The sequence below is a fragment of the Thamnophis sirtalis genome, unplaced genomic scaffold (assembly GCF_051295495.1).
Source record: "Thamnophis sirtalis isolate CommonGarterSnake01/CBP01778 unplaced genomic scaffold, rThaSir2_p1.2 scaffold_1, whole genome shotgun sequence".
Taxonomy (NCBI): Eukaryota; Metazoa; Chordata; class Lepidosauria; order Squamata; family Natricidae; genus Thamnophis; species Thamnophis sirtalis.
The window spans coordinates 67311719-67455897 of record NW_028261381.1 but is presented as its reverse complement, the minus strand read 5'-3'; the positions used below and the strand labels follow the sequence as shown (position 1 = coordinate 67455897).

Below are 144179 nucleotides of genomic sequence, written 5' to 3'. Positions count from 1 at the left end.
TGTTTGCTATCTTTTCCTTTTTATATTAACTGATACAAGATAATTCAATGCAACTGCAGTTCTTAAGGAGAATAAATTAAATATAGCTTCAAAATGCATTTTAATTAAGATTTACAACATTGATTTAAAACTTGTTGGTAGACTAGTTAATAAAGAGAGCAAGCCCCAGCTGCCGCTTTCTTTGGCTTCTGCTCTTCTCATGCTTTTAGGCTCCCCATGAGCCTCAAGATATTATAGATCTTATCAATTCTCCACCTTTCTATATTGAAACATTTTGCCAAGATGTACAGATTCCCCTACTGGATCTAATTTTTCAGGAATTATCTATACTTTGCAACTGATCCTTGTGTTTTCTTGACAAAGACAAGTACGTTGGTATTTGATATATTAATTTTCAAATCCATATTTCTCACTGGGCCATACATCTACTGTATGTAAAATTCACTGCAAACCATTTAGGTTTTTAGTCAGGAACACAGAATTATTGGCATACAATGTACAAGTAGTCCTTGACTTACAACCACAATTGAGCCTGAAATTTCCATTACTAAGCAAGACAGCTGCTAAGTGCAGTTTGCCCCATTTTACAACTGTTCTTGCCACAATTATTAAGTGAATCACTTCAGTTGTTAAGTTAGTTAGCAACATGTGACTCTGACTTCCCATTGACTTTGCTTTTCAGAAGGTCACTAAAAGTGATCACATGATCCCAGGACATGGCAACCATTACAAATACATGCCAATTGGCAAGCGTCCAAATTTTGATCATGTGACCATAGGGATGCTGCAATGGTCATGTGAGAAATGGTCATAAGACACTTTTTTCATTGTCAAACGGTCACTAAACAAATGGTTGTAAGTCAAGGTCTATCTGTATATCTGAATTTACATTCTCAAAACACATACCTCTGCTGTCCCCACACACAAATGCATTCCTTATGCATTTGTCCATAAATACCTTAACATCCAAGAGAAGATCACACATCCGTGCCTCACGGTTCTACCACAAAACCGCAGTAGACTAAAGCGCGTGTGACTAAAGCGCAGTGACAAAACCGCACCGTCAAAACTGCGCGACAACAGCGCGCCGACAACAGCGCACCGACAGAAGCGCGCTATAACATAACCCTAAAAATAACCCTAAACCTAACGCTAAACCTAACGCTAAACCTACCCTAAACCTAACCCTAAACCTAACCCTAAACCTAACCCTAAACCTTACCTTAAGTTAAATCGTGCTTCTGTCGGCGCGCTGTTGTCGGCGCGCTGTTGTCGGCACGCTTTTGACATCGCGGTTTTAGCACCGCGGTGTTATCGGCGCGCTTTTGACGTTCGCGGTTATGTCGTGCCACGGTGCCTCGCTGCCTGCCCAACAGTGAGACATTTGCTAAACATTGCATTCCCACCCCCACCTACTTGAATTCCATTCTCAGTTATCACTTTTAACCACCAATCTGCACCAGTGGTGGGATTCTTTTTTTTTTTACTACCAGTTCTGTGGGCATGGCTTTGTGGGCGTATCTTGGTGGGCGTGACAGGGGAAGGATACTCTAAAATCTCCATTTTCTCCCCACTCCAGGGGAAGGTTACTGCAAAATCCACATCCCAACTGGGACTTGGGAGACTGAGAATAAATGAGGGTGGGGCCAGTCAGAGGTGATATTTACCGGTTCTCCAAACTACTCAAAATTTCCGTTACCGGTTCTCCAGAATTGGTCAGAACCTGCTGAATACCACCTCTGATCTGCACATTTCATACAAATGTGAAATGGAGAATGGGAATATCCAGTTTTGGAAACTCAGAGAGTCTAAGTGTTAAGAAATGTAAAAACAATGTAAATAAAGAAAAAAATGAGATAGACATTGGGAAATATATAACAGTTAAAAGTGTAGATGTTGTGTGGAATTATGCTCCTAAAAACGTATTTTGATATTTTATTGTGAGCTTCAGCTTACCAAGTCTGGGGTCTGACAAATAAAATAATTCTATGCAAATGGAAGGAAATTTATTCTGCTATTAATGAATGGATTCAAAATACATAGTCCATCAATGTTTGTAATCCCTTTATATTCTAAAATAAGATGAAGCAATATGTTTCTCCATTTAATGACAAATTTAAAGATTGAAATAATCTTTCACTGAAGCGAGTTTTTTTTTCTCCTAGTTTCTTTTATATTTTCCTTTGTGTTCACTTTACTTTAATCACTGTAACGTATGTAGGTTTTTTTTGTTGTTGCTGTGCAATGACTGACAAATTATCTTTTGGTTTTTTAATCTTATTTATACTTCCCTTATTTAAAATTCAGTTCCATAGTTTCCAAAACGTTTCATAATTTCAACCTTATTCCCTTGATATAAATCCATAAGCAGTCAATGCATTTCTTTCTCGTACTCAGACAGCGTTCAATTACCTGCTGAATAGCAAATTTCGGATTCACATATTCTTTGCTCAGCATTAAGATTCACCTTCCCAGATGTTCATTGCTGCCTCTGAGACCTTTTCAGTTAGAATTATACCAAACACCTCCCCAGCTCCATTCGTTTGACCTTTCCCTTTGTGTAAGGGCGTTGCGCAGGCATGGATACAATTTTCACACATGTTAAAAGGTCACATAAGCGAAACATATTCATTTGTCAACTTTCTATAGTTGATATGTCATGTATTATCTTTCAACAATGTAGCCAGATGCACTGGATAACTTTGTTTTTGACCAGTTTTTAATCAATTGGACGTTTACACACACATATATATAGCTTTTTTTCATGTTTACTTCTTTGACATAACCATTTTCACTCTCCTAAGGATCTTTAAGCATTCTTTTGTTTCAGTTTTATCCCAAAGCATTTAATTCTTAATTGCATTCACTTTGCTGGAAGCTCTTTTTCTAATTATTTTTCACCTACTTCCAAAACATTCCCCTCCCCCAATCAAATCATTTTGTATTTAGTCAGTGTCTTTGATCTGAACCACTCCTTATTCTCTTTTTTTGACTAGTGTGAGACAAGGGTGCCATACCAAAGATGAAGCAGGCACTTAAGCAGGATGGACAAAAGCCCTGAATATTATCTGAATCTTATCTAGAGCAGCAGCCTCCAACCTTTTGAGGGCCAGGGACCGGTTCCGTGGAGAGAGGTTGTTCTGCGGACCAGTTCCGCGGGGGTGTGGTTTCATGTGTTGCCTGTAAACTGCGGAGGGGGTTCGCTTGTTTGCGCGACATGGTTTCTAGCATGCTGCAACCCGTTACCAGTCCACGTACCAGGGGTTGGGGACCCCTGATCTAGAATATATATATGACAATGCTTGACAACCAACAGAACAAGGACTTGTGGGAGAATGAAAGGAATCCCCTAAGCCCATCCAATCTTTAAGTTGTGCTTGTATCCAGACTTGGCAGCTTGTGTGCCTTTGGCTAGTGCTTGCCATGGGTGTGTGTGTGTGAAAGAGAGAGAGGTATGTGTGTGAGGGAGAGGGAGAGGGAGAGAATGTACATTGCAACAAGTAAACTTTTGTGATTACTTTAGAATTAGATTCACTGGGTCTCCCTCTACTCCAAAGAACCAGTTGTGTCTCAGTATTCAGTTGAAAATTATTTGAATGTGGCTGTTGACCAGGGCTGTGAATGTGGGAATGACCATAAGCTGTAACCTGAGAGCAGGTGTGTAACACTATATGTTTTGCAACTATTTTTCTCTCTCTATGCATATTATACAGTAGCTTTTTCTCATCCTCATTTTTGTAGCTATTAGTGTCTTGCGTGCATAGTTTCTTATCTGCTCCTTCCTTTACTACATCATTCCACAAGCATTTGTCTTCATATTTCCCATTAACATTAAGTTCACATCCTTCCATTGCATTTTGCAACATAATTATTTCCACTGTATTCTAAGCAGCTTCTTCATCTTTTTCTCTTATGTTCACTTTCCATTCATTCACCTGTGAAATTACTCTATTGCATAATACATTTACAGGACTCACACTGGTTTTTTCTTAACATTGTTCTACTTTTCTTTTTTCTTTTCTTTTTTCTTTTTTTCTTGGAATTATTTATATTGTTAAATTCCTATTCGCATCTCTACCATATGTAGCTTAAACTGTATATTTGAAACAAAATGAAACTTTCTAGGCAGAAATTCACTAGTCACTATTTTTATTCTTGGTCTCTGAATGATTAAATCATTTTTTCTATATGTTATCTTCCTATTTCTATCCATCCATTTCAACAAATGAATAACTCCCCAACCCCAAACTAGAATATTTGCAATTTTTCCAAAAATTTACTGGACTGTAACATACAACCAACACCAATCTCTAAATTTCTATTTTTCACACACATCCATCCACAGATAGATGATACCAATTTATACTTATTGGCATAGATTTTGTTTGGAATTACATTTTCACTTTCACTCTCCTACATGCATTCATCAACTCAATTCTATGTGACATGATCACTTTTATTGAGACCTATTGTATTTTTTATATTTCTTTTAGCTTTACAGACACATCCTTTTCTTTTTGTTGTCTCATTGGTTATTTCATGCTGTCATTTATTTTTCTTATGTTCCAAGTTCAAGACCTTGAATTTAGAGATAGCGATCTCCACTTACCATCATGGTTCACCTAATGCTTTTTAGTAAAACAGAAAATATATGGACTACCTTATTAACTTTAGTCATACCTGTACCTATTCTACATGTGGCATTCCTTCCTAACAGCACCATGTCAGTTCTGGCCAATATTTGCTAGTATAACACAAGAGCAACCAAAGCTTAATTTTACCTTAAGTATGTTCATGCTATTTTGTGCCATGTCACTAGTATTAAAGCCAGTCTAATCTAGAGGCTGCCATAAAAGACTATACATATTATAGCAACTAGAAGATCCAGTAAGTGTATTGACATATTCAAGACACAGGTACAATAACAATACTGCATATATACCTTCTTTTATTATGTTTTAACAGTGTAGAAATAGCATTTAGATTCTATGAATATAAGGAGACAGATTTTTCTCTCTCTCCTGTGCCTTTCATATTTGCATGATCAGCAGAAACATGGCTAACTTTAGACATATCCATATTGCAAGTTTAACTTAAGAAAAGCTGTTCCTGATCATTTCTTTTTCCAGTCATCCTAGTGCTACAACTACACTCCCAGATTCTATTGGTGGTCTGAATCCTACCAGTTATGACATTCCCACCTGAATTTTCATTGATGGAAATAGCTTCCAGTGGAAATAATCACTTTTAACAATAGAATAGACAGAGGCTTTAGAAAAGAGGAGAATGGGCGACTGAGAAAGGCTTCTTATATGGAGAACAGAAGTATAAAAAGGAGAAATTTACAGGTGCAACTTTTCCTGAAATACAGGTGAAATTCAAAAAACTACAATATCGTGCAAAAGTTCATTTATTTTAGTAATGCAACTTAAAAGGTGAAACTAATATATGAGATAGACTCATTACATGCAAAGCAAGATAGTTCAAGCCATGATTTGTCATAATTGTGATGATTATGGCTTACAGCTCATGAAAAACCCCAATCTCAGAAAATTAGAATATTACATGCAATCAATAAAACAAGGGTTGTACATAGAACAATATTGGACCTCTGAAAAGTATAAGAATGCATATGTACTCAGTACTTGGTTTGGGCCCCTTTTGCAGCAATTCCTGCCTCAATGCGGTGTGGTATGGAAGCTATCAGCCTGTGGCACTGCTGAGGTGTTATGGAAGACCAGGATGCTTCAATAGCGGCCTTCAGCTCTTCTGCATTGTTCGGTCTCATGTCTCTCATCTTTCTCTTGGCAATGCCCCACAGATTCTCTATGGGGTTCAGGTCAGGCAAGTTTGCTGGCCAATCAAGCACAGTAATCCCATGGTCATTGAACCAGGTTTTGGGGCTTTTCGTAGCGTGGGCAGGTGCCACATCCTGCTGGAAAATGAAGTCAACATCCCCATAAAGGTCGTCTGTGGAAGGAAACATGAAGTGTTCCAAAATTTCCTGGTAGATGGCTGCATTGACCCTGGACTTAATGAAGCACAGTGGACCAACACCAGCAGATGACATGGCTCCCCAAATCAACACAGACTATGGAAACTTCACACTGGACTTCAAGCATCTTGCAGTGTGTGCCTCTCCATTCTTCCTCCATACTCTGGGACCTTGGTTTCCAAATGAGATGCAAAAGTTGCTCTCATCAGAAAAGAGGACTTTGGACCACTGAGCAACAGACCAGGTCTTTTTTCTTTAGTCCAGGTAAGACACTTCTGACGTTGTTTGTTGTTCAGGAGTGGCTTGACAAGAGGAATATGACATTTGAAGCCCATGTGCAGAATCCGTATGTGTGTGGTGGCTCTTGATGCACTGACTCCAGCCTCAGTTCACTCCTTGTGAAAGTCCCCAACACTTATGAATGGCCTTTTCCTGACAATCCTCTCCAGGCTGTGGTCATTCCTGCTGCTTGTGCACCTTTTTCTTCCACACTTTTCCCTTCTACATAACTTTCTATTAATGTGCTTTGATACAGCACTTTGGGAACATCCAACTTCTTTTGCAATTACCTTTTGAGGCTTTCCCTCCTTATGGAGGGTATCAATGATGGTTTTCTGCACAACTGTCAGGTCAGCAGTCTTTCCCATGATTGTGATTCCTAATGAACCAGACTGAGAGACCATTTAAAGGCTCAGGAACCGTTTGCAGATGTTATGACTTAATTATCTGATTAGAGTGGGACACTTTGAGCCTAGAATATTGCACCTTTTCACAATATTCTAATTTTTTGAGATTGTGAATTTGGGGTTTTCATGAGCTGTAAGCCATAATCATCACAATTATGACAAATCACGGCTTAAACTATCTTGCTTTGCATGTAATGAGTCTATGTCATATATTAGTTTCACCTTTTAAATTGCATTACTGAAATAAATGAACTTTTGCACGATATTCTAATTTGTTGAGTTTCACCTGTACACTGTATTATAAATGAAGCTCGGCTCCAGATTGACCTTGGCAACTACATGAAAGAAGTTTGCTAATTGCTTTCTTCTCAGATTTTTTTTTAACTTTCGAGATTTCCAAGTAAGTATGTATCCAGTCTGATTCTGCTTAGTTTTCAAAATAAGATCAAGTTAGCTAAGTATTGCTACCTCTACAGATAAGACTCCTGCTGAAGCTGCAGAAAGACCTATTATAGTTTCAGTTTGGTCTTTAATTTTGCCTGCTTAAGAGGGATATATGGGAATTTCCTGGAATGCAGTCATCATCCTTTTCCTTCCCTCACCAATGGATTCTTTGATTGACAGGCTAAGCAGGAGCAAGCTATATCTAGCATTGGGAGCATCTGGATACTTTTTGTGCAAGCATCTGACCCAGAACCTTTTTCTGCTGATGCATGGGCTACTATTCCCATAATCCTCATCCAGCATGGATATGTTAGCTAGAAATGGTGGAAATGCTGGTCTTCCATATGAGGAGTGTGGCGCTTGAAAGAAGGCCAAAGTACAGTTACCTATCAGGGTAAAGAGTGAAATGACCATTCTGATATACAGCAAGTTATGTCTGAAGAGAATAACATGATCAGACAATTGTAACAGCATGCAGGAGGCTCTTAATTGACACAGGGGGAATTGCCAGTCGCAAGCTCTGTTTTGTGCATTTCCAATTGTCTGAACACATTATCCACTTTACCTTTTAAAAATGTCCCCTCACTTTCTGGGATTGTCTTCCCTTTCCAACAGGAAATTATAGGTAAAGACATACAAGACCTTTAGTGTTTAATCCATATCTCTTAATCAGCTATTTTAAATGGTTCAGTGTTTTGTCCATAAATCATTTTATGGAGTTGGTGTTCCAAGCATGCATTTCACAGCAAATTTACCACTACGGCTTCCCACAGGAAATGTATCAATCTACTATTTACTTTTTAGAAGTATGATATATTCCTGGGTTACCTTATGAAAGATTCCAGTTCTGCTTTCCCTAATGCTGTATAATTTTATAACAAAATTTTTATCCCTCTATATTATGAACAACTCAATGAGGTTTACACAGAAAAAAACCTCATCCAATAGAATAGCAGTAGACTTAGCAGTCTTAGCAGTAGAATAGAATAGAACAGAATTCTTTATTGGCCAAGTGTGATTGGACACACAAGGAATTTGTCTTTTGTGCATATGCTCTCAGTGTACATAAAAGAAAAAAATACATTAAGAATCATAAGATAAAACATTACATAAATACATAAAAACATAACATAAATACATTAAGAATCATAAGATAAAACACTTAGTGATAGTATAGGTTACTAATAAGCAACCAAATAATATTGGAAACAAATAAAACAATATAAATTGTAGAGACACAAACAACACGGTTATAGTCATAAGAGTGGGGGGGGATAGGTAATAGGAAGGAAGAGAATAATAATAATAATACAGTCTTAGTAAATAATTTGACAGTGTTGTGGAAATGAGTTATTTAGCAAAGTGATGGCATTTGGGGGAAAACTGTCCTCGCGTCTAGTTGTTCTATCCTCTAGCGTCGTTTTGAGGGTAGAAGTTGGAAAAAAAACATGTCCAAGATGGAGGGGTCTCACATGAGATATTTTCGCAGCCCTTTTTTTGACTCGTATAACATACAGGTCCTCAATGGAAGGCAGGTTGGTAGCAATTGTTTTTTTCTGCAGTTCTAATTATCCGTTGGAGTCTGTGTCTGTCTTGTTTGGTTACAGAGCCAAACCAGACAGTTATAGAGATGCAGATTACAGACTCAATAATTCCTCTGTAGAACTATATCAGCAGCTCCTCGGGCAGTCTGAGCTTTCTGAGTTGGTGCAGAAAGAATATTCTTTGTTGTGCTTTTTTGATGACATTTTTGATGTTAGGTGCCTATTTTAAGTCTTGAGATATGATAGAACCTAGTCTGGAATTTCAATTGGTTTTGAATGGAGATATGTCCTACATTCGGGGAACAATAAGCCCAAATAAAACAAAAATAACCACTACAGCAAAAGGTAATGCATCTTCAAGCAGCAAGCTAGAACTGAGCAATGGTTACCTAAAACAAACTTATGAGGATTATCAGTCCTATTAAAAATCCCTACTAAGAATATTTTATTCATACACTAAAAAGGACAGGAAAGGAATGGTAGAAGAATTCAGAAAAGCGGGGGAAGCTGAACTACATGTTTAGGGTCTATGACAATTCGCCACAGGCAACTCACCATAGCCATCTCACCACAGCCAACTCACTGCAAGACAAAGAGTTGCACTAATATCAAATAAAAGATGGAATAGAATCATTAAATCATTAAAGAAAGGGTGTAAAAGGAGGGATAGAATGAAATGTGAATGACAAAAATTAAAATATCTTTTATTTATTTTAAATAATTAAATCGAATTGTTAAATTGTCCGGCGGCAAATTGGCCATGGCAAGTGGTTTTGTGGCAAATTGGCCATAGCAAGTTGACTGCAGCAAGTTATCCTATTCAGACATGACTGGGTGACCTCAGCAGAATTAACATTTCTTGAGGACAGGAAGATATTATGCCATCTTCTAGCATTACTTTACTGTACTGTACAATAGTTTGCACATTCTTTAGAACTCCTCTTTTTATCTTGGAATGTAGTTTGACCTGTTCCAATTGGCTGGCCACTATGTCATTCTCCATAATTGGTTTAGTTTTTTAACTTGGTAATAACTGAAGTGCTGATATAATTTCAGCTTCTAATACTAGAGGTCCTTGTAGATAGGGAATATCTTCTAAGGCAGGTGTCCCCTGGGCCACAGCTACTACCGGACCATGGCCTGTTCACAACCGGCTGCAGAAGCAGGCATACTCACAGCGGGCAGGTGAGCATGTGAATGCAGTACCATTTGTGCTTGCCCACCTCTTATGCACAACCATCTCCTCTCCTCCCCTCAGCCAGTCTACAAAGCCAGAAAGCTTGGAGACCACTGTTCTGAGATATCTTGGATATTGACACCTCTATACAGTATTTCAGTATATGTTTTCCATTTTCCTTTGATCTCTTTGAATTGATTGCTATTTGTCCATTGGTGTCCTTTAGTATTCCAATTTGAGGTTGAAACTTTCTTCTGAATTCAGAGTTCTTTTCAAAAATGTCCCTTGTTTTTCTGTGTTTGTTTTTCTCTTTGTTGTCCTTTTAAATGTTGCAGTACTGTTCCTTGTCTCTTCTAATAGCACACTGAACCTGTTTATTAAGTTCCTTTCTGACAAGTATGTCTTTTTTGGCTTCCACAATTTGTTCTGGCATCATTATTCTCTTTTTTCAGTTTTGGCAGGTTCCACACACACACACACACTCATCCTTAACAACTTTAAGTTCATTCCATGATTCCTCTGGTTCTCTATGAATAAAGTTAAGAACTTGTTGGTGTTGTTCTTGAAAATGGTATATTTTAAGATCACATTGTGGAAACTCACTGGCTTTCTTGAAGTCACTTCTGTGTGGAATCGTGAATTGAGAGGTAAACCTCCTGTGAACCATAGGAGACATTATGACTGAAAGGCAGCTCAGCTATTTATTTATTTATTTATTTATTTATTTATTTATTTATTTATTTATTTATTTATTTATTTATTTATTTATTTATTTATTTATTTATTTATTTATTTATATTTATATCCCACATTTATAAATAAACCAAAAGCAGTAAAAACACACAATACACCTTCCTCCTACTATTTTCCCCACAACAACTCTGTGAGTTGAGTTGGACTAAGAGAGAGTGACTGGCCAAAGTTACCCAAGCGGCTTTCATGCCTAAGGTGGGAATAGAACTCACAGTCTTTTGGCTTCACTTCAGATGAAGGAGAGATCTTGAGATCACCCATATGTATTCTGGGCAGCTGTTTTTGGTGAGTAGATAGCAGAAATTGACATTTTTGTGGTTGCTTGCAATTAGGTATGAGTAACAAGATTCCATCACGCTATGAGCCATTCGACCAACCTTAACCATTTAATCACTTTGGAATTTATTTATTTTCCTTATTGTTTGTAAAACATTGCAAAACCTTCAGAACTGCAAGTTTGGCATTTGCTGGACAAGTTTCTTTTCAATTCATTCATACACACACACACATGCACGAGCGCGCGCGCGCACACGCACACACACACACACACACACACACACACACAGAGAGAGAGAGAGAGAGAGAGAGAGAGAGAGAGAGAGAGAGAGAACATACAGTTTTAAGAGATGTTTTGCAATATAAAGCAAAGGGATGATGTAGCATAGATTTTAGAAAGTTTTTAAAAAAAATAGATTAAGGGTTAAGAATAATTTGAATTAAAGAAATACTTTGAAATTAATTAAAAGGATCTTTCCTCATGGGAAAAAATTCTTTGCTTGCATTACAAACTGATAATAGAACTTTGAAGTGTGGACATTAGAGAGTATCATATGTCTATTGTAAAGGAAACATTTGATAGTTGGATACAAGAGATTCTCAAACTGTTTAACTCTATAATGGAATCATAAGCTTTTATTGAAGAGGAATAAGCCCAATGGATAAAGACAAAATGGACTTTACAGTGGATTTAAAACTTAGAACTTGCAAGAAAGAGAGAAATACAAATAAAGAGGGGGGGGGGAGAAAGAGGGAAATACAAAATAATAATAATAATAATAATAATAATAATAATAATAATAATAATGGCTTAAAAACAACAAAATCATAGATCGGCTAATCAGAAGATATAGATTGGATACAAGAAACATCAATGAAGCTGTAGAGATTGTAAAACAGCAGATAACAGCAACAGCTAGAAAAATTGAAAGATATGAGACACGAATCATCCAATATAAACAAAATCAGCAATTTCGATCAGACCAACGGCGTTTTTATCAAAGTCTTAATGTGAATGGTGACACCAAAAGTGAAAAACCAGAAAAACAGGCCACAGTTGAATTCTGGAAAGAATTGTGGGAAAATGCAAAGGACTACAACAAGGAAGCAAAGTGGATACATGACTTTGAGAAAAGCATTGGCAACAAACAAATGCAAGTATTAGAAATAACAACTGAGATGGTCAAAAATCGAGTAAAAAAGGTAAAGAATTGGACATCACCTGGAAAGGACCAATTACATGGTTTCTGGCTCAAATATCTGACCAGTTTACATGCAATATTGGCCAAGCAACTGAATGAAATTTTACAAAAGGGCCAAATTGATGAATGGTTGACAACTGGAAAAACATACTTGATTCAGAAAGATGCAACTAAAGGAACAACACCTGAAAACTACAGACCAATAACATGCTTGCCAACAACCTTCAAATTACTCACAGGCATTATTGCAGATAACATGATGGATTATTTGGAAACAAACAACATCTTGCCAGTAGAGCAAAAAGGCAACAAAAGAAGGAGCAGGGGCACAAAAGATCAGCTTCTAATTGATAAAATGATATTAGAAAATTGTAAGAACAGAAAAACGAACTTGAATATGGTCTGGATTGATTACAAAAAGGCATTTGACTCACTGCCACATAGTTGGATCATAAAATGCTTAGAAACAACTGGCATTAGCAAAAATATTACATCCTTTACTGAAAAGGCGATGAAACAATGGAGAACTGAGTTGGCAGTAGGGAATGAGATTTACGGAATGGTTAATATCAAGCGAGGAATTTTCCAGGGTGATTCACTTTCACCTCTTCTCTTCATCATCGCAATGATCCCACTATCAGTAATTTTAAAAAAAATGAAATTAGGCTACCAAACAGCCAAAGAAGCTGAAAAAATTTCGCATTTACTATATATGGATGATTTGAAACTCTATGGAAAGTCAGAAATAGAAATCCAATCATTGACAAACACAGTCCGAGTATTCAGCACCGATATTTCAATGCAGTTTGGCATGGAAAAATGTGCCACTGTATCCATAAAAAGGGGCAAAATCACTGCATCTGAGGGAATTGAAATGCCCAATGGCCAATTAATTAAATGCAAAGAAAATGAAGCCTACAAATACTTAGGCATTCTGCAGTTGGATAACATCAAACATGGAGAAGTAAAAACTACTGTCAGGCGAGAGTACACCAACAGAGTTAGGAAAATTTTGAAATCTAAATTGAATGGCGGAAATACAATCAAGGCCATAAATACCTGGGCAATACCAGTTATAAGATACACAGCTGGTATAGTTAACTGGACACAAGCTGATTTGGACCTTTTGGACCGAAAAACCAGGAAACTAATGACAATGCACTACAGTTTACATCCACGTGGTGATACTGATAGACTGTACCTGCCCCGAAAATCAGGTGGCAGAGGATTATTACAAGTGAAGCAAACAGTTGAAGAAGAAAAACATGCACTGGCTGATTATTTAAAAGACACTCAAGAACATCTATTAATCGAAGTAAAGAACAAAAATCTACTGAAGGCCCAACAGACGAAACAAGAATACAGAAAAGATGTGATAAAATCAAGAATGGAGAGTTGGCAGAACAAAGCACTGCATGGTCAATTTCTGGAAAAAATAAAAGATAAAGTGGACAGTGAACAAACTTGGTTATGGTTAAAAACAGGTACATTAAAGAAAGAAACAGAGTCACTAATCCTGGCTGCGCAAGAACAAGCTATCCGCACAAATGCCATTAAGGCCAAAATCGAAAAATCCTCTGATGATGCCAAATGCAGACTTTGCAAAGAAGCTGATGAAACTGTTGATCACATACTCAGCTGCTGTAAAAAAATTGCGCAGACTGATTATAAATTGCGGCACAATTCAGTAGCACAAATGATCCACTGGAATCTGTGCAAAAATTATAATATTAAAACAGCAACAAACTGGTGGGAACATCAGCCTGAAAAAGTCACCGAAAATCAGATGGTCAAGATCTTGTGGGATTTCCGTATACAAACAGACAAAATACTGGCGCATAATACACCAGACATCACACTGGTTGAGAAAAATAAGGTCACAATCATAGACATCGCAATACCAGGGGATAGCAGGGTCGCCGAGAAGGAACATGAAAAAATCGCAAAATACCAGGACTTAAAAATTGAAATTCAACGACTATGGCACAAACCAGCAGTGGTAATTCCAGTGGTAATTGGCACATTGGGTGCTATTCCAAAAGCACTGGAATTACATTTAAAACAGTTAAAAATTGACAAAATCACCATCAGTCAAATACAAAAAGCCGCACTGCTTGGATCTGCACGCATATTACGAAAATACGTTATGACGTCCTAGGCCCCTGGGTGGGGCCCGACTAGTAACCAATGCCAAATCCGGCTAAACAACTGGCCGCTGTGATACAATTGTATAATAATAATAATAATAAACATATACAAATAATTAATCAAAAGAATAATATGGACATGATAGATAGATGATAGATAGATAGATAGATAGATAGATAGATAGATAGATAGATAGATAGATAGATAGGTAGGTAGGTAGGTAGGTAGGTAGGTAGGTAGGTAGGTAGGTAGACAGACAGACAGACAGACAGACAGACAGACAGACAGACAGACAGACAGACAGACAGACAGACAGACAGACAGACAGACAGATATTGGACGATAAGGAATTTACTGGAGCTATCTCACTGGAACTACAAAGGACTTAGATAAGGACAACTAGAATTTCGAGAGAGAAAAACAAGACTATGAGAAAACAGATGTTGTAACTTTATTTGTAGGAATTAAAGTGTACTGGCAAAAACAAGAAAAACTACATAATTGTTTTTTTTAAAATTATGATTTAAATAATGGTTTGCTATTGCAGATAGTCCTTGATTTATAACCAAAGTTACAATGGCCTCAGAAGGGTTATTTTACGGTCCATAAAGCACTTTCATCCATCATAAAATGTCATTCTGACATCCCGCCTGCAGTCACATGATTCCATTTCAGCAACCATCTTACATTTACAGATTAACAGAGTATTTATGAATAGTTGCAGCACACTATGGTCATGTGACTATGATTTGCTATGTTTCTGGCAAAAAAATGCACATTCAGGATTAATAGATTGGCCTAATGACTGTGTGGTTTTCTTAATGAAGAATGGATTTTAACAACCAACTGATTTGCTTAATGAACTCTCTAAAAATGGTAAAAAGAATCACATTCAGTCACATGGTTATCTCAACTCACGATCGAAATTCTGGTTCCAACTGTAGTTGTAAGTCCAGGACTACTTCAAATGTTTTTGTTTTTTTAAAAAATGGGAATGGATGATGATGGTTATTTGTGATAATGCTTAATTAGGTATAGTGGATTAATTTGGAAGATTATTTTTCATAATGTTTAATTGTTGATTGGGATAGGATTTTGTTATTTGAAGACAGAGGTTGGGGCAATTTGCTTAAATGGAAATGGAGATATCAATATTGTTATTTCTGTTAACCCTTATTGTGTTAGCTCATTAATAAGGAGAATTGAGGATTTAGAGATGACTTTACAAAAAACAGGATGAGGCTTGGAAAGTGTAGCAGTATTTAGTTCCATTTTAACAGGCAGCAATGTTAATGTTGACTATATTTACTGGAAAGGAAGAGGAAGTTTTGTCTTCTAATTTTTTCCCTCTTTTTTCACATACATGGTCCTATGCAATATAAATTGATGCCTTTGCCATTGTCACTAAAGTAATCAACTACCTCCGACCACTTCCTACATCACTTGTTGTTCTATGTTGATGCCTGCTTGCTTCAGATGAGCTGCTGGGATGATTTTAATGCTTTGTGTGACCCTGCTGGGAATATTTACTCTTGATGTTCACTCCAGGTATTCTTCACTCATCCCTCCCAGGAACACCCCTTCTCCATCCATGATGCACAGGGGACTTTGGGGATGGGAAGTAAAGCAAGGTATGGTTTCAAAAATTCTTCTCAAAAATAGCAATAGCACTTAGCACTTAGACTTATATACCACTTCAGAGTGCTTTACAACCCGCTCTACGTGGTTTACTCCCAACCTATTGCCCACAACAATTTGGGTCCTCATTTTACCCACCTCGGAAGGATGGAAGGCTGAGTCAATCTTGAGCCTGGTGAGATTTGAACTGCCAAACTGCTGGCAGCCGGCAATCAGAAGAAATAGCCTGCAGTAGTGCACTCTAACCACTGCGCCACCATGGCTCATAAAAATAGTATAGTATACATAATAGTATACCTAAAATAGTATTTAAAGCTTTTAATCTTCAAAAGTGAGCTAAATTAGCATGGATATCAAAGTTTTGATCTCTTATAAGAAAGGGAGTGAATAGGGCAGTGCCTAAGTAATCGTTGCATTATCACCCTGACTCATTTATGGGGCTTTATAAAAGTACAAATGTTGTGGGAATCTTTTTCTGTCTTGATTCTTTTTGTCCATACATGCAAAATTCTTTGCAGAAGATGTGGAATAACTGTGTTGGGTTTTTGACTGATCACATTAGGGACAATTCACTTGGGGCTGGTCCTACCTAAAACTACGTATGTGGTCATGCGGTTCTGCCTTGATAGACATACAGGAAAATGGCAGTTTGGCTCGCTCTCTCGCTCTCTCTCTCTCTCTCTCTCTCTCTCTCTCTCTCTCTCTCTCTCTCTCTCTCTCCTCTCTCTCTCTCTCTCTCTCTCTCTCTCTCTCTCTCTCTCTCTCTCTCTCTCTCACTCTCTCTCTCACTCTCTCTCTGTATTCAGCAGATGCAAAAGGGGTGGTGCTGCAAAAGGGGCAGGTCTCAGCAAAGGCTCCTATGAAAAGGAAACCATCTTAGCCAGCATAACATGAATGTTTCCTTTCAGGGAAATGAGTGCTCATGTGATGCTTATGTTGGAGGGGAGAAATTGGGAAGTGAATGCAGCACTCAAAGGCTTTGTAGAAGAGAAGAGATCAGGAATTAAAAGCCAGCATAGAAAGATCCAGAGAGAAATGGCAAAGAAATAAGATCCACAGAGAAGCAAAAACAAGGATTCTGAGATTGGACCTCCACCATGGCCTCTCGGCAAAGTGAAGAGGAGTGCAATCCCCTGTTACAGCAGAAAGGAGCCCAACTGAATGGACCAGCCACGTCTCTCTTTGAGGGCAGAAAGGCTGCCTGCCTGGCTGTGTTGCTGGTGGAGATCCTGGAGCGGGCAGCTTTCTTTGGTATCGTCTCTAACCTTGTCTTGTACCTCAACAGCAGCACCTTTAACTGGGGTGGCTCCCAGGCTTCTCAGGCAGTTTTGATCTTCATAGGTGCCTCCTACCTGCTCTCGCCCATTGGGGGCTGGCTCGCCGATGCTTGCCTAGGCTGCTATTGGACTATTGTCTTCAGTTTCCTGCTCTACCTTGTCTCAGCATGCCTGTTGCCCACTGTGGCCTCTCAGGAGGGGCGCCTCTGGTTGTGTGGAGAGATGCCATCCTACCCAATGCAGCCTTTGTGCCAGGGTGACATGTCAGAGTGTAAACAAACACTGCCAAGTCCATACTGCGCCCCTCTCCTGTACACTGGCCTGCTGATCCTGGCCTTTGGCATTAGCTCCGTCAAAGCCAATCTCATTCCATTTGGTGCCGATCAGGTAAGAGATCATCTCTTGGATCTATTCTTTATTTATTTCAAGGCAAGCAATTTGGAATTATTATTAAATTCGTCATTGGATTGCTGGGATGGTTCTATCCCAATAAGCCTCAGGGTTTTGCCTTAAAAAACATATTTTAATGTAATGTAATATCTTCTATTGCTTTGCCTTTACTGATTTCATATAGCTGTGCTGCATTTTTTGATACACGTTTTCTAAATGATTGCCATCTAAAGCAAGTTCAGAGAAGGAAGACTATAGGAAGACACAATACTATTTTGGTTTAATTAGCCCAGGGCTGTCCAAACTTGGGAACTTTAAGACTTGTGGACTTCAACTCCCAGAATTCCCCAGCCAGCCATGCTAGTTGGGGAATTCTGGGAGTTGAAGTTCACAAGCCTAAAAGTTCCCAAGTTTGGACATCCCTGAATTAGCCAAAGATAGAGAAGGCCTCTGAAAATGAAAGAAATTGTACCAGGGATTGAAAAGGCAAGCCTTGGTGGCTGGCAAAGCTCTGAGGGATAAAAGAGTTTTAGAACTGAAGACTGTTAGCAATGATACTCTCCTCCCCATCAAAACGATATCTAGGCCAGTTAGTTAAAGTAGCAGCAGACTTAATGCAGAAGTGAGAGTGATTAACAGCCTTGGAGGAATGCTGGAGATCATATGACCCCAAAAAATATATTTAGAGTGGGGGGAAGAAGAGCACCCAGTAAACCTCCTGTAAAACAATGGGGAAACAATTATCTTAATCAGTGGTCAACCTGCTGTGTGGTAGCAGGGACAACCGTTAAGCGGGATGATAGGGTTTTTTTTTCCTTTGAAAATCAGAAGTCCTATAGCACTTCTGTAATGCTTATTATTCATTGTTTCTGGAAATCCTGAACTTATTCATTTATTTCTCTTTTTCAATTCACAAGAGTCTTTCCCCACTATTTAATTAAAGCGGTGGCCTTATGTTGTCAAGCAATGCATCAATCTCTATCCCGCCTCTGAGTCACATCCAAATGGTGTGTTTCCCAATTGACACAAACCAACATTACAGCAAAATGACAATGCATGTATAAATGACACCATGAAAGGATCTCCCTGGTTGCATTCTGAGATCTGACAGAAGTATATAGGTCATAGGATTTGTGTCAGAAGGACACACATTTTGTTACTTGTCCCCCTTGTAGTTTCTACGGATGCCTGTGCGGTTGATCACTGCTGACAGTCATGCTTTGTTCCTGTTCCTTTCAAATCATCACTGGGGAAAATATCCACCCATCAGAGCACAGCAGCAGGAACAGGAGAGACCTGGGGTGGCTAAGCAGACTAGAACAACTATACTTCCTTTACTCTAAATAAAATGTTGGTGGTCTGCTCTTTTGTCCTCTGTCTTGCTGGAAGCTGAGGGAGAAGCTGGTGTCAAATCAGAACGGAAGATGGGGAGCTGACTGCTCTAAAAGGAACTCGGGGAAACAAAATGTTAATGGAGAGGACTATCTCTGGATGTGGAAGATGCCCAGTGACCACAGAGGGTGTGCCTCTGCTTCCCAGCATGCCTCTGATAAGATCCACAATAGCTGACTATGTGTGGCAAGGCATGACAGATTTTGTACCCCTTGGGATAAATGTTGGGAGGGGAGGGATGCTGCTTTAAGACCAGTATATCTAATAAAGTTTTAAAGTTGTTTCATGCACAACCTGTAGACAATATGAAGGCAATATCATGCAAACAAACATGTGTTGTGTAAAGTACAAGCAAGGCTAAGGGCCTGTTTTCAATGCCACTTATTACCTCCACAGCTGGAAGAGCAGTGCCATTTGCAAAAGGAAAGTTTTAATACCTTCCCACCATTCCTTCTCTTGCCCCCAGTCAACAATTATCTTTTCCTTTATCAAACGTGGGCTTCCATACTTTTCCAAATGCAAGGAGCTGCTGTTTTTTGTACAATGCAATACAGACTCATTTCCTTTCCCAGGGGATAAAACATGAGAGAGGTTTACTCATATTCTTATTTTCTTTTTTAGCAGTGGTGCTCTCTAGAGCCATTCTGTACATGCCAATAATTTGACAAAAATTGCTATATTATATAAATGTTTACTAATCTAGACATGCTTTATATCTGGATGCAAGAAGGAAGGGAGGGGCGGAGCAGGGAGGGGAGAAGAGGGGAGAAATAAAGAAAAAAACAACTAACTGGACAATTATTGCTGGGCTTAGCATATTAAGGACTAATTCAGGAGAATCAAGCCCCATTCTTTTCTCTCTCTATTTTTTTTTTTCATTACAGGTGACAGACCGTGGCCAGGAAGCTACCCGACGTTTCTTCAACTGGTTCTACTGGAGCATTAACATTGGGGCTGTGCTTTCGCTGCTGGTGATTGCCTTCATCCAACAGAATGTGGACTTCCTGATTGGCTATGCCATTCCTGCTGTCTGCCTGGCCCTGGCCCTTGTAATCTTTCTTCTGGCTGCCCCCATCTTTGTCACAAAGCCAGCTGCTGGCAGTCGAGTCTGCACCATGTTGTATTTGGCTCTCCAGAACAGCTGTTGTGGCAAAGCAATGCAGAAGGTGACCATAAAAATCAGGTAAGGCAGACAGAAGCTTCATTGCACAACAAGGTGCCTTATGGCTCTTTAAACCTGTAACTCTCCCTGCAAGGGATCAACAGGCAAATAATTGCTTGGACTTGGGTGCATGTCCAGGAGAGGGAAATTGTAGAACTCTGAGTAAGTACAGACTTTATATTTTTATGGCGCAGATGACATATCCAAGGAACTCCTTGTGGATTGTCATCAAAAAAAGACAGGATGTAATCTAATCCAAATACTAGTGGACTTTGCTTTCTGCTTGCAGAGCATTTTTTTTAAAATCCAAACATACATGAGGAAGCATTGTAAAATGGCAATCCCTAACTGCAGCTTGAAAAAATGTAGCCCATTTTACCAGCTTAAGGTACATCTCACTTCATCCTGCAGCTGGACCATATTGTCCTAAAGTGATGAACTCTTAATTTCTTTTATCTTTTAATTTGCTTATATGGATGAATGAAACGCCACAATTAAATCATGGGCGGAGAGAGAGATCTGTTGTATTATTATTTGGATTTGATGATTAGAAATTGTATAAGAAGAGGCATCAAATAAGGGGGAGGAAATCTACAAATAATGTTAGGACAATGTTTCCTGACCTTGGCAATGTTAAGATATGTGGACTTCAACTCCCAGAATTCTGGGAGTTGAAGTCCACATATCTTGAGGTTGCTAAGGTTGGGAAACATTGCATTAGCAGAAGTAGTGCAGACTCCTCTCTCACCAGGCACATAAGAAGCTGCATTCCATTACTAGGCCTTGTGTACTGCCAAAGGCAATAATATTTTGGGGTGAGGCAGTCAGAGGTTGTTTTGTCAGGTCCCAATGAATAAATCCAGACAATGCATTTACAGCTTGGCATTCTGCATGATCCAGGCAAATTGTGGTTTACTCAACAAACTGGCTAAACTTTATACCATAACTCAATGTCTGAGGGCTGAGTCGGAGCAGTGGTCCATCCAGCTCAGGAAAAACATTACCTGTTATAACTGGTGGCTCCTTTACTAGAATTTTAGATTTTCCCCAGCCGTGACCAGAATCGCTAGATGAAACTTTTGCATTCAAATCATGAACCAAATTACTGAGCAATGTCCTTCCCCTGTGAGGTTTCTTTGACAGCGTGAACAGTAGGAAGAGAATTGCTCCCTTCGCTAACAAGGTTTAAGCACTTATTTATAAGATCTAATTGCCTTTCCTGCAGGAGCCCCTAGCAGTGTACCAAGTTCTTCCTTCTCCCATTTCCCCACACAACAGTGACCCTTTGGGGTAGATTTAGCTAAGGAAAAGTGTTTCCATCACTAGGAATTGAATTTGGATCTCCCCAGTGCCAGTCCAATTTATTATCACTGTGTTGGCCTCACTAGATAAACCAGATCAGGAAATCAGCTCCACAGGCAGGCTGATTGCAATGTATCTTTTCCTTCTTCCTTTTTTTAAATAATTCAGTGAACTAGGGAGGTGTCTGCCTAAGCCACTTCTGAATATTTTCTCATTATTCACGATAAGATTTCAATTCCCTTTGCCTGGGCAATCAATTCTACTGCTAGTCCTCAATTTATGACTATAATTGAGCCAACAATTTCAATTGTAAGTTACAAACTTTTTTGTGGGGATCATTAAGCAAATACAGCAGACGTTAAACAAACGTTAGCCAAACATTGGAAATACATCTTGGTTTCTGGCCAAAATGTTGTAAATTTCAGTCACTTGGCCACAGGATGCTGCAAACAGCTATAAATGCAGGCTGGTTGCCAAGCACCCAAGATGTCATCCTATGACCAGGTGGGAGGCTCGGACATTGGAACTTCAAATCCGGGTTGTAAGTAGGTTTTGGGGGGGAAGGGGGGGTCTATTGTAACTTGAAATAATCTGTTCCCTGTCTGGTGCCCTCCAGTGATCAGACAACAGCTTCCAGATGACTGGGATATGTGATCTGACCCATCTAGGAGCTGGCTCTCCATTTTGTGGGAGACCCAACATCTTCCTCCCTCCCTTTTCTTTACAGGGCAAGGAATCCCCTGCTGGAAGCAGACAGACCCAATCCCCTTTCAAGGGAAAGCAACCAGCCTATGGGGTCATCCAATGAACACGCCTCCAACCTCCACGTAATGGCAAAGATCCTGCCAGTTCTGCTGACTCTCGTTCCCTATTGGATGGTTTATTTTCAGGTAGCCACCTTACAGGGCCTTCCTTTTGTCATATGGGAAGATCTCCTGACTGATGGGCAATAATGCCAGCAGCAGAAGGAAGCATAGGGGCTTGTGGTGTTCTGGGAGGGAGTATTTAGCTGGGAATCTGAGCAGGATGCCAGTTTCAATTTGCATTTTAATAGTAAGCACTTACTTAATATTTATTTAGGGATTTACATTCCATCTTTCCCCACTATCAATTGTACATTAAGATTAAACAGTAATAGCATAAAAATAAACTTGTTAAAACGAAAGACGTGCAAGGACGGCAGCAAAAATCCAGCATCAGAAGAAGCCTTTTACTGTAACGGTTTAAGGGAGTTGCCTAGCAACAAAATTACCTCCCCAAAAATGGCCAACAAGCAGCTTCTTTGGGCAAGCCTTCCCTGATTGCAGGGCCATTTAGAAATGTTCTTTCCTCACCATTTGCAAGTTTCACCCCAGGGGATCTCCCGAGAAGGCTCTTGATGATGATTTCAGTGAAAAAGGAAATTCAAACAGATGCATTTTTCTTCTTTGCAGGTTAATGCAATTGTTAGAAGATTCTGTGCCTCAGAAAAGAGGTAGCACCTTCAAAAATGTTAAAATCCCTTTTTAGTAGACAGTTTAGATACATTTGTATCCCCCCCCTCAAAAAAAGTCCTTTCAACCTTAGAGATGTGTACGTAAAAATACAAACTGCTGTCTTATTAACTGGTTCATAGGTATGGAGCACTTCAACATCTGCTGCAACGGGTTGGTGGGGTAACCTGGCAGATGGCTATAACTATTGTTCCAAGCAAATTTTATACTAAACATAACATTCTGCTGGCTCAAGGACTGGTGGATATCACTTCAGCATGCTGACTGGCTGTGCCCCAGGGCAGGCTTTGGGGTAAACAAGGCTCTGAGGACTGGAATTGGTTTGCCCTTATTAAGTGTGGAATTTTGTGCAGGCTGGGTGTGCCCCTTCCTTCATTGATCCAGTCAGACCTTCAGCGTCCGCTGCAGGAACAGTTTGGAGGGTTTTGGAAAGGATAATGTTCCCCACTTGGAAGATGTGTGTTCTAATGTTAGGTTGTGTCCAGTGGTTCAGAAAACGGGTTTTCATATTTCCAGGAGATGCCGAAGACTGAAACTGATATTGTGGTTCCCCAAAAATAAGACCTATCCCAAAAACAAGACCTAGCTTGATTTTTAAATGTGCGCCCAATATAAGCCTACCCCCAAAATAAGTCTTACTTAAGACCCCACCCACTCCAGCGTGCATGGGATAGTGTGAGTGCTAGGGTGGCGATGGTGGGGTAGGGCTGCCCTACCGCTACTTACCTTCAGACAGTTGCAGCCAGGCCTTTCATGTATCAGCGAAATGGAGGCTGGAGGGGGGGAGGTGCCATGCGCATCAATCTGGAGTCCATTTCTTGCCTGCAGAATCCTTTCCTGGAGGCCTCTGACAGCAAAATGGAGGCCGGGGGCTCCTGTGAGATGACTTAGTGGAAGACATCCCTTCCAAAATAAGACCTGGTGCCTTTTTTGGTGCCATCTATATAACTGTGTGTCTGTGTGTCTGTGTGTCTGTGTGTCTGTGTGTCTGTGTGTCTGTGTGTGTGTATGATCAGGTCATGGTATCTTAAATGAAAAAGATGTGCTTCATCACCAGCCTTCATTCCTCCTTATGCACTTTTTCCATGCCATGCATTTCTTTGTATTGTCAATTTCAGTAATGCTCTGGTGAAGGACAATTAACATTGTAATTTTGGGGTGGCAGCTTGTATATACAATGTAAATCCTAGGGTGGTTACTGCTTTCTGTAGATTGCACATTCATGGCAATTCAACTTTGATCTTTGAAATGTTGTCTAGAGAGATGGGGGCGGGGAGCAAGAGAATCTTTTAGACATGCAGAAAAAAGATTTCAGCTGATGCCAGGAAAAGAAGTTTCCCTCTGTATGTTTTTTTTTCTATCATTGCTCATTCAATTTCACAAAAGAACACTTCCTTTAGAAATTCTTTCAAAGGAAATAAAAAAGCATTGTAATGAAACGTTCATAGGTGTGGCGGGATATTCTTGCCCCTTAGGGAATTAGTTATAAGAGAGTCAACCAAAATGTAATTATTTGATTGTACACACTTTCTTCTGGATATTTGAAGAAAGGGTTGCCATGCTTCGATTGTGTGATACTGTTGGCATTAAGAGGATTCCTATACTAAGAAGTGAAAACATAATTTTTTATTCTTTAAAAAAAAACAATAAATCATCCACCTAATATTTATGTCCTTACATTGGATGTAGAACCCTGGAAGGTTAATTTGGGACAGATTTTTTCTGTATAGAAAAACAACCTTCATATCTGCAAATTTATTTATTTACTTGATATAACCATTATTTTACTTAATCTTCAGAGAGAATCCTGCACACTATCTAGCCCTGTGATGGTGAACCTATGGCATGTGTGCCAGAAATGACATGCAGGGCCATCTCTCCGGGCACACTAGCCATCACCTGTTGTTCTTCCGGGTTCTGGTGCGTCTGCTCTCCCAGTTTCTGGCACATGCATGCACACCGGCCAGCTGGTCTTCGCACGCACATGTGTGCCAGAAGCCAGAGGACCAGGTGGCCAGTTTGCATGCATGTGCCGGAAACAGAAAGAGCTGCTCTTCCAGTTTCTAGCATGTGTGCCCATTCCCTCCCGTTTCCACATTTGGTGCCGAAAAGGTTCACCAACACTGACTTAGCCTGATCATGCTGAACATGAAAATAGCTTGGTTCTCTTCACCAGATAAATTCTGCCCAATTGTTAGCAGGAAGACAGATTCCACTAAGCTTCAGTCCAGGTGCAATTCAATTTAAACCCACTGAATAAATAGTAAGCAGATTCACCTCAATACTATCAACCTGCCAGGTTTTAGGCAGTCTAAATCGTCGTGAAAGGTTGGTTAGAGAAAAAGAGAAGCCTGCCATTTTCATTTCTCCCCTGATGCCTGTTTGCTATTATAGCACAGCAATAAAATTGATAAATGATTGCAATAAACTGAATGAAATGTGCACTTAAAAAAAACAAAAAAATCTGTTTTTTTCTATAGTCTTTATTTTTAAAGAATTGTAAATCCTTGTTATGCAATGAATTTCATTTGCCAAGAAAATCTAGAAGCAATTATTCTAGAGAGATACATGAATGAAGAAAAGAAGAAGATGGCAAAACTGCCTTGGATTATCCTTAAGCATTTTCTCCCCTTATTTTGGCAATAGGGTTCAACAGAAAGGAGAAAGGAGAGCTGTAGGGACAGTGTGCTCAACTATATGGGTTGAAAAGGTCACCTCTTAAGTAGCTTTTGATTGCAAATGATGTGTCCTGAAAATAGTTAGTTGCTCATTGTGAATGATTGAGTGCTTCCTGCTGAGTAAGCAGAGACTGTTGCAGAAACTGTAGAAAGAATATAAGGCAGCCAGGATAGATGTGAGTGAGCGAGCAATGAGTTTGTTGAAATGCAACTCTGTGTAAGGAAAGGGCAGAAAAAGAAGAAAGCTACGGCAACAGCAATAAACCAAAATAAGAAATGACTGCATACTTTAGATTTCAGCATATTTTAGCAAACATAAGTATGTTTTCTTGATAGACGAAGCTCATCAGAAGAGGCAATCAGGATGAATAAGAATTCCTAGAAATAGAAATACTAAAAGTGCAATCACAACCGTTCCAAAATGAAGAAAATGTGGTGGGGAGGGGGAGGCGGCGTGGGGGGGGGGGGAATGCCAGCAGAATATATATATTCTGCAGATGATATAGGAAGTAGATGGGATGACTGATATTCTAAAAGACAAAATTCAAATTATCTTGATATAGTAGAAAAATGGACCAACAGCCATTTGGGTCTCATGGTTAAGTTGCTAACCTACAAACTGGGAGAGTGTGAGATCTACTCCCACTTTAGGCATGAAAAGCTGATTGGGTGACTTTAGGCCAGTCACTGACTCTCAACTTAACTCGCAGGGTTATTGTGGGGAAAACAGGAGAAGGAAGGAATATTAGATATGTTTGCCACCTTGAGTTATTTATAAATAATAAATTTGGAATGCAAATCAAACAAATATAAAGTTCTTCATTTAGGAAAAACAAATTAAATGAGACAACCTGTGTGTTAATCATCTATATGTAATCATAACATTCATATCTGTGAAAGTTGCTTAAATGGAACAGCAATTCATCCAAATATCAAGGCAAGAGAGTTCATTTTCACAAGATGTGTTCACGCAGAAAATTAGCAACCATTAGTCAGGGATACTTTCATACCTTTCCTATACTGACTAGGGGTGGGGTGGGGTGGGGGAGGAGTTGATCATCTAAACTGTACTTTCCAGCTCATCCTATGTCATAATTGCCATATCTAATTACCTATGTTATGACAGGACACTGGCATTACCATGTAATAAGACTCACTGTTCCATGAAGATGGATAGGGTCCTCTGTTAAGGATATAGGATAAGAACATTAATTTCCCCCCAAATAGGTGCCTTTCTAATATTTTAAGCTTCAGTTCCAATTGTCTCCAGCCACCATAACCAATGGACATATTAGTTTAGCTAAGAGAATATGGAAATTGGTTTGACATATCTCAGGCTTGCCAGGTTTAGTGCATGTTATTTTACTATAGGAAAGCTCCATATAGAAAAACATTTAGGTTTTGTATTTATTTCTTTAACAACATCATTTTGTATTTTATTTTAGATGCAGTCAACCTACTACTTGCAGGGTCTCCATCTCTCCATCCCCAACTTCTTTCAAAATAGTCATATGAATAACAGTGCACTCTCAGCAACCATAGATACTATATATATGGTAAGCTATGGGGTAGATGAACCAATTGGTTTGGGTTGTTATGTTCTAAGAAACTTGGCTTTCCTTCAGTCATTCAAAAGCATGTTGGCTCTCTCAAATCATAATAAAAGTCCCTCTAATGGAGAAGCTCTAAGTGTCCCACAGCTCACATAAAGGGCCACCATCAAATATTGACGTGTTAAGAAATAAATAGCTCTGTTGGGTAGAAGAAAAGTGATCATTTGTGGAATGAAGGTGTGTGAAACAGATCCTTTCAATTGTCCCCTTCTCCAAGAACCCAAGTCCAATCCTTAGTTTTGTAAGCAGGAAATCTCCTGACCAACTGCATATATCATAGTTAGTTAAGATCATAGGCCTTGGTTACCATAGATGGAAGAGAAACAGTTCTATTTTCTATCAAGCCACAAGTTGGCTATGGCAGAGAAATTACTGAAACATTAGAAGAGTGCGTGTATAAGTAGGAGAGTGAGGATTCTAACAAACTAATGTTGATTATTTCATTTTTTTCCTCAAAGAGATCTGTTATTTCAGGATGAAAATTAATTGGTTTTTCTTTCAATTTGTACTTCCATCACCATGAATTTAAATCTAGCTTGTAAATATATTTGAGTGGGGTTAAGAGGCTTCTACTACAATTCATCTGAACCCTGAAGCAACAGTTGCACATTATTGCCAAGAACCTGCGGAATGCCATCTTGAACCATTCCCACATCCAAAATCATACTACCCTCTCCCCTAAAAACTAAAAAAGTGGGGGAAGGATTCCGCACATATGTGATGCAGCACACCTAATTTGAATCACTGGATCATTCACCACACATCTTTCCCTGCTCCAGCTAACAGATGTGACTGCCCCAGTTTATAGAATGGTCTTGCTAAAGGCTGATTCACATGACGGAGAAATAGGATTTTCTGCTGAAATCTGTTAAAATGTTTGGATGAAAGTCCAAGAGTAATCAAGATTAGCTTTTTGCTTATTGCAAATCACTTTCAGTAAGAACAGTGTGCTGAAAGCTTCTTGCCTGTATATAATCAATCCAGGAGAGTTAAAAGGAGTAAAATATGATTTCAGGTGTTCTTTATTTGCCTGGAGGAGAAACAATTCACAAGCCTGGACAAGAACACTGAGAATGTGTGCTAGCTGAGGGGATTTGACATTAAAACAATCAGCGCCGTGGTACATCAGTGGTATTCAATTTACAACTCCATCCACATCTCCTAGCACTTTTGTATCACTTCTAGTAGCCATTCCTGATGCTTTTAGTACTAGGGGACTTGAAAGATATAAACAGTTGCACGAATATTGGAAGCATCTGTGAAACTGCATAAATCTATAAATATTACAATTTAGTTTTGTTCATTGACTCTTTAGAGATTAAAAAACAGCCTTTTTGTGTAATGGAAAAGAACTCAATCCGAATAATATTTGCATTCTTTTCCTCAATCTCTCTTCAGTTTCCAGATGCCTGGCTCCTTCTAGCCAATGTAGTGGTTCTGTTGATCCTCATTCCATTGAAGGACCGGGTAATAGACCCATTCCTAGCAAAGAAGAAGCTGTTGCCATCAGCACTGAGGAGAATGGCCCTGGGCATGATCTTTGGCCTTGGCTCAGTCCTATTAGCAGGTAAGCACTTCATTTGTAAGCTTTTACTAACCCCACATTCCTTACCCCTAAAGCAGGGGAGGCTAAAATGCTTTGGTCATGACCTGGTTTGCTGCGATACTTAGATATATGGTATGGGTTTCTCCCATGATTGTCCAGTTTTAGGTTGATATACATATATGATATACATATATTTGTTAATAATCATACATTTGTTAATATGGTTTTGGGAAGATGAATAAAGCTTTAATCTGCTAATGTAACATTGAATTATGCACTGAAAAAGTTAAAAGTACTATGGAAGTTAGGATTTCAATCAGCAGTAAATGTATGAAGAAATGAATTTATTAGGTATTGGATACTGTAAAGAAATTATGTTATGATGAAAAAGCACCAGCAAGAGGTCCCCACAGGATCAGATATTTTGTTTCAAAATGAGCTATAAAAAGAGTTTTCAGAGGAAGAAACGGCAGACTGAAGATGGCGCCACAAAAAACTGGGACAATGGCTGCCACAGGTAACAAAGAGTCAATGAGTAAACCAACTCTTCAGAACCTCTCTGGATAAGGAGAGGATGGGACATCATCCACATTCACTCTGAATAGTTGCTCCTTACAAAAAGACCACAAGACAGTAGTCCCCAGGAGATTTTGAGAACTGAAAGACAACGAGGATAGTCATCCTGCTTGTAAATGGGATCTTTGCCCTTTAAAGGACACTAGGCTCATGATTTTTCTTTTCTAATCACTTTTTAAATTTAATTAATTGTAATTATGAAGAGTCCTTCCCAAAGGAAATAGATTTGTTTGGACTTTTAGTAAGACATAATAAAGATAAGCAATTTTAAAAATTAGACACTAGAGGGAACTAAAGATTTTTGTTAAAGAAGAAAAATACACAAACCAGCTAATTAATTGGGTCTTATAAAATGATACAAAACATTAAAACACTGAAAATACTGATGGACACTTTTGAAAAATGGAACCAGAAGTTAATATCAACAATGTCAATAATAATGTTTGCTTCTATGGATAGATTGTGTCCAAAAGATGTTATGGAAGTAATGGTAGATATGGAATAAGTTGTATTGAAAGGCAGAGATGGCATCAAAAGTGGTTTTACCAATGACAGACTACGAAAGTGACATGGAAAACAATGTCTCACTGGATATACAAAAGAAACTAGTTAATGATATGATACAAATTCATCTATTTCTGAATTAGCTTTCTATTTCTATCGACATAAACGAAAGATGGGCTAATATTATTCTATGTGGTCAAAGTTTAATGCAATGCTAAAAAAAACACCCCTCTGATTTCCTCGTTTCTTCCTTTCCTCTTTTTTGTGTTTTATTTCTTTTTCTTCTTCTTGCTTTCTTCTTTTTATATTAGAGTAAACAAAGCTTTAAAAATTTATTTCTCTTTACTGCTAAATGGAATGTTGGCTACCTTCGCTTCTGTACCTCAAAAGAAGGCAACGCAAACCATTTCTGCATTGTATGAAAATGCTACTCATGTAATTGTTGACACTGTTGCCCCAATTTGGTTTACTGTAATCAGCTCTACACCTCCTTGAAAAATACAGCAGCCTGTGGAATAACAAATCAAAATTACTGTAATCAGCTAACATCTCTCTTACGATTACTGCACTAGTTACCAGTAGCTTTTGGTGCAATTCTAAGTGCTATTTTTGACCTATAAACCCTTGTAATGCTTGGCACCAGGATACATACGTACATGATTCCTTTTCTCTATAGAAGCAGCTAGCTCATCCAGCACTATCAACATCTTTTAATGCATCCTAATTTTACAAGTTCACAAATCCACAAGCTTGTGGACAGTTGCAACTCCCATATTATGGAATAATCTTTCTCTGAAAATTAGGCTACTTCCTTCATTCCTTCCAGAACAAAGCAGTCCTGAGATTTGTACAGGGAATAGTCATCATGATGCACTTATATTGTTGTAGATCTTCTTTTACCTTGATTTTTAATCTTTTTTGAGGTATCATGTATAATGTAAGGAGTTAGTTTTTTATGTCTGGCAGTATAAAAATGTAGTCAATTAATCAAGTAGTTAATAGGTGCCTGACTCAAGGGAAACAATGCCTTCAATCTGTACGGTACTGTCTGTGCCTCAGTGATAAAAAAATCTTGATCATTAATGTTTAAGCCAACATAGTTACATACTCTCCGGGGACTGAATGTTCAAGTGCCTGGCATCCCAACCTGTCCCTGATGACATAGCTGTTCCGAGGATGTTTCAGTCATCTCCTTGAACCCCATCAATCTCTTACCAAGTCTACATCTTTCACCCTTGCCAAACATACCGGTAATCTGTTCTTTATGTGCTTTATGTGGGTGATGTGGACAAAGCAGCGTCTTGGTTTCCAGTTAAAATTTCGAGTAGTCTGTCTTGATATTGTTCTGAAAAGTTGTTAGTTGTTCTGCAGTTTGGACACTTGAGAAAGTGAAAGAAAACAGATACTTTCACATTGTAGCTTTGGAAATGGTTATTAATTGTACCATAGACCAGTAGTGCAATTCAGCTGGTTGTATCTGGTTTGGGTGAACTGGTACCGGGGGGCGGTGAGAAGTTCCGCCTACCCGCAAAACAGTTCATTAAAAAGGAAATGATTTTTAAACCACGGTATCTTAAATGGGCCAATTTAAAGACTCCAGAGGGAATGGAATTTGGGGAAGTTGTGACTGCTTTAGTGTTGCTGGCTGCTGATGCACTGCTGGGCTACTTCTGAGGTCACATGATCTTCATTTTCAAAGTTCTATTAATAGTTTTCCAGCAAGTCTCACAATCCCTTCCTCCCTCCCCCACCCATCAGTAGTTACTTATCTGCCTGTGAAGAAGGAAAGGAAAAGGGAGGGAAGGGAGATTTCCAATGCTCCCTGCCAGATTAGTACATGGAAACTCAAAAGGGGAAGCAAGCTAACAGGATGTCGGAAGATGCTTCTGCTTTTTGTCCACCCTTGTTCATCGTATTTCTGTTTAGGGTAAAGAAATATCTCTGAAAAAAAATCCAATGGGACATGGGTTGTCTAGTAAGTATTTTTATACCTATAGTAAATATTTTATACCTAACATAACAAAGATATGACACCTATTTTCTGATTTTTAAAAATCTGCCTCATCTATGAGAATGCTCTTCACAGTATCTTATTCTGGGTCCAAATGCTTTTCTCCAATCTAGGTTTCCTGGAAACTAAGCGGCTGCAATATGTGAACAACAACCAGACAATCACGCAACGAATTGGGAAAGATGAATACTCTGCAGCCCCACTCTCCATTTTCTGGCAAATCCCTCAATATTTACTCATTGGAATCAGTGAAATCTTTGCCAGCATTCCGGGTAAGCCAGAGAACAAGGCTTTATTAACCCTATTGTTCCTATATCAGCATTAAACCAGAATTTCCTGATCCGAATGTAGTGCAGCTAGTTGCACATCAAAGATGAAAAAGCACAATATTCTCATCATGACCTCAGGAGCCTTGAACTATCCTTCAAACCTACTTTCAATGTGCTCCTCTAGGTTGCTAATCCTTTGAATTCTTTCTGTTTTTCCAGGGCTGGAATTTGCCTATTCTGAAGCTCCCAGAAGCATGCAAGGAGCAATCATGGGTCTTTTCTTCTTCATTTCTGGAGTTGGATCTCTTTTAGGATCTGGCCTCCTGAGTTTACTCTCCCTGCCAACCAGTGGTTGGATGCACTGCCCAGAAGATTTTGGTGAGCATCTGTCATACACTTTAGTCCCTCCCTCCACTAAGGAGAATGGAGAAGCCATTCAAAGAGTTTTCATTGTTCTCCAGCAAAGCCAAATATCTTAAGGTCAGGGCTGGTAGACTGGAGGAGACATAGAGAAAATTATTTAAAAACATGTTGTCAAAAGACTGTTCTACAAAAAGGATTCGTGGACCTGTGAAGGCTGCAGAATGCAAGAAGACATCCTTCTGCAGCTATATACTAAAGACTCTCTTGCTCTCTCTTTCTTGTCTAGGAAACATCAACAAATGTCGGATGGATTATTATTTCTTCCTCCTAGGTGGGATTCAGGCGATAACATGCATCCTCTTTATGTTCATCTCCGTCCGCTATGAACGTCAACAGCGACCCACCAGCTGAGAGAACAATTTTGATCACATTTTGCAAGAAGGCACACATGCTTTTCATCATGAGGTTCAATGCTATGGCTGTTGCAGAAAGTTAACCAATTCAAATGTCGTGAAGGCTGTATTAATGAAAATTGTAATGAATGAAATTAATGAAAGTAATCCAGATTACCAACAACAGCAGCTAATCAGGGTACTAAGAAATACAGTTCTTATTTGAGGTTTTCCAGAAACTCAATATGAACAATGGAGTTATGGGAAGATTGACGCTAAGATATTAACTACTGAATGTAAGTTAAACAGATCATGTCTTGATCCATCGAAATGGTTCTTGCCCCTCTTAGTACTTACCATCTTACCATCTCCTTTGAGCTGAACCATTTTTTGGGGAGACAAAATTATTGTATGTACCTGTACATAGACATTCATGTAATTTGGAGATCTGAAAGTCATCAGAAGCTTCTGATACTTTCCAGCCAAATATCAGTGTTGCAAATGTAGATTTCATGGGGATCACAATTATGGAATAAAACCTTGTATTTATAGCTTGTAAAGTAATAGGAAGATACCAGAAGTTTCCTTTTCAGCAACCTACCCAAGTCTTAAAAATGCATATTACCAGTCGCATTTATTTCTTTAAATAAATAATGCATTGTCCTTTATCTGTGGACATGCAAATCTTTGCTTCCAAATATTGTTGGATAATACTGAAGAATACAGAAATATCATATTATACATTATATTATGCATATGGACATTTATAATGGGAGCTACAGTTATGTGACTGTATGGTATATGGTGACTTAACATATGTAGCTTTAATTTTGGACAAATGCATTTCTGCATTCATGTACAAAATCTTAAACATTTAAAAAAAAAACCTTTCAGGAAATAGTTTGAAATTGATATGAAATCCATTATCCCTTTCTGGATGGCAAGAATGAAAATTACAGGTATTCTTGCAAAATCTGAGAGACAAAATTGAAAAAGATATTTCCCCCAAGTAATTGGTATGAAAAATATCCAGCATGTGCAGATCCAAAGAGATACCATAGTTACTTAAAATCAATATAAAAGTGAGGGAAATGGAGGATTTAAAAAAAGAAAGGAAGGAAGAGAGGGGGCAAGGAAGAAGGGGAGAGAGGGGGGCAAGGAACGAAGTGGGGGAGAGGAGAGAGAGGAGGAGAGTGAGAGAGGGAGGAAGAAAGGGAGGAAGGGGGAGAGAGAGGGAGGGTGAGAGAAAGAAAATACTTTTAAATTTTTGATTTGGACTGGAACATTAAACCTACTCTATTGGGGTTGCTCATTTCAGATTCAGCTTCCCAAGCTTTCAATTTGCTCTTGAATGTTTAAAATTCAAATTAGTGTTAACTCTATAAAATTTCATACTTGGCAGTTCACCAGTTGTTAGCCTCATAAAGTAGACCAGATTAAAAACAGATACCAAATGAGGCCTAAATCTACTTTTATTAAAATAGCTACAATAACTAAATCTTGTGCCTCCCTCTTCTATTTTCATGTGAAGAGAGAGGGGAATGGGAGAATTGTCTGAGGTGCTTTTGTAAATCTCTTTTTTGGCCTGGATTCAAGCCACATTTGTCTGATGGTTGCCTTGGTAACAGATCTTTCTTCTGTCTTTCAAGACCATCCTGTGTACTCTCCACACTTGTATAATCCTAGACATAACCAGGCGTATAGCACTGATGAGAAGTAAAGCTATTTTAGCAGAAACATGAAATTTAATCTGAAAAAAAAGAGGAATTAATGATCTTTAGTTTACTACTTTATTTGAGGAGACCCTAGGAAGGAGAAAGTTGGTTAAGGCAGCTGTGGAAGATTTGCTCAGAGCTGACCATTTTTAGAATGTAAGAAGTCTAGAAACTGTTATATAGAAGAGAAACATTTTAGCAGATACAACATGGCAGGATATAAAAATCAACATCTCCAAAAGCTTTCTTGCCTGTACACATTAGAAAAGTACAAGGACCGAATAGTGAACCTGGAAGTCCCCATTGCACTTGGAGAAGTGGAACCGGTGTAGCTGCTAGTAAGCCTAGGGAAGCAGCAACCAAACATACATCAGTTGTGTGATTTATACTCCATCTGTATCATCCAATATGTTATTGCCCTCAATTTTATTGAGCACTATTGTTTCATTAGATGCTACACCCTGAATGATGTTGGTTTAGCAATTCTCATTCCCCACCACCTAGCAGTGCCTGTTACTATGTGTCATAAATCCATTCCTGTGTTTACCTTTTCTATAAGCTGCCTCCTAGTTGCTAAGATTAGTAAATAACTAGATAGAGCAGTGTTTCTCAACCATGACCATTTTAAGATGCATGGACTTCAATTTCCAGAATTCCCTGGCAATCCCCACCTTGGGATACATCTTAAAAGTAGCTAAGGTTGAGAAACGCTGATCCAGAGAGTTCTTTGTTAGGAACTGATTTTATACTATAGGTAGCCCTCGATTTACAGTCGGAATCAGTACCAGAATTTCTATTGCTAAGCAAGGTGGTCGTTAAACGAGTCACACCCAATTAGCAAATCTGGCTTTCTCCATTGGCTCTGGCTTGTCAGAAGCTGGCTGGGAAGTTCGCAAGTGATCACATGACCTCGGGAAAGTGCAACCATCATCAATACATGCTGGTTGCCAAGTACCGTATTTTCACGACCAAAAGCCGCACCGGATTAAAAGCCGCAGTATCAATTAACGTTAATTTTTTTAACTTTTTCCACATATAAAGCGCACCGGGTTATAAGCCGCACATTTCCCGACGCTTCTGGACATCGCGAGGAGCGGCACGAGGGTTCTTGGCGCTCCGGGGGGCGCCGAGGGCGGCTGGGAGGGGCGCGCGGCTTGGTTTCTCCTCCCTGGACGTCGCAGCGGCGGCCCCGGGCTCACCGATCTCTGTGTTTTTCGCATCGGGGCATGCTCTTGCAGCGCGCCCCGATGCGAAAGGCACTGGGATCGGTGAGCCCGGGGCCGCCGCTGCGACGTCCAGGGAGGAGAAACCAAGCCGCGCGCCCCTCCCAGCTGCTTTTGGTGCTTCCTGGAGCGCCGGGAGCCACAGATGTCCAGAAGCGGCTTTTGGGGCTGGTGGGGATTGGATTTCCGGCTCGGTGGCCCCTGTCGCTTCTGGACGTCTGTTGTGGTTGTGGGGAGCCGAGGAGAGTGTGGAGGGGAGCGCGCGACGGTTCTTGGCGCTCCGGGAGGCGGGAGAGGCGCGCGGTTTGATTTCTCCTCCCTGGACGTCGCCCGATCTCTGTGTTTTTCGCATCGGGGCGTGCTGCAAGAGCATGCCCCGATGCGAAGGGCGCGGGGATCGGTGCGCTTGGGGCTGCTGCTGCGGCGTCCAGGGAGGAGAGGCCGGGCCGCGCGCCTCTCCCGCTTCCCGGAGCGCCGGGGGCCGTCGCGCGCTCTTCTCCGCGCTCTCCTCGGCTCCTCACAGCTGCGGTGGACGTCCAGAGGCGACAGGGGCTGTCGAGCTGGGGGTCCGGTCCCCATTGGCCCCAGGGGCCGCTTCTGGACATCTATTGCAGTCGCGAGGAGCAAAGCAGCTGGGAGATCTTTTTCCACATATAAAGCGCACCGGGTTATAAGCCGCACTGCCGATTTTGGATCAAAATTTAGGATTTTTAGTGCGGCTTATGGTCGTGAAAATACGGTACTCAGATTTTGATCGAGTGAGCCTGGGTATGCTACAAGTGTCGTGAGTGTGAGAACCCGTCATAAATCACTTGTTTCAATGCTCAAGTAGTCCTCAACTCATGACCACAATTGAGCCCAAAATTTATGTTGCTAAGTGAAAAATTTGTTAAGTGAGTCTCCCCCATTTTATGACTTTCCTTGCCACATTCGTTAATGGAATCACTGCAGTTGTTAGTAATACAGTTATTAAGTGAATCTAGTTTCCCCATTGACTTTGCTTGTCCGAAGGTTACAAAAGGGGATCCACATGACCCCAGGACATTGCAACCGTCATAAATGCGAGTCAGTTGTCAAGCATCCGAACATGACTTTGGGGATGCTGCAATAGTCACAAGTGTGAAAAACAATCCTGTCACTTTTTTCAGTGCCATTGTAATTTCAAATGGTCATTAAGTGAACTGTTGTAAATTGAGGACTACCTGTACATTGAAGGGTAGCTAAATGAATGGTTCTGAGTCCAGAATTACCCATATTTGTAGTTTAAACTACCTTCTCGTAAAGAAAGTTTAACTAAAATCATGCTGAAAGTTATTCAGAGGATCTCCTGCATCGCAGCAGTGATGATACACTGGCCTTAGGCTAGGATCAAGGCAACAAATATTCGGAATGAAAGGAACTGTCAGGTGTCTGGACTTGCATAGATGACTACTTCTCTATTACCAAGGAAACACAAATAAACCAGACTGCACAAAAAATGACACACCTTTCATTTTTAGTTATTATTTATTTTACTTTTTTTTTAACAATGTAAGAATTAAAAATCTTCCATAAATAAAGGACTTGCCTGGCAGCCTCCCAATAGTACGGTATAAAATATGAGCGACTGTACAAAACTCTTAAGGACATCAGGCACACAACCAGGGTGGAAAAGGCCCAGCCAGTGCTCCCTGGAGCTCTGTCCTTGCCCGCCTTTAGGGGAGGGATCAGGGAACTGGGAGGGGGGGAGATAGGGGCAGAGCCCCAGGCTCAGACCACAGGAAGGACGGAAAGACACTCGTTGTTCATACCATCACAATGGACACACACTGGCAATGAGGGTCAACGTAATATGTGAGGTCTTGGATCAGCCCCCTAGGTCACCTTCACAGTACATCGCAGCCAGCCTATCTCTCACCTGCAGCTACATTCCAGTCTCCAAACTCCACTTCCACACCTCCTAAGGGGGTAGGGGGAGAAGCAATGAGCACACGTGGGCTCTCTTCCCAGGAGAAATGGGCTAGTTCTGCTGAGAGAAGAATAGGTGGAGAGAATGCCTTTAACCAGAATGAAAAAGATAGCGCAGCTAAGGAACTGTGTCTGTAACACAAAGAGCAGCAGAAATATCTCTGGCTCTTTTTCTCCTCACAAACACAAGGCTGGTGTCCTGTTGTGGAGAGCCCTTATTTAAAAAGAAGCAGGTAGAGAGTTCAGCTGACTGATCCTAGGAGAGCACCTAAGGGGGTGACCATTGGTTTGCCCACCGGAATGGGCTAGGGCAGATCAGGAGCTACCTCGAATCCTTTCCATGTAGCTGCGTAGCTCATCTGGGTCACGCAGCCCCATGTCCTCACACACCCAACGAATGTCATCTTCGCTGGCTACCAGAATGGACTGAACTACTGGTCCAGAAGCAGGGGGGCTGGGTGCGGAGTTGGACGGGGAAGCAAAGGTCACAAATTCTACACGCTTCCGCCGACCCCCTACATCCCTGCCCTCTTTCTTCCTGGACAAGGTGCTGGTAAGCGTTGGGTTCCCTGGTGCAGTCAGGCCCAAATTACTAACAGAGACCCCGGTTTCTGGCTCTGGTAATGGAGCTGGGGCCTCTGGAGCCAAAGCTTCCAAAGTTCCATCTGGCCCTGCACAGCAAGAGTACCCATCATTGGTGGTGCTAGATGGGCCCCGAGGCTGGTCTTTGCAGTGTTGCTTGCACAGATCCAGCTGCCGACTAAGATCCTCCTGATCTGTGCCTAGCCAGACCCAATTGTGAGGCTGCTGGGCAGAAGAAGCTGGACCTGATCCAGCATCAGGAGGCTCCTTGCGCTGATAACGAAGGACAAAGACCACACAGTTGACGAGGAAGATAAAGATGGCAAGACAGAACACTCCCAGGAGGACATACATTCCAATCTCTAGATCTGTCACCCTTGAAGGTGCTTTCACCATCTCATCTTCCTCTACTTCTTCCACTTGTTCAATATCCTCATAGGAGCTAATTCCAGCTCCCTCAAATTTGCTCATCGGTGGCCCTCGTGCTACTGGGCCACGCCTCCTTGAACCTCTGCCATTCTCTGTGATAGCCGCAACAGTCACTGCTTCACCTGACATGGCACCTTCTGCTCGCTGAAAGGGAGCCTTACCATGTCGATGGAGATCTTCTTGCTGTGGGCTCTTAGTGGTCAAGAGGTGCCAGCCAAAGTTCACTTCCAGCCACGCTGTCCCCTGGGAAAGGGGAGCCTTATGTTTCCCCTTGCGGCAAGAGTCTGGGGAATGTAAGCTGAGCTGCAGGAGGGACCCCTGGCCTGGCCCTTCTGCAACGATCATTGGGTAAGCCTGTTCCTCTTCCAGCCGCACAGATATTACTTCAGGATTCAAAGAAGAAAGCAAGAGAGATGCATCCCGCCAGCCATAAAGCTCTACTGGAGCCAAGGTGTGATCACTGAATACCAACCAAATGCTCAGAACTGCTTCCTGCAGAAAAAGAAAGAAAACTGGGATCTCAAGTTGCCTTAAAATGGTAATGGTAGGTTGGGCAAACAAAGGCATCATTATCCACATTGGTAACAGATATAAATCATGCTACCCAACTCGATGAAGCAGCTTCCCCTTTACCAAATTTCTAAGATTTGACTACTACACATCATGGCAAGAAAACTCACCATACATTGATCCTCTGTCATGATACCCAAATAAAAGATTTTGCAAATCTTGGCAAGAACAAGACACATGATACATTCTATATTTGAACACACATTCCATATTTGAAGAAAATTACAACATGACATTTCTATCAAGTCTAACTTGATCTTAAGTGAGCCATGGAAGGACATGTATGCACCCTCAAAATGCAGTTTAGTGCTTCTGTAACACAGAAGGATGGAAAATTAAATTCATAATGCCATGAATGTCTAGAAAACTCCTCACCTGTTTCGGGGAATGCAGAGCAGAAAATCCTTGGCACATTGCAGTGAAAACATTCAGATGTCCTGGTTCTGCAAACAGTGTGAGTGATAGATCTGATACCAGCTGGGCTTGCAACTCTGTAACTGAGACCTTCTCTTCTGACACCACCAAAGTCTGTTCCCCCAGGATAGAATCAGAAACAGGAGAACGCACCTGAAAAAATCGAGAATATATTGTTATTTCATAAGGAGACTTTGCGCAGAAACTGTATCCATTTTGATACTTTTTCTCATCCATTGCAACATCAAGTCATGATTAACAGGATGATTAATTTGCCAGCCAAGTGACCAAATAGGGAGAGTGAGTTCCCCTCAATGACTGACAGATAGTTATAAATGATAGATAGATGGTAGATGGACGGATGGATGGATATGAGAGAGAGAGAGAGAGAGAGGGAGGGAGAGGGAGAGAGATAGATATGATAAATGGGTGGGTTGAGAGGGAGGGAGGGAGGGAGAGAGGGAGGGAGGGAGAATAGAAATGCTTGCAATGTACAGTGTTTCATAGATTGCTTGTAAAGCTGTCACATCTCTCTTTATAGTTTCTTTCTTCATATCCACATTCACCATATTATCCCACCATTTCCCCAAACTGGAGACAAAAGTAACATCCATAGCATGTGCACAGTTCATCTCTTTGAACAACTATCATCATGCTCCAAGCAAACTTCTCATCTCATTCCATCCCATCTCAGCAAGGAATCACTCAGCCCCCATTTTTTCCTCACGTGCTCCTTACCTCCACGGAGGTCATTCCTACTTCACGGCCAACCACCACCTTTCCACCTTCCAGTGTTGCTATTCGAGGGTCTTGGATTCTAGCATGCTTCTGCACCAGATGGGAAACATCTAGTAGCCAATCAGAGCTTGGCATATAGGTCAGGTGACGTCCACCGTCTAGAGGGTGAGCTACAAAATGGGTGAGGAAACGGACCCCAGCACGCTGGTATTGCAACCGACAGCCACGTGCTCTCCTCTCAGCTTCTTCTCCACCCTCTTCTGGTTCTGCTGGACTGTTCAGAGAAGAAATGCAAGAACTTAGCACATTTACAAAGCACAAGGCAGTTAATTTAATATTCTCTAGATGATTCGGGGTCACAACTCCCATTATTCTGTATCAGCATTGGTCCTGGTGATAAGGAATCTAGAAAACATACTCACAAAACATCTACAGGGAGCTAAGTTGGGGAAGGATGCCACATCTTTAACCCATTGTTAGCGACTCTCTTGGAATCATAACACTTACCTTTCGGATGCTGGGCCAGGTACCCTCCAGCCTCGTATTTGCTCCAAAGAGGTATCACTCAGCTCAATACGCAAAGGCAGAAGTGGAGCCCAGACAGTAAAGAGTAATGATGCATGCAGACGACGGTGCCAGAAATCCACCCTTACACCCCGTGCCCCTCGGCTCTCTTTTCCTCCTACATAGACAGCATCACACACATCTGATACCTAGAGGTAAATTAGAAAACACATTCAGGTCCATAGATGTACATCCAAAGGCCCAAGGAAGGGTCAGAAGAAAGCAAGAATGTCCATACTGATTCCTTAACTCAGTATGGGATTTCTTTCTTTTGTTTTCCTCTAGAACAATTCAAGATGGAACCATAGCTGGAAATTGTTGTGAGTTCTTACAATCTATCAGTGTGAGACTGGATCCTTTTGGGTGCTATAGAGAAATGGGTTGCGAATGCCAAAGGAAATGACGGAAGTCACACACTATTATTGGATATACTGGTATAATTATGTTTCTTGAGTTTCAACGTTGCTCGGCTTCATTCTATGTTTCCCATAGGAATTGCACGTGCATGAAAACACGGAGGAAGAACATTGGACAAAGACAATCCTGTGGCCACTGATGGAGACCACTAGAAGGGAGCATCCCAAAAAATACAGCACGAGCTTGCTAGATCAGTGGAATGCAGGGTCTTAAAATGTACAAGGAGAAAGGGTAAAATTAAGATGAGGTGTTATCAAGAGGAAGCTACATGGATGAGGAACCAAGATTTCAAAACATTCCAGGTAGTAATGCAGGGTCTATTTTTTCCACAAATACAGTAGAAATATAAAGTAACACAAACAGGCTATTTGATTTGGAATGAGAACTCTGGCTAAGTTACTAATCTCTTCTCTCTATTTGCACAATATACTGAGTCATAAACTAACTGAATTGGCTGAATTTGCCAACATCCTAAACTACACATATTAACTAAGGTTAAAACTAACACTACATTGTTGTGAGAAGGCAACCCCTAAAACTTTTAACTGACATGATTAAGCATGTTTTGTAACTGTGTCTGACTCTCATTTGAGAAATAATTTGACAATTAGAGAAGAAGGCTGCAGTCTTTAAAAATGTTGCTGATTTTGATCCAAAAGCTTTTATGGCGGTGCTTGTTTCTCACCTGTAGGACCTGCTTATTAGAGGATTCACATCCCATCTGCTGAGTTACTTCGGACACAGCACCTCCTGTTTCAACCACAACCAGCCTCACAGGCACAGACTGGGGGATTCCTGTGAGAAGTGCAGTGTTCACAATTTCCTGTTCCTGGAGAGAGTCAAAGGAATTGTGTAAGGATCCATGCTACAAGTTATCCATGAGAAGAAAAACACCAAGTTTCAGGCCTTACCTTTACTAATGGAACCAAGGCCCGCACATCTCTCTCTGATACTTGGATCTCCCACACCATCTTGTCCTTCTCAGCCTCAGGATCCTGGCCAGGGTACTCCACTTGCCAGGTAACAGGGCGTGTAGCAGCCAGAGCACCTGTACTATTCTCCACAAGAAAATCCAAATATAGAAACTCTGGAGAATCTGCTGCCCTAAATGGAAAGGTTAGAAATTAACACTCAAGAGATCAGAGAACCCAGGGAAAACTGAGGAGATGATAGAACACCTGGAATAATAATATGTCGACCTCACTTATCTTGATCAGCATGGAGCTGAAAGAGCTGAACAGCATTCTCTGGTTCAAAAAACTAACCCATTCAGACTTTCAAAATGTATTTCTCATATTGCTGCTAGATAAAAATTGAAAAATTTGTGGCAGCTGAACACCTGCTACTGCCTAATGGGCACAATATTCAGTTTAAAAACACAAAAATACTAGCAATCTTGTCAAATCATCAAGCATGACTACTTAGAAAAGATACTGAAATGCATAAACTTCCCAATAACTTGAACAAGAAGGTTAACCAAGCCTGATTTCCAGCTTTACATCATACCAAAATAAGACAACCTTTAATTAACTGACACCAGATAAACTTTATAGCAGTCACATTTGAAATATAATAAACAGCAGCGTGTTTCAAAGGCCAATGAAAAAATGAGTTGCTCTAAAAATTCCTCAAATCAGACAAATTTATCTGGATAAAAATCCAATCCAAAAACTAATCAGTAACTGGCTTTTCAGAATACTAATGCCATAGTCCACTTAGAAATTAGTTCTAATGCAAGAGTTCAGTCTTCAGTTTGAGCTGCCCAAAAGTGTAGTGATATAAAAGATCACTTTCACCTCTGAAGATGCCAGCCAGAGGTGGGTTGCTTCCGGTTTGGGCGAACCGGTAGTATCAGTGGCTCGGATGGTAGGCATTGCGCACAAGCAAAATGATTGTATATAATTTGGAAACCCACCACTGATGCCAGCCATAGCTGCTGGTGAAAAATCAGGATACCAAAAAATTAGTCCCTGCCTATTAACCAAGAAACTTAGCACTACTAAATCTCTTTGATACTTTTCCTGCTCTGGACAATGACTGATGCAAAGAAATACACAATAGATGCTGCTTGAAATGCCTCCAAGATGTATACCCAACCAACCATTCTTGTCCTACTTTTCAATAATAGGAGTCAAGGATGGTGCCAAAACCACACAAATGCCTCTAACAAGCATTAGAGAAATGGATATTCTTTTTCAAGTTTTCCTATTTCCTGTCTCAGGGATGAGCAAGCTGTGACCTATGGATTGCGTGAGCCTCTCTCTATTTCATGACTCTGAGAAGCCACAATTTTCACCAGAACATCTCCTTTCTTTAAAAAATTCCACCTTCCCACTTCCTACAAAAAATTTAAGGGATGAAATATTTCAGTTGCATACCTGGGCCTACTCTTCTTTGTTCATCAATAAATAAATGTTGAGATAGTATAAGGCAGATATTTGGCCATAGGTTTTAGTACTAATTGAAGATGATAATAATAATGATGATGATTTTCATAACTGAGGTTGCACTTTTTATCGCAAATGTAAGCTCCTTGTAAAATACAGTAGATCTCTGGTTTTGCTTTGTTTTGAACCTTACTGGGAGATACTGTTTTTGAGCTCATTCTTTTTTGGAAGTGGTACAGGGTGCCAGTGCTACCACTGGCCCCTGAGTTGAATCTCCCCTCACTCTGAAGCCTCCCAGGTTGTCTTCACTTCCCAGCTGGAAAAAGCCTAATGAGGGAAGATCCTCCAGAATCTCTTTTCCTGAAATTTGGTGGAAGTATGGGAAGCCAGGGAGGTTATACACTTCTGGAGAGGCAAGTGTGCAATGAAAGAGGGGACAGTCTGTACCTCTTTATTGTTATCAAGAACATGAAATGCTAGGCCTGCGTATTTCTCTCAAATGCTCAACTCCTTGAGAAGAATTTTTCAAGCTAATTCTCTTACATTAAAATTGAATTGACAACTGATATTAACAAATGCAGAATGTCACTTTGGGGAGGGGAGGGAAGAGGCAGGATACGCTATACAATATAATTGGCTGGCTTTGTGGGAAGAACTATATCCTCATTCCCCCTCCCTCCATGATTGTGCCTACACAGGGGGAAAAAAGAAGGGAAGAACTTTGTGGCTGTCGAACTGGAATCAATATTGTAGGGGGAACAACAGATGAGAGTTCTTTTGTTGGGGTCCAGGGAATGAAAAACTCCAAGTATATGCACTCCCTGGATTTCTGTCTAAACGTCTTTAGCTATTTTTAGATTCATGGCCAACCAGAGTATTCAGTATCTAAAAAATCAGACTTGCCTGAATAATACAAGGAGTAAGGTAAGTCTAATTTAGTGGAGAAAATTAATATGCTGAGGCAGTTACAGAACTATGCAAACAATTTAAATAGCTCTTAAAGACGTAGAAGGAAGTACTGGGTGTAGACCTAGGGCATCTCAATTTCTGTTAACAACTTCTGCTCAACAAGATTTTAGTCCTAGTGACAGTGAAGAAGGAAACAGCAGACATGCATTTATTGGAAGGAGAACTTGTCCCTTCTATCGCTAACATAGAATTATGCAAACTAGAACAGTTGTACTGTTATGTAAATTAAGGAACAATGAACTTTGCCCAGACTATATAGTTGATAAATGATGTGGTATTCAACTTCCATTCAAGCAAAAAAATGAACTGTCCTTTTACAAGGAATGGGGAGAGACAGAGTGGGCGGAGTCCTAGTTCAGTAATTTCTTCATAGGTCCAGTATATGTAGATAAGGGCAACGTTTTCCTTTCAAAAGGAAAACACCCAATGCATTATAGTACAAACTGTTCAGAGATGCTGCCTGATGCCTCATCCCAAGATGAGCCAAGCAGTTCTGTAGAAACAATTATGATCCTCAAAGGCTACCTACTTCCAGTCTAACCAACTGCCAGAAGAACGACGACAAGTGATCAAAGCAGTGTGGTGTTTGGCACTCTTGAACTTGTCCAGCTTTGCCGTCCAAGCCTCTGGTCTGGTGGGGCGAACAGCCAGAACCTGTAATCCTTTCTTTGCCTTGATTCTGAAAGGAAGCACAAGGAAAAAAATAAGATGTACAGCAAAGCAAAGACCATCTAGACAGCCTCAGTGGTAAGGTTGGAAGGAGCAAAGAGAAGTCTTTGAAGGATGAGGACCTTCGGAAGAGATGAAAACCTGTATCAGAGAACCCAGAGAGTAAATGGGCATCAGTAAATTCATAGGTTTGCTGTAAATCTCAGCTCTGCCATCAACTAATTAGGCAATCCACTCTCTCACATCTTCAATCTACAGGAGTTTCCTGAATAATATAGAAGTCCAGAGTGATTGCATATTCCACAACTAAGAAATGGGTGCAATGAACTTGAAACAGTTGAAAACAATATGATACGCAATTATGATTACTTATCAAGATTGTGTTCACTGTGACTGAAAAGATTTTTGAATTCGAAATTATTTGTTTGCCGTTCAGGTCAGTGCATGGCAACTGTCACTCACCGGAGGGTCAGTAGATCAGCTGTGAAGTTCTGTTGCAGAATGAGAGTGGCAGTGAAAAGCTGTCCTGGGCGCAGGGCTGTGTCAGGAACTCGGACCATCACATTGTCATCCAGCCGCACTTCCTGCCGCCGTGGAGGGCTCATCACTCTGATGTCCACAGGACCCACATAGTGCAGCTGCTCCTTGGAGCTTCCTGTACCTGGATGCGGCCTCTGCTGGGTTCGCACATGGGGACAATCTCTGTGTATCTTCCCAGGTAGAGTGGCCTCCAGCCTATAGTACAACTCTGCCCTTAGAGTTGGGGTGACTGAATCCTCAGATCTGCGATGAAGAGTGCCAAGTGGAGGAGAGAACCAGCGAGGGGGAAGTGCTAGTTCCACCACACACATGCCCAGGGGAGCCTAGATAGGAAAAGAGAGAAACTCACATGCTATTGACTCATTGTAAAGCCCACCCTCAAGCTATGCAAAGCTTATACTGAGTAAAGGCCTGGTCTATGTTGCCCAATTCCACCTATTCTAATAGGCAACAGGTCCCTGAGAAACTGATGCCAATGTCTCTTTCTCTCCCCCCCCCACACCTTTCTCACATTTACACTAATGAGTACAATAGCTGGATCAAATGTGAAACCTTATACAGTTGGTACCTTGGTACTCAAATGCTTTGAAACTCATTGAATTTGGTACTGAAGGCATTTTAATGCAGAAATTTTATCCCAGTACTTATTGTTTGTTCAGTACTCAGCACACAAGATAGAACTTGTCGGTGTTGGCTGCCTTGTGACTCACTACATTATTTCTTACTGGAAAACTTTGTTTGGTACTCATCATTTGTTTGGTACTCAGCATGCCTCCCAGAACCAATTAACAATGAGTACTGATGTACCATTGCAAATACATGATATATGTGCTCTACTGCTCAGTTATGGTCCCTGCCCCAATTACTTGCTACTTTTAGATATTCTTCTGAAAGCACTTGTCTTAATCACTTTAGTGACAATTCTCTCACTCTTCTCTCCTATCTTTTTAGGAATCAAGTGATTCCTTCTGAGAGGAATCAATTCCACATTTTGGAGTACAATTAATCCTCAACCTACAACCACAATTCAGTCCAGAACTTCTATCATTAAGCAATACAGTTGTTAAGTAATTTGTGCCTGATTATATTATCTTTCTTTGCTGCAGTTAACGATGTCGGCATCTCCCACTGACTTTGTTTGTTGGAGGCTCCCTGGGAAAGTTGCAAATGGTGACCACATGACCTCAGGATGCTGCAACAGTCATAAATACATGCCAGTTGCCAAGAGCCCAAGTTTTGATTACATGACTTATACATGGCATGGCATTTGTGGGTGAGGGGTAGGAGCATTGAGAAGGACAAATATATTTGAGAAGAAAACCAAACTTCAGACCAATCGGATGTTCTGCATCCTACTTCTGCTTTAAGCAGTGTTTACAAGAAGAATGCTATTATTTAATATTTAACTATTTTTTAATATTTAATATTTAAATATCAACCTTTTCTGTTCTAGAATCATGGATTCCTGGGATTAATTGCATGGCTCTTTAACACGCAGATCATACCAGAGGCTTGTGGAATTAAATCATCATATAGATGATCCATGAGAATCCATATATCATCATATATTGTCCATGATCTCTTAGAACCTCCAAGCAACTTGCACCACATAACTTTAGCTCACTTCCACATATTCACTTCCACTGTCTTCAACAGAATGCAGTCAAATAGCCACAGCAGAACTTTACTTTCCAAGCCATCTGAGAATCATATACTTAATTTCTCCACAATTTGTGAGAGTGTAAACATACATACTTGTGCCTACCTGAAGGTGGCAGGCCCGATGCACAACCTGGGCCTGATGAAAGACATGCAGGCTGACACAAGGCAGGGGTTGTCGTTTTGACATCCAATCCTGCCCTTGGAGGTGGAAAAGAACACGAGCATAGGGCTCATAAGGAGATACTGTGCCTTCAATGGATACGGCACGGATGTCCCAGGTAGTAGAGACATCTGTGAACTGGGAATTATCTGCTGGAATTTCCTGGAAAGAAAAAAGAATCTGAATTCAGGATAGAATCTTATTAAACAAATCCAGGGAAGAATCGAACTTGGCACTGTTCCAGTTCTTGCACTGGGAATCTTCAGTGTGGTATCCATAGGTAGCTCACTTGGTACCTATCATGTTTCCTGCTCCAATTTAAAAAACAAACAAACAAACATGTAAATAGTACCAGTAATCTAGTTACAGAGCAAAGTGGCAACCTCTAGCATCATTCTACTTTACAAGCATGATTCTGGGTCCCATGTGGATACTATAAGCATTTTTAGAAAAGAAATACAATAGGTGGCTGCAAATTTTTGTGTTGTTAAAAGCAAAGTTTCTTTTAAAAAAAAAGATAAAACTAAACAGACGTAATTAGCAATAGCACTATATACCACTCCATAGTGCTTTACAGTGCTCCACAAGCAATATATCAGCATATTGATCCCCAACAATCTGGGTCCTCATTTTACTGACTTTGGAAGGATGGAAGGCTGCGTTCACCTTGAGCCCTGTCTGGATTGAATTCCAGACTGTGGGCAGAGTTAGCCTGCAATACTGCATTCTAACCACTACGCCACCATTAGGAACATACTGTAGATACCCATTACTAACCAGCGGGACATCAAAATGTCAAAATATTACATTGTGACATCACATAAGCCCCACCAAATGTATACTTTTGTTGTAAATCACGTTTTGACATTTTTCTACCTTGCCTCTCCCCCCCCCCCCCCCGCAGGATACATTCTTAAAGTTCCAAATATGGCTTAAGTGTTGTGGTTTCCATTTTGTATCAAGCATCTTTCTAAACGATTTTAAGGCAAATTTACCTGCTGGACAGTGAAAGGAAGATATGTAGCTTGGATACTGGGCTTTCCTGCAAGTCGACGATGAAGGAAGAGGAATGTCTCTGAGCGAGAGCTGAAGGAAGCATTTCCTGGTGAGTAACGGTCAGTACGCTGAAGACGAAAATACTCTGAGCCGTTGAGTACTTTTAATTCAGCTGGCAAATACACCGTGTCAGGAGGATCAGATTCACAATCAGCTGCAAACAGGAGAACTATGTCCATCAACATCAGACATGCAACTTCCTCACTCCATAGACACTTACATTTGTGACCCCATTCCCACTCCCAATCCTTCTATGAGATGGAGGGAAACCCTAAGTAAAAGAATGGAATGTATTGTGTTCAAGGTCATTTTGGCAAAACTTGGAACTCAGACTTGGATCAGAGATAATCAGTAGGTCCCCAAAGAAACCATCTCTGGCTCCTATTACTCTAAAGTTGTGCTAAAAAATAATAATTCATCTGTATGATAGTTTTTATCGGTGTTTTGCAGAGCACTTTCAAACAACAATGTAGGGCTTCAAGAATAGGACTACCCTATCTTGCTGCAGTAATCTGACAAAAAAATATGGACCACTCTGCTTTCTGCAATTTAATACGGCTAGATTTTTGCAGTCCAAATACTATACTCTTCTGCAAACCAACAACCATCTAAAGGTGTAGATTGAGACCTCATCATGAAAATCTATTATATGATTGATATATTATATGGTTGAGTCAACATTGAGTCAGTGACAGATAATAAGCCAATGAAATTAAACCCATATAACTGGTGACCTTATCAAAATAAATCATGATTGTGACCAACAAGTGTTTTACATGTAACCTCTACAATCATGGACATTCAACTGTTGATGTAGTGTGTGGACCTCAGCCTGATCTCAATTTTGGAGATGAGAGTTACATTTTTAATGGGCAGCCTCTTCTACTTCACAATCAATCTGAGTAGAACGTCTATTAAATATAAGTCCAGATTTTCTGCCTAGTGATTAGTTATTATAAGTAAATGGTTGCATCCATTACACTGTGCTTATATATCCAGAATGATGGATTAGATAGATAGATAGATAGATAGATAGATAGATAGATAGATAGATAGATAGATAGATAGATAGATAGATATAGATTGATAGACAGACAGACAGACAGACATAGGCAAAAATCTGGACTTGTATTTAATAGATGTTCTGCTCAGATTGATATACCAGATTGATTCTGGTATATACCAAATTGGTGTGTGTGTGTGTGTAGGTACTGTACATATGTGTGCTTATATACCTTATTCTGATATACATATATAGAAAGAAACATTTCCTGGTATATAACACACAGTACACTGAAGACAGAAATGCTCTGAACCATTGAGTATTTTTAATTCAGTTGGTGAATCTGACAAATGACTGATGACTTCTCATATTGATCTAATTTAGTACAATGATGTAACTGTACTGTGTAGTCGTCGTCATCATCATCATCATCATCATCATCATCACGTTTTGCTATTAATGATCTTTGTATTAGAATTTCTATCCTATGTTACGGGGTTTTAATCGCTTTATGATTTTAAAAAACTAGATAATATTTTGTTATATTTAAAAATGGTTTATCCTTTTTTTTATTCTGCTATCAATGAAAAATAGGTTATATATTTTGTGAATAAACATGTACTTAAATTAATAGGAAAAATAAAAATGAATAAAATTATTGTTACCATTGAGATTTAATATAATATTTTAAGACGCTCATAAATTTATTCCATTTATTGCCTATATATTATCTCAAACTTTCACAAAGCACAGTTTATTGAGAGCAGTCTGATGTTTACTTTTTAGTGAGCTTTTCCTGTCCATTTTACCTAGGTCTGTATCTTGAAGTTCCCTCAAATTTTTCACCAACTCTTAGAAATTGCATTATTTTGACTAACTAAATAAAAAGACTTTCCTTCTGAATATATAAATATTAAAATTTTATATAAACATGAGTCTTGAGTTCAATTGGACATTTCTCAATTAAGTGCACATTATTCAGGAAGTAAATCCTAATAAATTCAGTTTAACCTACTTCACAGAAAGTATCCTCAGGATTGTATTATGAAGTGAATGACTGTTGTATTCTACAGTGCAGCTAATTGGAATTGCACTAGAACAAGAATCTGTAGCACAATTTTACTATGGACCTTTTTGGAGAAATGGCTTGAAGATTACTTTGACCAGTTTACTGGAAGCACCTTGAATGTATAAAATGATAGCAGTACACATGCAGGTTTTTTAAAACAAAAATTACTCAGATGTCAACAATCAGGAATTCAAAATAATTGACATGGAGATTTCCTTTCATTTTATTTCAAAAACAACAATCCTGCAAGCTATGCTGCATGGGGAGAGAATGACTGGCTCAAAGTCACTCAGTAAGTTTACATAGCTAAGATTAGGATGCAACCTGGGTTTTACCAATCCTTGCCCAATACTAGCCCTTCGATCACATTAGCTGTCAAGTGTCTTGTACATATTCCACTTATAAGTGAAAGTCGGCTATAAAATGAAACATGCTTCCTCTGCTTTTGTGACATTCTGATTGAACTGAGGCCAGATTAAGTCCCACTTAGATAAGGCCTACTGAACTAAATACAATTTAGGTCAATGGGCAAATTTAAGTCCAACTGATTTCAATGAGTATCATCTAAGCATGGCCAAGTCTGAATCCATCAAGGGAACTGCCCCTGAATTGTGCTACTAGTTATTTTAAATCCTTGGTTCTTTTATAATGGTGTGCTATTTTGTCAAAAGTTGCCTATGGGGAAGTCGAAATGTTTTCAGAATGAAGGGTTTTAAAAGATTAAGCAACCCAATAGTACAAGAAAAATCAAATCCTGCTATAAGATACAGTTATTTGCACTACCCAGGGCCAACAAATCTGCCTTTTGTGATACACAGAAAGGCAGAGTACAAACATCCTGTCTCTTATTTCAGGTGTTTGCATTTTGCTTTTCCCACTTCCTATTATAAATTCAATTCTCATCCTTCTCAGAATTCTCTGGACACCCACAGCTTGATAAAAAGTAAATGCAGGCAACATCTGATGAGGGAAAGGGATGAAAACCAAATAGATGAGGAACATCAAGGCTGTGTATTTCTAAACTATCCTTTCCAGTTCCCTGATTTTAGAAGCTGTTCGGTAAGAGACAGATGTATGAGCCTGTTGGGAGGGGAGAATGAAATATTTGAAACAGCCAGGATCCAAACATGCCCAGTAACCCAGAGCCTGGACTACAGCCAACTAAAGCAGTAGTACAAGGAGGCTGGGAAATCATAATGAAGAACTGCATTTTTAAATTATTTTTGGTAATTATGGAACCCAGTATACTTTTGAGGGGAAGTGGGAATGTCTGAAAAGTGTAGTAAGGAGAGAGGCTCTATTACAGAAATTTGATTTTATTACTTAAATAATAAAAACTATTTTGGCAATTTAGATTTCAAAAGGGCAGGTGATCTTGACCACCATAATTTGTTTCATCTTTTAGTCCATCCCTCATTCAGGAAAACTGAATAGGTCTTCTCAAGTCCTAATGTGTCGTTGAGAGTGCTTATAAACAGAGATCTAATTAGGGAAGCTAGGGATATAAACACCTCACATGGCTCCTCCAGAATATGATACAGCCCCGGAGGTGAGGGTGGGGATTGTGTCCAGTTCCCTAAACATCTCTGTTGCTCTCCTCTGCACTCTTTCTAGAGTCTAAACTTCTTTTATATATTGTGGCGACCAAAACTGGTTGCAGTATTCCAAGTGTGGTTTTACCAAGGCATTATAAAGCAGTACTAATACTAAAGCAGTACTTCACAGGACCTAGGTTCTATCCCTTTGTTAATGCAACCTAAGACTGTATTGGCTTTATTTGTGGTATATTGCTGGCTCATATTTAAGTAGTTGTCTACTAGGACTCCTAGATCCCTCTCCCCGAACAGAACAGAGCACTCTCCCCGAACAGAGCACTATGGCTTAACAGGTGGTTTACAAAGGTGAAAGACCAATTTCAACGGTGCCCTTCACACCTTCATACCTCCATCTCCTTCTCTAGTAATTTCCTGATGTCTTGAGATAGTTTTCCATGGAAATGATTAGCATTTCCCTCCCATCCCCTTTTTTGTAATCCACAGAATTCCTCCAAATTGTCATGTTGAATGGTCTCTCACTTTGTTCCAGAGGTGGATTCCTACCAGTTCGCACCTATTCGGTAGAACCGGTTCATCAAATCTACTGAACCAGTTAGAAGAGGTTCCACCAGTGGACCCGGAAAGCAGGCCACACCTACAGAAGAGGTTCCAAAAAATTTTGAAACCCACCACTGCTTTATTCCAATCAAAATTACTATCAATTAAGTTTTAAGCTTATGTTTAGGTTTAATGCAGCAAGAATAGCTTACATATAAAACTTAATTCCTGGAAAAAAGGCATTACCATAAGAAATGTTGTGGTGCCCACTTCGATGGTGGCCACTATTCTGGCCACCGCAAAAGACTACCTATCAAGATTATCTTTGGCTCATCAATAAGTGCTATTACACTAATGGATATAGGGAAAGGTCTCCTAAATGTCCTCTTTAAAAACAAAACAAAGCAAAATTCTGAAGACACAGTTGATCCTGTTTAGTTCTTTCAATATTGATAGGTTTTTATTCTGCTTTTTAATTGGAACTCTTAACAATTAATTTGTCATTCAAAATCTTTGCCTTTGGTGGATGCTTTGTAATCATCTAAATTGCTTTGGGAAGACAAGATGAGTTAAAATATTTTATACAAATAGAAAATTGACCCTGACTCATCACTAAATAATTTATGGTAAAGACAAAAATAAAAGAAAACCAATGTAGCACTCAATTTGTGTCATCTTGAACTATATTTTTGCATAATCAAAATCAAATGAATGGGGGGGGGAATTAAGTGCCAGTCAAAATACAATTGTTGATCAGGTTAAGGACATTCTGCAGGTGCCTCTGCCAGAGTAAATTTTGTTTTATCAATAATCACTAGCTGTCTCTACTTAAAACTCCCAGGTCTGGGCAGTCAAACCATAGTTTGACACTTGATAACAATGAGTTTACCAAATGATCTTCCAAATGTTTGCAGTTCAAAGCTGCTAGCCCTGGCTTTCCTGTCTATCTCCTTGATAATGTACTTTATCCGTTTTCCTCATTTGCTGTTCAACACTTCAGTTTCATTTGGCTTTTCTGTTCAAAGCAGCCATTTTATTTCTTCTGGATGTGCAAAGGACTAATAAGAGTTTCTTGGATGGTTTCTACTCCCTCCCCTCAATCATTTGGAACAGTAATATTCAACTAGACTTGAGTTTTGAGTTTTGGCATGTTTCCAGTTTCCAACAATGTTGATACTGATAAGGATGTTGTTTTAATTAACTGAAATCGAATGAAGTGCTCTACGAATTACGTGTCTGGCAAAAGGTAGCATTTTCCTAGCATTTCCTAAACAGCCACTTGTGGAGAATATGTATATATGAGATACTGTAGATGGCCTACGGAAAAATATTGTCTTCATTGTCCATTTTATTTGGGTGTCTGGATTTTTAAGTGAGGCAAAAAGTTTAGGAATCACATATCTAGTGGTCTCTGGAATTTTGAAGCTCAGATATCATAAGTCAAATAAAACCTTCTGGATCTAAAATATATGTTATGGTCACTTCTCTCTAGTTCAAGTTCTCTTGGGCTGCTGCCTAGGCAGGAGATAGTTACAAAGTGATTAATATTTGCAGAACAGCGTGATTATCCCCACTCCGAAGTCCCAAAGGATGCTGGTAATTCGGGGAGTTGAACCTAATGCTTCTATAAAGGGAAAGACTTTGGATAAATTCTAATGGGTGGAGTATGGTGTGCTTGATATATTTACAATTACAATTACAATTTGGCCATAAATTGTATGAGAATAACTACCTTCCCTGCACTACCTTCTCTTCAGCAATCTGCAGCTTGCTGGTCTTCCAATGCTTCCATTACATACAACAAGAAGATATTAGGAAGAAATTCCTAAAATGGAGCTTTTGTGGAGTGTTGCAGCTATCACCACTAAGGGATAATCCTTCTCTTGAAAACAATGTTAGAAATATTCTTCTTCCTCTGGAGATAACCTTTAAGCCCAATTCTCTGTCCACAAATTCATCAGAGAATTTTGAAAGGCAATTGGTATTCAATTCTAGCCCAAATGTTGCATTCTAGGAAGCCAAATTGCTCTGCCAAAATTGTACTTCTTTATAACTGATACTTCTTTCCTTTTCCAAAAATATACAAGATTTTTCTAATTCATTCCCAAAATACAGCTGTAAAGTGTGGTCATCCGAAAGATAATTCTCTGCCTAAAAGAATACTGAGCTCCAAGGTTGGGTGGAGATGTACACCTGACCTTGCCTGATTCAAATCCAGCATCCCACTTGGTCCTCCACTGTAAGAACGAAAATACAACATCCTTCAAAGGTCATATTGCAACACTAACTGCAGGCATGAACAATGTATTAGTAAAATCCAGGACCTGGGAATTGAAGTGGGCAAAACAAATAAGGATGTACTGCTTTACTGAACAACATCCTCTTGTGAATTCAACAATTAATCAGTAAAACTGGTTGCCTTCAGAAATTGTGGGTGCTCCCCTACTGAAGGTTTTAAAGAAGAGATTGGACAACCGTTTCTTTGAAATGGTATAGGTTCTCCTGCTTGAGCAGAGGGTTGGACTAGAAGACTTCAAATGTCCCTTCCAACTCTGTTATTCTATGTGTGTTAATAAAAATAAATAAAAAACTAAATGGCATACAAAATAAATTTGGTATTATTACATAGTCCATCACATAAAATCTACTGCCTTTTCCAATGCCACTTCTTGGATTAAAGCACCAAACAATGCATAACCATTACAGTTGTGTCCATGGAGATGAACAATCAAAAGGAGTGTCTATCTAACCAGGAAAAATCTATCCTTATTATTAAGGATCAGGCAAGTTATAATATGTGAAAAATTTATGCTAAACTTCAGATGTGGTACAAGTCCAAGTGCAAAGTTGTATGTAGTCCATAAATGGGTTATTCTCATGCCCTTTACACCAAATCACCTCCATGCTCAAATACTTTATGCCTATTGATCCATTACAGCTACCATCCCTTGAAAGAGAAAGGTACAGACCAATGCAAAGTAGACTTACATTTTTTTAGAACACCTTCCAAACCACTAAATTGATGCTTTTCTATGTTTGCCCAGTTTAGGAGTAGAATAATAGAATCATACTGCTGGAATAGCAATAACAATAGCACTTAGACTTATATACCACTTTACAGCACTTTACAGCCCTCTCTAAGCAATTTTACAGAGTCAGCATATTGCCCCCAACAATTTGGGTCCTTATTTTACCCACCTCCGAAGGATGGAAGGCTGAGTCAACCTTGAGCTTGGTGGGATTTTAACTGCCAAATTGTAGGCAGCCGGTAATCAGCAGAAGTAGCCTGCAGTACTGCACTCTAACCACTGCACCATTGAGGGAATGAAAATTGGGATTTCTTTATTCCTACCCATTGCTTGACACAAGACGTATAATGGAAGATATAGCTACACCATCCATGATAATTGGTCATTTAGTCTTTTTAGAGTGCCTTCCATTGAAGTGATCTTGCTATCTCCTCAAGCAGTTTGTTCCATTGTTGAAGATTCTATATTTTCAGAAAGGTTTTCCTGACAGTTAGTCAAAGACTACCTCCCTGCAATTTCCAAATATTAGGTTCTCTCATGCTCTGAAGAGAAATAAGAATGTCTGCATGATAGTCATTGACATATTCAGAAACTCAGGTAAAGCAGGCGTGGGTTAGCATCGCCTCAGCTGGACACCAGTGTTAAAAATCAGTTGAAAAGCCAACCTGAGAATAAAAGGCTTCTTTCAAGGAACTAAGTATTAGCCTGATTAAAAAGTCATTAAGGCTGAGATTATCATTGGTGACTACTATAGTCTTGATATCTATGCATTATCTTGGAATCAGATATGGTGAATGTCTTAATACTAGAGCCTGGGCATTGGTGATGCTTGTGGGAATCCCAAAACATTTGGTTAATCTATGTTAGAGACAAAGTGCCAGATTAGCAAATTATAGCTCATCTGAGGGTTTTGTATTCCTGAATGAAAGCTGAAAAGCCCTCTCTTCTAGCAACCAGCACTGCTATGGATGTGACATCTTGGCTCAAAAAAATTAGGAATCCCATCCCCCATTTTGAAAGATGAGATATATCCAAATATTTTTATGCTTTTATTTTCTGCAAACTAGAAACAGACCAATTCCTAAACAGCATTTTCAGCTTTCTAAACTGTTGCAGCAAACATATTTCCTAAAATTGTGTGGCTATTAATAAAAATTACATCACTACATTTCTGACCATAAAAAACCATGAGTTAAACTGGCTGTCTATATGATCCGCTCATCAATTTATGCCAGATGAGCAAGGATAAGAAAGAATACAGATTTCACTATATAGTATTATATTGAGGTTAGTGGCCAGAGGCACAATGGGAAAGTGCTCAGTCCAACAATGAATTTCTCTCACACACATGCACACACATAAATCTGTATCAATGGTTATAATGCAACCTCCATAAAACAACATCTTTTGCTATCTCCACCTGCTCCTCTGTCTCATGTGAGGCCAGAGCAGCAAACAAATACCCCCCCCCCACCCATCTAGAGAACAATCAGTCCATTAAAAGATGGTGAACCCCATGGGCACCCTTTATCAAAGCTCCCTCAGATTCTGTGTTACAGGATTTCCTTCTGAAGAAGCAGCAGATGGTTGAGAGATACCATGACATCACTCCCTGCCCTGTTAGGTTCCAGAAAGGGGGATGACAGGGAAGGAGCAAGGGACTCCTTACCAATCTGGTTTCTTCCTCCCCTGGGCTATGACCTCTGACACCTCACTCCCTTCTATGCTAATAGATGTTTCTTCATCTATTTTCCCCTCATCAACTTGACATGGTGATCCAGCCACAGGCTTATATCTTCCAATATATTTTGGTCCATCTCTCACAACATGTCTGTTTTCTCTCCTCCTCTGTTGGCCATAAGAAAAACCTTTCAGAAGTCACCTTGCACAACACAATTTCCTTTGGCGAAATAGTTCTCCATTTCACAGTCACAGCAAAATCAGGTATTACTGGCAAATATATCCTTCTCCCCACAATAGAATATACCCTCTTCAAGGTTTCAGGCAATAATAAAACTTTCCTGCTTACCTTATAAGCTTGCTTTTAAGAAGAGAACCAGGAGAATTGATTCAGTATTATAAAATGGACCCAATAGCTCTTAGCCCCAAAATGTTTTCATTCAAAACAACATAGGGTATAATTTATGGTTTGGAACAACGATCTCACATGTGCAACATGATGCTGAGATTATTACTGGGAAACATTTCCATATATTTAATTCTTCAATATTATTGAGGCAACCATATTCTGATGTAATCCTGATCATTGGTATTAAGAGATCCAGCCTGGCTATATATCTTTTGTTTATATGACTTCAGAGAGGGCTCAGAAATCAATTAAGACTAGAGAGAAGGGAGGAATGCGGCTTGTTGTCTTTAGGCTCTTATGACAATTTATACCACAAAAGAAATAAATAAAGGGTAGCAAGTAGTCTCTGTATCTCCCCCATGTGTGAACTTCAATGCTGAATGGTTATGTTAGCTAGGGAAGATTAATATTACAGTCCAGTACCTCTGGAGGGTATCTGGCAGGGAAGGAAGGATGCTTTGCCCAAACCGAGGGTCTTGTCTTAATTCTTAAAACATAAACATTGGTAACTACTTATTCTCACTAGAAGAGCTGTAAATATAAATAAGGAGGATCTGCATTTTTTTTCTGGATTGCTTTGAAAGATAAAAATGCAAGGAGTAAAGTCAGAGACGAGCAAGTAGGTCAATGGTAATCATATTTGAAGAGCTTTTCAGCCAGTTGGAGAGTAGGACAGAGTATTTTCGGGGAGCAGTAAGGCACAGCTGTATTTGCTTTTCCAGGGAATTTTATTTCCCTAGGGAAGCAGCGTCCGTTTCCCTTCTTCGAGACTGGGAGGAGGGATCTCTCCTCGGGGATTGACCCTGCCCTGCTGGAAAAGAGGGAAGGCGTGGACTAGGGAAGCTAATTGAATCACAGAGATCCCAAACGGCTCCTTTGCCTTTCAAGGTAAATTTAACCCTGTCCTGCAGGAGGGGGAGTTGCATCTCCAAGATCTCAACAGCACTCTCGGGAAAACCCGCCACTGCAGGTAAAGAAGGTGGCGGGAACTTGTGTGGGGAAAGAATTAAATAATTCCACAGCATCTGGGGATATACAGGTTGCGAGAGGGGGAGGTCCAACCTGGAGGGAGGGGAAAAAAACCGCCGCGGGGGAAACCTCTGGGCTTTGGCAAACAGCCGGAGGGCACCTTCTTTACGATCCCTACCTAGGAGTCCGAGAGGGGGAGCCCACAGCGGCGAGCCCCAGCTGCTCGGTGTACACACACACACACCCACACACACACAGCCGCCGGGTAGACGGGTTCAGTGTTTCCATGGTGATCACCCGAGAACGCGGGATAGTTTTCGGAAGCCGAAACCAAAGGATTCCCTTACCCAACAAGTCTCAGAGGTGACCGAGCTCCGAAGACCCGAATTGGCCGATTCCCGTCGGAACAACAGATCTCCCCCGCCCACATGCACACCAACACACACAGACACACTTCTCCTGCCGGGACCCGAACTCAGAGACCCTCCCGGGGAAGGATCGGCTCCCTTAAGGTAAGGACCGAGCTAGGGAAGTTTTCTACCGCCGGCAACCAAGCGAACAATCAGGACTCACCTCTGGGAGCGCTCAGGAAAAGAACCGCGAAGACCAGCCAGAGCCCGGGGGCGGCGCGGCTAGAGCCCATTCTGCCGGACCCGACCCGCCTCTCTTCCTCCGCTCAGATGCCCACTCGCGCCGCTGCAGGACGCAGGTCCATCCCCGCCGGGCCTGAGTGGCCGGCGCGGCTGCAGGGCTCGGCTTCGGGCAAGCGCCCGTCGGAGCTGTGGTCCGTGCGTGCCCGCCCCTCGCTGCCCGAGTCGCACAACGCAGCCCGGACAGATAGTTGCTGAAGCTGTAGGTGTTGCTGCCGCCGCCAGGCTACTCAGACAATAGAGATAGGCAAGCGGAGGAGGGGAGAGGAGCACATGGGCTCCGCTCCTGCTCGCATGCCTGCTGGGTCCTAGAGCCCCTCTGTCGACAGCCCAGGCGACTCAGCCGTCCCGCTAGCCGCGCCTCCCCGGGACGAGGCCATTGACTTGGGCAAGAATTGATCGCGATCGGAGCTAGGCGGGGCTGCGGCGACAGAAAAGAAGAGATAAAGTAAAAAGGAGAGCCGCGTCTGTGGAAAATCAATTGTGAAAAAAGGGGGGCGGGGGTAGACCCAACAGATGTCTCGATACTCTCGTGTCCTAAGCAGGAGCTTGCAAGAATGGAAAGAATACTTTACTACCACAACAGTTCTAACGAAGTGATGATGCCCGTCTGTCACAAAGAATAAGAAGTGACTGAATAGCTGAACGACAAGAACAACAATGGACCTCAAGCTCTCCTTTGCAAAACCCGCTGTGTTCCCAAATCGAGAAAAATCAGCCAGCAACTGGGATGTTCCCGTTGCGGTGAAATCTGGAAATTCCTCCAGTCTTTCTCAAAGTGATGTTCTTTAGATGTGTTGAGACTGCCGTTCCTGGATTTTTTCCACTAACATGGATTGTGTATTATGAACCTCAATACATCTGGAGGGCATTATGTTAGATGAGACTGGTCTGAAGCGATTCCTAATAATTCATTGGTTTTACACAAGATGCTACATAATAAAGTATGTTAATCTGGTTTTTGTGTACAGGTGAAACTCAAAAAATTAGAATATCGTGCAAAAGTTCATTTATTTCAGTAATGCAACTTAAAAGGTGTAACTAATATATGAGATAAGACTCATTACATGCAAAGCAAGATAGTTCAATCCGTGATTTGTCATTATTGTGATGATTATGGTGTACAGCTCATGAAAACCCGAAATTCACAATCTCAGAAAAATTAGAATATTACATGCAATCAATAAAACAAGGATTGTACATAGAACAATATTGGACCTCTGAAAAGTATAAGAATGCATATGTACTCAGTACTTGGTTTGGGCCCCTTTTGCAGCAATTCCTGCCTCAATGCGGCGTGGTATGGAAGCTATCAGTCTGTGGCACTGCTGAGGTGTTATGGAAGACCAGGATGCTTCAATAGGGGCCTTCAGCTCTTCTGCATTGTTCAGTCTCAAGTCTCTCATCTTTCTCTTGGCAATGCCCCATAGAGTCTCTATGGGGTTCAGGTCAGGTGAGTTTGCTGGCCTATCAAGCACAGTAATCCCACAGTCATTGAACCAGGTTTTGGTGCTTTTGGCAGTGTGGGCAGGTGCTAAGTCCTGCTGGAAAATGAAGTCAGCATCACCATAAAGCTTGTTTGCAGAAGTGCTCCAAAATCTCCTGGTAGACGGCTGCGTTGACCCTGGACTTAATGAAGCACAGTGGTCCAAAGTCCTTTTCTGATGAGAGCAACTTTTGCATCTCATTTGAAAACCAAGGACCCTGAGTATGGAGGAAGAATGGAGAGGCACACACTGCAAGATGCTTGAAGTCCAGTGTGAAGTTTCCATAGTCTGCGTTGATTTGGGGAGCCATGTCATCTGCTGGTGTAGGTCCACTGTACTTCATTAAAAATGTCCCACTAATATGATAATACCATGGAAGTCAGGAAATTCTTCAATAACGGGAGTGTTTTAATTCAGTCTTTAATTCTAGGGAGTTGGCAGATAGAGGAAAGCTGCTCATTCACTTAAGTTAACTATAGATGGGATCCCTTTCAGTTGGTTCAACTGAGAGTTGATACAATGAAGGTGAGTTGGGAAGTCCCTTGTTCAGCATTACCCCAATCAAAAACTCTCATTGTCTGCTGACCATAAGGATAAACTAAGCTCAGTACTTGAATGAGACACCGCTAGGAAATATCAGGACTCAGATTCAGAAATCAGTAAAACATCTAGGGGGAAAATCAGTTCTTAGATAAATGGAATCAATTAAATCAATTTTATATATACAGATATGAGACCACAACCTCATTAGAATAACCCCGTATTTGCAATGAGAACTTTTTTCTTTTATGTCTGGAATTCCCAAACTGCCCCGTGCTCTTGATTTATGGAGACGTTTTCCTCCCTGTTGTAATGTTTTACTGCTTTATTCCTCCCTTTTGGTTTCTGAAAGGAAACAGGCACAGGAAGTGACCAACAGTCCATTACTTATAGTAACTTGAGATCCTCCAAACATAATTGCTTACATCATCTGTTGCTTATGCATTAGTCTCTCCTACCTTTTTGAAATGTACGAATAGGAGTGCATCACTTTCTTCAATGTTCTTCAAAGAAAATCCCAGCAACATGTGCTGTTTAATAAACATTAAGCCTTGATTATTTGCATTGGGTCCTATGTTTGAGTCCACACATCTCAGAAAAGGACAATGTCAAATTACCTCTATACCCCCCCCAAAAAAAATTTATCTAGAAGGAGAGCCTACTGAGATAGAAAAAAAGGAAGGTGTGCCTGCATAGTTTCTATAAGATCTCTTACCATTAAGCTATTGAAAGCCAGGCCAAGATAACTCTAAAGCTAAATGCACTGTAAAGTTATCAAGTGAAAGACCTACTCATTCAAATCCTTGTTAAAGGATTGAATGTAGAACATCTACCATATTTTTCAGAGTATAAGATGCTCCGGAGAATAAGACGCACATTAGTTTTTGGGGAGGAAAACAAGAAAAAAAATTCTGCCTCTGCCTACCAGCATCCATTGGTATTCACCTGGCTAGCATCCTTTCAGCAAATAGCCTGGTCAGCTTCAGCACGTTATCGCAGCCTGATTCAGTACAAGCAGCTGATTGGTGGTTGGATTGGTCTCCTGGAATACTGCCAATCAGCTGTTCAGGGTTGTGGGCATCGCCACAGCACATTGTTGCCAAGCACCATCTCCACGCATCATATTTTCGGCCCCCAGTCATTGCCTTTTTGGCCTCTGCACGTTGTGTCTTCAGCCCGTTCCAGGCGGGGGAATTGCTACCGATTCCTGCCACTTGGAACCACCCGAAAATATGATGCATGAAGGTCAAAATTGGGTCATGTGGATGCTAAAACATGATTCATGGAGGCCAACAATGCAACGCACAGAGGCAGCAATTGGCCGTGATGTACTGTGGCGATTCCTGCCGCCTGGAATGGGCCAAAACCGTGATGTGCAGAGGCCAAAAATGGGAGGTGTGGAGGCCAAAAATGGGGCATGCAGAGGCCAAAAATGCTATGTGTGGAGGCAGTGATTGGCAACGATGGGCTGTGGGAATCCCCACAGCCTGGAATGGTCTGTAAATGGGGCATGCAGAGGCTGAAAACGCAACATACTAAGGCCAAAAATGGCCGAAGGGTGGGGGCTGGCAAGTGGGCACCCTTTTTGGCTTCAGCAACATTCACTGTGTAAGATGCACAGACATTCTTCACCCACTTTTAGGTGTGGGGAAGTGCATCTTATACTCCAAAAAGTACGGTAATATGGAGGATGTCTGTGCCTGAAGAGTCCCAATAAGAACCAAACTGATTGTGATCAGGATCCAATGTAACATTGTTTATCAAGGAAACCACATGAGTATGAAGCTACTAGAAATCCAGCTTGACTCAAAGGAGATGCCATCTAATTACAAGGCTGTGCGCTGTAACCTGATTTGTAAACCAGATTAAAACCATTTTTTCCTAGCCAGAGTGGCTGGGTTTGCAAAATTATTCTCAGCCAAAGAGTATGTGTGTGCGTGTACATTTGGCATAATGGACAAACCCAGCCAATGATACTATCTGACTTGTTCTTTTATCTGTGTTAATTTTAGTTTTGAAAGCATGATTTCTAACTAGGCTTCTGTCCAAAATCCTGAGTTGGCAAATACATTGAAATACCAAGTGAAGAAATGTAGAATGTTTTCTGTTTTGTAAAAAGCTGCAGCAACCTTGGCAATGATTGTTGCTTGCTACAATCTCCTTGCTGGCTCCTGGGCTCCTAGGTATGCACTATATGCTCATTTAATGAATACAATTGTCATATCACGGGCTCACACATCCAGGCAGCTTCAGCTTCATTTGCCCAGACTGCGATTTATTCCTGAATACTTAAATTAAGGAAGTGCCCAGCACACAGACCAAATTAGCATACCTCATTTCTGCGGTTTCTAGCAGATGCTTTTGCCCTGAACCAGCTGCAAAGAAAGCAGAGCGAAAGACTTATCTGCATATTTTTCAACCTAAGGGAGGTTCAGATCTCATATTCACCCTCTCTCTTATAGCATAGCAATAAGATGTATCTCTTTGCTATTCCCCTGGTGTCCCCACCCCCCAATTTATTAAATATGGACTGACAACATTAATGCTACTGTCTTAAATACAATAAAAACACAAAGACTACAGGGCTAGCCATGAGAAGTTCTGTTACCACCTTTCTTGTTTACAAAGGCCAGCCAGAGGGCAGATGAGTAACTGGGAGGGGAGGCACTGAGACTGAGTAGACCCAGTCACTGTGTAGATCCTCGGGCACCCACCTATTCTGAAGCCTTCAGTGCCCTCTTCCTTGTACATCTACCCTACTCCGCCTAAGGCATCTATCCCACTTTGCCAGTTGGAGGACAGGCACTGTGGGATGTTGGCCTTTCATACTACAACTTGAAGTATGTCAAAGTCCATTGATTTCAATAGCTTATTTCTCCTGAATTGTGATTGGAAAATATTGTACAAGTTAGATCATTAACATTTTTTGTGTGTGAGAGAGAGGAGGGAAAGTCAGAGGAAATCAGGAAGCAGTCTTGTTCCTCAAGGGGAGGAGAATAATAATAATAATAATAATAATAATAATAACAACAACAACAACAACAACAACTCCGCTGTTGCTGGTCCCAAGCCCGGATGAGAAAGGAGGAGGGTTGGGGTCAGGTTGGCAACTGGCCCCATAAAAAAACCCCACCAACCCATACAATATGGTGAAAGAAACGAATACAAATTTTATACCGCATCGGTCGTCGTGCGGCTTAACAAGGGCCGCGGCGGATGTTGGGGTCCCTGGACATCCGTCGACAAGTGGGCTACAAGTGGACCAGCCAACAAAATGACAAAAATATAGTGCAGATGAAAACCGTGCCATAATGGCCTGTTACTACAACTCAGAGCCAGAAAAAAGAGGTTATTTAAAGCGAATGTATGAATTATGGAAAGAACAATATCCAGATTCAGATGTTAGTGAACAATGACTAGCAGATCAAAGGCGATTTATTATACGGAATAAAGTGTTTAGTGAAGTTGAACTTGAGGAAATTCAGGCAAATTGCAAAACCCAAAAAAATATCACAAGCAGAAATAACTGATATTCAAGACACAACTAAAGACATTATAGTAGAACTCCCAGAAGAAGCTCTCGGGGAGGAAATAACATCACCACTACTAGAACCAGTTATCACTGAACCAACTGATGAACTAACTCAAAAACAAAAAGAATTGAAGGATAAGATCATGGAGCATTTTCTGCTTAATGAGGCAAGGCAACGTTTACCATCACTAAAAACTGTGCCTAAGAAAATTTTGGCCCCTATCATGAAAATGGTTAATGCAGTGTTTTCAACTATTGAATCGGGATCCATCTTGGAAACGAACCAGTTAATGTACAGCACAGCTGTAATAGTCACTAATGAACTAGGCATTAAAATCAAAGTACCTAGTCACACAACAGAAAAAGCATCAAAGCCAAAGTGGAAAATCTGATTAGAACAAAAAGTCAAAAAATTAAGGGCAGATGCTAGTAACTTAAATAACATGCATGAGCAACGGCTTAAAAACAACAAAACCATAGATTGGCTAATCAGAAGATATAGATTGGATACAAGAAACATCAATGAAGCTGTAGAGATTGTAAAACAGTGGATAACAGCAACAGCTAGAAAAATTGAAAGATATGAGGCATGAATCATCCAATATAAACAAAATCAGCAATTTCGATCAGACCAATGGCATTTTTATCAAAGTCTTAATGTGAATGGTGACACCAAAAGTGAAAAACCAGAAAAGCAGGCCACAGTTGAATTCTGGAAAGAATTGTGGGAAAATGCAAAGGACTACAATAAGGAAGCAAAGTGGATACATGACTTTGAGAAAAGCATTGGCAACAAACAAATGCAAGTATTAGAAATAACGACTGAGATGGTCAAAAATCGAGTAAAAAAGGTAAAGAATTGGACATCACCTGGAAAGGACCAATTACATGGTTTCTGGCTCAAATATCTGACCAGTTTACATGCAATATTGGCCAGGCAACTGAATGAAATTTTACAAAAGGGCCAAATTGATGAATGGTTGACAACTGGAAAAACATACTTGATTCAGAAAGATGCAACTAAAGGAACAACACCTGAAAACTACAGACCAATAACATGCTTGCCAACAACCTTCAAATTACTCACAGGCATTATTGCAGATAACATGATGGATTATTTGGAAACAAACAACATCTTGCCAGTAGAGCAAAAAGGCAACAAAAGAAGGAGCAGGGGCACAAAAGATCAGCTTCTAATTGATAAAATGATATTAGAAAATTGTAAGAACAGAAAAACGAACTTGAATATGGTCTGGATTGATTACAAAAAGGCATTTGACTCACTGCCACATAGTTGGATCATAAAATGCTTAGAAACAACTGGCATTAGCAAAAATATTACATCCTTTACTGAAAAGGCGATGAAACAATGGAGAACTGAGTTGGCAGTAGGGAATGAGATCTATGGAATGGTTAATATCAAGCGAGGAATTTTCCAAGGTGATTCACTTTCACCTCTTCTCTTCATCATCGCAATGATCCCACTATCAGTAATCTTTAAAAAAATGAAATTAGGCTACCAAACAGCCAAAGAAGCTGAAAAAATTTCGCATTTACTATATATGGATGATTTGAAACTCTATGGAAAGTCAGAACTAGAAATCCAATCATTGACAAACACAGTCCGAGTATTCAGCACCGATATTTCAATGCAGTTTGGCATGGAAAAATGTGCCACTGTATCCATAAAAAGGGGCAAAATCACTGCATGTGAGGGAATTGAAATGCCCAATGGCCAATTAATTAAATGCAAAGAAAATGAAGCCTACAAATACTTAGGCATTCTGCAGTTGGATAACATCAAGCATGGAGAAGTAAAAACTGTTGTCAGGCGAGAGTACACCAACAGAGTTAGAAAAATTTTGAAATCTAAATTGAATGGTGGAAACACAATCAAGGCCATAAATACCTGGGCAATACCAGTTATAAGATACACAGCTGGCATAGTTAACTGGACACAAGCTGATTTGGACCTTTTGGACCGAAAAACCAGGAAACTAATGACAATGCACTACAGTTTACATCCACGTGGTGATACTGATAGACTGTATCTGCCCCGAAAATCAGGTGGCAGAGGATTATTACAAGTGAAGCAAACAGTTGAAGAAGAAAAACATGCACTGGCTGATTATTTAAAAGAAAGTCAAGAACATCTATTAATCGAAGTAAAGAACAAAAATCTACTGAAGGCCCAACAGACGAAACAAGAATACAGAAAAGATGTGATAAAATCAAGAATGGAGAGTTGGCAGAACAAAGCACTGCATGGCCAATTTCTGGAAAAAATAAAAGATAAAGTGGACAGTGAACAAACTTGGTTATGGTTAACAACAGGTACATTAAAGAAAGAAACAGAGTCACTAATCCTGGCTGCGCAAGAACAAGCTATCCGCACAAATGCCATTAAGGCCAAAATCGAAAAATCCTCTGATGATGCCAAATGCAGACTTTGCAAAGAAGCTGATGAAACTGTTGATCACATACTCAGCTGCTGTAAAAAAATCGCGCAGACTGATTATAAATTGCGGCACAATTCAGTAGCGCAAATGATCCATTGGAATTTGTGCAAAAATTATAATATTAAAACAGCAACAAACTGGTGGGAACATCAGCCTGAAAAAGTCACCGAAAATCAGATGGTCAAGATCTTGTGGGATTTCCGTATACAAACCGACAAAATACTGGCGCATAATACACCAGACATCACACTGGTTGAGAAAAATAAGGTCACAATCATAGACATCGCAATACCAGGTAATAGCAGGGTCGCCGAGAAGGAACATGAAAAAATCGCAAGATACCAGGACTTAAAAATCGAAATTCAACGACTATGGCACAAACCAGCAGTGATAATTCCAGTGGTAATTGGTACACTGGGTGCTATTCCAAAAGCACTGGAATTACATTTAAAACAGTTAAAAATTGACAAAATCACCATCAGTCAAATGCAAAAAGCCGCACTGCTTGGATCTGCACGTATATTACGAAAATACGTTACGGCATCCTAGGCCCCTGGGTGGGGCCCGACTAGTAACCAATGCCAAATCCGGCGAAACAACTGGCCGCTGTGATACAATTGTATAATAATAATAATAATGGTGGTGGTGGTGGAATCCATAGATGAACCAAAGTTTCTTAGCGCCAACCAAAATGAGAGCTACCAATTCTGGTTTGCAAAAATCTGGAGAACTACTAGGAGGTGCTATAGAGTTTTCTCTGTCTCTTTGCTGCCACCTGGTGATCCTAACTTAAAGATGTGCAAACTGTTAAGATCTTCAGAATGTTTCCTCAGGCCAAGTAGTTCAACTACTCAGTATGAGAGTTTTCTGCTAAGATGAAATCATTTGCACACATTTTTTGCGGATAAAGTCTCCCCCAAACTGAACTGAGCTCCAGGTGGACTTTGTGGAGATATCTTTGTAAATTGTAAGTAGAAGACATTCCACAAAATGAACCACCCCCTCCACCATGACCTTTTTTATTTTGTTACACAATTCAAACCTGCCTGGAATTAGCAAATTGGAGTTGAGGTTCGGAAATTGAGTGCTGTACCAGAGGCATCATTGACAATGGAACAAAAACAAGCTATGGCAATTCTTAGATTAAGGGAGTCTTAGATGCAGAATTCCAAAGAGCAACAGCAACATACCATGTGAAATACAATGTGTTCTTCTTAAATTGGTTCAGTTTTATAAACAGCTTACACTTAGGCTGTAGTAAGACTTTTATTTTCTGCCCTCAGCTATCCTGGAGGGCAAGTTTTAGAAACCCCTCTGTTCAGAAGGAACTCGTCTCTGTCAGTCTGGGAATATCGAATCACTGATCCCTCTGTTGCTGTACTCTGTTGTAGCTTCTATAGAGAGATGGGTAGTAACATACTTCATTAAGTTATTCCCCACTGACCAGATTAATTTCATGTAAATCTCCTTCATGCAAACAAAGACACGAAGCTAACACAAGCCAGTTGCTAAGTTTGCCTTTGCAGCCAACAGAATTCATGCTTTACTAATTGCAAATTAATTTTGGATTGATGTAGAGCAGAGCATTTATTGCATCATATCATATTGCTTTTAACAGAATATCCTTGGTGAGTCTATGACCTGCAATAAAATAGTCAATTGTGAGAACAACTTCAAAACCCAGATTCAGCCAATTGAATTGGCTGAAAAAGCAAAGAATGTTGCTTTAGGAGAAGAAAAAGAAAGGGGGAGAAAAAGAAACAAGAGGTTATAAAAGCAATAAAAAACGTCTGCATCTACAAGACACAAGAAATCATTAACAAAGATAAATAATTAGAGAGAAATCAGAACAAGAGGAGTGAAGTGAATAATTTAGTGCCGGAGAAGATAAAACGTCTGTTAAATGCAGAGAATTTCAAGGTTAAAAGCTAAAAGCTGAAAGCTGACTGAAAGGAATGAAGTTCAAAAATGTTAAAAAAGAACAATTGTAAATGGATGATGCTTAATGTTGACACAAATAAGAAATTGCAGCATTTAGCAAATGAACATCCACTTTTGTATATATATAAATATATATTTATACAACAAAGGCTTGTGGTAAACGTTTGCCATCATCCATAATAAGAACAGAGCCTATAACAGAGGTCATTTATTGTATATATTTGGCATGTTATTATAGCAGTTTTGTTTTACCTAATTGCATCTGTAATCCATTTAGAAATGGAATGCATAATTATGACATTTCACATTCTAATCATATAATAGTTTGAAATAATCAAATTGGCTGGGTTTTTTTTTAAATCAATGACAGAGAATGTTATTTAATAAGAAACAAATGTGGATTTAAGTTAGCTTCTAATTAGAGGAACTTAAATATCTGAGTACCAAAGAGTTGAGCTTGATTTAGCATTTCAGCCACCATGCAGGCTAGGAACTCTGGGAGCTATAGTCCCAACCGAACATTAGGAAAAGGCTTGTTTAAAAATTCATTACTGAATCTAATTAACACACACACACACACACCCTCAGGGTTGAACTCTAGAGTTCTTGGTCCTCTCTGAGCTTGGTTGTTTGCTTGCAAACATTTCATTGCCTGACATGGTAAACTCATCAGTGCAGGCATCCAAGAATCCATAAGAGGAACATGAATGTTTAATATATAAAATTTATGAATAGAAGATATTCTTCAAATCTCGGTCCACAGGTGAAAATAAACTATCTACTTGCAATTGCCCAGCAGAATCAACTTCCATCTGATGATTACCACTCACTCACAATTCCATTTTTAGAGAGAAATAAATTTTTTATAGAGACTACAGTTACATATTATTAGGATGGCCAAAGTGTTGCCTTCTATGACATGCGTCCAATCCAGGGGTGGGTTTCTGCCGGTATTACTGCCAGTTCAGTGTGCACGGGATTTGCATGTGTGTTACAGTTGCCTGTAAATAGGTCTGTGCATGCGCAGAACATTAAAAATGTCAAAAAAAACATGCCGTGGCAACCCGGGCATCGGTTCAGGGGTGTGGTAAGCCTGCTGTCCCTACTGGTTCAGCAACCCAGTCGCAATTTCCAGCACTGGTTCACCCAAACCAATGCGAACCAGTAGCAACCCACCTGTGGTCCAGTCCTACTCCATTCTTACAATAATATAAACCAAACATTTTTTTTCATTATTCACATCATTATTTAAAGTGGCCAATACGATATGGAATTAGTAAAATTACACAATGGATCATTTACTGTTCTCTTATGTCCCTATTTACTAGATGCCACTGTATCTAATAAATAGGGGGATCATAACACTTCTTGCTGATTATGAAATTGATTTATGAATGGCATGAACCTAAGCCCCTATACTTAGGAAAAGGAGATAAATATCCTATACTTCTGATCATGTTCTCCTCGGTCAGAGGTGTCAAACTTGATTTCATTGAGGGCTGCATCAGGGTTGTGTTTGACCTCAGGGGACTGGGATGGGTATGGCCTGGGTGGACGTGGCCAACTCGACATCACTCATGTCAGGGGTGCCTTTGGTAGCTCGAACGCTCTGCCAGAAAATAAGGACTCCTGAGCTCCATTTTGGGCTGCGACTGTTTCCTGCAACCCTCTGCCAAGGAAAACAGAACTCGTGAGGGCTGCGAGCAGCCCTCCCTAGTTCCATTTTTGCTGGCAGAGGCACCGTGGGCCGGTCCTTCGCTGTTTCCATGGCAGCCCCGCAGGTCAGATCTAAGCACCCCGCAGGCCAGATCCAGTCCGCTGGCCTTGTGTTTGACACCCATTCTTGGTAGAATTGGTGTGCAAGAGTTTAGCAGTCTAGAGGCTGAGGTAGAAATCTGGAAGTTCCCAGTTAATAATTCATATCTGCCATGATCTCACTAAATGCCATCCAGAGTCTCATTATCATTTCCAGCTTATCTTCCCCTGGAATATAGGAAATTTCCTGATTTATTTTATTTACATGGTTTTTGTAAAGACTATAAGAAAGTGGTGTATTTGGAAGGGCTACAACAGTGCCAAGATGGCATTTTTAAAAAACATTGCTATTTTGTTTTGTTGGTGCAAAGTTTGAAGAAGACCTTCTGGAATTTCTCTCCGACCTCTGGTTAATTAATTCTGAAATTGTTCCTTCAGCAGTTGGAGATTACTTGACTACGGTGGGAGATAGATCTGGTCCCATTAGAGTCAGGAGAATAATGAGAAGCAGAGATTGAATTTGGATGAGGGAATAAACAATATCTTGCTACAGAGAGATCTCTGCTCCTCAACAGCAAAACCTGAGCTGCCTGGCCCGGGGCTACCAGCTCTGAGGCAGGCAGGGAGAAGCAGCCTATGCACCTTGACATCATTTTTGTGGGAGCTTGTATGACAAATTACGCTTTCAAGGCTCAGAGGTATTAGCTGGTGCAGCTATATAAGCAGGTTACAGTACATTTTCTAATTTGATTTGCAAAAAAAGATATTGCTTTATTGTAACAAGCTTAAGAATGTGGCTTGACAACTGCTATGACCTATTGGTGTGACTAACAACAGATTTTTTCAAAGTAGCCTATAAATAAAATTTATATTAATAAAATAACAACCATGACAAAGCAGCTGTTATTTAACAATGAATGAGGCTGGCTTGAGAAATGAACACAGTAGAACAATTAACGCCTTTGGCTTGCCAAGGCAAAATTATGAATGGCTGGAATGAATCGTACATTAGCTTCTTGGAATAAAGTACCATCAAGATAAATGAGCTCTGTTTATGGGCCGACTGTTTTTAATCATTTGAAGCTTTCATCAAACCAACGGCTTCGTTTTTGGATGTGAAATCAGTTCACACTAGAGATTGCCTCCTTTTGCTCATCAAAGAATGGCAGAGCGACTAGTTGTATTTCTTGCCACAAAACACATTTTCTTTCATCCAAAGAATAAAGACACTTAAAACTCAAGAGTCTTCCCCACTGCTGAGTAGAAGGGCTTTCCCTCTAGCCTTGAGCTGTTAGGAAATGATACTGGCTTGAAATTTGCTGTATCCATTCGTTCTCTGGGGATATACGGTAAGCATGCTATTAAAATACAATACTAAACAATAATAGCAATAGCATGTAGACTTATATACCACTTCATAGTGCTTTACAGCCCTAAGTAGTTTACAGAGTCTGAATATTGCCCCCAACAATCTGGGTCCTCATTTTACTGACCTCGTAAGGATGGAAGGCTGAATGAACCTTGAGCCCCAGGCTGTGGATCGAATTCCAGGCCGTGGGTAGAGTTAGCCTGCAGTAATGCATTCTAAACACTGCACCACCATAGCTCTTTACCCAGTAAAAAAAGCATTAGTGCCAAGGCATATTTATGCTGTGGCTCAGTATAAGTGGTGACATAACTTTTATGAATACATTTGGAAAGCTTGCTATATGCCTTTCCTAGGCTGGAGACTTCCAGTTGGGCTGTATGCCAGTTGTCATCAGCAGTGTTGACTGGAGATTGTGAGAATCTTAATACAACACATTTGGAGGACACTAGATTGCCAAATAAATAAATAAATGGGTAAGACAGAAGCTCCAAGTGCACACTTCAATGATCCATAAGCAAAAAAATAGAAGTCAAAACGTGAAGGATAACTAGGCTACTGAGATTTGTTCATTTGCCTGGTTACATCATATTGCATTGTAAAATCAAAAGATGGTAGAATGCTTACCACTTCCATATCTTCTTGTCCAAGACCTTTTCCAAAGAAAATGCATTTTTCCCCATGCAGTGAAAATGACGGTAAATATGTTTGGGGATATGTTGAAGAGGTAAGATTTATTACAGGTAGTCCTTGACTTACAGCAGTTCATTTAGTGACTATTACAAGTTACAACAGCACTGAAAAATGTGATTCGTGACCATTTTTCACAATTACGACCTTTGTAGCATCCCATGATTATGTGATCAAAATTCAGATTCTTGGCAACTTGTTCATATTTATGATCATTGCTGTGTCCCAAGGAAATGTGATCCTCTTTTGCAACCTTCTAACAAGCGAAGTCAATGGGAAAGTCAGATTCACTTAATAACTGGGTAATAACTTACCAACTGCAGTGATTCACTTAACAACTGTAGCAATAAAGGTCATAAAATGAGTCAAAGCTCACTTAACAAATATCTCACTAAACAACAGAAATTTTGGGCTCAATTGTGGTCCTACATCGAGGACTACCTGTACAGACAGCCCATAAATATTTAGTCTGCATTATACAATGGTGCAGGCTTAGTGAAAAGCTACACACTAGTACAGAAAATCTTTGGAGAGCTTCTTAAAAATAAACTTCCTTGAATATTTCATAGAATGAGCCTGCAAAAACAACCAGCCTTCGTCTGCAGGTATGTTCAGCATTAATTGGTGAAAAAAATGTTGCTTTGTCAAGTCAAATCGGAAACCACTGTCTTCCCCCACCATCAGAAGTTCACCACAAGATTTTGCACTGAGGAAAAAGACAGCTTACATACAATATATCCACAACCCTTTTGCAGCCAGCTTACCGACCAGAAGTGGGTTCCTACTGGTTCGCACTGATTTGGTGGAACCGGTAGTGGAAATGGTGACTGGATTGCCGAACCGGTAGGGTCGGCATGCTCGCCACATCCCTGAACCAGTTCACTGGTCACCGCAACATCTTTTTTGAACATTTTTAATGGTCTGTGCATGCACAGACCTAGTTACAGGTAACTGCACATGCAAGCAGAGCACGCACAAATGGCGCAGGCACCGAACCTGCAGTAACACTGGCAGAAACCCACCCCTATTACATACCTGTGTATTTCCCCCCTTTAGAACCTGAAAAGCAGCCAAGGACAATGGGATGTGATTAGATAGCCTTTATTTGGAAAACAGTAACAAACTATTCAATCTACCTAAAATTAGAGCTTTAAAAATAGTGTGTGTTTATATATATATTGGCAAGCAATATATTGATAACAATACACTTTTATATGTAGTGTAAACAACAGGCCCCCATTCTCCAAGAGGCAAAGAAGTCTGAATTTTTAGTTTTGCTTAATTGCAGTATAAATTCAGTCTGGAGGGAAGGCCTGGGTATATTCCCCTGATTGTTTGTTTATGGCTTATCTCTATTCTGGGTTGGCAGGGGAACACCACTTGTCAGAACCACCTTAAATTACCTCACACACAGCACTGGCATGCATAAGAATACGATGTAAACTTTTTTTTTTAAAGGCATCTTTGGTTTGCGTTAAAACAACTTCAACACACGCAATGTTCTGATTGCACCATAAATGCAGTAGTCATCCTTAAGTTTCACAGAGGCACTGAATTTTATAAATATGAGCATGATAGTGTAGAACAGTGTTTCTCAACCTTGGCAACTTGAAGATGTCCGGACTTCAACTCCCAGAATTCCCCAGCCAGCATTTGCTGGCTGGGGAATTCTGGGAGTTGAAGTCCAGACATCTTCAAGTTGCCAAGGTTGAGAAACACTGGTGTAGAATAGTCATATCCAAGGACCTTTTCTCTTATCCCCAGTCATGAAATTCGGGGTTTTTTTTTCTTTTTTCTTTTAAGAAAGAAGCGTTTTTCATTATTAGGCCCCATTGTCTTTAAAGAAGCCAACAGCTGCCATGAGTCAAATGAAAAACAGAGTGGAAAAACGGGGCCTAACAAGGGGAATGAAAATAACGAGACAAAAGTAGAGAAAGGGCTTTTCTAAATATTACTACCAACTGAGAAGAGATAGTATGTCGGGTGCAATCATTTTCCTAGGGAGGACTTCCATCCTTAAGTAGAAGTGGGCAAAAAGATGCCACCCTGGAACATGTACAAACTGAAAAAGAAGCAACGGAGGGGATAAAGAAAGAGAGAAATGTAGTTGCTTCTTGGAGAAGATGGGAAAACTTGTTAAGCCCCCTGCCTGAAATTTATTCTTCGTCCAGATATCTGGGAGACCGCTTCTGCCGGCGTTGCAGTTCTTCCACTTGGCGCTCCAAGTTGTGCACTTTAGCCTCCAGCCGTGCATCAGAGCGATAGGATCCACTCAACCAACCCAGCAAAACATAGAGAGTTAGCAAGGCCAATAGAAGTAAAACCTGTACCGAATGGTCAGGCACAGTAAACACAATAAATGCAAAGCAGCCTCCAAAGAGAACCAGCTTGAGGCCCCACATGAGGCGGCTCACGATAGTGAACAACAGGCTGAACAGCAGTGAGAGTACCCAATAGCTGATCAGGGCAGCCAGACTCCAGAGCAGCAGTGCCTGAACCTGCTCGGGGCTCAGCTTCAGAAACTGTGTTAATCCATCTCCTGAAACACAAAAAAAGAAACGCAATCTAGTCAGTCCAATGTAGCACTACACCAGCCTTCCCCACATGGGACCCCAGGTAAATTAAGTCAAATTTTCAACTAGGATATAATCTACGGTAGTTTAGGAGGAAGCTTTACCGCATGCAGGAAAGAAACACGCTTACTAGCTACTTACAAAGAACAACTACACTCAAGCATTAAGTATTACAGCTCAAACAAACGCCTCCTTTTTTACCTCATGGGGTACCTCATTAATTCCAGAGAGCAGCAGGTGGGCACTTTGGCATATTTTATGGCCGTAAATCTTTGTTTGCCTATTAAGCTTTGGGCTGCTTCTCTGTCTCATTGTGAACAAGGAGGGTGGGGCATCTGTTTGCTCCCCTAGCTCAGCACTGACACAAACGATCAAGGAAATTTCAATCAATGGAATGATTAACCTTGTGTTTGAACAAGTCTTAAGATTTATATGAGTTCATTTTTGACATGTAGAAGGATTAGGGAACTACCACATATCTGGGTGGCGTACATTAAAAATAATCATGCAATATATATTTAAGCACTGATAAGACAACCACTGGGAAAAGAGTCATGTTTTCAGAACTCTTTGGAACACGGGCATGGTGGGAGCCGGATAACTCCTGGGTGGGTGGGTGAGAACAGTGCAGGAACAGACAGCATACACTTCCTAGGTCTTATCAGATGACACTGCTTTGTGGATGAGATCTTCAGCATGGTAACTCTGTCCAATCATACAGGCTGGGCAGAGGTCACCAAAGGCAGGTGGTCTTTAGATAACAATGTCATGGAGGACTTATAGGTAATAACCAGCACTTGAATTGTATCCTGAAGCCTACTAACAATCAATACAACTCAACGAAGAAAGCTATTACACAGATTTATAAGTTATGCCCATAATTGCTTGTCACCACATTCTGAACCTACTGCAACTTTCAAATGGTTTCCAAGAGCAGTCCCATGTGGAATACATTGTGGTAGTTCATATGTGAAGTAACCAAATTGTGAGTAACTGTCTGATCCAGGTTTCCAGATCCAGGTAAGGACACAATTACTACACAAGTTTGAATTGTTGAAAGGCTCCTTAGCCATGGTTTCTACTTGCTCAACACACACAATGTTGAGCAGGAGCCCCATAAGACCCCCAACTCACATACCAGTCTCAAAAGAAAATCCCATTTGGGTTAAAAACAAAACATCCCCTGCCCTGGGGTGGGATTCCAAAAGGCCACAGTAACTCAGTCTTGTTAGGGTTGAAGTTAAACCTACATTAGCAGTATTGTTCTGGGTTTTACAGCAGATATTTGCATGGGGAATAAGATAAAGCTAGTGTTAAAATTAAAGTTCCAATCATCAAGGACTATAGTTAAAAATTAATGGCACAGTTAAGTACTCACACTACACCAATTCATGGTTGGAACCTCCTGCATTTAGAGATCAAGTTTGCTTGGTTTTGCCTATCTATTTCCATTTTTAATCTCTTCCCAGATGTTGCAAGATTATTTTTTTGTATCTTCTACCAGCTGTTAAGTGAGATACAGTAATGTCTTTATTGGCTTTGACTTCTATCAGTTTTACTGTTTTGACACTGGTTTCTTCTATTTTGGGTCTTTGGCAGCTTTTTTTCACCTTTATCCCAGAAACTTACTTGATTTCATTCCACAGCTTCTCTAGCTCCCTATCAGTGAAAGTCCAGGACATCAAAGAGATTCCTGAGATTCTTGAAAATGATGAGCTTATATTCAAGAACATATCATAGAAACCAGTTGGATTTGTTCTTTCATTTTAACTTACTTGAATTTTAAACATGAGCAGTTCACAATCTGTTTCAGTCAGCCTCTGGCCATGTCTTTGCTATTATAACTGAACTCTTTCACCTTTTTGTCTCAAAAATATAATCAATTTAATTTCTTTGTGCTGTGTTGCATGTTGAATGGCATCTGACCTGAAGAGCCCATCTTCAAGGGCTATATTACCAATCACTTTATATTGTCTAGTGAGAGGCAAATAAAATGGGTTTTTTTATTTGTTAACTAACACAGTTACTTTGTATTTTAATCTGATTTATATTCTTTATTTTAAACTGATGTTCAAGATTTATTAGCTTTTAACATTCCTAAACTGATAAACAAGCTGGACACTAATTCCTGATAAGAAAAGTTTGTTAGTACAAATTGGGGTCTGGCTTATCTTTTGTGAGTCCTAAACAACCTTTCTCCTTACAATTTATTCCCCTTCAGACTTCATTTTAATAAACATGTATGCTATTATCCTGTCCAATCAACTTTCTTCTTTCAGACTTCTTTGTTATGTTAATTATAAAAGGGGATGTAAGCTAAAGATCTTTGAATGAGGAATCCCTTTTGTCTGAATATTCTGATAAACTGCAATAAATGATCATCCTGTCTCGGTTTGTCTCATTGTAAAATATGCACACCGAGGCACGACCCTGAAAATGCCATATTTGGCCATCACTAGCCATGTGGTTTTCTTGTTAAAAAAATACAGGATACCTTCTCCTGCATACTGTAATATGAAACTTTGTTGTCCTAAAGTTTTCATCGGTCTTCATCAACATTCTAATATAGGTGTTTGCTTGTTTGTTCCCAATTCCCAGCTATAAGTTCAGGGAAACCCCTAGATAGTACAACAGTCTTGTGAAAGTACAACCCCATCTAAGACCAAGGCTAATTCTGTGTCAGGATTGACAGCGAGTCTGTTCCTCCCCATTCAGTTCCAGCCTTCAGACAGTCATTCAGGATTTTGATATTATCTCTTGGGTAGTGGGCATGACCGCTATGTCTTGGGTGACCCTCCTGGAAGAAAATATTCCTGGTACATTCCAGTATTATTAGTTATCCCTCCCAGAAACATCCTGCCACTGACATAAAGGGGCTACATAACAGGACTTGCTATGACAATTACAGCTAACTATGAAAATGCTAATCCTGGCCCTTATACTAGCACCAATATTACAATGTAATATTAAACCTTAAATATTCCAAACCTTAAATTCACTATAATTCCAATGAAAATATATATTGTACATCTCTAAAAAAGTATCTTAAAAAACCTCTAGTCTAATCTAAATCTAAGAAATCAAAACAGTGCTCTCAGACACTTACCTTGGTGCTAATTTTAACCAAAAGCCTTAATGAACATAAACTCTTAATTTGACTTAAATCCAATATTGTACAAGTATATTACAAACTAATCCCATAAAAAAACTTCAACTGTAGCATAAATCTAAGGTTTCCTATTATACGAAAACAGGAATCCAACGTTTGTTCTCATATTCAGACTCTGTCTTGTTATGGGGCAACTAATGACAAACATTAACTATGATGTAATGCTAAACAAATCAGGGATGAAGATTCCTGGGTACACCTTGTTATTCCTGAGTAAGAACAAGCCAAGATGCATCAAATTATTAGCAATCATGCTCATTTATAATAATCCAAAACTCCGGGTTTTTTTGAGATATATAAATGTCAGCATCAATTTCATTGCTCTGGACAGGGCAATTGTTTATGTAATAGACATGTTCATATTTAAATGTATTCTTAGATACATTACGTATCAGTTCAGGAAAGAGTCCTGAAGAGTCATCCTGAACACCCTGTATTTAGAAACTGACTCCGCCAAACCCATATTGGACAAAGCCTTCCCCAGTCTTTCCCCAGGGACAAAGTGCATTTATGATAAGGGCAAAAAAGACACCAATATAGCATTCTCAACCATATAAATGGTCAGTAATATATCTTTCAAAAGAAAAGCATTAATGATGTCAGTAAGGAAGCTTATAGCAAGGAGGAAAAAAGGCTTTTTCTTCTCCCAGCTTAGCAGAAAGTTATAAAAAAATGACAGCCAGAGAGGAGCATGGAATTTATCAGTGGTATACTAGGCCACCCCAAAAGCTCCCTAAAGAGGATTTGGGACTACTTAGCAGCAAACTTAAATGGCTCAACGGGTTTCTCTCAAAAAAACCAACCCAGGATTGAACTGTTGAAGAAAGGGTTATGAGGAAGATGAATAGTATCTCAAAAGAAGCTCATGAAACCTTGTCATTATGAAAACCCCATGAGTATCTTCTGATCACTAGCAGTTTCATTTTACTTCTTTGAAGAAACTACTGAGATTACCTCTTGAATGAATCTGAACAATATTCATGATGAATTGCTAGTCTAAGGTTAAAAAAAAGTGGTGGGGAACCAGATTGGCCTTTTCTGGAAAAAAGCAGATTGTTCCTCTTTGCTGACTCCTACTCAGTAGTGATCCAGTTTAAGCACACATTTAATATCTTAATCCTTCCTTTGCTTACTTGGAAGACAATTGCAAAACATTTGAAAGGGGAACTAAAGTAAGAACAGGACTGTGTCCCATATCCTGTTAGATTGCAGCATGCTTAACCTCTTCTGTTAACTTCTATCTTTTTTTACTCACTATGCCAATAACCTGGTCACTTACCAGCCAAGCCAAAGGATGTAAGAAGCTGCCCTGTAATGCGAGCCACAACAGATAAGGCTGAAGAGATTCCAGAGGAAACTATCCAAAGCGCAGCAGACATATTCTACAAGGAAACCAATTACACACATAATTCTTCTACAGCACTTATTATTAAACATTCTAAAAATATGTCGATTTACCATAAAGGGGATGGTCTTTCACCTGAGCCACATAGCAAATGATAGGGCTGCAGCTCCCCCCAGTGCTGAAATGAGTTGGGATTAAATTGAGCAGTGGTAATAAAGTGTAGATTTAACAGATGACTAAAACGGTAAACCAAATGGAAAGCACACACGCTCTGAGTGGCAAAAAGAGCTAGGAATCATATGCAAAACGAAGAGTCTACTTGCCTGATATAATAGCAGATTTGAAGATACAGTGACTAAAAATATCAGAGCGGCTGGAGTATGAATTAGAAGTAGGTTGAATTCCAATGGAAACCTTTCCAGGATGAGACTTCCATCCTGGCCAGCATACTTTTAAAAAGTATAAACTGCTTCTACAAAGTTATGGGCATGGCAATGCTTTCACCACCAGTCTCATTCTCCCACCATCTATGCATTCAAAGTGTCTGTGAACGATGGATGATCACCAGTACAAATGTTTACACTCAAAGGATTCTGCAGAACAGAGGCCTTATTCCCATTGAACCAATTTCGTTATATTTATTTTGTACAATGACAATAAAGGCTACACTACTAGTAGAACTCTATCTGCATTGGTTTCTCCCCTGTAAACTCCATGTCTTTATCAACAAAAAATATGTCAATTTACCATAAAGGGGATGGTCTTTCACCTGAGCCACATAGCAAATGATAGGGCTGCAGCTCCCCCCAGTGCTGAAATGAGTTGGGATTAAATTGAGCAGTGGTAATAAAGTGTAGATTTAACAGATGACTAAAACAGTAAACCAAATGGAAAGCACACACGCTCTGATGGCAAAGAGGCCAGGTGATTTTTGTGATACTATTCTAAGGTTATGGGAAAATCTTTTCATGTAATTAACACAAAATACGGTCACAAGCTAGGGCACTACTTCTGAACTTTGGAAAAGCTTACATTGAATTGGGAACATATGTTGGCATAATCAGGAGTCTGATATTTGAAAACTGTTCTTAAAAAAAAACAGATTTGGACTTGACATTCAGAAAATGGTTTATATCTGAAACTTGTAGGAATTTATAATTGTCATTCATGTCAGGAAATAAATCATTGTACATTTTCTTTCCATTATAATATATATTATAATTATAATATATTACACTAAATAAGCTGTTTAGAATCCCTTTGAATAGAGAAGAAATCACTTCTGAAACATTCCCAGAAAACTGCAGGGATTTCTCCAGGCAGGCTCCAGGGGTCAAGACTGATTCAAAAGTGTGTGCGCGCACACACACACAGAGGAACACACAAGGTTTCTAGGAATAAGATGAAGATTAATTTTTCGACCACATCTAGAGTACCCTGCACTCGCAAAATGTTTTCTAAAGAACTGATGGACACTTGTGGAAGAAATATGAGAGAAAAGAATCAAGGAAAAGAATTGTAGGAGGAGAATCTGATTGCACAAATAAATTTTTAATTTATAAACTGTAACTTATATTAAAAATGATTATGTTTATATTAACTCTTTGCAAATATAACATTGAGTTGAATATTATTTCCAAGCTATTACATAGCATCACTTGGGGGGAGGGGCGGAGAAGGGAAGACATGAAGAATTTTCATAGACTGCAATCAGCTAACCAAAACTGCAATACAAGACATTTCCTAGGTCCTTTTGTGTGTTTGTGTAAAGAAAAGCTGGGCTGTTTTGAGCCAAAAAGCCTATTTAAAAAAAAAATACAAGGGACGCAAATCAATCCTGAATAGGAGATAATGTATTGGAATACTTCTTCCTATGAAAAACTGAAAAGACTAGAAAATCAATTTGAAGGTTATGGTGGTCTTATATACTAGCTATTGGTAGACAAAGTTTTTATTTAAACAGCATGACTGAATTGTTCTATCTCTGGATAATTTCCTGGAAAACTGTATAATTATACATTTTCCCAAATTGTGTCCCTCAATTCATAAGTGTGTGACTTATTTTCCACATATATATAAAAACAAGGATAGCACTGCTGTCATACCTCATTCACCATCAGAAAGTTCTCTTTACCAACCAAATTCTCCAGTGTCTTTCTTACAGTACGAGTCACTTCAGATAAAAAGTCAGGTTCCATATGTTTTTTTTCCCAAGACGAACTTTGGTGGTGTTGGGCATTGGCGAAACAGGTGTTCACGAAAGAGAGCAACACAATGATGCCCAAAGATGAGCCAAGCACCATTTTGTGGAAACTCCATAAGTTATGTCTCCCTCCGACCATCTTTTCAGTGTTTGTCTTCACACCCAGTCTTTCTGCAAGTATGAAAAAAGAGAGAGAGAGCAGATTCATTAAGATAAAGTATATTTCTCTCAATGGGAAGAACCTGTCTTCCTTTGGAAGTTAAAGCTACTTCTTCTGTTTTCCTTTATATTGGCCATGCTAGCTGGCATGCTAAATCAGTCCTGCCTGAAGAATATGGGATTCCCTTCCTATGCTTATCTGAAATTAACTGCCTTCTTATCAAGAAATCACAAGCAATACTCTGGTTTTTTTCCAATGTATGTATGTATGTATGTATGTATGTATGTATGTATGTATGTATGTATGTATGTATAATGCTTAAAATGGAAAGATTCAGATCTTTACATATGGGCAGGCTTGTAACAAGAGAGGCTTTGGACTGTCAGGTCCTACACTGCTTGCGAGTTAAAAATTAATATTGACACCTTCTACTGTGCCCAATTGCTAGCTGCAATCATTCCGCTTCGCTGTCATAACACTAGACAGCAACCAAGCTGCAACTATTTACACTCATTGGAAATTCCACATACTTTTAAACATTAGTTCCACAGAGTGGCTTACAACCAGTATGGTGTTATTGAGACATGGACAATGTAGGTTACTGCTTATTGCTTAGAGAAGATGAAATTGCATAACCGGTGATAAATGCAAATGCTGATTGCATTGTCATTTTCTACTGCTTCACAATTATGGCATCTCCCCAGCAAAACCCCCACACAGATTCTTAGTAGAAAAAAAATGAAGATTCAAAGGATGTGAAACTGTTGGCATTCACAATCGAGCCCATGGTTCAGCATGTACTCTGAAGCACTCCACATTGCAAGCAATGTTCCCTTACACAAACTGCTGCTAAGCCTCAGTAGTCAGAATTTCCAGATTCATCCAGAAAATGAACCAAATCTCATAAGTCTGAAGTCTGCTTTGGAAAAGCTTACAACTCTACAAATAGAATGCCTACTCTAGACAAAATATGGAACATAGATTTATTTTAAAAAGTCCACTCCAAATAAAGAAGCAATTACAAGCCAATTTCCTCTTCTATATACCCTTGGTGTCTCTGTCTCATACACCCTGGCCTGTATCCAGAAACGTAAGAACAAACATAGCCAATCTCAGGACCTGTGTGTGTATAATCCACGCCGTTTCCACCGCCACAATACATTCCAGCAAGTTGAACAAGACCCGATTCTCTTTTTCTAAACTCATTTCTCGGCTCAGTCTACGGGAAAGCCACCAAAATTGTCTGCAAGAGCCTTCGTGATCTGTAGAAGGGGATCCCTCCACATCTCATTATCTGAAAGCGAGAAGCTACTTCTCCCTCCAAAAACTTCAGGTGAGCTGCATTAAAGGAAGATCCCGTGCGGGAGGGAAGGGCAAGGCGACCCGCAACTTCGGGACTCGAACGCAGCCGCCGGCTAGAAAAGTTGGGTGCATACTTAACCTTGCCACGAGCTTGAAGAAAAGGAGTGGAATGGCAGCTCCAGCTGTATGGACAATTTTTTTTCTCTCTCCCTCCGTCGGGGGAAATTCAAAAATAGCCTCCAAGTCCAGCTACTTTCTGGGAAATGCAGTCCAAATAGCGTCGGAAGGCGCTTTAAACCCTAGTCCGGAGCATGCTCAGAATTGTACTCCAGTGGTTCTTTGTTTTGGAAGTATATATATAAAATACACGCAATCTCTTTTAAGTTTACCTGAGAAAACGCTCCTCCCACGGAGTGCCTTCCCTTCAGAAATAAGCCCTGCGCCTTTCCTCTCGTTATGGAAAGCTTGTGAAAACTTGCCTGAAGGGCGGGTAGCGGGAAAGTGACCCGGCCACGATCCTTAGGTTTTGATTATTGTATCTTATACATGATGGTTCTTTATTATTATTATTTATATTTGATTGCAATTACTATAACCCGCATACTGCATGGTATCGGAATGATTGAAGTGGCATAAGGCATCTGTGGTAAATGAGAAAGAGCAACAGAATAAATTATCTGTGCGCTCACAACAAGGGATTGTTTCCAAATGTTTCTAAGGCAGCGATGAAAGTTGAAAATGGTCAGCCTCCAACCTCCTTCAAGTGTTGTTGTCGCCTAACAGTTCAACTATTTATGGCAATTTCTGCCTCCGAATTGGGCATACTATGGAGGTTTTGCTGGTCTATCACCAATAATCCGTCTCAAACACAGCGAAGGGCTATGATTCCAGTCTTTCGAAATCAACTAAAGTTCATATGAAAAGTACTTTCATTACTTTTGCTGTTTTTCCAAGGCTGACTTGATACATTACAGAGGTGCGCTTTGTTTTTTGTATTCTCCATTATTTCCTGTTCCTAGAGCTTGGCAACTATCGCTGAATAAATGTACTTCTCAACTACATTTCGAGACCTGAGTTATGCCCAGCAAGTGCATGACGGGAATGGTAGTTTCCACCACCACCCCGTCCTCCGGATGCGGAAGTGGATTGTGTTCGCCGGACGGTGAGGTAACGCGGCGAGGGTTGTAGCTCTAACGGGGCGTGAGCGAGTGGAGAGGTTCCGCTTCCGCCTTCTTGCTGGAGGTTCGCGCGCGATTCGTGGCCTGTGGCGTGGTGGCGTTTAAAAAAAGCTGAACCGGATTACCGAAAACCGAATCCTCCTCCACCTCCTCCTCGGCCTTCGTGTCCCCGAAGCCGCCGCAAGGATTAAAACCCCGAGGGCTCATTAGACCATTACAATAGCCATAGGGGGATTATCCTGCGCGCCATGTCCCTCATATGCTCCAGTGAGTGATCCGCTTTCTCCTCGGCTCTCGTTCTTCCCGCACAGCTGCGGCCTCGCGCGGAGGGAGGAGGCGCACGCGCGAGAGGGGCTCCCCTTTCATCATCCCCAACCGTTTGGCGGTTAACTGGCAGTTCCCAATATTGGGGTGTCTGAGGGGTTGTAGTGTTTACAGTCAATGGGAGAGGATGATGGTCGCTGTTGTAGACTACAGGTAGACAGGCAGGAGCCGAGAGGCCGTCACAGTAGAAAGCAAGCCCTTTTCTCTCTCTCCCTCCCCCCCCCCTCTCCAGAAGGCCGGACACCAAACAATGCATTCAGTAGTCCATTTAATAAATGTGCGGGAGAGAAGAAACCCTTCTTCACAGTTTGGTACCTGCTCTCTGAACAGTTACTAGAGGAAGATAAAGCTTATACCTCTCAATGGTACATCTTAGGGAGATTTTATTTTTAATTGATCACATTTTTTCAGAAACAAACTGAGTTCGGTTTAAATGAACCGTACAATTGTCTAATCCATATAGAAGTGCCAAGAGGCTATTAAAGCTGTCAAGGCCAAGCATTTGCTCAGTGCAGGAATTTTATATTCATCACATTTTTTGAACCACTCTTCTCCTTCACAGAGAATGCAAATTAATCATCAGTTACAAATTACATTAAACTATTTCAGATGCTTGCAAAATGCTATCTTATTGCATTCATTTATTCCCCCCCCCCCCAAAGGGATAAAATCCAGTTCCTTCAGTTTCTCATAAGCATTTCTGGTCCTCTGATTTCCTTGTTGACCTTCTCTGAACCCATTCATTTACTTTGAATCTTGTTTTCGAGGTGTACAAACGGACAGTATTTTAGAGTTACCTGAATCAGAATGTAATGACCTAATTTGAAACTACCATCAAAACAGACTTGCATTAAGTTTTTGGCAACTATATGATTTTTCCTTGCTCATATTTAGCTTACGATTAACAGGTCTTTTTTCCACAAATACTACTATCAGCTAGATATCCCACATATTTTTCCCCAATGAAGACATTTGCATTTGTCGTTATCACATTTCATCTCTTATTTTCTTTTTAATTTTTTTTCTCTATCTTGTTACATAGAAGGTTTCTAAATTTTCTTTCCAATTATGCTATGCTCTCTGTTGGATTACATTTATAATTGTATAAAATACAGATTGTGATGTGGGCATATATGGCATTTCCACATTAAGGTCTTGAGCATTGTGAGTCAGATTTGCATAAATACCATTTCCAACAGTAGGTGTTTTTAAAGACATTAAATCAACATTTTGGTTATCTTTTGGGACTTGATATTCTAACTGAATATTATTTGTTTGTAACCATCTTGTGAAAATCCATTTGTGGAAGATCCTATTAGTATTATATCTATATCTTTAAACCCAAAGAGAGCAACTTGATTTATAGAAGATGTTTGCTTTAGTGATTTTTCCCCCTACCTCCACCTTTTTTCATGCAGTTTCTAATGAGGTACCGGAGCATCCCTGTCTGTCTCCAGTCTCAAACCATGTTTATGAGCGAAGACTGATTGAAAAGTATATTGCAGAGAATGGGACTGATCCAGTGAACAACCAGCCACTGTCTGAGGAACAGCTGCTAGATATCAAAGGTAAGGAAGATCAGGAGAATTAGTTTGTTGAATCCAGAATACCTAATCTGACTGATCTCTTACAACCTTGTATGGAAGTCTTGAAAATATTTGTTAGTTTATAGTAAGAGGTAAAGCGATTCCAAAATATCATGGTCAGGTTTATAGGGAGGGTTGTTCAACAGATCCATTTAGAACAATTAATATTTCAAAAAAGTGCTACTTGTATAAATCTTATTTATTAAATTATAAGCTGCCCATCTCCCTAACCAAAGCAACTCTTGACTAAAATGTATATCTGGTACTTCTCCCTAATCAGAAATCCCACCTATGTTTATGCTTGCATTTTTTTACTTTGTACTTTGTCCATTGTTTCCATGTTGCTCTTTCAATCTGATTTGCTTGAACATCTGTCTCCAACTATAATTATATTAACGTCTGGTCAGATTTTTATAAAACATGTGTCCCTTTTGCAGCTTCTGCAACTGTCATAGCCACGGTTTAAAGGCTTGTGAGAGTAAATATTGGGATTCTCTAGAATTAATGCTTGTATATATTTCATTCACAGTTGCCCATCCAATTCGGCCTAAGCCTCCTTCTGCTACCAGTATTCCAGCTATCCTGAAGGCACTACAAGATGAATGGGTATATATGTATTAATATAATAATCCAGAATTATTATTTTATTGTAAGCAAGTGATTTCTGCCACTCATGTAACACCAACAATCAGATTTTGTGGTCGTTCAACAAGGGAGTCGTGAAAATCATTAGGCTGGTTGATGTCATGAAATCATCAGATGTCATGAAAACTATCCATTTTCACTTTATTTTTCCTATTCATAAGAGTGGGAAAACCAAGGCAGAAATTAATGGGCTGCTTATGCTGTCATGCTGTGTGTTCACAGTTACTAAGCCAGCACATCCAGATATTGTTACATACAATATTAATGTACTGAATTACTTCCTTCAGGATGCTGTCATGCTACACAGTTTCACTTTGCGGCAGCAACTTCAGACTACACGCCAGGAACTTTCTCATGCACTCTACCAACATGATGCTGCCTGCCGTGTCATTGCTCGTCTCACCAAAGAGGTGACTGCTGCAAGAGAAGGTATAGAATATGTATTTCTATTCTTTTAATGGGGTGCAAGGAGAGTCCCCATTATTCCAATTGTGTTAAACCTGCCAAATCATCTCTTTCTTCACAGCTTTGGCAACTCTGAAACCCCAGGCTGGCCTTATTGTTCCCCAAGCTATACCCTCTTCACAACCAAATCCTATGGTACGTTCCACATATTTTCGTAATTCTCTTCATGCTGTGCCTTCTTTCGCTGAACTAAAATGCTGTATTTGCTCTTTTTTCCAGGGTGCTGGTGAACCAATGGATCTAGGAGAGTTGGCAGGAATGACGCCAGAAATTATCCAGAAAGTAAGAAATGTTTTGGTTTCAAAATATAATACACTGGCCAGAGCTGTTAAGTATAAAGAAATGATTCTGTTATTTCTGTAGTAGGAATGTGAAAAGGGTTTGCTTTGAACTTGAATTTCAGGCATGAAACTTTCTGTTTTAGGTATTTTACAAAACTTTGAAAATGTTTGAAGCAGTCCATTCCCAAAGGGTGATTTTATTCTTGAAACACAAACTTTTTGCATATCCTATTCTATATCACTATGCCCTCAACTTTACATTAATGGTGTTATTTCTAATACTAAATGCCTTTTGGTACATTAAATGCCTTTTGGTACTGTACTTGACCATAATTTTTCTAATGTTTTTCTGTCCTGCAGCTTCAAGACAAAGCCACAGTGCTGACCACAGAACGCAAAAAGGCAAGTGCCCCTTTTTATTAAATGGGTGTGGAATTGGGTGATTCTGGGATGTACATAGAAATTCTCTTAGTAGAAGGACTGATCAATCCAATTGCCTGTCCTAGGTAGCTTGTTTTCTTGGTGGATGAATTTTGTTTCCCTCTTTTTGCAGAGAGGGAAGACTGTGCCAGAGGAACTGGTGAAACCAGAAGAACTTAATAGGTACCGGCAAGTGGCTTCACATGTGGTAAATATATGATCAATTGAGAAAGTTATCCTAAGAATCCAGAAGATTCCTAAATTTCTTTAACAATTCTGGCGAATTTCCTCATTGCTGCCTGATGGAAGAATGTTTAAATTAATTATAGTTTTCTGTATTTTAGATTTCTAGTGCTTTGGTATGTCTGAGAAATTATATACTTTTGAGCCTTTCAAAAATACAGAATTTCTAGATGCTTCCTCTGCATCTTCAATATAGCAGTACATTTTGGTCTTTACTAACAAATATCCAACAGCAAACAAAATATGGACTATACACACACCAACACTTCACACACAAAAGGAGAATATACCCTCCTTTTGTAAAAGTTTCCTTGCTGAATAAAATGAGAAGATTTGGAATGCTAATTGCAATACTTTGTGTTTTTAAACAGGGATTGCACAGTGCCAGTATCCCTGGCATCCTTGCTCTTGACCTGTGTCCTTCTGATACCAACAAGATCCTCACAGGTACGTTAAGACTTCTGATTTATTTTTTTCACCAGAGTGCTGTTTTTTTGCTCCAAGTGTATTTTTGGAAGGACAGTAGCTTACATTCCATATTTTACAATGCTGAAGTCTGTTTCCATGAAGCATCAGTAGTAATGTTACTGCAATATTATGCCACTTTTATGTATTTTAAGTCAACCACTGAAGAATGCTTTCTATAAATAAATTCTGTTGCTGAGCTGCTCTGGTTTCCGGTATTTATCTTGTTTGCAGGTGGGGCTGATAAAAATGTTGTTGTCTTTGACAAGAGCTCAGAACAGATCCTGGCCACCCTGAAAGGTCACACAAAGAAGGTCACCAGCGTAGTCTTCCATCCATCCCAGGTAAGAATTCTGGATTTTCTGCAGTCTTTTTCTGTGAAAGAATCTCTTACGTGGTTGAAAGAATTAGGTTTACCAGGTTTACAAGTAGTCTTCCATAATTGGTATTTAAGGAGATGGACTTCTCTTTGCCCTCCAGGAACTGGTGTTTTCAGCATCTCCAGATGCTACTATCCGGATTTGGTCTGTCTCTGGCGCTTCCTGTGTGCAAGTTGTAAGAGCCCATGAAAGTGCTGTCACAGGGCTGAGTCTTCATGCAACTGGGGATTATCTTCTGAGCTCTTCTGATGATCAGGTGAGAATGAATGCAGAATATCTTTTAACCTAGATTTTAAAAAAATAAGAATTCAACCTAATAATAAAGTCTTTTGGAAACAATTACTTATGTACAGCCTCGACCTTTGCTTTTTATAGTATTGGGCTTTTTCTGACATCCAGACTGGCCGTGTTCTCACCAAGGTCACAGATGAAACTTCTGGCTGTGGTATGGATCTTGCATTTAGAATCTAAATTGAGTATTCTGTGAGACATGCTTGAACGAGTGTGGTCTCAATGTGTTGGACATGTGGGAGGGAAGAAGCTAGTTGGAGCTCCCTCATTTATTCAGTGATCCAATATTCTTTCCTGCAGCTCTCACCTGTGCTCAGTTCCATCCTGATGGGCTTATTTTTGGGACAGGAACAATGGACTCCCAGATTAAAATCTGGGACTTAAAGGTAAGAATTGGGTTGTATTACGACAAATAATATAATGCAAGAATGTGGGAAACTTTTATTTTGAGCTTGATTTTTACTGATTTGCTGACATGGACCATGTTCCAAGTATCCTTATCCTTTTAGAGCTTTAAATAAGAATTGCTTTAAACCTATTAATTAGAGCTTAGAGATTTAGAATATTCCATAGGTCTAGTAATATATCCCACCTACTTTTATTTGTTGCTTACATGCTGTTTTAAATTCATAGTATTATATGCTGCTTTATGTTCAGCATTATATTTCAGAATACTATAAATATACTATATGCTATAAACCCTTGCAATGCATACTGTGTGGAACACAAATATTCTCCTGTGTGCTGCTCTGGGAATCCAATCATCGGGTTAACTTAGCCCTCTAGCCTTGAGACTGAGTATGCAAATTTCAAAGTCACGCCTCCTCTGACTGGACTTCCGTTTCCTTTTCAGTTCTATTACTCAGTCCAAAGCCTACGAGACTTATTTTCAACGCTCTCTTGATTAATTGCTAATTTTTCAAGGTTAATGATGGATTTACTTGGTTTCACTGTGGATTTCTTGATGGATTGGAGGTAAGGCGGCAGATTTCTGCCAGCCGATTCCTCCCTCGCTGTTTCCCTTGAAGGGATATCTGATCGCTACAGCTGGAGTGGGGCGTTCTCCGCCTGTCCTCCCTTAACTTCAGCGCGCAAGGAAGCTGAGTCTCCCAGCGCTGCCCTCCACGCCGGATAGCACCCGCCCGCAAGCGCGGTCAGATCCGAGGCTGTGGCTTGTCGGAGCGGGTCTCCCCCTCCTCCCCGCCTCCCTCCTTTGTGCCCTCGCTGGAGCGGCTGCCGGAGGATTACATGGATCGACTGTTTGGGAATTTCCCCTGCGGTTTCTTTGAATTTCGCGCCTTTGATGCTGGTTGCCTTATTTGGAAGCGTTTTTCACGCATGCGCAGTAATGCCTGGGATGAGAAGGCAGAATTTGCCCGCGCGCTTGAGCTTGCGCACTGCTTCCGCCCCTCCCTTTTCCCTCACTCGAGTTTGCTGACTCAGGAAGGAGGTCGCTTCTCTTGGTCTCTGCTTCCACGTGGCGTTCTTGGCGAGGGCTTTCAATTGCATTCCTTTGTTTCGCTGATTGAGCTCTTTCAGATTCATAGCATGGCTGATCAATCGGTAATGCAAGGTACTGTCGGGCCAGTTTCTGAGCCCCGCTCCCCTGGCGAGGGGGGGGCTAGCCCTGGGCCTAGTAGGGCCGCGACCAGGGCCTCTACTAGCAGGCCTCGAGCCTCATCTACTGTTCGGGATAAGTCGCACAAGCGCAAAGACAAAGCCAAGGTTCCCCCCAAGGCATCTGGGGCCCCCATTTCTTCCCCTCCGGTTCTGGTTCAGCAACCTGTGTCTCCGGTGAGGGTTGTTGAGCAGGGTTGGTCCCCTGATATTCAGCTTCCCCAGGGCCCTATTCCTGAGGTAGGGGTTTTCGGGCCTCGATCCCCCCCAATTATTTCAGAGGCTAGTGGGGCTTCTCTTCGTTCACCTCCACGCGCTGGGCCTTCTGCCACGTTCACCCCCACAGCTGCAGGCCTCAGGCCTCTGGAGGGCCAGGATTTGGGCCTGCCTGCTGATTTTTACAGCATGATCTCAGAGGCTATTTCCAGAGGGGTGGATGCGGAATTAGCGCGTAGATCCCAGGCCTCCAGGCCTACTCTAGCCTACTCAGGCCTGGCTCCCCAAGCAGTACAAGGGGATTCTTCCATTCTGCAAACTGATCCTCCTTCCCCTTTACACTCTGTGTTTAGCGCACAATCTCCCTTAGTGGAGGAAGGTGAAATCCAGGATAGGGAACTCTCTGGTGACGAGGGCTTTCCTGTGGACCAGCCTCCGGCCCCTGGGCTCTTCAGGCACACTCTTTTCAAATCCCTGCTGTATAAGGCCAAGACTACCGCCCACATGGGGGAAGCAATTTCTGCAGAAAGTGCTGCTGTGGGCCTGGATGCCACCGAGCGGCTCTTTGCTGAGCAGGTGGCTCTGCAAGATTTTATTCCATCCCCTAAGCTCTTCCTTGATTTAATCCAAAAGCAGTGGGATGAGCCAACCGCAGTTAAGCCCCCTGGGTCTGGTGATAGGAAGCTTTTCACATCTTCTCCAGAGTTGGAGGCTCTCCTCCAGTTTCCCACAGTGGATGCTCCCATCGCTGCTCTTGCTTCACCGGCGTTAATTCCTTCTGAAATTTCGGAAGGATTGAAGGCCGAGGACCGCAAGGCCGAATCGGTCATTCGCAAAACTCATCAGGCAGCAGCGTGGGCCTTGCGCTCAGCTACTGCAGCTTCCTTCTTTAATAGGACTTCCTTAGTTTGGCTGAGACAACTACAGGAAAGGCTGGACCCGGAGGAACTGCGCCTCCATCAGGATGTCACCAAGCTGATAGCGGCCCTAGAGTTTTCCGCTGATGCCACCCTTAGCGCGGCAAAATTTGCATCCCGAGCTGTGGTTTCCAATGTGGCTTCTCGCCGTTTGCTCTGGCTCCGCCACTGGCAAGCTGATATCAAATCTAAGTGGCGTCTAGCATCCACGCCCTTTAAGGGCGGGGCCTTGTTTGGTTCAGTGCTGGATCCCATTCTCATTGAGACTCGGGATAAACGTAAGGTGCTTCCCTCCACAAGTGCCCGTGTGACCAGAAGACCACAGCCTTATAGTAGACGGCAGCCCTTTCGGTCTGGGGACTCGGGGTTTACTTCCGCCCCCTATGTCCCCGGCTATTCCAGGGGGTTCCCCCAGGCACAGGATCGTGGCCAGGACCGAGCTGGGGCCAGAGACAGGGGGCGCCAGCAGAGTCAGGCGCAGAGTAGACGGTCATTCCGAGGAGCGGGCAACCGATCCTTTCGCAGATACCGCTGACTCGCAGCAGGTAGGGCCCATAGGAGGACGTCTCTTGGCCTTCGCCCACCAATGGGCGGAGCTCACGTCAGACGCCTGGGCCCTTCAAGTAGTGAGTTTGGGTCTCACGCTAGAATTTCTATCCATCCCCCCGAGAAGGTTCATCAGGTGCCCTGTGCCCAGGTGCCCGTCAAAGCGGCGCCTTATGGACACCGAGATATCTCATCTTCTCACCATCAGGGCCATAGAACAAGTTCCCAAAGGGCAGGGAGGCCTAGGGTTTTATTCCATCTTGTTCCTAGTACCAAAGAACTCCGGGGGATGGAGGGCAATCCTAGATTTGAAACAGCTCAATCAGTATATCAAATACCAAAAATTCAAAATGCACTCTCTAAAGAGCATATTGGCTTCCATCCGCCAAGGCGACATGATGACTTCCATAGACATCAAAGAAGCGTACCTCCATGTGCCCATTCATCCGGCACATCGGAAGTTCCTGCGGTTTCACTTCAACGGCCGTCATTATCAATACCGGGCCTTGCCATTCGGCCTCTCCTCGGCCCCGCGCACGTTCACCAAACTTCTGGCAGTATTGGCAGCCTCCCTTCATTCAATTCCAATACGCATCAATTGTTATTTGGACGACGTGTTGGTGCTGTCGTCCTCGCGAGATCAGGCCCTCCGAGACCTACGGGTCACGATGGACGCATTGCAAAACCATGGATTTGTCCTCAACCTGCCCAAGAGCCACCTGCGCCCAACCACGTCCCTCCTTCATCTGGGAACCACCATCAACTCGATGTCGTGCGAGGTTTTCCTGTCCCCGGAAAGGAGGCAGAACATATACCACCTGGCGCATCATGTGCTATCTCATCGGCGAGTACCGCTGCTGTCGCTGTCCAAACTGCTAGGGAAGATGATCTCCTGCATCAGCGTGGTGCCCTGGGCCAGGTTCCATGCGCGTCCTCTCCAGTGGTTCCTGCTGCCCTTCCAAAGAGCGCATACCAGTCATTCCCACATCAAGGTGCAGCTCCCGGGCAAGGCCAGGCGATCCCTGCATTGGTGGATGTCGTCCAGACTCCTCCGGGGATGTCCATTCAAGGAGCCGGACCGCGTTCAAGTTACAACGGACGCCAGCTTATTCGGATGGGGGGCCCATGCCCTGGACAAGGTGGCCCAAGGTCGATGGTCGGAGCAGGAGCTGGCGAACAGCATAAACTGGCTGGAGTTGCGGGCCATCCGTCTGGCTCTCCTGGAGTTTCGGGACATTGTATCTCATCGCCATGTGTTAATCTTGACCGACAATGTGGCCTCCAAGGCTCACATCAACCGCCAAGGGGGAACGCAGTCCAGAGCTCTGATGCTGGAAGCGGAAAGGTTGTTCCATTGGGCGGAGCCCAGACTCTCATCGATTCGGGCAGAGCACATCTCGGGCGAGGCCAACACTCAGGCGGACTGGCTGAGCAGAGCGACTGTGGATCAGGGGGAGTGGCAGCTCCACCCCATTCTCTTCCAGGAACTCTCTCGCCGCTTCGGCCTGCCCGAGGTGGATCTGTTCGCTCACCCGCGCAACGCACAACTTCCCCGGTTTTACTCCCGATACCAGACTCCGGGGGCGGAGGGAGTAGACGCTCTACGCAGCCGTTGGCCGGCCGGCCTTCTTTATGCCTTTCCTCCTCTCCCGATCCTTCCGTCGGTCATTCAGAAGATCTTGGCAGAACAGGCGGAAGTGCTGCTGGTCGCTCCAATGTGGCCCAGGCGTCCCTGGTACGCAGACCTCGTCCATCTGTCCGTTTCGCATCCTTGGAGGATTCCGGACGACAAGATTCAGCTCCACCAAGGGGCTCTCCTGCACCCGGGCCCTCAGCTGTTGCAGTTAGCCGTGTGGCACGTGAGCGGGAGATGCTAGCGGCCCTCCACTATTCGGACGAAGTCATTTCTACAATTCAAGCGGCCCGTCGCCCGTCGACTACCCGTATTTACGAGGCTACCTGGCAGGCCTTCTGCCGGTGGTGCCGGCGCACCGGGGTCGATCCCATCAAGGCCTCGGTGCCCCAAGTTCTGGATTTCGTGCAGTCCGGCCTCAACAAGGGGTTGGCACCAAACACACTTCACCGTCAGGTCACAGCCTTGTCGACAGTGGTCGGGGGTGGCCAAGGCCGCTCCTTATCTCAGCACTCGCGAGTTCGAACCTTCCTTAAGGGTGCTTCCAACTTACGACCGCCGACGGTACATCGTTACCCCACGTGGAATTTGACCTTGGTTCTCAGGGCCCTAACAGCTGCCCCCTTTGAGCCTCTACATTCCATCAGCCTCCGCTTGTTGACACTCAAGACGGCCTTCCTGGTGGCCATAACATCGGCCAGGAGGGTGTCGGAGCTAGCAGCCCTTTCTGTTCGTGCGGATCTTTGCATCTTCCACCCGAACAAGGTAGTGCTTCGTTTGGATCCGACCTTTCTTCCAAAGATAAACTCATTGTTTCACAGAACTCAAGAACTTGTCCTGCCGGACTTCTGTCCTCACCCGTCTCATCCGCAGGAACGTCAGTGGCACCATCTGGATGTTCGCAGAGCTCTTCGTCGCTATGTGAAGCGCACGGCGTCGTTCCGAAGATCGGAAGCTCTGTTCGTCTCCTTCCAGCCATCTTCAATGGGACAGAAGGTGTCCTCCCACACCATCGGCCGATGGTTGAAAGCTTGCATTGCGTTGGCGTATGACACCCACTCCAGACCGGTTCCAAGGCGAATCACTCCTCATTCCACCAGGAGTGCGGCCACCACAGCGGCCTGGGCGACGCAAGCGTCTGTAGAAGAGATTTGCAGGGCGGCCACTTGGGCATCCCCCTCGCCTTTTATTCGCCACTACAAGATTGATGTCTTCGCCTCGGCTGAGGCGTCCTTTGGGCGGAGAGTGTTGCAAAGGGTCCTTCCGTCTGCGGAGGAGCCTGACCAGCCTAGCTCCCGCCCTGGGAGTTCATTGCTTTGATATATCCCATGATTGGATTCCCGGAGCAGCACACAGGAGAATGACCGTTGTCTTACCTGAACGGTCCTTCTATGGGTGCTGCGAAGGGAATCCAAACCCGCCCGCAGCTTCGGCTGGTCAGGGCTCCGTTTTGATTGTGACTCTGTGACTTGTTACTGACTGGACTTGACTCTGTAGTGCCGGATGACTTGCGGCTTGTTTGAGGATTGACATAATGCTCCTTCGGTGGACTTCGTAAAGAACTGAAAAGGAAACGGAAGTCCAGTCAGAGGAGGCGTGACTTTGAAATTTGCATACTCAGTCTCAAGGCTAGAGGGCTAAGTTAACCCGATGATTGGATTCCCTTCGCAGCACCCATAGAAGGACCGTTCAGGTAAGACAACGGTCAGTTTTAATGAATTGAAATATGAACTCAAATATCACTACTGACTATTTAGATTGCTGCTTAATGCTTTTGTGAATTACTAGGTATGATTCTGTTATATACTATTACTTAGAAAGATTTCATGCTGAAATTACAAAACAAACTCTCTTTAGCTGCTTCTTTGTTTCAGGACCTTTTTGTCAGATATTTCTCTTCCCTGGAAGAGGTAGATTCAAAGATGGGGATAATTTGAAATAACCCCTCTTTTCATGAGTTATAATCCTCATTCTTTTGAATCAAATTGATAGTTGCTGTTTTCAGTACAAAGATTTAAGATGTCTAAATGATTATGTAAAGTGTCTTGAGAAAATGGTTCCTTTTAGAGGTGACATAATAGTTTCTTTTAGTTATCACTGTTGTATCACCTAAAGCGCATGGAAGACTTTGGTGATGTACTAAAGGCTCATTTCATTCTCTTTCAAACAGTTTTTTAGTGTCAAAATCTGGTCTATCTGAAATATCTATCCTAGGTATTGTCAATGTTATGTTGAGCTCAAAACATACAGGAATATTATGGAATGTAGAATGAACGCTCACATCTCTGTTCATGGTGAAGGCAGAGAAGAGACAGGAGTTGCATTTTTTTTGGAGGGTATAACAACACTCTAATATCCACTAATTACTTGCCTTCCTCAGGAACGGACTAACGTCGCAAACTTCCCTGGACACTCTGGTCCCATTACTAGCATTGCCTTCTCCGAGAATGGCTACTACTTGGCCACTGCTGCTGATGACTCCTCAGTCAAACTTTGGGATCTCCGGAAGCTGAAGAATTTCAAGACGCTGCAGCTGGATAATAACTTTGAGGTTTGCCTAGTTACATTTTGTTTGTCAGTTCTGTATTTTTTATTCTTCTTTGTTTTAATATAGCCACTGAAATCTCTTCCGACAGATTTCACCTTGCTGCTTTTAAAGCTTTAGAATCTCCTTGAAATGGAACAACCTGTTGTCTCTATGCTATACGAGAGATTGGTTTCTTTTGAAATGTGTGCACCATCACAGTACAGGTGGCTTACATTATAGCACAATACAAAAACAATCCAAACTATAACAAATAGTCAGTAGTTCCCATAGAATCACTGCTAGGTTCAATTATGACATAGACTAACATTTATTCCAGGAAGGCTCTGCAGAAGATGGCCTCAGAGATGTCCTAGAGCAGAGTTCCTCAGCCTTTTTGGGTTGGCAGCCTAGGGAGGGGACAGAGGGGATGATTTTGTGAGAGGAGTAGGCACATATATGTGTGCTTGCCCTTGACATTTTCAGCAACACTCAGGCCAGTGGGGCCACAATTACCTGCAACATGGCTTGCATGAGGGGCCGCACCACTTGCAGCAATGCTTATATAGCCCAGTGGCATTTGGCCACAGCCAGGTACCACAGGTTGGGTAACCGTCCCAGGGCATATGAACATATCATGCTTTGCTTCTAGAAACCTATTTTCTGTGCCTTTTCTCTTTAGGTGAAGTCTCTCATCTTCGATCAGAGTGGTACCTATCTGGCCCTGGGTGGTACTGATGTCCAGGTGTTCATCTGTAAACAATGGACAGAAGTTCTTCATTTCACAGGTATGAGATTGTTGGCCTTTGTATCATTCTCCACAGGTACTGTACAACAGTGGTCCCCAACCTTTTTATCGCCGCGGACCAGTCAGCCTTTGATAATTTTACCGTGGCCCGCTGAGCGCATCGATGACCAGCGCTAGTAGCGTAGCCTTGCGCAGGTGCAGTTCAGTATGGCTAGCGTAGATAGCGTAGCACAAACTGCGCCTACGCAAGGCTACGCTACTAGCGCTGTCTATGCTAGCCCTACGTAGCTGCGCAGGCGCTCTTAGGTTTTTTTCAGGAATCGGCCAGCGCTGAAGCGCTGAAAAGGAATGAGAAGGGCGGCGCTGGACACAGGGGGGCGGTGGGCCGCTGGTGACGTCAGAGTGCCACCAGCGGTCCAGTAACACCCCTTGTGCCAGTTAGCCCTAATTTGCATACAGAAAGAAACTATGGCCCCCGGCCGCTGCAGCGATCATGGCCCCCAGCCGCTGCAGCGATCATGGCCCCCGGCTGCTGCGCGGCCCGGTGCCAGGTACTCCACGGCCCGGCACCGGTCCGCGGACCGGGGGTTGGGGATCACTGCTGTACAATATTGTCATTTGTATTGATCGCTAGAATCAGTAGTTTCATTCATTATTTCTGCTGCCTTCTGTTTCTTTGAAGTGATAATCATAGAGTGAAAAATATCTTGTCTGACTTTTTTTCCTTGTTTTCTACAGAGCACAGTGGGCTGACAACAGGGGTAGCCTTTGGGCACCATGCTAAGTTCCTCGCTTCCACAGGCATGGACAGAAGCCTGAAATTCTACAGCCTGTAGCTTCTGTTTCTAGGATGCAAAGCCGCTGGATCCTATTCTCTGCTGTAATGAAAAACTATGGGGTAAACATGGGGTGTTGGACTGATGGAACATTGTGAACATTACAGCTGTTGATGTCAATTTTTTGTAGCATGGAATATTGGCCTCAGTTTTAAATACATTTATTTTCCTCTTTGTTTTTGATATAGATCTGTAAATGTAAGAATACTTAGTCAAAACCCATCCACTGCTGACTCTATTAGGGATAGTGGCAGAGATGAGGATGAAGAAAGGGAGGGGGAAATGTGCAAATTTTTGTATGCTGCTCTCTAGTTTCATTAAAAAAACTATTAAACTATAACAATGCTTTTGGATGGTATCTCACATTTCAAATATTTGTATATTAAACGATATTTTTCAACATACAGTTGGCTGTATCTCTTACAAATATTTATGCATCAGAAGGTATCACAATTCAGCAATTTTGATGATGAGTTCCTTAAAGATAATATTCAATTTGTAGGCACATTCTGAAGGTAGTATATTCTGGCAGCCATTCATTAAAATGGAATGTTTGAAATACAATCTCCAATAGGGAGCGTGCAAACTTCTTTGAGATACGATATCTGGTACTTGTTTGGTTAGAACAAGACATAAGTATGTTATGTGGGCCAGGACCTGATTTGCATAAAGGCGCCTTTCTGTGTCTAGATATCAGTGTGATTTTGATCAGCCTTTTTCTCTGGGCTTATTTCCAAATACTTTCATTTTAGTTTCATTTCATTTCGTAAACATATAAATGTGTACATTTTGTAAGGTTCCAGCAGTTTTCCCCGAGCCACTGAGATGCCAGAGTGAGACTCGAGACGAGGCTTGCAAAAAGTATCAGCTTTTATTTATCTCCATAGCAAAAACTGGGTGACAAAACTATAACTAAAGCATACAAACAAATGCATGTAAGGAATAGCCACAGCCTGCCAGAGTGGCTCGGAGGATTATATACATTTTAGGTAGATAGAAACAAAGTTCATCCAATCAGAGACAAAGGTTTGTTACCAACGTGATCTTTAAAGCGTTCTTTTGTTCAAGCTCCTGTCTCTGTCTGCCTTATCTGTGGAGTATTCCTCTAGCCTTCTGCTCCCCTTTGCCAACTTGTTTTTCAGCAGAATGCTTTGATTTATGAGCCAGGAAAACTCCCTAGTTGGTTCCTTTATCTATGCACCCTGTGTAACAATTTCTTCTATGTTTTCAAGAATGTCCCTAGCTTTGAAACCAAGAATAGAAACGAAACACAGCAGTGAGTTAACATTTGCAGTCCAGTATTAAAGTTCCAATTTGCTAGGCTAGAAAACAACTAATTTCTGACCGTATACAATAATATAAGCAGAAGCAAATATTGATTCATATACTCCTTCAATTTTATTCCATATAAACATTGTTTTAAGCATCACTTGGTTATATTGGGATAAAACAAAGGCCACAAAGTAGTTACCTATGTTTTAATCTAACATTTGAGGTGAATCCATACTCTGTAATTAGTTTATGGATCATTGTTTTAGGCCCGAAGATTGAAATAACTCAGCAAACTGGTTAAATTAATCTTGGGAAGTGTGTTTTATTACCACAGCCCCAGTACTCCATTTTCTTCAACCAAAATTTAGAAATTTCCTGAGAACTTGCACGCAGGAACTGTCACAGGACATTAAAACATTTAGTTTTAATATCAAAACTAAGATATTAGATATCAATATCAGAGATAGCCATATTTGTCTGTAAGCTTGTCATTACATTTATTCAGAAAAGCTAGATAGAATTTTTTTTTTACAACTTCTTCATTAAAAACATGGAACTACAAGGGTTTCACTTTTACCTATATCATATTTTCAGTTCTGAACTGGAAGACAAAAAAAAAAAGGTTTCCACAATTTTCACAAGTTGATAGTGTGGTTGCCTCTTATATTCAAGTAAACAGAAGAGGTTAAGCATGTCAGTGTAACAGTGTCAGGGGGCACAGTCCTATTCTCACTTTAGTTCCCCTTTCAAATTTTGTGGGACTGTCTTTCAAGTAAGCAAAGGAAGGATTGCAATATTAAATTTTTGCCTAAACTGATCACTACCACTTTTCCTTTATATATGACTGGTCACTTAATGGCTGTTCAAAGTTACAACAGACCTCTGCCCCCCACCCACTCCCAGCTACTTATAAACCCATTTCAAAGTTATGGTTGCTGCAATGCCCCTATGGTCATTCACCCTGATGACTGACTGCAAGAACAGAAGCAATGTCATTTTAAGTATGCCCGCAAACCTTTGTGGGTGCACCAAAATGGCCTAACATTTAGGCTGGGGGGTCAAATTTTATACCCCTCAGATAGGGTCCGCAACTTAGGAGTCCTCCTGGACCCACAGCTGACTTTTGACCACCAGCTGTCAGCTGTGACCAGGGGGGCATTTGCCCAGGTTCGCCTGGTCCGCCAGTTGCGGCCCTACCTAGACCGGGAGGCTCTCACAACAGTCACTCGAGCCCTTGTGATCTCTAGGCTGGAATACTGCAATGGGCTCTACATGGGGTTGCCCTTGAAGTGCATCCGGCGGCTACAGCTAGTCCAGAATGCAGCCGCGCGAGTGATAGTGGGCGCACCGCGGTTCGCCCACGTTACACCCGTCCTCCGCGAGCTGCACTGGCTACCTGTTGGTCTCCGGGTGCGTTTCAGGGTACTGATGACCATCTTTAAAGCACTCCATGGTAGTGGATCTGGGTACTTGAGAGACCGCCTTCTGCCGATCACCTCCCTAAATCGACCAATTAGATCGCACAGACTGGGCCTCCTCCGAATCCCATCTGCCAGTCAATGCCGACTGGCGACCACACGGAGGAGAGCCTTTTCTGTTGCAGCTCCGACCCTGTGGAACGATCTCCCCGTTGAGATCCGTACCCTCACCACTATCCAGACCTTCCGCGCAGCCCTCAAGATCTGGCTCTCCCAGCAGGCCTGGGGATAGGTTCCCAATTTACCCGCCCGAGTGTTTGATTGCTGAACGAAAGTTGTGTTTTTACTATTTTTTCTTTGTTCACATTCTGTGTTGTTTTGACACTGCACCCCCCTCCCTTGTGGTTGTAAGCCGCCCTGAGTCCCCTCAGGGAAAAGGGCGGCCTATAAATCCCAATAAACTCTATAAACTCTATGCCACAAAGCCCAGGGAGGAACATCTTTGTTTTGCTGCCTCTGCAAACTGCTTAAGGCAACAAAATGGAATGGTTTCCCCTCATTCATGTTTTAGCGGGCCCAGTTACCACTTTGTACACTCTTTCACAAATGCTAAAAGTTCAATTTCATGGAAGTGTATGGTAGCTTCTATATTCAGAGCTATATTTAGGGAATCCAGCCCAACAGAAGTAGCAGTAACTGCATTATAGACAGCCTTAATTGATCTCTTAATCCTTGCCTTATCGCAATTGTTGATAGATTCACAACACAATACAACAAGGAGACAGGTGATGAGAATACAATCCCTTCCAAAGTCCAATTTGGACTTGACATTTGGAAAAATAGCTTATATTACTATTTGAAACTTGTAGGAATTTGTAACTCCTTTTCCTGCAAGGAAACAAATCTCTTTATATTTTCTTTCCATCCATTACTAATTATAATACACTAAACTGAAGAAGCTGTTTAGAATCCCTTTGAATATAGAAGACGTTTTCCCAAGAAAACTGCAAGGTCTTCTCCAGGTAGTTTCCAGGGGCCAAGTCATCTAAATTTCATACAAAAAGTAATTCGGTTACTGCTGTTTTTCCAAGGCTGACTTGATACATTACAGAGGTGCCCTTTGTTTTTTGTATTCTCCATTATTTCCTGTTCCTAGAACTTGGCAACTATCGCTGAATAAACGTACTTCTCAACTACATTTCGAGACCTGCGTTATGCCCAGCAAGTGCATGACGGGAATGGTAGTTTCCACGACCACCCCGTCCCCCGGATGCGGAAGTGGATTGTGTTCGCCGGACGGTGAGGTCACGCGGAGGGGGTTGTGGCTCTAACGGGGCGTGAGCGAGTGGAGAGGTTCCGCTTCCGGCCTCTTGCTGGAGGTTCGCGCGCGATTCGTGGCCTGTGGCGTGGTGGCGTTTAAAAAAAGCTGAACCGGATTACCGAAAGCCGAGTCTTCTTCCTCCTCCTCGGCCTTCGTGTCCCCGAAGCCGCCACAAGGATTAAAACCCCGAGGGATCATTAGACCATTACAATAGCCATAGGGGGATTATCCTGCGCGCCATGTCCCTCATATGCTCCAGTGAGTGACCCGCTTTCTCCTCGGCTCTCGTTCTTCCCGCACAGCTGCGGCCTCGCGCGGAGGGAGGAGGCGCACGCGCGAGAGGGGCTCCCCTTTCATCAGCCCCAACCGTTTGGCGGTTAACTGGCAATTTCCAATATTTAGATGTCTGAGGGGTTGTAGTGTTTACAGTCAGTGGGAGAGGATGATGGTCGCTATTGTAGACTACAGATAGACAGGCAGGAGCCGAGAGACCGTCACAGGAGAAAGCAAGCCCTTCCCCCCCCCTCTCCAGAAGGCAGGACACCAAACAATGCATTCAGTAGTCCATTTAATAAATGTGAGGAGGAGAAGAAACCCTTCTTCACAGTTTGGTACCTGCTCTCTGAACAGTTACTAGAGGAAGATAAAGCTTACACCTCTCAATGGTACATCTTAGGGAGATTTTATTTTTAATTGATCACACTTTTTCATAAATAGTGGAGTCTGCTGGAAGCAGTAATTTTTTCAGAAATATCTGCTATCTGTTATTGTAGGTATCCCACATCTCTAACCTTTCATTTTATTTTTCTTCAGTGAATCTGCTTCTCTCATATCTCACATCTTATTGTATTTTATTTTTATTCCTTTAGCTTGTTAAAGGGAAAGTTTGTATATATATTTTCCAGTCATATTCTCAATTGTTTGACTACGTTTCGATTATATAAATTACACATTCAGTGATGTGGGCATACATTGCATTTGCATCTTAAGGCATTAAGAAATGCCTTTGAGACTGATTTGTAAAGATGTATTTCTAATAGGAATAATGTTTTATTCCCAATCACTAATCTTGTTTAAAGCTTCATGTCTTCCATTTAATCTCTGGCTTTCCACATAGGGAGAAATGCCTACATACATTTTTGGAATATATAAATTATCTAGCTCTATTATGGCTAATTAAGGGATTTATTTTAGTTACCTTCATTCTGTATGTTGAGATTGGGAGTAGTGGACTCATACATCTGTTTTCTAGATGACTTTCAGTACTAGTATCTGTCAAAAGAGATGGGTGGAAGTTGGTCAGTGTTTGATGATCTTTCCTGCATTTTGACTCCTGTTTGGTGGCTTTAGCATGACTTTATGGCTTTCTTCAGTACCCCCTCGTGTTCTCCATGCTATTTAACATATGTATCAAATTACTGGCATCTGGAATTTGGGCAACATGTATTAGCAATAATTAGCAATGATACTAAATCCTGTCTCTTCTTTCCAATGAAATTCAAAGAATCTTGCTATTCATTGAGGCTTAACACAAAACAAAGATATTCCCAATCAGTCAAAATACTGTTTGAGCATTAGACATTTAATCTGTCTTGAAGATTCGGTCAGCAGTTTCCATGTAATTCCAGATTTAGACTTCAATGTAGATGTCTACACTTTAGTGGTATCCAGAAATATACAAACTGTGCTATTTTTCAGAGTGTCCTGTTTGCCAATAGTAACATATTTTAGTTATATCCCCCTGTTAATATAATGTGCTCAAAGGAATGCTTTGAAAATTACTTGGTAATTTCAACTAAGATGCACCCACCCACATTAGGAAGATTTCTAAATGTCTAATTCCCTGATTCCAGCAATTTTACTAGTCAAGATTCCCATCACTCAAAAGTTGTCCCTGTAAATGCACTGCCCTTGAAACTGGATCATATTTTACTGCACTGATTTTTGCAATAATTTTTGACAGGATATATAACATATTTTCAAATTGAGAGCATGGATATATATATTTGAATATGTTAAAATTTTGCTCTCGGAGGAAAATTCTAAAATTACAATGGCAACAAGCATTTTTAACTCTGGCTAGAAAAACAAGTTTCAATAAACTAATAAAATTAAGTTTTAATATTTTTTATGTAGTACCTATCAACTTAACAATTAAACTGTTGTCTTACTTCAAACTTTTAAATTATACCTCTATTTTCTACTAGTGTTTTATGGCCACAATAAATGTTATTTACTGGTAGCATACTGGTATGCACAATAAGTTTTTAATGAGTTTAAAAGTCTTTAAGTGCAACTTTTTATGTGAATTTTATTTTATCTTAATACAGTGATGGTGAGCTGTTTGGGCTTGGTGTGTCAAAAATTCAAAAAATGCCTAACTTAACTCTGCTATGTATCCCCACTCCCAATGAACAAAAGACAAACAATTATGTATCTGTCTTGCCAATCATCGAGCCCGCCCCCCGAATAGGGATAGTTGGCAGCAGTGCTGAGACTTGGCCTGAAGCACCAAGGATCCCATAGCACAATTTGTTAAGTATTCATATTTTCAAAAAGAATAGAAAGATACATATTAACACTGTTGATAGAAGACATGCCTATGAAAAGTTGGTCCTGTGGTTTGTAAATTACTAAATACAGCATTTTTTCCTAACCTCCACCTTTTTTCATGCAGTTTCTAATGAGGTACCGGAGCATCCCTGTCTGTCTCCAGTCTCAAACCATGTTTATGAGCGAAGACTGATTGAAAAGTATATTGCAGAGAATGGGACTGATCCAGTGAACAACCAGCCACTGTCTGAGGAACAGCTGCTAGATATCAAAGGTAAGGAAGATCAGGAGAATTAGTTTATTGAATCCAGAATACCTAATCTGACTGATCTCTTACAACCTTGTATGGAAGTCTTGAAAATATTTGTTAGTTTATAGTAAGAGGTAAAGCAATTCCAAAATATCATGGTCAGGTTTATAGGGAGGGTTGTTCAACAGATCCATTTAGAACAATTAATATTTCAAAAAAGTGCTACTTGTATAAATCTTATTTATTAAATTATAAGATGCCCATCTCCCTAACCAAAGCAACTCTTGACTAAAATGTATATCTGGTACTTCTCCCTAATCAGAAATCCCACCTATGTTTATGCTTGCATTTTTTTACTTTGTACTTTGTCCATTGTTTCCATGTTGCTCTTTCAAACTGATCTGCTTGAACATCTGTCTCCAACTATACTTATATTAACGTCTGATCAGATTTTTATAAAACATGTGTCCATTCTGCAGCTTCTGCAACTGTCATAGCCACGGTTTAAAGGCTTGTGAGAGTAAATATTGGGGTTCTCTAGAATTAATGCTTGTATATATTTCATTCACAGTTGCCCATCCAATTCGGCCTAAGCCTCCTTCTGCTACCAGTATTCCAGCTATCCTGAAGGCACTACAAGATGAATGGGTATATATGTATTACTACAATAATCCAGAATTATTATTTTATTGTAAGCAAGTGATTTCTGCCACTCATGTAACACCAACTATCAGATTTTGTGGTCGTTCAACAAGGGAGTCATAAAAATCATTAGGCTGGTTTCAGATTTCATGAAAACTATCCATTTTCACTTTATTTTTCCTATTCATAAGAGTGGGAAAACCAAGGAAGAAATTAATGGGCTGCTTATGCTGTCATGCTGTGTGTTCACAGTTACTAAGCCAGCACATCCAGATATTGTTACATACAATATTAATGTACTGAATTACTTCCTTCAGGATGCTGTCATGCTACACAGTTTCACTTTGCGGCAGCAACTTCAGACTACACGCCAGGAACTTTCTCATGCACTCTACCAACATGATGCTGCCTGCCGTGTCATTGCTCGTCTCACCAAAGAGGTGACTGCTGCAAGAGAAGGTATAGAATATGTATTTCTATTCTTTTAATGGGATGCAAGGAGAGTCCCCATTATGCCAACTGTGTTAAACCTGCCAAATCATCTCATTCTTCACAGCTTTGGCAACTCTGAAACCCCAGGCTGGCCTTATTGTTCCCCAAGCTATACCCTCTTCACAACCAAATCCTATGGTACGTTCCACATATTTTCGTAATTCTCTTCATGCTGTGCCTTCTTTCGCTGAACTAAAATGCTGTATTTGCTCTTTTTTCCAGGGTGCTGGTGAACCAATGGATCTAGGAGAGTTGGCAGGAATGACGCCAGAAATTATCCAGAAAGTAAGAATCAGAACTACAGATAAACAGTTATAATACATTGGCCTGAGCTGTTAAATATAGAAATCATTGTGACATTTCTGTAGTAGGAATGCGCAAAATCATGTTGAGTATGGAACTTTGCAAAACATCTAATTTTAGGCACTATCACAGCATATGTTTTCTAATTTTTATAATGTTTTTCTGTCTTGCAGCTTCAAGACAAAGCCACAGTGCTGACCACAGAGCGCAAAAAGGCAAGTGCCCCTTTTTACTAAACTAGGCTGTGGAATCTGAGGTGTTTCTGGGATGTGCATATAAATTCTGTAAGGTAATTTGTGTTCTCAGTAGATGGATTTTGTTTTCTTCTTTTGCAGAGAGGGAAGACTGTGCCAGAGGAACTGGTGAAACCAGAAGAACTTAATAGATACCGGCAGGTGGCTTCACATGTGGTAAATATATGATCAATTGAGAAGGTTATGCTAAGAGTCCTGAATATTCTTAAATTTCTTTAACAATGCTGGTGAATTTCCTCCTTTCACCCTGATGGAACAACATTTAAATTAATGATAGTTCTTTACATTTTAGACATTATTGTACTCTAGAATGTCTGAGTGTATATACTCTTTAAAAATACAGAATTTCTTGTATCCACATGCTAGCTCTGCATCAACTTAGCAGTATATCTTGGTCTTTACTACCAAAATCCAGTTACTAGAGTTTTGATTGTAATTTTAATCTTTGTTCCTCTGTTTCATTATGTAACAATTATGGGTAATTGTTTTGCTTTATTGATGCTGGATTTCCTTTTTGCTTTTTCTGCTAATGTTGCAAATCTACTACATCTTGCCAGGATAAAAACTGCTTAGTTTTTAGGAGCATCAGCAAACAAAAATATGGACTAAACACAAATATCTCTCACACGCACACATACAGAGAAACCCAACTTTTGTAAAAACCTCCTCTTATCTTGTTCTCTGGTCAGTGAATAAAATGAGAAGATTTGGAATGCTAATTGTGATACTTTGTGTTTTTAAAAAGGGATTGCACAGTGCCAGCATCCCTGGCATCCTTGCTCTTGACCTGTGTCCTTCTGATACCAACAAGATCCTCACAGGTATGTTAAGACTTCTGCTTTCTCTCCCCCGCACCTCCCCCAAGCTGTTTTTTGCTCCATGTTTATATTTGAAAGGATAGGAGTTTACAACTCATTTTCGTGTTGATGACATCTGTTTCCATGAAGCACCAGTAGTAATGTTACCGCAATATTATGCCACTTTTATGTATTTTAAGTCAACCACTGAAGAATGCTTTCTATAAATAAATTCTGTTGCTGAGCTGCTCTGGTTTCTGGTATTTATCTTGTTTGCAGGTGGGGCTGATAAAAATGTTGTTGTCTTTGACAAGAGCTCAGAACAGATCCTGGCCACCCTGAAAGGTCACACAAAGAAGGTCACCAGCGTAGTCTTCCATCCATCCCAGGTAAGAATTCTGGATTTTCTGCAGTTTTTTTCTGTGAAAGAATCTCTTAGGTGATTGAAAGAATTAGGTTTACCAGGTTTACAAGTAGTCTTCCATAATTGGTATTTAAGGAGATGGACTTCTCTTTGCCCTCCAGGAACTGGTGTTTTCAGCATCTCCAGATGCTACTATCCGGATTTGGTCTGTCTCTGGCGCTTCCTGTGTGCAGGTTGTACGAGCCCATGAAAGTGCTGTCACAGGGCTGAGTCTTCATGCAACTGGAGATTATCTTCTCAGCTCTTCTGATGATCAGGTGAGAATGAATGCAGAATATCTTTTAGCCTAGATTAAAAAAAAAAAAAATTCAACATAATAATAAAGTCTTCTGGAAACAATTACTTATGTACAGCCTTGACCTTTGCTTTTTATAGTATTGGGCTTTCTCTGACATCCAGACTGGCCGTGTTCTCACCAAGGTGACAGACGAAACTTCTGGCTGTGGTATGGATCTTGCATTTAGAATCCAAATTGTGTATTCTGTGAGACATGCTTGAACGAGTGTGGTCTCAATGTGTTGGACATGTGGGAGGGAAGAAGCTAGTTGGAGCTCCCTCATTTATTCAGTGATCCAATATTCTTTCCTGCAGCTCTCACCTGTGCTCAGTTCCATCCTGATGGGCTTATTTTTGGGACAGGAACAATGGACTCCCAGATTAAAATCTGGGATTTAAAGGTAAGAATTGGCTTCTTATATGACAGTGCTTGAAAGTTTTACTTTGCAAGCCTGATTATTAAGGATTTGCTGACATTGACCATGCATAGTCTAAAGTATTCTTATCCTTTTAGAGGTTTTGAATTAGAAATTGAATATTTAGTACATCAGTATCTTAACTAGAGCTAGACCATTAATAATTTATTTAGTAGGTTAGTTTAGTTGATATTAAACACCATTATTTAGAAAGTTCTTATGCTAATGTTAAAGAGCATGGAACTCTCCTTGACTTCTTAGTTAGAGGGAAAGACTTAGGAGTTCTATGTCAAGTGTTCCTCCTCTCCTAAAGATGTAGATAAAGATGGGGAACATTTCAAATAACTCCTACTTTCCTGAAGTATAATCATCATTGTTTTGAATCGAAAGAGATGTGCAACAATTATGTTTATATTTTTATTGGCTTTTTAAGGTATCTAAATGGTTATGTAAACTAAAGTGTTATGGGAAACATTTGCTTTGACAGGTGGAATATCTTTTTAAAGTAAAAAAAATAGCTGTTACTGTTACGAACTCTAAAGGTTCATTTCATTCTCTTTCAAACAGTTTTTTAGTCTTGAGATCTGATCTATCTGAAATATCTATCCTAGATATTGCTGTCAATGTTATGTAGAACAAAATATTATATGGAATATAATATGGAATGTAAAATATTATATGGAATGTAGAATGAACGGTCACATCTCTGTTCATGGTGAAGGCAGAGAAGAGACAGGAGTTGCATTTGTTTGGAGGGTATAACAACACTCTAATATCCACTAATTACTTGCCTTCCTCAGGAACGGACTAACGTCGCTAACTTCCCTGGACACTCTGGTCCCATTACTAGCATTGCCTTCTCCGAGAATGGCTATTACTTGGCCACTGCTGCTGATGATTCCTCAGTCAAACTTTGGGATCTCCGCAAGCTGAAGAATTTCAAGACGCTGCAGCTGGATAATAACTTTGAGGTTTGCCTAGTTACATTTTGTTTGTCAGTTCTGTATTTTTTATTCTTCTTTGTTTTAATATAGCCACTGAAATCTCTTCCGACAGATTTCATCTTGCTGCTTTTAAAACTTTAGAATCTCCTCCTTGAAATGGAACAAAACCTGTTGTCTCTATGCTATATGAGAGATTGGTTTCTTTTGAAATGTGCGCACCCTCACAATACAGGTGGCTTACATTATAGCACAATACAAAAACAATCCAAACTATAACAAATAGTCAGTAGTTCCCATAGAATCACTGCTAGGTTCAATTATGACATAGACTAACATTCCAGGAAGACTACAGAAGAGCAGTATTTCCTGAACATTAATAGGGAAGGTGCACCATTCCTGACATTGGGAATGCAAACTTGTTCAGAATATAGGAATCATAGCAGAGACTGTTATTTCAATGATCCCTTTCCCCCTAAAGTGGCGATTTATGGCATGTTCTCTTTACTTGTTTGAATTGGCTGGATAGATTTAATCAAAGTAGAAGAATCTTAGATCATATGAATAGATCATGCTTTGCTTCTAGAAACCTATTTTCTGTGCCTTTCCTCTTTAGGTGAAGTCTCTCATCTTTGATCAGAGTGGTACCTATCTGGCCCTGGGTGGTACTGATGTCCAGGTGTTCATCTGTAAACAATGGACAGAAGTTCTTCATTTCACAGGTATGAGATTGTTGGCCTTTGTATCATTCTCCACAGGTACTGTACAATATTGTCATTTGTATTGCGCTAGAATCAGTAGTTTCATTCATTATTTCTGCTGCCTTCTGTTTCTTTGAAGTGATAATCATAGAGTGAAAAATATCTTGTCTGACTTTTTTTCCTTTTTTTCTACAGAGCACAGTGGGCTGACAACAGGAGTAGCCTTTGGGCACCATGCTAAGTTCCTCGCTTCCACAGGCATGGACAGAAGCCTGAAATTCTACAGCCTGTAGCTTCTGTTTCTAGGATGCAAAGCCGCTGGATCCTATTCTCTGCTGTAATGAAAAACTATGGGGTAAACATGGGGTGTTGGACTGATGGAACATCGTGAACATTATAGCTGTTGATGTCAATTTTCTGTAGCAAGGAAAATTGCCCTCAGTTTTAAATACATTTGTTTTCCTCTGTTTGTTTTTCATGTAGATTTGTAACTGTAAGACTACTTAGTCAAACCCATCCACTGCTGACTCTAGTAGGGACAGTGTCAGAGATGAATGTGAAGAAAGGGAGGGTGAGATGTGCATATTTTTGTATGCTGCTCTCTAGTTTCATTAAAAAAAAAACCCGGTTCAATTATAACAAGGTGTTTTGGGTGATATCTCACATTTCAAACATTTGAATTTTGAACTACATTTTGCCAACATACACAGTTGGCTGTATCGCTTATGAATGCTTATGCATCAGAAGGTATCAGATTACCACCGTTCAGCAATTTTAATGATGAGTTCCTTAAAGATAGTATTCAATTTGCAAAGATGCAAATGCATGCTACTTGGAGATATGAAATCTGGTACTTGTTTCATTAGAATAGACAATAGTATGCTATGTGGTCCAGGACCCTAGGTGCATAAATGCACCTTTCTGTGTCTAGATATCTGGGATTTTGATCAGTCTTTTTCTCTGGGCTTCTTATTTCCAAAGACTTTCATTTTAGTTTCATTTCTTTTATGTCGTAAATATATAAACATGTACATTTTATTCTGTATTGTTTTAAGCATAGCCTGGCTATACTGGGATAAAACAGGCCACAGAATAGTTACTCTATCATTTTAAGTGAATTTGCTTTGTCTGGTTAATTTATGGATCACTGTTTTAGAAGTTTGAGATTACTGAGCAAACTGGTTAAATTAATCCTGGCAAGTGTGTTATATATAGTATATAGCAAGTAAAACATATTGTCAGGATTTTTCTGGGGACTTAAAGGAATTGTCACAGGACATTAAAACACCTAGTGCATTTTAGATATCAGTACCAGAGACAGACCATATTTGTCTGTAAGCTTGTCATTACATTTATTCAGAAACATTAGAAAAAAATTACAACTTCATTTAAAGAATGAAAACCTGGTATCACTGGATCATGTTCAACAATTTAGTTGAATTAACATTAATTTAAAAGGTTTTTAAATTGGATTTTAAATAAATGTGCAATTAATTGTTACAGTTTTAAATTTTACTGTTACTATCTTCCTTCCATTGTTCAAACTGCCCAGTCACATGTCACCCCCCAGCCACGCCCACCAAGCCACACCCACAGAACTGGGGTAGTAAAAAAAATTGAATTCCACCACTGGGTGGGGGACACTGAGGATCAATTTGTAGCACCAAGGGGGCGGTGGACTGAAAAGGTTTGGGAACCACTGTGTTAAATAAATGTGCGTCGTCATCATCATCTCAACATACAGGATCACTGCCAGTTTGGCAATTAATGCACTTATTAATTGCCAGATTGCGATGAGGGTGGGGAGATTGTTGTTTTAAATTGTGGTTTTAAAACTGGGTTTTTAGTATTGTATGCTGCCCAGAGTCACTGTGAGATAGATGGCTATATAAATTTGTTTAATAAATAAATACACTTTGTCTGTGGGAGAGTGGGGCCGTAATAAAATCGTTTGCTGTCAGCTGAACAGAAAGAAAGCCACGTTCGTGAAATGTCATCAGGAAGAAACCCTGGCCAGGAGAAAAGCAGTCCTGGCAATGCTAGTTTGTGGTGGTGAACGGTGCAAGCTGTTCTATGAAGCCTGTCTGCCCCCTGAATATTTGCTAAGCTAGCAGAGACAGTTGTTCTGCCAGCATCGCACTGTCAGAAAAATGAGGCCAAGTGAGACCCTCATCTCAAGAAGCCCCCACACACACTTGGGCAGGGCTGAGATAGAGGAAAGGGATTGTCAATGTCAGCCATCCCTCTTGGCTGACTGGCTGCTTCACCAGAGGAAGTTAACCCAAGGAGGGATAAGTCTCATTGGGGGGTGGGGAGAGTGAAGTTTATCATCCTGGAGACCCTAATGTTGCTATTATGCTTTAACAAAGGCATTAAAAAGCTGCCTGGGTTCCCTGAGTCAACCCCGGGCCTGTCTGAGTCATGAAGCCTTTTCTAGGGCAACCATTCCAGTGAATGCTGCCAAGCACTTTCAGGCTGAGGCAGGAAGACTTGACTTCTCTCTTCAGGAAGGTAAACAAGCTGTGTTGGGGTTGTCTTCTGGAGGCAAGTCATTCCGCTGATTAATTATTCTAAATCTCAGGAAATTTATCCTTAGATCAAGTTGGTTCTCTCTTTGATTGGTTTCCATACATTTCTTGTCCTGCCTTCAGGTGCTTTGGAAAATAAGTTGAGCTCTTCCTCTTTGTGGCAACCCCTGAGATATTGGAACATTGCTATCCTGTTACCCCTCGCTCTTTTTATTAAACCTGACCTACCCAATTCCTGCAACGGTTCTTCATGTTTTAGTCTCCAATCCCCTAATCATTTTGTTGCCTTTCCCTGCACTTTCTAGAGCCTCAACATCTTTTTTATATTGTGGCAGCCAAAGCTGGATGCAATATTCCAAATGTGGTCTTACCAAGGCATTATTAAGTGGTATTAACACTTCACGTGATTTTGATTCTATTTCTTCTTCTGATTTTGGAAAATGAGAATGCATGTCTTTAAAGGAAACCCAGTTTTCAGCAACTAGATAATAATTCAGAAAGTTCACCCTTCCCATTAAAATATGAGTTTAGGCAGAGAGGATATTTGAATTTGACCTTGGTCATATCCAAAAGACTGGGGAGGAAGCAGTCTGAATTTTGTTAATTTTTTCCCTGCTACAATTCCCCACCTTTCACTATTTATTCGGTACAAAGCCTGCTGGGTGACCATGGCCCAGTTCCTCTCTCTCAGCCCTAGGAAATAGGCAAGAATAAGCCACTTTTCAAAAACCTTCCCAAGAAAACAGCCAGGACTCAAAAATTGTTCCAGAGGCAAAAAGATGACTTTATAAGGTGGTATGTTGTTACCATTATTTTGAGTGACCTACAATAGCAATTTCTCATCAACCTGAACCCCAATGAAATCCTAGTTTTATTCTTGCAGGTCCACCCAAATTCATTCTCTAGTTCAAAATCGTGCCTATAGGTTTTTGTCATTTTTAAAACAATATTAGACTAGCCTATATTTTTGCATTGATGTTTTTGGCTCTTGTATCAGAAAACAAAAATGTAATGGTGTAGACAAAGGGGGTTTCCAACAATTAAGGCCCATCTCTGCTGCAAGTTATGAATATAGTAATTGGAGCTGAAGCAAGTTCCAAATAAATGTTAAGTATCCCCATGCAACATCAATGGCAGCAAAGATAGGACAAACTGTGATTTTTCCATCCATTTCTGGTGATGAAGTTCAGATGAGCTTTTGAAAAGGGTGAGTTGGAAAATGTGGGAAAGCAAGAATTACTTTACGGGACATTTTTCCTCCTAAATATATGCTGCTCCCCTCCTCCCATTGTTGCATCTGTGCAAATTGTCTCAGGGCCATGTTTACAAATCTGCAATTCATTAATTCACATGTTATTTCCAGCGATAACTCATTCTGTCTTTATTTCTCAAAAACTCCTTAATAATTCCTAGAAACGTTTTCTAGAATCTCTCTTGTGTGCTTCATTTAATATAGCCGGTGCTTTTAATTTCATCCCTCCTCTTGAAGTAATATTGAGGCACTGGCAATAAGCTAAGAGGACCTCACACAGGAATCTGTTTGAAACAAGAGACTATCTGTCTATTTGTACATGCTGTATTTGTGTAAGGGCATAGTTTTTAAAAGAGGATCCATATGATAAAAAAGGAACAAAGCATGAATTTTGGTATAAAAATAGGTTTCTTGCATTCATAATAGTAGAAATGTGAAGATATCTAACATCTACGTAAGAATTGAATTATTACTGGAAGTAATCACTTAATGGCAGATTTTCTATCTAGTCAACAAAGAACTGAAATATCAAGAGACTATAAGCTATTGGAAATAGCTTTATTTACATATTTTTTGTATAACAAATTTAGAATTTAGTCATCCTGCTTCTTTTCTTCCAGAGCACTAGCACAGCAATAAATAGGATAATCCCAATGATAGGTAGTACCACCAAAAGCACCAGAGTGAAGTCTTCACTGGAGTTCACATCTGTGGATAAGAGAAAACCTTTTATAATTCATTTATTGTCATCTCATAAAGCAGTTGTCACTTGGCCAAGCTATTGAAAAACATTTTTTCTTGCAAGATTATGATTATTCTGTAGGGACCACACATGACACTAAATAAAATATAATGATGTCCACATTTCTTATGAAAGCTCCCTTGTTTAATCTTTACATAACATATTCTATTATAGAATATACAGTGGCTTGAGATCCAAAGTATTAGTAAATTCTATCAGCATTACCCCAGCTTGGGGTAAAAAGAATGAGGGGAAGGCGATGTTTACAGCTTGAATTTTTCTGTAATAATAATATAACGTCTGCAGGACTGTCAGTAGATTCTGGAATATTAAAGGCAATAATTGTCAGCTGGTGCCCATTTACCAATCCACTTATAAATATTCCTATTTAAATCACTATGCATACCAAGCATTCACTTTATACAGGAATGTAGTAACCCAAGTTAGAGTTTTAAGAGAAATATGAAGTATGTTTATATTTAACATACTTCATATTTCTCTTAAAACTCTAACTTGGGTATACTTACAGTATTGTAATTTCTGGCTCTTCGTTATTGTACATACTTACCACTCTTCCACTCAACTTGTTTCTCATGAATATTCTCTTGAAAAATTACAGCTCCATAAGTGCTTATTAAGTCCATGGATTCTGTCTCATTCGCCTCCTTCAAAAACCGACGGCCTCCTAAGACATTGAAGACAAGATCTCCAATAAGATACATAGAAATATACAGTTGCAATATATTTCCATTTAACTACAAAAGGGGAAAGTTTGAAAAAATATACAGAAAAGTTCAAAACACCACTCCCTCAGTTCAATCCACCTCATTTGAGTTGTTATGGGGAAAAGAAGAGGAATGGGCATTAGGTATGTTTGCTGCCTTGAGTTATTAACAATAAAAAATAATAAAGGTGGGATGTAAATATTTTTTAAATTATTTACATAATCAATTAACCATATACAAATATTTTTTTAAAAATGAATCCATGGGAGAATCAGGAAATTATTAATTAATAAGCCTAATATCAGGCAAGCTGTGAAAACCCTATTCAAAAGAATTGAGGCACACAGAGGCATAAGGCCCTACTAAAGAAAAAATCTGCACGGATTTTACAAAGCTAAATACCGCTTTACCAATATTTCATTTTTTTTAAAGAATCTCCAAGTGAATGAAAATAACCTTGCTCATGTTCAATATTTGGATTTTCTAAGCGCCTTTGGCAAAACTGGTAATGAAAACACAATTTAGTTGCAATGAGGTCAAAGGCTTTGTTCTTTTACATTTTGCTAACAGGCAAAACAAAACAAAGTAATTAGTAATATGTGGAATGGAGAGAAACAAGTAGAGTTCCTCCAGAACTATTTTCAGAACCAGTGCTTTTTAACTTAAACTGCTCTTAATCAATGTTGGAAGAGCCCTTAAAATTTTATCTAGTCCAACTCCTCCTTCAATGGAGGAACTGCTAAAACATTTTGGACATGTGACTATGTATCTTCTATTTGAAAATCTCAAGTAAAGAATGATATATCACATCATGAACACCATCAGCAAATTCTTCTTAACATTTAACCACCTGAATCTATGTCCATCTGATTCTTGCACTGCCCTCTGCCTCTGGGGTGAAAGAGAACAAGTCTATTTCCTCCTGTATATATCTGAAAACTGATACCATTTCTCTCCTCAGTCTTCTCTTCTGCAGGCAAAACATACCCTCCTCTATTTCTCATGAGACTGTGTTTGTCAATCCCCTTACTACCTTATAGTCACCCTATGAACTTGCTCCAATGTATCATTGTCTATTTTATACTGCAATGTCCACAGGTGAACACAGTATTCCAAGGGGGGTTTGATCAAGGCAGAATAGAAAAAAGGACAATTGCTTCTTATGGTCTTCCTTGCTCATACAAATTTTTGACTTTATGGGTAAGCAGTGAGCTAGTCAGATTTATGGGCAATACTAAACTATTGAAAATGATTTTTAAAAATTCTTCCTTAAACTAGATCAAGTTTGATTTCTTCATGCATTCCAAGATATATTGATATTAACTATTTTTATATATTAGGTGCCTCATGAACACCTAAGTAGAGGGAGAGAGTCCTTTAAAGCTGTGGCTTTGAAGCATTCTAACTTACTTGAAGCCACTGGCATTTGACATGCAACTCTGCAGGAATCATGATCGGAGGGATGGCAAACAGATACGCTGCAGAAGAGGTGCACCTAGAAAAGACAGAACATGAGTCTGTTAAGAGTAGACCAGTCTCAATCTTGCCAGATCTAATTTTAGTTAATTTCAATTCCAACCAAATTATAACTTCTATTAAGATATATCTCCAAAATATGTACTCATTAATGCTTTGCTAAAAAAAAGACCCAAAGAAGTAAGTAATGGACAGCGCCCTAAAAGTTAAGGTATTGTATATTTTGTCCATCTCTCTTTAGATATAAGATATGCACTGCTTCCATAAGCAGTTTATTAGGTACAAGTATTCAGGAAACAACATTTCTTAAACATATTTGTAATAAAAGATGAGTACAAATAAATGTATTTGTCTCGCCCCAAAGTGCCCATTAAAAATCCAGGTTAATGCCCTCCAGACATTTGTTTCAGACCTGCTCCTTAGCAACATGTGTGATCTGTACTAGAATTAAAAACCTGACCACACCATTTTCTTAGGAAAAGTAGTTACTATATTTCCCCCTTTACATTCAAGTAGCATACTTTGCACATTGTCCCCTACTCTCTTAGAAGTTAATTTGATTGGAAAAACTGAATACAAAAAATAATTATTTTGCTTATCTTCTTACAGAACCATCTAGCATCATTTGAGGGGCAGAATCCACAAATGTGAACGTGTAAATGATGAAACGCTGGTAGTGGTTAGGAAAGGAAAGCTCTGATGTAGCAGGTCCCATGGGCACCAGCTCGGTTCTGTAGTTGTCTCCTTCAAATGGGCACCTGGGAAAAGGACGCATTAGAAAAGTTGTCAAGATGTGGCTCTTTCTCCAAGCCTTGGGATCATGATGTGTTGAAGGCCCAATTGTGTGATGGTTTCATTTCCATTTGGATCTACACTTTATTATTTCATCATTATTAATTGGTTTAACCAGATTTTACAGAATTTTCTGTAAGCCACCAAGAGTCACATTGGTTAAATTGGATGGCCATATAAACTTCTTTTAAATAAAGTGAGTAAAACATTCTCATTGAAACCACCCAGTGCTATGAGAATTAGCATTTTTCTTTTTTATTTACTTACCCATCTACTAGAATTGGCCACTGTAATTGCTCAAGGGGATTTGAACTTGGAGTAGCCCAGCAATCATGGAGAACCAGAATCAGGGATGGGTCCAGTCTCTGTAGGATGCGAATCTCTACATGCACAGGCTCTCTCAGGATCTTCACAATAGGATATTGTAAATTTGAGTAGTATGAGGTATAACTTGAATCTGAGGACAAGAGGCAAAATATGATTATATGGTTTTTCAAGGCAAGGAGATGCACAGCAGTGTTGATATCAGACATTAAGGCACATGTACCTGTGGCAATGCGCAGCTCAAGCCGGAGAGGTCCTACTTGGAAAATTGGAGCTGGACTGGGAGGTGAGAACACTTCAACTTGAAGTGGCAGGAAATCAGTAGCATTGTAGATACAACGAGCATGAAGCCTACACGTGTAAGATAGAAGAAACTTTCCTGTAAATCATTTGCTTTGACTAGAATGTTCAAAATTAATCTTAGTTTTAGTAGATAGCTACAGTATCCTTTTCTAAGGTTTTGAGTTAACAAACCTCTGTTATAACATGATTATTTATGGCAGTCTAAACAAATGTGAATCAAGCTGCGCTTAACTGTTGGATACTTTGAAAAGAAGAGCTATGGAAGATGGACCTTAGTTTATAAATGATGCCCAACCAATCTATGCCAAAAGTGGGGAATCTTCTATAATTGGACTTTCATTCCCATTCTAATCAGATAACTTGATCAATAGTCTGAAAAAATACCCTGTTTCCCGCAAAATAAGACCTCCCTGGATAATAAGCCCAATCAGGCTTTTCAGTGCTTGTGCTAAAATAAGCCCTTCCCTGAAAATATTGCAACACAGCAGCAGCCATGAAGTGACCACACTCGCCACCTCCTGCACCTCAAAAATAATAGAATCTCCTCGAAAATAAAACCAAGTACTTATTTCGGAGGGCAAAAGAAAATAAGACCCTGTCTTATTTTGGGGGAAACACAGTAGCTACATAAATCAAAAGCTCTAAAGAAGACCAAGATCAAATCTGTAAAACTTAATTTAGAAGACTAAACATATCCATATCTTAACACTAAATGGAGAACTATCTCATCGGTACATGGCAAATTCAACATACATGAAGGTACTATCTCGTGTAATAGAGCCATCTCGCCCTTTTAGGATGTCGAGGCCAGAAACGAGCTGGTTTTCGTATATCAATTTGCCACCAGTCACCTAGAAGGACAAGAAACACAGACATTTTTAGATGGTCTAGTAATTAAATCAAAGATCCTTCAAATTCCAGATAGATTAGCACTTGCCTAGACAGCACCCCCACCTGAACAGTTGTGCCACACTGTGTGAGAGGAAAGCGGAAGACCAGGAAAGATTCTGTTTTTCTGACTGGACTGCAACTTGCTTGGGCATAGGAGAGTCTGACACTCTCCAGGATGATCGGATAATCCAACATATCCCTGGAGATTACCAAAATGAAGTAGCCATCTCGAAGGCACTGAACAGTGACTGCAAGACACAAAGTGCAGAGGTTAAAAGCCAGACAGATCAAGAACTCTCGGAGTGGGTGTGTGTGTGTTAGTTTATTTCATCAAAAAGCAGAAGTGATAGTTCTCTCACTCAGTTTCATCAGACTTGGAGCAGGAAATTTATTGCTCAGCTGCCTTCTCACAGAAGCTTTGATGCTTCTCAAATTAAAAATGAAATGTATCTAGAATAAGCTTCACCAATATGAATCAATGTGTAATCTGCAAAAGTCCCAGTGAATAATTTCTAGAGTTATTGACCATGCTGGTTGATAATTTGTAAAGTTGTCCCAATGAACAGCTTAGTGTTCCACTACAGTTTGATGCAGTAGTTAAGGTGCTGGTCTAGAAACAGAAGATAGTGAATTCTAGTCCTGCTTTAGGCATGAAAAACCAGCTGGATAACGTTGGATGAGCCACTCACAGCCCAACTCACCTTACAGAGCTGTTGTTGTTGTGATAGGAGAAAGGAGTATGAGTAAGTCTGCCACTTTGAGTTGTATATGGAAAAAAGGTAAGATAAAAAAATATAACAAAACATCCTATACAATATGGAAAAACCTTGAAACTGAAACTTGCACAAGATATGATATTGCATATAAACCGTCTTTTTAGGAAAATAATTTGATTTGATAAAATGCTGTGAAGAGTGTGGATATGGAGAAAAAAAACCTGTCTCAGCAGTGTTCCTAGTTATTGGCTGTGAGCAAACAAGACATTTTACTTTCAAAGTATAGCAGTGGCTGGACCCTAGGCACAGCATTAAGTTTTTTTTTTTACTTTTTACCTGTGTTGCCATAGTAGCATGGAGTCACCTGATCCCTAGCATCATAACAGCATCCTGTTTGATGACAAGCTGTTGGTCCTTGTACATCTGCACAGGGTATTCTCCCAGAAGAAACCTGGCATTGTTGCTGAGTTAGAGGGCGACCTGGAAGTAAAAGAAATTACATTGTTTAGAAAATAGAAAATTAGCCCTTAATGACTAGATGTATGTATCATAATAAACCGTAATGTTTTTGTCTGCTATGAAATTAGCATCACAAACTCTTATGATTCAAGTAACAAAGAGAGAAGGGCAGAAATACACAAGAAGCTGAAAACTGGAAGGGTTCTGGACCTAAACATAAAGAAAACTAGACATTACCTGTGACCTGTTAGGTCATTCCAGAGATATTTCCTTACTAGATTCCTCAATGCGTTCAAAAATAGCAAAGCTTCCAATGGACATCAAGAGTTCTTAATGTATCCCCATCGAAAGTAGCCCCCGTTGAACTGTATAGCAGTCAAACATCAGGAGTTGACATATGAAATGTTTCATGACGTTATGTATTACGCCATAAAATACCTTTTATGATACTTTTTATGTCATAAAATGCTTTATAAAACTTGCCAGGTTTCAATTCCACAGGTGTCATGGGTCCCAGATTTTGGATGCATTCTACAAGTTAGCCCATTTGAGGTAATTTGGTAGAAAATATTTTGGCCTATGAGGTAATGTTTCACCCACTTAAAGGTTACAGACACGCAGGATTTAATAGTATATAAATAAGGAAAACAAAACTAGAAAAGCAATATAGAGCAATAATTCTTACTCTATAAGATCTGCACATTCATAAATTAAAAACATAAATCCAGAAACCAAAGTTACTTTTATTGAGTGATAGTATATGCAACATATTGCACATGTATGAAACTGGCAATAACAAACATTTAAGTAAAAAGAAAATCTACATACCTACACGAGACTGGATGACCATTGAATACACATGCTCAGGAAAAGACTCCCCTGGACGAACATGGTCTGGCTGAAGTGGAAGAAGTTGGCCAGGTTGGGATTCACCTGGATACACCAGGCCTGGCTGAAACTGCCCTGGACGCACCAAGCCAGGCTGGGACTCTCTGGGGTGAATCTGTCCTGGCTGGATGGGGCGCACTAGGCCAGGCTGAGACTCTCCTGGGTGAACCTGTCCTGGCTGGATAGGGCGTACTAGGCTGGTTTGAGATTCTCCTGGGCGCACCTGCCCAGGCTGGATGGGGCGCACAAGACCGGGCAGAGATTGTCCTGGACGCACCTGTCCTGGCTGGATGGGGCGCACTAGGCCGGTCTCGGACTCTACTGGGCGAACCTGTCCTGGCTGGATGGGGTGCACAAGACCGGGCAGAGATTGTCGTGGACGCACCTGTCCTGGCTGGATGGGGCGCACTAGGCTGGTCTCGGACTCTACTGGGCGAACCTGTCCTGGCTGGATGGGGCGCACAAGACCAGGCAGAGATTGTCCTGGACGCACCTGTCCTGGCTGCATGGGGCGCACTAGGCCGGTCTCGGACTCTACTGGGCGAACCTGTCCTGGCTGGATGGGGCGCACAAGACCGGGCAGAGATTGTCCTGGACGCACCTGTCCTGGATGGATGGGGCGCACTAGGCCGGGCAGAGTTTCTCCTGGGCGCACCTGTTCTGGCTGAATGGGGTGCACTAGGCCGGGCAGAGATACTCCTGGGTGAACCTGTCCTGGCTGGATGGGGCGCACTAGGCCGGTCTCGGACTCTACTGGGAGAACCTGTCCTGGCTGGATGGGGTGCACAAGACCGGGCAGAGATTGTCCTGGACGCACCTGTCCTGGCTGGATGGGGCGCACTAGGCCGGTCTCGGACTCTACTGGGCGAACCTGTCCTGGCTGGATGGGGCGCACAAGACCAGGGAGAGATTGTCCTGGTCGCACCTGTCCTGGCTGCATGGGGCGCACTAGGCCGGGCTCGGACTCTACTGGGCGAACCTGTCCTGGCTGGATGGGGTGCACAAGACCGGGCAGAGATTGTCCTGGGCGAACCTGTCCTGGCTGGATGGGGCGCACAAGACCAGGCAGAGATTGTCCTGGACGCACCTGTCCTGGCTGGATGGGGCGCACTAGGCCGGTCTCGGACTCTACTGGGCGAACCTGTCCTGGCTGGATGGGGCGCACAAGACCGGGCAGAGATTGTCCTGGACGCACCTGTCCTGGATGGATGGGGAGCACTAGGCCGGGCAGAGTTTCTCCTGGGTGCACCTGTTCTGGCTGGATGGGGTGCACTAGGCCGGGCAGAGATACTCCTGGGTGAACCTGTCCTGGCTGGATGGGGCGCACTAGGCCGGTCTCGGACTCTACTGGGCGAACCTGTCCTGGCTGGATGGGGCGCACAAGACCAGGCAGAGATTGTCCTGGACGCACCTGTCCTGGCTGGATGGGGCGCACTAGGCCGGTCTCGGACTCTACTGGGCGAACCTGTCCTGGCTGGATGGGGCGCACAAGACCGGGCAGAGATTGTCCTGGACGCACCTGTCCTGGATGGATGGGGCGCACTAGGCCGGGCAGAGTTTCTCCTGGGCGCACCTGTTCTGGCTGGATGGGGTGCACTAGGCCGGGCAGAGATACTCCTGGACGCACCTGTCCTGGCTGGATGGGGCGCACTAGGCCGGTCTCGGACTCTACTGGGCGAACCTGTCCTGGCTGGATGGGGCGCACAAGACCAGGCAGAGATTGTCCTGGACGCACCTGTCCTGGCTGGATGGGGCGCACAAGGCCGGTGTGAGATTCTCCTGGACGAACCTGTCCTGGCTGGATGGGGCGCACTAGGCCCGTGTGAGATTCTCCTGGACGAACCTGTCCTGGCTGGATGGGGCGCACTAGGCCGGGCAGAGATTCTCCTGGATGCACCTGTCCTGGATGGATGGGTCGCACTAGGCCGGGCAGAGTTTCTCCTGGACGCACCTGTCCTGGCTGGATGGGGCTCACTAGGCCAGTGTGAGATTCTCCTGGGCGAACCTGTCCTGGCTGGATGGGGCGCACTAGGCCGGTCTCGGACTCTACTGGGCGAACCTGTTCTGGCTGGATGGGGCGCACTAGGCCCGTGTGAGATTCTCCTGGACGAACCTGTCCTGGCTGGATGGGGCGCACTAGGCCGGGCAGAGATTCTCCTGGATGCACCTGTCCTGGATGGATGGGTCGCACTAGGCCGGGCAGAGTTTCTCCTGGACGCACCTGTCCTGGCTGGATGGGGCGCACTAGGCCAGTGTGAGATTCTCCTGGGCGAACCTGTCCTGGCTGGATGGGGCGCACTAGGCCGGTCTCGGACTCTACTGGGCGAACCTGTCCTGGCTGGATGGGGCGCACTAGGCCCGTGTGAGATTCTCCTGGGCGCACCTGTCCTGGCTGGATGGGGTGCACTAGGCCGGGCAGAGATTCTCCTGGACGCACCTGTCCTGGCTGGATGGGGCGCACTAGGCCGGGCAGAGATTCTCCTGGGTGAACCTGTCCTGGCTGGATGGGGCGCACTAGGCCGGTCTCAGACTCTACTGGGCGAACCTGTCCTGGCTGGATGGGGCGCACAAGACCAGGCAGAGATTGTCCTGGACGCACCTGTCCTGGCTGGATGGGGCGCACTAGGCCAGTGTGAGATTCTCCTGGTCGCACCTGTCCTGGCTGGATGGGGCGCACAAGGCCGGGCAGAGATTCTTCTGGGCGCACCTGTTCTGGCTGGGTGGGGCGCACTAGGCCGGTGTGAGATTCTCCTGGACGCACCTGTCCTGGCTGGATGGGGCGCACTAGGCCAGGTAGAGATTGTCCTGGACGCACCTGTCCTGGCTGGATAGGGCGCACTAGGCCGGGCAGAGATTCTCCTGGGCGAACCTGTCCTGGCTGGATGGGGCGCACTAGGCCGGGCAGAGATTCTCCTGGGCGAACCTGTCCTGGCTGGATGGGGCGCACAAGACCAGGCAGAGATTGTCCTGGACGCACCTGTTCTGGCTGGATGGGCTGCACTCGGCCAGTGTGAGATTCTCCTGGTCGCACCTGTCCTGGCTGGATGGGGTGCACAAGGCCGGGCAGAGATTGTCCTGGACGCACCTGTCCTGGCTGGATGGGGCGCACTAGGCCGGGCAGAGATTCTCCTGGGTGAACCTGTCCTGGCTGGATGGGCTGCACTAGGCCGGTGTGAGATTCTCCTGGGCGCACCGGTCCTGGCTGGATGGGGCGCACTAGGCCGGGCAGAGATTCTCCTGGGCGCACCTGTTCTGGCTGGATGGGGCACACTAGGCCGGGCAGAGATTCTCCTGGGCAAACCTGTCCTGGCTGGATGGGCTGCACTAGGCCGGTGTGAGATTCTCCTGGGCGCACCTGTCCTGGCTGGATGGGCCGCACTAGGCCGGGCAGAGATTCTCCTGGGCGAACCTGTCCTGGCTGGATGGGGCGCAATAGGCCAGTGTGGGATTCTCCTGGGCGCACCTGTTCTGGCTGGATGGGCCGCACTCGGCCGGTGTGAGATTCTCCTGGTCGCACCTGTCCTGGCTGGATGGGGCGCACAAGACCGGGCAGAGATTCTCCTGGGCAAACCTGTCCTGGCTGGATGGGCCGCACTCGGCCGGTGTGAGATTCTCCTGGTCGCACCTGTCCTGGCTGGATGGGGCGCACAAGACCGGGCAGAGATTCTCCTGGGCGTACCTGTCCGGGCTGGACGGGGCTCATTAGGCCAGGCTGGGACTCTCCTGGCCGAATCTGTCCTGGATGGATGGGGGGCACTAGGCCGGGTTGAGACTCTCCTGGGGGAATCTGTCCTGGCTGGATAGGGTGCACAAGACCAGGCTGAGGCCACATTGGGGTTGTGAAATGCTCCTGTGGCTTCGGGCAGATCATGTTGATGTCATGAGCAGCTACTCTTCCATTCCTTGTTAGTTGCTCTAAATGAACTTTCATGTGAAGTTTTCCATCCTAGAAAAACATTAATCCAAAATGTTACAGTATAAGCTTTTATACACTGGCTATGTATGTGGGTGCATGTGTGTGCATATTGCTATGCTTCAGAAAATGTTTTTAACAGTAAAATTGACAAGGATGTCTCCCATGTGTTAGGTTTAGGATTTCCAAATCACAGTAGTTTGAAACTATGGAATTTCCCTTCTATTATATTCTATTTTAACATACCTTGTTCCTATTTGTAATATGTGAATAAAGGGAGCCTCATTTAGATAACCCAAGCTTAAACCCTATAGGGTAGGGCAGACTGAGAAATTACTTCTATATAGAGCTAAAAACACAATACTGAAGTAAAAGAATTTGCTTCCTTCACTTTATCTTGATGTTAATTAGGGAGGGGGTTGTCTGATTAGTTTCTTAGAATGGACTCAAGTCCTGCAGATTAGTCCATTCTGATTAGTGTGGTAGCAACTGTAGCTTCTGGGCTTCAAAAATCATTCCCTGCAGTTTTTGCATTGTCCTTGAATTTTCTGGGGAGGAAATGGAGACCCAGGTGTCTACATAAATTATATTTCTGCCTTTCCCAGCTTGGGGCCTTGCTGAGGTTTGGGGTGGCCATTCTCCTAATTTCTAGCCAACATTGTTTTGGTTCATGCAAATTTAAGCCAAAAATATCTGATGGGGAAAGTTTGGTAAAAACTCTTCTAAGTAGAAATTCAGAAATACAATACATATGTCTACAGCTCCCCTCCCCACACCCAGTATTTTCTAGCAAAGTCTCACCTTCTTTATTATACCGCAGCGACTACCATAGCCAGCAGAGAAGGTAACTGTCCTATTATCTGATATAATCAAGTGACGACAGAAGGGACAATTGGAAACGTCAACGACTTTCCCAAATTCATCTGTTGACAAAAATTAATGCATTAACTATCAAAGGCTATTTATCCAAATAGATGCCAAAGGCAATAGCATTAATAGGCTCTGCAAATATGTGTTGTTTGGATTACTTACATGGTCTTCATAACACCCCACAATTACTGAAGAGATATAAAGGCTAGAAGCAGATTAAATAATTTAATTTCTATAATTTGTATATGTTACAAATTGCATGAATTCTTTGAGCTTCCTCTACAGTACCGTTAAACTTTGGACTGCAATTTTCAGAATTCTCTCCAAGAACCATACTGGCTGGAGAATTCTGGAAGTTGAAGTTACCTCCCACAAGGAGGAGGCTATAATAGTCATAAATTAGTCATAAATTAGTCCCAGCCATGAGGATTTGTAAATCATATTATAGTTCATTGTAGGAACCAACCAATTAGTTTATTTGATAAACCTCATTTAGATAACCCAAGCTTACAATATGTGAATCAAGACATAGTCTCTGATCTGACATTCCTATAGGAGTTTATCTGAAAACAAATTCTATAAGAATTGGACGCTAGATTAAATTATATCAAGAACAAAATTACAGAAACTTTAGCAAGTTATAGCAAACAGCTTCATTTAAAAAGCCAAGGTTTGTGAATAGCTTTCCTGGTTTTGCATTTCTAAACCTCCAATTTTACTCCTCAGGGATTGAGGAATTATTTCTTAAACTCCTAGAAATTGCTAATCTTTCCTAATGCTCTAATTTCTTTGTAAGATTTCCTGTCCCTATTAAATATTTCACTCCAGATTATCTAGCCAAATTTATATTAGGAGGAAGCTGCTTGTGAACCATGGATTGCCTATAGCTTGTTTTCCCCTTGCTCTTTTCACTATAATTGCATGCTAATTGCCCTACAAATTTACTAATTGTAGGGCAATTAGCATGTCCTCTGAGACCCAGGACAATGTGGGTTTAAATTCTCCAAACCACAATACTCTCTGGGTGACTCTGACCAATAAACAACTGGAATAAAATATGAGAGATGATGGCCAAATATGGCTTTTTCAGGCTTGTGCCTCGGTGTGCATGTTTTCCAATGAGATAAACCAAGACAGGAAGATCATTTTATTACAATTTATCAGAATATTCAGACAAAAGGGATTCCTCATTCAAAGAGGGAACCCTGATCTTTAGCTTGCATCCCATAACAAAGAAGTCTGATAGAGGAAAGTTGATTGAACAGGATAATAGCATACATGTTTATTAAAATGAGGTCTGAAGGGGAATAAATTGTGAGAAAGGTTGTTTAGGGTTCACAAGAGATAAGCCAGACCCCAATACTAACAAACTTTTCTTATCATGGAACTAGTTTCCAGCTTGTTTATCAGTTTAGGAGTGTTAAAAGCTAATAAATATTGAACATTACTTTAAAAGAAAGAATATAAATCAGATTAAAATACAAACTAACTATGTTAGATAACAAATAACAAAACCCATGTTATTTGCCCCCTGAGGTGATTCCTTTTAATAAAGTTGGTTAGTTGGAAAAAGTTTTGCCAGGCTCCTTCTGATTGCTGGCTTCTTTAAATCAACATGTCTTTCCCTCCTAGAATGCCAGCAGAACTTGCTAGAAAAGCCTACATCTATTCTAAGTTGTAGAAATGGCAATTAGATATTCCGAATCAACTTGATGTCAACTCTTCACTCACAGGGAGAAACTTGTCTAACTTCCTTTTGCTCAGTAATACTAAATATAGGAGTAGCCACCATACCCACCTTAAAAAGGATTACTATGTGTACTAAGCATAAAGTCCCTTACAGCCCCAAGTGTCCTCTTGTTACAAGAAATGTTACAACTCTAATTTAGTATTTTGCAGGAAAACAGACGATTGTCCTTACCCACAACTTTAAAGCGGACCTCTTGAACTTGATTGCGGTACACAAGCAACTGGAAACCATCATCTTCACAGTTATAGTGATACTGGATGGCTTCTGTGCCAGCTTTCCAGAAGTCTGCTTGCCCATGACATAACCCCAGAATCACTAGGAATACTAAACCTAGAGAGCCACTACAACCCAACTCCATGGTTGTAGCGGCCAAATAAACCAATGCTGCACCAGCGAGCTGCTACTGCTGGTAAAACCAGAAGTGCGGGAGGACTGGAATTATAAAAGAGCAAGGGGGGAGGTTGATTGGCTGAAATGAAAATTCACCCAGCATTGTCTGCACCTGGGGATCTGTTAGGCCAAATAAGGGACAGGGTCAAAAGAACAAGACTCAACCAAAGAGAAACATATATAGTATTCGTCCCACAAGCACTTCCCCTGCCACTTTTTTCTCTCACCCTTTCTTGAACTGGGCTGTAAAAATAATTCACTTTAGGCATTATTGCTGAATAGAGAATAAGGCAATCCCACATATATTAATTTGGAAGCCAGTTCCACTAACTTCAATAGGGCTATCTAAACTAAGTTTTGTATAGAATTTAGTAGCAGATGTTCTGTCTCAGTTTTTTACATTGTTTTTCTTATGCTGTCCCCTTTTCTGAGACTGCATGCTTTCATTTTCTTTGAAGTTTTTAGTGCACAGAAATTTAGCAAGATAAGATTGGAATAGCTTCTCCAGTTGAATTTCATCTTATTATGCAGTGCAGCTGTTGAAGAAAAAATACACTCTGCAGGGAAACTAGATCTACCACAAATTTGTTATGAAGGGTGCAGGTTTAATTATTTGTATGGTGTATATAGGTTTTTTAAAGAAATTAAATAGCAGCCCGCAATATTATAATGTACAATTTCTAAGTACTCCACACCATGCTTCTTGCCACCCATAGCTTTATCTTTTTCTTCCTCTTGACACTAATTTAGTCTTGATTAGGAAGTTTTAAGTTTCAGATGAAAACATTACTACCTTGGAAATGAAAAAAAGTGTTTCAGCCTCTATTTTCTGACTGGTAAGACATTGTTTATTGTATTCTTCCCATTATATTCATGGATTTTATAATCTGTACCATTTGGGCATATCGCCACATTACTTACTTTCTCATTTATATTGTTTTTCTCTGCCTTATACTAAGGTGCATTAATTTTAATGTTAAAGTTAATTTTATTCTGACTGTAACCACCTCTATACCAGGGGTGGGTTGCTGCCAGTGTTACTGCTGGTTTGCAATCCATGCGTAATGGGTGCACACGCTCTTAATGTAAATTGTTCTGTGCACAGAACAATTTATAGAGAACTGCGCACATGCAGTCACTAAAATCCAACATGGCGGCAGCCAAGCAGCAGCGAGAGAACTGGTTCAGGGGCGTGGCAGGCCTGGGTTGCTGCTGGTTGTGCGACTCAGGCTTGAATTCTGCTACCGGTTCAGCCAAACCGGGCTGAATCGGCAGCAACTCACCTCTGGTCTATACCAATAAAACACCACTGAGGTAAATGATTGCAATCTTTCCATTTATTATGTTTGATATTTGTTCCAGTCGTGATTTTGGTTGCAAAAAACTAGATGGTCCAAAGACATGTGACTAAAAGCCTAAATGCTAATAAACACAGTCATAATTACTACCAGAGTTTCTAAAGTTCTTAAAGAACAGAGGACCCAAACTTTGGAGAAGATGAGCAAAAAATTAATGTTGAAAAATGAAAAATTATCACCTTCTCTGGAGATTTTCAAGTGTAATAAAAAAGACACAGATTCACAGCATGAGAGAGTTACACATACTTCCCATGATCCCTGCATTTATTATCACAATGTTCTCATTTCACCGCATGTCCACTCACAGTGTTTTTCTGCAATGTGAGGTTAGGCGGGATGAATCTTTCATTTTAATATTCCTCCTAGGAACCTCCAACCATCATTATCTTTAATTCTGCTTCTTCTCAAATAATGTTACCATTAGAATCTGGTGAATCTTCATATGTCTGTTAGTTATATCATACTTCTACTCCCAAATGCCTTGTCAAGAAGTGAGTCTGTTAAACCAATATGGCAATGGATCTTGCTGAAAGTTTTGGGAAGCAGGGACCATCAAACCAATAATGCTCTATTGTACTAAAGATGCCCTTCTCTGAAATATTGGTAATTCTTCCACAACTTATACAGAATTTGCAGAATTTCAGAATTTCCATTGGTTGCTTTCAACAGTCTGTTGCTTCATAAACCAGTGATAGCAGGGTGAAATGATCACTTCTTATTGCCTCACTTTCAGAGGAATTAAACTTCTCTAAAATGCCAGATTTAGAATAACAGAGTTGGAAGGGACCTTGGAGGTCTTCTAGTCCAACCCCCTGCTTAGGCAGGAAACCCTATACCACTTCAGACAAATAGTTATCCAATCTCTTCTTTAAAACTTCCAGTGTTGACTTGAATGAAGGCATATTTTTGCTTCAAAAAGTTTACTTTAAGAAGTTAATCAGTCTCCTATTATGTCTTCTGAATATCTGGCTATTGCTCTAGATTTATGAAAAGGGTTTGCTAAACAGCTATCCACCCCCCTCTCTTTCTTTTCCCCAGAATGCAGCCATTCTTAATTTCATAATATGCTTGTACTTCCTATCAAAGCGTCTTTCTGTTTAGATTTCTTGAACAATTGCTTCGCTACCAGTAAAACAGATTTGTTTAGCTCTAGAATTTATTTTAAAAAATGTGAGAGCTGTTACAAACATGCTGGAATCAGATTTTTTTCCAGTGAAAAAAATTATCACTGTTCAAAGATATACTCTCCCTTGAAGATGGAGGGACCAGCAATAAAGTTCTAACTTCAATTACAAAGAGGTTTGCAAGGTAGAGGTAGCCTTTCATATTGCATTTATCCTCTCCCATTCCCGCAGCTCCACCATTCAAGGTAAAACAACATTTTATTTTTCTTCAATATCTTGACATGCACCCTGGTTGCAGTTTGATTTTGGCAAAATATTTGACAAAGAACTCCATGACATTTTGGATAGCAAAGAGGCTTACTACAGGTTAAGTGGATTTGTGTTGGGTTGGAAAACATGTTGAAAGAGTAACTGGTGATGTAACCTACTTGGGTAATGAAACATCTATAAGAAAATTAGTAATTTTACTAATAGAAGATATTTCTATTAGTAAAAAAAACAAAAAACTAATTTTCTTATAGATGTTTCATTACCCAAGTAGGTTACATGACCAGTGCCAGTAGAGAGCAGTGTTTACAAGAGAGAGCACCAAGGACCCCCTCAGAGTAAAGTTAGCCCTGGTTCTTCAACAGACTGGAAAGAGGAAGCTTGAGTGCCATTGCTGCAATACTTCATCCTAAATTTTACATTATTCAATGTTTGTTTGTTTTTATCAAATATGCAGCTGATGGTAGTAGTTTCTAAATTCTTTAATGGAATGGAAAATTGACCAAAATCAAACAGCCTATTATGTATCTGCATAAAATATGTTTCAGTTTAAGACTACAGCAGTATGTTGAATGGTTAGCAATTTGGCAAGGAAAGCAAAAGAAAATTATTCCACATAAGTAATCATGGAGCTGCTTAGGGGAAAAATGGGGAGGGGATATAAACATCTCCTAAAGTACAAATATCTCCTAAAATATATGACATGATTCTTTAGCACTCTCTCCTGACTGCCATGGATTTTTTTTTAAAAAAAACAGCATTATTCTGAAAAGACAATTTGGATGAAGATAAGTATTTTTAGAAAGTAGAGAATCCAAAAATGAATGGGAGAATCATTAAAATAGATTGTTTGCTTCCTATCTCACCCAGGACAATTCTCTGATTAATCCAAATCTTATTCTCAAGCCCCCCTCTCTCTAAAAGAAATTGAACCTCTGTTTCTGACTTAGTCTCAGGAGAAGATTATACCCATGGAGATTCATTAAAAGTTAATACTGTTTGGTGGAAGCCTATTTTGGTTGAACTTTTTAATAACGTTAACTCCTCACACCAACTCCCTCAAGAGGAGTTGCAATGCAAGCTCTAGTGATCCCAATATGAAAAAAAGGCAATCCTCTGGGGAATTATAGGCCAATTAGGCTGATTAACATCATGGCCAGATGTATGCTAAACTTCTAGCTAACAAATTAGTGGTTTAGGTCACTGAAACAACATATTTGCAGAGTAGAATGCTCAACAATTTTGTATTGTATGATTTGATAAATATGTAAAACATGCCTTCAGGAAATTGTTTTTATTAGCAGAAACAAGCTATGGGTTAAATTAGATAGAAGGTTATTCATACTAAACATGATTGTGTTTTAATACACAAGCACTCAAATTCAGATTAGGGTCATCCCAGGACATCTGACGACTCCCAACAACATAAATGTCTAAAGGATGTGTGCTATCACTGCCCCCTTTTCATCTATGTATTAATTAGGTCATCCCAGCTCTGAGTGGAGAATTTTGCTTCCTCAGGAAATGTGTGAAGTAAGAACTTGTCCATATGACCTTATTACTTACATCTTATTCTCAGATAAGCTTGCCCAGACAGTTAAGGACACTGGATCAAGGGTGGGTTGCTGCAGGCATTACTGCCAGTTCGCTGCATGCATGCTTCGCATGCGAGTTGCTTGTAAAATATTGTGCGCATACGCAGAACATTTAAAAAAGGACAAAAAAACATGCCGGCAATGCCAGCGGCGACCAGGGAACTGGTTTGGAGGTGTGGCCAGCCTGGGTCGCTGCTGGTTCTATGACCCAGGCCAACAAACCGGTACGAACCGGTAGCAACCCACCTCTGCACTGGATTATTACGGCTCCTCAAATTTTTGAATCCCCAAAAAGAAAAAGTGGTGGAATAGGGGTGATGGGGAGGTGTATGTTAAATGAATGTGTAGAGCAATTGATGTGATGGAATGTGCAGAGTGGGAGACCTTTGGCAACCCAGATATTTCCCTGAAAGAGGCCTGGAATAAGACACTGTGCGGTCCTGAGGGGAAGAGGGAAAAGATTTAGGGAAGCCTAGAATCTCTCAGGATATAATTAGTAAGTTAGAAGTAGTTTGGCAAGCTTCTATCCATTAAGTGTGAGCAAATAAAGAACTGGACTCAATTGGACCCCACTGTCTTGTTTCTGGGTTTGGGCCTAATAATTTGTATATGCAAACAGAAGTATTTCTTGTACTGTAGGTGCAAAGGGAAAAGGGATCCACACCACTAACTCTTTACTCATCCTCCACAGTTTTGTTGGAAGAAAAATCAGCCGGGAGAAAGATGCAAGAGTCAATGAATTTGGAGGCAGGCTCCCTTTATTTAGGAATCAGAAGCGAAATGTCTTAGCATCAGTTCTGGGACAGTTGACCCCCTGGCATGGGAAGTAGAGTGATTTTTATACCCTTTTGGCCCTTTGAGATTGAGATGCCTGGTGGGGTAATATGATTAGATTAGATCAGGAGTGGGTTTCAATTTTTTTTTCTACCTATTATTTGGGTGTGGCCTATTTTGTGGGCATGGCTTGGTGGTAGTGTGACTGGGTGGGCATGGCCAACTTGTAAAATGTGGTGAAACTCACTTAACAACGCTCTTGCTTAGCAACCAAAAGTTTGGGCTCAATTGTGGTCATAAGTTCTCTTTCTTTTTCTTTCTTTCTTTCTTTCTTTCTCTTTCTTTCTTTCTTTTCTCTCTCCCTCTCCCACTTTCTTTCTTTCTCTTTTTTCTCTTTCTTTTGCTTTCTATCTTTGTCTCTCTTTTCTCTCTCTCCCTTTCTTCCTTCCTTCCTTCCTTCCTTCCTTTTTCTTTCTCTTTCTTTATCTCTTACTCTTTCTCTCTTTCTCTCTCTCCCCCCACCCTCTCATACACACATCCCTTCCACTTATATTCGTAGGTATATTTTATGAACTAAAACCGACTCCCAACAAATCCTATGACCACGGCCATCGTGTCCTATAAACCAACTCACAGAGCCCCCAATTCAGCCTCTTCCCGCTCTGGGGGCTAACCAAATATGGTTAGTTGTCCTGTTACCTCTTGGCAGTGGTTCCCACCTTTTTAGAAGAGAGGCAGAGAGGGCTAATTTCAAATGGTTTTTTTTCCTTTTTCTGAAGCCCGATTTCTCTGCCGCTCGGTGGGTGACCTGGTGGGTGTCCAAAGGTATTGGGCATGCCATGGAAGGCATGTGCATCACACACACACACACACACACACACACACACACACACACACACACCCCGTTTGCCATAGCACGAGGTGCGTGTGTATGGGGGGCTGGATGGGACATATCAGCTGGGAGGCTGGCAAAGAAGTCTCTGTTTCCCTGCAGGGCAGGTTGGGCTGCAGCCGGCGGGCTACAGGGGTGGTGGTGGTGAGTGGTAAGAGAAGCGAGAGCCAGCCAGCATCCCTGCCTCCTTCTTCCGCGAGTGCGGCCGGGGAGAAATCAGGGGGAGAGAGGGAGGAGAAGGCCATCCCTAGCAGAAGCTCGGCTTTCTCCTGCCTTTCTCCCCCTGATTTCTCCCCACGGCAAGCAAGGTGGCTCTCAAAGAGAATGAAGTGCGGGCACTTCTTCCAACAGCCGAGGCCTCCGCTCCTCTTCCTTCTTCGGCTGTTTCTTTCTTTCGCTGGTACGGGGCGTGGCCAGGCCAGCATCTCCTGGTCCTGTCTGGTACGCCAGATTTTCACTACCTCTTCTGGTGTACCATGCCCGACCGGAAGGAACCCACCTCTGGATTAGATTCTCTATTCTAATTGTCCCTATTTAGTTTCCTGGGTAGTGGTCAGGGTCAAGGCTGGGGAAAGGTGGGGAATGTAAATTCTGTGTGACTTTGTGTTCACTGACTTAATCCTTAATCTGTCAATTCAGCCTGTCTGAGTCTTCTAACTGGGGTTACTTGAGGCCATTTTGGCTGGGAGGCAGGGATTGCTTTAGCTCCTATGGATGTTTTTTCTTTGCCTTCTCTGGGGGCATGAAAATAAAGAGGGTGGGTGTACCAATACCCAGACTATATACTGTGATGAGATTTCTGAACATGTGCCTCTGGATTCTTTTGCTTCAACCTTTCTCCTGATGAAGACTATGCCTCAACAGCATGCCTCTGTCAGAGTCCTTTTTGCCTTTTCCTCATTATCTATCATCTCTCTGATGCTCCTTTACTTAATTGGAGGAAACTTAACCTTGCTGCCAGGATTGAGTTTTCCATTCCTTCTTTTCTCTAAATTGCTATTTTTCATCCTGGGTGCTTTTCCTTCAGCACTATGATTTTTACTTGCTCTCAAGCCAAATTATCAGTGTCATTTAGCTTGTTTTTATAAGTGTCTATATCTCAATTTACTTACTTTCTGCCATGTCGTCCCCTTTTTTCTGTAGATAAGGGTCAGCTTGTTTGCTGGAAGGGTGTGCTGTTTTACTTCCTGTGCCTGCTACCTTTTCCATAGATACGGGTTGGCTCTCTTGCTGTGGTGGCATATGTTTTTCCTTAATTTTTCTTTGGGAACGAATTGATCTTTCCATACATAAGGACTGCCTGTGTTGGCAGGATTCAATTGCCTTCCATTTCCCTGGGATAGCTGGTTCCCTGGGCTGTCTTAATGGAGGAAAACAAACAGAGATAAAAAAAGAGAAGAAAAATAAAAAGAAATGTAACCTAATCTGGAGTACCTGTCCTTAGACCGAGAAGCAGATACTGATAGGAATGCATTGAGATCCAGTTTTGTTTTCACGAATGTGTTGCCATTAGGGTGCAAACAGAGTGCGATCGGTGTAAGAATGAGATGCTGAGCATCACTGTAACCACAAGCATCTGAGCTTGATCACTTTTCCATAGATAAGGAAGACCTTTTTCCGTTTGCCTGTGGTCCAGATTTGCATTCATTATTCATATAGTTAATGTGTGTTTCCCTTCCTCTGTTCATTTTTTCTTGGATGTTTCTGTTTTGTGATGGAGGCTCCTGGTCTAAAACGGTTCTGCCTATGATTTTGTAAAAACATTCTAAATGCCACTGTCATATCCCAGCGCGAGGGTACTTACATACTGAGGTGAGACAATTGGTAAAAGCTAACAGTCTTTATTGCTAACATTGGAGGCTAATAATAAGCACTAGTTTGACAGCTAATGAGGCTGGTAGGCTAACAGGAGGAGCAGCTGCCAGCCTTTTGACAGCTTCTTATATAGTGGCACTAGTTTCTCCTCAGCCAATCAGGGCTCAGCAGCTTCTGTGTCAGGCATGGATCCGAGGGAAGCCTGGACAAAGCACTCCTCCATCTCTAGATGGCACACTCGTAGTCCAGTAGATAGGCAGACTGTCTTCTGATTCTCCTGGACCTCTGAAGGCTCTCTGCAGATGCTGGATTAGGTGGAACCACTGAAGGCTCCCTGGAACTTCTCAGAGAAGACTCATCTTTGTCTCATATGCCTTGGTGCTCGGAATACTGGTCTCCAGGTCAGGTAAGTCGTATTCTCTTCCTACAGTGACCTCCAGCTCGTGGATTGGCTCTGCTGTGTTAGGCCCATCTGGAATTATACTTTTATTTGGATTGTGTGTGATTATGTCTGGTATTAGGGATTTTGGCCTTGTGTTATACCAATCCCTCAATTGATCTACGTGCCTTCTCCACATCCTTCCATCCTCCAGTACCAGTTTATAAGACCTTGGGCCTGTTATTTCAGTAATACTCCCAGGTAGCCAGAGGGGTTGTCCAGAATAATTTCTGGCACATACAAGCTCTCCTGTTTGAAAGGTCCTCATAGTGGAAGAAGTTTGTCCAAGTTAGTTTTTATTCTCCTCCCCATCAATAGTTCAGCTAGGCTTTGAGTGGTGTCTGGGCAAGGGGTAGCATGCTGGATTAACAGGTATTTTGAAATTTTAGAGCTCCAGTCCCCTGGGCCCATTTTGATAATGCCTCCTTAACAGAGTATGCAGCTCTTTCAGCTCTTCCATTGGTAGCAGGAAAAATAGGCCTGTAAGGATATATCATATACCCAGTCCTGCCAGGTAGAGTTCAAAAGGGGCCAGAGCTCAGCTGGGGGCCAATTATCAGAGACAATAGTATCTAGTCTGCCATGGGTTGCAAATAGAACCTGGAGAACCTTGATTAAGGCGTCTGCTGTGGTAGAGGATATCAGTTTAACCTCCACCCATTTAGAATAGGTGTCCACTGCGATGAGAAACATTTGTCCTTTCACAGGGCCAGCAAAGTCTATGTGTAATCTAGATCAAGGGGCTCTTGGTCTGTCCTACTCTAGTGGGGGAAGCTTTTGATGTTTTGCCCTCGACTCCTGGCATCGTTGACAGCCATCCATCCATGCACCAATGTCTTTATCTATGTCTGGCCACCATACATAGCTTCTAGCCAGACTTTTCATTCGTACTACTCCTGGGTGGCTGTCATGTAAGGTGTCTAGAATTTGTTTCTGTAATGTGGCAGGAATAACCACTCTATGTCCCAATAGCAAACAGCCTTTCATGGTTGATAGTTCATTTTGCCTTGCTTTGTATGTTTTAAAGTCTGGTCCCAAGGAATCCAAGGGCCAACCTCTTTTAACCCAATCCAATACCCTTGCTATCACTTTGTCCTTGGCAGAGCTTTTGGACACATCTGCTGCAGTTAAGGGACTGTGCAGCTCCTTTATTGACAAGGCAATGTAATCAGTTGCGGGGTCTTCTCCTGCCAATGGTAATGGGCATCCGCTCAAAGGATCTGCATGAGCAAAGTTTTTTCCTGGTCTGTGCTCTAATGTATAATCATAGGCTTGCATGAATACTGTCCATCTTGTCATTCATAGGGATAGTATTCGAGGTGTTTGCTTATCTGGTGCAAGGATGCCTACCAGAGGTTTATGGTCAGTGACCAATGTGAAATGGCGACCATACACATATGAGTGGAATTGTTTTACTCCTACAACTAAGGCTAAGGCCTCCTTACCAATTTGTCCATAGTTCCTTTCAGCTTGTGACATGGTTCGGGAAAAATATGCTATAGGTGCCTCCAATCCTGTAGGTAATCTATGGTTTAGGACTGCTCCTATGCCATAAGGTGAGGCATCACATGTTAGGATTAGAGGCAATCTGCCATTGTATTGTATGAGGAGTCTGTCTGATGTTAGCAGCCTTTTAACTGTTTTGAAGGCGGCAGTTTCGTGAGATCCCCACAGCCAAGGCCTTTTGGACTCTAACAGCCTATGTAAAGGCTCTGCCACTGATGCCTTATATGGCAACAGATCAACTATAAAAATTGAGGAGGCTCAAAAAGGCCTGAAACTCTGTTTTGTTTTGTGGAGTTGGACCATCTTGAATTGCTTTAAGAGCAAAGGGAACTTGCCTGGACTTAATATTAATGGGAGCCACCTGGGGATCTAAATTAAAGGAAAGGGGATTTCCAGTGTACTTGCCCAGGCCTGAGGTGGAGACCCTGTTGAACTCCTTGCTGAGATCTGACAGCAGTGGTTCTTGGAATTGGTGGATTCCAGCTATGGAAAGGCCCAGTGAATCGAACCATTCTAAGCCTAAAAGGCTAGGGCGTGGGTCTTCCACTATAACGAGTGGAAGAGACCCTGAAAAATTTCCATACTGAATATGGAATGGGCAGGTACCCAGAATGGGAATGAGTCTGCCTTGGTAGTTCCTCAATTTAGTAAGGCTGGTTGAATTTTGGAACTAATTTCTTAATATTTTGCCAGGACATCAGGGACTTAGAAGAACCTGTGTCCACCTCCATTTTCCATGGAGACCCTTCTAATTTGACAGTAACAAAGTTTTTCTTCTTATTATCACTGATTGCATTGCCAATTACTGTTTTTTTGGGAGGTGGTGGTGGTGGAGAAGGATAACTATAGTTGTTAATAGTATAGCAATCCTCTCCCCTGTTTGTATTTTTAAAATAGTGGTTTTTTTTAAATTTCTTGTCTACTGGCCTGGAATTTGGTTGTGGGGCTCTGCACACTTTAGCCAGATGGCCCTTCTGTCTACATTGTAAGCAGTCAAGAATTCGGGAACTTGCATGAACACCTCAGGTGTTGTCCCCCACAATTTAGCATGTATTCTGGGTTGTCTACTTGTCCTTTGTTGTCTCTTCTGTTACTTGGTAATTTGAGGCGGTGTATCTCTTCTTCGTCTGCTGTGTCCGCCAATGTGTCTGCTGTTTCTGAATGGACAGCCTCCGTTTTGGCGGGAAAATTTGAAGTGTTTGTCAATTGAATTTCTGAGGAAGATTTGTTAGAGAGTTCAGCTGTTCTAGCTTCATCAAGAGCCAATTTAAGGGGAAGTACTGTTTTAGTCAGTAAGTGGTGTTGCAACCTTAAGTTTCTTATGCTACATACCAATCTATTCCTAAGCATTTTCCAAATTCTCAAATTTCCAGTACAAGGCAGCAGCTCTGAGGGAAGATATGAACTGATTTATGGTTTCTTCCTCTTTTTGATTCCTGTGATAGAAGGCATGTCTTCTGGCTATCACAGAGGGAACAGAAGAATAATGGTCCCTTAAATTTTCTAAAATTACTTCCCAAGGCATAGTATGTAATTTCTAAGGAGCCATTAAATTCTTAGCAGTTTCAAACACCTCATCCTCACAATAGGATAGGAAATAAGCTTTTTTCCTATCATTTGAAATACCTCCGTAGTCATTAGCCATTAGGAAACATTCAAATTGTTCTACGTTTGTGTCCCATGATTGTTCTGTGGGCTTAAAAGCAACAAAAACGGGCAAGGCTGCCATTCTCCACAGATGGGGAACACAGTTTGTAGCTTGTTTTCATCAGGTGACTTTTCGTTGCTGACAACAGCTTCAGCTCTTTCAGTGGCAGCTCAGCGACTTGTTTGGTCAGCCCTTGTCTTCGCCTCAGGTCGGGATCATTATCCCACCCTCGTCACCAGCTGTTATGTCCCAGTGCGAGGGGAACTTACATACTGAGGTGAGACAATTGATAAAAGCTAACAGTCTTTATTGCTAACATTGGAGGCTAACAGTAAGCATTAGTTTGACAGCTAATGTGGCTGGTAGGCTAACAGGAGCAGCAGCTGCCAGCCTTTTGACAGCTCCTTATATAGTGGCACCAGTTTCTCCTCAGCCAATCAGAGCTCAGCAGGTGCTGTGTCAGGCATGGACCAGAGGGAAGACTGGACACAGCAGCCACCATGCAAACCTTTGTCAAACTTTTGGAACTTTCAGTGTAAAATTTGCAACCATGGCGGATTTAACTGCTTGCTAGTTTATTTGCAAGCCATGAGCCCAAAATCTTTGTCAGGGAACTTACAGTATTCCATTGTAAACTATATGAATAGACTCGGCTGTGAATATGACTCATTTAAAGAGGAAGTCTTGTATGTATGTGTGTGTGTGTGGGTATTTGGACAAAGTTTTTGAAAAGAAACTGCTGCAAATTTAAGCCGTGTAAAATATAACTGAAGGAATCTGGGCTTGAAAAAATAAAAATAAAAAGGGAAATGCATAAAGAAATGATGCAGTCTTTTTATCCATTGGGATTATAGAATTCATTATGCAATTTGTAATTTTTTTACACTGTTCAATGATGCGGGAGAAATAATTTTGCAATAAAATCATTAATCTGATTCTTTCCTGATTTCTTTCCCTTCCCCAATTGTGCCTAAACCATATAATATAATATATAATATCAGTGCCCTCTGTTCCAGATACTATTATGCTTCTGTTACATGAGACTGTTGTCCATTTTAATCAGAGGATAATAGAATATGGTATGCATGCAATGTAGTTGATGTGTGGGAAAATGAAGAGCAAATGTTTGCAGCCGTAGGACCTAGATGAAAATCCAAGGATCTCCTATCACGAATGCTGAATGTGTGACTGTGACAACTCTGACTGTACTGTTGATTCCATAGTGATGTGGCATCACCTGGATGGCCGCCCTATTTACCCTATCTTGTTTGTCTCCAACATGGGCCTGTCCATGTTGGCCAGGAGGTGGTATCTTCTGCTATATAAAATGGTTTGCTCCTGGAGTTCATGTTCTGGCTAAACATCTTTGCTCTATCTGTATTGTCTGCAAGCAACATACTATTGGCCTTCTTAAGGACATTTTTGCCCCAATTTGGTATCCCTATATTTTTGGGAAGTGATAGGGGTGCTCACTTTGCAAACCAGGTAATTAAAGAAATATGCATGGAATCGTCAAGTGGACCCTGTTAGAATGGGTTGACCCTCAGGCCTGCTTCTCTTCCATTTGTTGTGCACCTGGCTGATATACAAGTTTTGGACATCATCATGTTAGATTATTGCTGTGCCTCAGTTACAACCTTAAAAACTTGTCATTCACAGGTTGCTGTTACGCTTTCAAAGAAAAAAAAAAGACTTTTCATCCTTGCTACTCCTTGGCACCTTAGGGTACTGGTGAAGGTATTTCAACGAAAGAATTGTCTGGCTCTTCATTGGAAGGGTTCATTCCAGATCCTTTTGACCACCAATAGTGCTGTGAAGTGTCAACATCTGGCCTCTTGGATGCATGATTTGCACTGAAAGAAGGTACCAGCCACAGACGAGGAAGCCCCTCAGCTCAGGACACCTGACTGCTACAAGGCAAAGACTGAAGTTTGGCCCAACAGGGAGGTAAGTGCTAGCAACCTCTGTTCCTGCTCTCCATACCTTTGCCAAAACAATGCCAGCAATGAGTAACTCTTTTCTGCCTTCCATCAATGAACAAGACAAAAGACCAGCTTCATGGAAGCCCAGCAACAACTGCAAGAAACAGCCTGCTTTAGAAGAGGTCTTATACCTGATGTCTGGACCAGTGCTGTGTTGCTCCTCTACAGTTCTATGAGAACGTTCTCCAACCCTCCAATTAATATATAGTTAATGTATATTTAGGGTTGCATGCCCCATAATTCAAATGGTTCATCCTGTCTATTCCCTTTTCTGTATCTGCTTTGCTGAAATGCCTTTTAATCAAAGTAGATGTCCTCCTCCATCTTAAATGAATGTTTTGTTTTATTGATTAATTGAAAGTTACACTTTAAACAGCTGATGTGCTAGGTACTATATTATCAATTGTTGGTGTTGTCCTCAAGGCTGAACAGGAGGGAATGTGAGAAAATGATCCTAACTCTCTTCTGTACTCTTTAATTCTATACCTGGCCCTAGCTCTCTTTCTACATTTGTACTCTTTAATTCTATATATGGAGGAGTTCAGGGCCACTGGTCATAGCTAATCCTTGCTGGATTCAACTATGTCAGTGCATCTTATTGCAATAAATTGCTAATCTAAATGATGCTATGTTTGCTATTCATGTTCAAAATTGCTCATGAAACAATAAACCTCTGATCTCAAAGTAAGATTTATTACTTGTGGTTGCTTGTGGTTTCCCTTTGTTTTTTATCAGGATATGTTTACGATAGTACAGAGAAAGGGGGAAGTTGGAGATTACATACCTATGTATTATTTCCAAGCAGGACACCTTTTTTTTCTTTTCCTCCCCCCTCTTTTAGTATTATAAATAACAATAAAAATAATAGAGATTTTATGAAGTTCAAAGATATAAACTTTTTTCATCTGACAAAGCTATGGAATATATTTGCAACTTATCATTGTCATATTTTACATCAACTGTATAAGCAATCCATGCTTGTTATATATTAGAAATATATTTAACATTGAGACAAATTTGCTATGTGAAGGTTTAATTTATGTTAACCATCAGAGTTAACAGCTTTCAGTTTCTTCTGCAGACAGAAC

The 144179-nt window shown here is 41.1% G+C and overlaps 7 protein-coding genes across 8 annotated transcripts; 4 read left to right on the top strand and 3 right to left on the bottom strand.

Annotated features, from left to right (window-relative positions):
* The first annotated feature begins 16818 nt into the window (after positions 1-16818).
* SLC15A3 (solute carrier family 15 member 3) lies at positions 16819-33057 on the top strand. The gene is made up of 8 exons (XM_087714915.1): positions 16819-17527; positions 19807-20105; positions 22114-22276; positions 27003-27113; positions 28569-28737; positions 31921-32079; positions 32296-32454; positions 32726-33057. The coding sequence occupies exons 1-8, from the start codon at positions 16961-16963 to the stop codon at positions 32848-32850; spliced, it is 1752 nt and encodes a 583-aa protein (XP_087571041.1). The 5' UTR covers positions 16819-16960; the 3' UTR covers positions 32851-33057.
* A 4190-nt stretch (positions 33058-37247) lies between these two features.
* Positions 37248-59978, bottom strand: TMEM132A (transmembrane protein 132A). Its single transcript, XM_014052539.2, has 11 exons — positions 59699-59978; positions 48813-49027; positions 47761-47979; positions 45918-46318; positions 45316-45465; positions 42342-42534; positions 42116-42259; positions 40957-41162; positions 40450-40723; positions 39673-39864; positions 37248-39219 (listed from the first exon to the last, which is right to left on the bottom strand). Exons 1-11 carry the CDS (start codon positions 59766-59768, stop codon positions 38032-38034), a joined length of 3252 nt encoding a protein of 1083 aa, XP_013908014.2. The 5' UTR covers positions 59769-59978; the 3' UTR covers positions 37248-38031.
* Positions 59979-67340: 7362 nt separating this feature from the next.
* On the top strand, positions 67341-68342 carry LOC148049510 (uncharacterized). Its single transcript, XM_087703915.1, has one exon. The coding sequence runs from the start codon at positions 67341-67343 to the stop codon at positions 68340-68342; it is 1002 nt and encodes a 333-aa protein (XP_087560041.1).
* A 6288-nt stretch (positions 68343-74630) lies between these two features.
* TMEM109 (transmembrane protein 109) lies at positions 74631-84379 on the bottom strand. The gene is made up of 4 exons (XM_014052534.2): positions 84115-84379; positions 82738-83006; positions 80567-80669; positions 74631-76084 (listed from the first exon to the last, which is right to left on the bottom strand). Exons 1-4 carry the CDS (start codon positions 84155-84157, stop codon positions 75702-75704), a joined length of 798 nt encoding a protein of 265 aa, XP_013908009.2. The 5' UTR covers positions 84158-84379; the 3' UTR covers positions 74631-75701.
* Positions 84380-85481: 1102 nt separating this feature from the next.
* LOC106538125 (pre-mRNA-processing factor 19) lies at positions 85482-100016 on the top strand. Its single transcript, XM_087714889.1, has 16 exons — positions 85482-85742; positions 87218-87367; positions 87915-87991; positions 88318-88459; positions 88557-88630; positions 88715-88777; positions 89137-89178; positions 89330-89404; positions 89811-89886; positions 90139-90248; positions 90385-90540; positions 90660-90729; positions 90876-90961; positions 97885-98055; positions 98711-98816; positions 99515-100016. Exons 1-16 carry the CDS (start codon positions 85724-85726, stop codon positions 99610-99612), a joined length of 1515 nt encoding a protein of 504 aa, XP_087571015.1. The 5' UTR covers positions 85482-85723; the 3' UTR covers positions 99613-100016.
* Positions 100017-103630: 3614 nt separating this feature from the next.
* PRPF19 (pre-mRNA processing factor 19) lies at positions 103631-112790 on the top strand. Of its 2 annotated transcripts, none has more exons than XM_087714873.1 (16): positions 103631-103881; positions 106301-106450; positions 106998-107074; positions 107386-107527; positions 107625-107698; positions 107783-107845; positions 108037-108078; positions 108199-108273; positions 108863-108938; positions 109194-109303; positions 109440-109595; positions 109714-109783; positions 109930-110015; positions 110831-111001; positions 111588-111693; positions 111868-112790. In XM_087714873.1, exons 1-16 carry the CDS (start codon positions 103863-103865, stop codon positions 111963-111965), a joined length of 1515 nt encoding a protein of 504 aa, XP_087570999.1. In that variant the 5' UTR covers positions 103631-103862; the 3' UTR covers positions 111966-112790. The 2 variants fall into 2 exon arrangements, with proteins under 2 accessions (XP_087570999.1, XP_087571006.1); XM_087714880.1 differs by lacking the exon at positions 103631-103881 and adding an exon at positions 104180-104392.
* A 3146-nt stretch (positions 112791-115936) lies between these two features.
* ZP1 (zona pellucida glycoprotein 1) lies at positions 115937-129659 on the bottom strand. The gene is made up of 14 exons (XM_087703900.1): positions 129473-129659; positions 127483-127604; positions 125152-126714; positions 123640-123963; positions 122814-123153; positions 121758-121901; positions 120769-120953; positions 120568-120665; positions 119735-119862; positions 119455-119644; positions 119003-119153; positions 118330-118414; positions 116763-116879; positions 115937-116160 (listed from the first exon to the last, which is right to left on the bottom strand). The coding sequence occupies exons 1-14, from the start codon at positions 129657-129659 to the stop codon at positions 116039-116041; spliced, it is 3756 nt and encodes a 1251-aa protein (XP_087560026.1). The 3' UTR covers positions 115937-116038.
* Positions 129660-144179: the final 14520 nt, after the last annotated feature.

Bases quoted from the DNA above. Each gene is read 5' to 3' on its own strand.
- SLC15A3 (XM_087714915.1), top strand. From the start codon at position 16,961: ATGGCCTCTCGGCAAAGTGAAGAGGAGTGCAATCCCCTGTTACAGCAG. The intron at 20,106-22,113 runs GTAAGGCAGACA...TTTTCTTTACAG, and splicing joins AAGGTGACCATAAAAATCAG to GGCAAGGAATCCCCTGCTGG. The intron at 32,080-32,295 runs GTAAGCCAGAGA...CTGTTTTTCCAG, and splicing joins AATCTTTGCCAGCATTCCGG to GGCTGGAATTTGCCTATTCT.
- TMEM132A (XM_014052539.2), bottom strand. From the start codon at position 59,768: ATGGGCTCTAGCCGCGCCGCCCCCGGGCTCTGGCTGGTCTTCGCGGTT. The intron at 46,319-47,760 runs GTAGGCACAAGT...TTTCCTATCTAG, and splicing joins ATCGGGCCTGCCACCTTCAG to GCTCCCCTGGGCATGTGTGT. The intron at 45,466-45,917 runs GTGAGTGACAGT...GCTTCCTTTCAG, and splicing joins GCTGATCTACTGACCCTCCG to AATCAAGGCAAAGAAAGGAT.
- LOC148049510 (XM_087703915.1), top strand. From the start codon at position 67,341: ATGCACTACAGTTTACATCCACGTGGTGATACTGATAGACTGTATCTG.
- TMEM109 (XM_014052534.2), bottom strand. From the start codon at position 84,157: ATGTATTGTGGCGGTGGAAACGGCGTGGATTATACACACACAG. The intron at 83,007-84,114 runs GTCCTGAGATTG...TCATACTTGCAG, and splicing joins CGTGGATTATACACACACAG to AAAGACTGGGTGTGAAGACA. The intron at 76,085-80,566 runs GTAAGTGACCAG...TTTGTGTTTCAG, and splicing joins TACATCCTTTGGCTTGGCTG to GAGATGGATTAACACAGTTT.
- LOC106538125 (XM_087714889.1), top strand. The intron at 87,368-87,914 runs GTAAGGAAGATC...TTTCATTCACAG, and splicing joins ACAGCTGCTAGATATCAAAG to TTGCCCATCCAATTCGGCCT. The intron at 90,541-90,659 runs GTGAGAATGAAT...TGCTTTTTATAG, and splicing joins TGAGCTCTTCTGATGATCAG to TATTGGGCTTTTTCTGACAT.
- PRPF19 (XM_087714873.1), top strand. The intron at 109,304-109,439 runs GTAAGAATTCTG...TTTGCCCTCCAG, and splicing joins TAGTCTTCCATCCATCCCAG to GAACTGGTGTTTTCAGCATC. The intron at 109,596-109,713 runs GTGAGAATGAAT...TGCTTTTTATAG, and splicing joins TCAGCTCTTCTGATGATCAG to TATTGGGCTTTCTCTGACAT.
- ZP1 (XM_087703900.1), bottom strand. From the start codon at position 129,659: ATGGAGTTGGGTTGTAGTGGCTCTCTAGGTTTAGTATTCCTAGTGATT. The intron at 121,902-122,813 runs GTGAATCCCAAC...TTTTACTTCCAG, and splicing joins GCCAGGCCTGGTGTATCCAG to GTCGCCCTCTAACTCAGCAA. The intron at 116,880-118,329 runs GTAAGTTAGAAT...TCAATGTCTTAG, and splicing joins TCAAATGCCAGTGGCTTCAA to GAGGCCGTCGGTTTTTGAAG.